Source organism: Chelmon rostratus, chromosome 13, assembly GCF_017976325.1.
Source record: "Chelmon rostratus isolate fCheRos1 chromosome 13, fCheRos1.pri, whole genome shotgun sequence".
Classification (NCBI taxonomy): domain Eukaryota; kingdom Metazoa; phylum Chordata; class Actinopteri; order Chaetodontiformes; family Chaetodontidae; genus Chelmon; species Chelmon rostratus.
This window is the reverse complement of record NC_055670.1, coordinates 13,657,604-13,801,782: the sequence shown is the minus strand read 5'-3', so window position 1 is coordinate 13,801,782 and position 144,179 is coordinate 13,657,604. Positions and strand designations below refer to the sequence as shown.

General features: G+C 41.4%; 4 protein-coding genes across 8 annotated transcripts; 1 reads left to right on the top strand and 3 right to left on the bottom strand.

Moving 5' to 3' along the window:
- Nucleotides 1-53,918: 53,918 nt before the first annotated feature.
- Nucleotides 53,919-82,697, bottom strand: grb14 (growth factor receptor-bound protein 14). 2 transcript variants are annotated; one of them, XM_041950456.1, is made up of 15 exons: nucleotides 82,583-82,697; nucleotides 78,128-78,342; nucleotides 75,922-76,051; nucleotides 62,465-62,621; nucleotides 60,665-60,786; nucleotides 60,423-60,497; nucleotides 60,168-60,305; nucleotides 58,867-58,977; nucleotides 58,663-58,758; nucleotides 58,243-58,305; nucleotides 56,638-56,754; nucleotides 56,040-56,109; nucleotides 55,860-55,947; nucleotides 55,546-55,639; nucleotides 53,920-55,375 (listed from the first exon to the last, which is right to left on the bottom strand). In XM_041950456.1, the coding sequence occupies exons 2-15, from the start codon at nucleotides 78,313-78,315 to the stop codon at nucleotides 55,229-55,231; spliced, it is 1,596 nt and encodes a 531-aa protein (XP_041806390.1). In that variant the 5' UTR covers nucleotides 78,316-78,342; nucleotides 82,583-82,697; the 3' UTR covers nucleotides 53,920-55,228. The 2 variants fall into 2 exon arrangements, with proteins under 2 accessions (XP_041806391.1, XP_041806390.1); XM_041950457.1 differs by lacking the exons at nucleotides 75,922-76,051; nucleotides 78,128-78,342; nucleotides 82,583-82,697 and adding an exon at nucleotides 62,952-63,242 and having other exon boundaries at nucleotides 53,919-55,375.
- Nucleotides 82,698-82,859: 162 nt separating this feature from the next.
- cobll1b (cordon-bleu WH2 repeat protein-like 1b) lies at nucleotides 82,860-107,423 on the bottom strand. Of its 4 annotated transcripts, none has more exons than XM_041950577.1 (14): nucleotides 107,026-107,423; nucleotides 106,711-106,794; nucleotides 91,779-91,967; nucleotides 90,126-90,330; nucleotides 89,792-90,017; nucleotides 89,620-89,664; nucleotides 89,449-89,543; nucleotides 89,043-89,279; nucleotides 88,787-88,916; nucleotides 86,881-87,103; nucleotides 86,697-86,785; nucleotides 85,010-86,475; nucleotides 83,451-83,605; nucleotides 82,860-83,363 (listed from the first exon to the last, which is right to left on the bottom strand). In XM_041950577.1, exons 1-13 carry the CDS (start codon nucleotides 107,064-107,066, stop codon nucleotides 83,492-83,494), a joined length of 3,144 nt encoding a protein of 1,047 aa, XP_041806511.1. In that variant the 5' UTR covers nucleotides 107,067-107,423; the 3' UTR covers nucleotides 82,860-83,363; nucleotides 83,451-83,491. The 4 variants fall into 4 exon arrangements, with proteins under 4 accessions (XP_041806511.1, XP_041806512.1, XP_041806513.1 ...); XM_041950578.1 differs by having other exon boundaries at nucleotides 83,548-83,605; XM_041950579.1 differs by lacking the exon at nucleotides 106,711-106,794.
- An 839-nt stretch (nucleotides 107,424-108,262) lies between these two features.
- Nucleotides 108,263-111,977, bottom strand: slc38a11 (solute carrier family 38 member 11). Its single transcript, XM_041951071.1, has 12 exons — nucleotides 111,966-111,977; nucleotides 111,759-111,870; nucleotides 111,108-111,182; nucleotides 110,883-111,017; nucleotides 110,613-110,678; nucleotides 110,369-110,475; nucleotides 110,209-110,288; nucleotides 109,994-110,064; nucleotides 109,253-109,414; nucleotides 109,046-109,158; nucleotides 108,592-108,723; nucleotides 108,263-108,502 (listed from the first exon to the last, which is right to left on the bottom strand). The coding sequence occupies exons 1-12, from the start codon at nucleotides 111,975-111,977 to the stop codon at nucleotides 108,263-108,265; spliced, it is 1,305 nt and encodes a 434-aa protein (XP_041807005.1).
- Nucleotides 111,978-120,877: 8,900 nt separating this feature from the next.
- scn1laa (sodium channel, voltage-gated, type I-like, alpha) lies at nucleotides 120,878-142,598 on the top strand. The gene is made up of 25 exons (XM_041950178.1): nucleotides 120,878-121,141; nucleotides 121,550-121,668; nucleotides 121,837-121,926; nucleotides 122,020-122,148; nucleotides 123,641-123,732; nucleotides 124,921-125,178; nucleotides 125,461-125,524; nucleotides 125,690-125,831; nucleotides 127,351-127,557; nucleotides 128,067-128,336; nucleotides 130,479-130,611; nucleotides 130,727-130,965; nucleotides 131,061-131,234; nucleotides 131,322-131,678; nucleotides 131,828-132,304; nucleotides 134,459-134,591; nucleotides 134,702-134,856; nucleotides 136,525-136,698; nucleotides 136,837-136,959; nucleotides 138,229-138,504; nucleotides 138,623-138,679; nucleotides 139,039-139,176; nucleotides 139,340-139,444; nucleotides 139,546-139,816; nucleotides 139,921-142,598. The coding sequence occupies exons 1-25, from the start codon at nucleotides 120,878-120,880 to the stop codon at nucleotides 141,093-141,095; spliced, it is 5,622 nt and encodes a 1,873-aa protein (XP_041806112.1). The 3' UTR covers nucleotides 141,096-142,598.
- The last annotated feature ends 1,581 nt before the right edge of the window (nucleotides 142,599-144,179 follow it).

The window sequence follows — 144,179 nt, the reverse complement described above, 5'->3', positions numbered from 1 at the left end:
GCAGTATAGAAATGCAGCTATAAACCCAGTGCAGGCCGATTAATGCCAACAGTGACATAACGTTAATACATTTTCCTTTAAATCAGGAGAGCATTAAGAGGAAAAATACAACAATAAAAATATACTTTCAGTTTTTATTTCACTCTGGGAAAGAAATGATCTGTCAGCAGCAACTTGAAACTACTCTGTACACTTCGTAGTTCTGCAGATGTAATGCTAGATTGCACGCTGGAATCGTAGCTTTTTAAACAGCACATGAGCTTTTGTTTAGTGCACAAAACATCCTAGACAGCGCAACTTGACAAATGGCTTTATTTCCTTTGCTATGTTTAGCTTTTCTCAGCAAAACCTACGTTTGGTATTTCCACCTTGCCTCCCCAGATACTCAAAGTGGAAGTGAGCGAGCGAGCATGGGGCAGACCACTGTAACAGCTATTTTAGACCATGCAAAGTCAACACGACTCCCTGAGGTGATTTCCTGATAATGAACACAAAAGAAGTGTCAGCCCTCATAAAGCTCCATGATGATGCTGAACTCTTGAGCGCTCTTTATTCTTTTCATTTTTTTTGGCACTCTTATTTTTCTGATTTAAATTAATCTAATTCCGTGTGGACTCTAAGAGGGACTGTCAAATAGGCCACACGCCAAACAACGCGACTTGTAGTGACGATTCACTTACACCATGCAAGTGAGACTCCAGGAAAAAAAGAAACAGCTTTATGAATTTAAATTGTCTACATGTATTAATCTACCAGTAATCAAAACAAACATTTTCTTATTGTTTTGCATTTCATTTTTTTTGCGTACACCTGTTGAGAGTCACAGGTTCACCTACATCCCTGATGACTTGCAGGTAGCTAACACACCACCTTACACTTCAATAACTTGTGCATTAAAGCAACAATACATAAGATCCCTGACTCTCCCCAAACATCCAGTCGTCCTGCCTCACTTCTGCACACACTGCCGTGGTCACAGTGTCACTGCAGACACCCGCTGCCTTGCCGCAGCCTGACACCTTAAACCTCCATGGCAGCGCATACTCACCCTTCCATCCCCTCTTCCCATCCCTCCCCGCTCATCCTCATCTCCCTCCTCTCCACACCATCAGGCAGACCTCAACCCATCCTCTCCCCGTCCCTGGCACTCAAGGCTCCCTCTGCCAGCACCTGGCACAGAGCCAACCTGTCAGCCACCCGACTCCACGGAGGATGAATGAATCGCTGAGAACTTTGCGAAAAACCACTGATGGCTCACATCTCGTCTGATCATCGTTTTAGCTAATTGTCTCAGATATCAATTTGAGACAATTAGCATGGGATGTGATGAATGGGACAATGGAAAACAGTCAAAAGATTAACTTTTATATTCAAAGCAAACCCTTCCGTGCTCTTGAATATAAATATCAAAGTTAATTGAGGCATGCATTTCAATACATGCATTATAAGACTATTATATTGTCATACAATGAGAAAATAAAATGGTTGACATACGGTGTTATTCTGTGCGGCCAGTTCATTCAAATTCAAATTTTATTCTTAAAGTAACATATTTTATCTCTTATTAAATTTAGAGGACGCTTCATTTTTGGAGAATCAAAGCAGTGGGATCACACACTCTTGGTGTTATCTTAATTAAGGGGTTATATTGATTATGACAGGTCAGCATCAAGACAAATTTGAGAGTTTGAATTAAAAAAAAGTACATTTCAAACACGCTCCACTTAGATTTACATATAATGAAGCTGACATACATGGCGTGGTGAAAACGTACTTAAAGGCTCTCCAGTTGCATGGGTTTTCAGTCTGGCTCGAATGGCGGCCTCAACTGCCAGATTAGTCAGACACTGTTTTGTGAGAACACAAGAGGAATTTCAATACAGCAAAATATTGAGTTTTCTCTTATCCTCTTGTGAAACGCTTGCTGCTCTCTCACAATACTCTAGAAACTCCCCAACAGCACGCAATAAAAAAAAAAAAAAACACCTTGGAAGAAGGACAGGAAAAAACACCTCTCTTAACCAAGGTTATTCAATGATAAGCAACAGTGCTCAGGCACACAATGACGGCTCAAAGTGCCAGCTATTTTCAAAAGCCATGTAATTGTAGATTTTGTTAATCATAGTCCTTGAGGGTTGGATATCCACTGCCTGAGAGTAACAGTAAATAATCTGACTAAAGACATAATTTAAAGATATGGAAGCAGATTCAGCCATAAGGACTGTCTGTCGTATGACTTCTATGGTTACAGCCACGCCATTCATAAAGGAGCACAAATAACGCTCACAGCCACAATACTACATTATAAATCATTTTACGGGGATGTAAAGCAGGCTGCATTAACAAGAACTGTGGAAAATCTTTTTTTTTTTACTGAGATGCACACACATACAGCAAGACTTTAACACTCTAGGTGTAGTCTGTCTTTGCTGAATTAAGCATAAGAAAATCTCCAATCTTTTTGGTCACTTAAAAAAAAAATCACAAATTTAGCATGTCTAATTAAAATGTAAACAGTGTAATGAGGACATCAGTGATTTAGGCAAACGTCTCTCCGGCTGCCACTGGGGGTATGATAATTACAGAGGCAAATCTATGAATGCACATGAATCTCCTACAAGTCCAGATTAAAAGCCTTAGTGCTAAACCTAGTTTAGTACACCTGGGGGTTGTCTATTCTAGCCAATCCCCAACAGGCTCGGAGCTGCCTCGTCTCCTTATGAGTGCAGAGACACCTCGTGTGAAACAAAGCCTCAGTTTCACCGTGTTGAAAGGAGGAGAACAAGGAAGGCAACAAATTCTATAGTAAATAATATGTCTGGCACATGTGGCCTGAATAAGCCAGCCTTACAACATGACTCATGGACGTGTTTCTGCCATAATCAGTCATTTAGGAAAGCTTAAGTTCTATAAGCACATCGTGCATGATGGTATGGATCATAATGACATTATAGGATGTACGTGTGAAAGATTAGCCTCTAAAAAAAAGAAATGGAAAGAGAACAAGGCACTGAGTCCTCCCTCCAACTGGCTCGGACAAAAAAACATGCACAAAGAGAAACAGACACACACACACATACAGTGCATGCACACACGCACACAACCCCATGTAAACACATGCATGCACATGATCCCTAAATAAGCAAGTGGTAAACTATTTGCTACAATACAACCAGAGAAATCTATAGAGCGATCTGAATTACAGGGCTGCAGCGAAACCGTGAGACTGAACGGTTCCTAATGTGCAACCTGTGTTGTTTTATCCACTACAATCTATTAAACTAAATTAAACGGTATTTTGTTTGAATTAGATGAAAAAATAACATGACAGGCCTGTAGCTAGGAGACACATGAAGGGTAAGTACAAGCAGCCAATAGTAGGCACATGCATTTTAGAAAATGTCTATGCCATATGCTGTCACTCAGAGGAAAAAAAAAACAAGTCTGAGCAGACAGTCGCTGTGTCTAAATGAGATGGTAGGAGGAGGAGGAGGAGGGGGGGAGGGGGAGGAGGGGAGAGAAAGGGAGGATGTCAAGGATTCATGGTCCTTCATCTTTGCAGTAGAGCAAACACATCCCTCAGTATAGCAACAGACAGCTGCCTCCACTTTCTAATGCAGTCCAACTTAGATCACTGCAAGAATTGTCAGCGCAGAGAGAAACACACAAAGATAACATAGCAAGCTGCCATGAGGGAAACGACAGAGATGTGGATACAAGAGGGGGAGACGAAACAGAGGGAGGGGGGGGAGGGAGGGAGAGACACGCAGAATACTTAGAAGAGAGATTTGAGTTTTTTTGTCCCTTCTGCATGCGTCTTACTCCATCGGGGACTCCCTCCCTTTAAATATCAGAAACAGTAAAGACGCCACTTAACATGTTTGCTTGAAGATGACAATCCTGCACTGATCTCACACAATACAGTCACAGGGCTGGATTCCTTGTAGTTACTGACAGATAGATCCATCTGTAAAGATGAATATTGCATCGATTTACAGAAGCATTGCAGACGTCCCAGGGGGTGTTTACACAGGGTAGGTATTCAGGAGCTAATCGCCATCAATAGAGCACAAACATAAAGTGTCCGTCCTGTCATATACAGCCTCCCTGTCGTAATGGTTTATGTCACACTGTCAATTACAGTGATCAGTAATAGTGACCTCAGATTATGGACAGAGCATTTAGAGCAGCTACCTTGCTTCACACAGACACATGACTGTCTGTCAAATCAGAGATTAATGTGAGATGCATCCCAAAGATTTGATTATGTTTATGTTCTTGGGCGCACCTGTGATTAAATACCTGACAATAAATCAGAGATATTCTGCACATTATAATTGTCATAACAGTAGAAAATAAAAACACAGATTTTATGTGGTGCAGCTAATGCACAGAAAATAAATATGAGCTTGCAGAGCAACATTTTTCCAAGAAAAAAAATCAGATTTAGAAATTTCAAAATTACTTTGGAAATGTGATTTAAAAAAAAAATATATATATATATCCGACCACACTGATCCAGGAAAGTGCACTGACTGCACTGTGGAGAAGACAAACCTCTGCTTTATCCACCATCTGCGAGCACTGCCTGCCTCTCTATAGCACAACTAAATATAACGAGCGTATTTCTACATCTTCGTGTTGCTGTGAAATAGGTGGACGTGATTGTTTAGTTTACTTCACGCAACTTCTTGTCAGTATTTACTGCCACTCTCAAAAGTGTGAACATGTGTGACATTCAGCAAAGAGGGTGATGAAAACAGGAGGGTCAGCATCTGTCGTCAAACTCGGCTCAGAGATTCATGTCAAGCAACAGCTTAGGCTGCTATCATAAGTGCTATCCTATCAGAAATAAACAGAGCTGTCAGCTTCTTTCCATGCACGCCGGAGGTGTCCGGGGTTAAGTAAGGACCTGCGAGAATCACCGAACACGCTGCAGGAGATCAGACATGGAAACCTTCCAGGGTTTGAACTCTGATGAATACCCTCAGGTAGTACCTGATAATTAGGATATTTAGGGTGAAACATCCGCGAGAATAGTTTGATAAATTCAAGGGGATTGTGTTTGCTTTTCAGATGTATAGAACATTTTCAAGATGGGCTCTTGTACCATATATTTAAAAGATAACTTCCACTAAAATTAGGCGCGAACATACGGCAGCATGAAAACACATGATAGTGATTTTTAGAAGTTCTCAAGTGAGTTATGCAGCTCCAGATATAAATTGGTACATTTAAACGGAGTGTTTCAGATTACGAGCATTAGCAAGCTGCGGATACAGATTTAAATAGAATTAATTGCTCCAAACTATTTGCCATCCAGCTCAGCATCCAGCCCAAATTTTTTTATAATAAACTTAGCCGCCACACATGCATGGAAGGAGTCTAAATATGAAACACATAAAAATCCGACCAACTAATTTAATACCCACTTTACAAAAACACATTACAACCAAACACTCAAACATAATGAACGTGGTAGTAATGTACATTTTTTTTCCCCCCACTGAGTGACGGATGCTGCAATGCTGTTATTTCTGAAGAGGAATGAAAACATACTTCAGCTCACTGCTGATGATGTTAATTTCCTCTCAAAGCAAAACATGCAAATGAAATGTGTGAACACAATTAAGTAAATTGTTCTATGGAGGTGGGAAAGGTTCACTCAGGACGAAGTGTGTGCACAAGAGAGACAGCACACAACTTGTCACTTCCCCTGACTTTGAATCCATGTTCAGATCCATTTACTGGCTTGTCACAAACTATTTCCACTGGCACATGAATAACAGCTATTTCTGACGCTGCCTTTGAACTCATTTGTGAGCAAATCTGATTTAGTTTCACTGGTGACTTGTAACCGAATGTGACAACTAAATAAAAAAGCACATGACAACTTAAATGAAGCTTAAAACAAGTGTGAGTTTTCCTGAAAGTCTTTCTATATCACATCATGCTGGTCAAATTACTTTAACATAACAGTATCATCAACATGTTTTAGCATTGTTTTAGCTGTATTTCTGTTGCACTATTTACTTTTCATCCTTCATATTTATAATTACTGAGCAAAAGATGAAGCCTATATGTGATGCAGCTGGTACCAGATTATTAGGTAACTGTGATGCTGGATTTATTGTTCGATGCAGTTTTTATGCAGACATTTCATCAGGAGTAAATATTTTCTACAAGAAATCCTCATGCATTTTAAAATGAGCGACATTTTTAAAGCTGTCATGAGAATATCCTCTATAAATTCTTTTAAGGGAAAATATTAAATTTCTGGCTAAATAATGACACAATAGCAGACTGTGTGCCCACACACACACTCACACACACACACATATAGACACGCACACGCACACACACACACACACACACACACACACACACACACAAAATAAGTGGGTTTGAAATTTGATCTCTTAATGAATGAGCAACCCTCGTCTATGTATTCACATTTATGGTCTCTTAGGCAAAATAATCATATTTTTCGTGCCATGCATGCAAAAATATGAAAGCAGTGCAATGAGAAAGAAAGTTAAATTGCACATTAAGAATGTCAGTGGAAGCAAATTAAAATGGGGGCAAATTCTTTAACCTTCACAAGAACCTAATTGATAACGCCACAAATGAATCTCATAATGTGCCCTTATCTCTGGACTGTGGTTATTTATTATTACAACCCAATTTAAGTAAACTTTAGAAGATGAATCAGACATGCACAAAGGAAAAAAAGGCACTACTTCATTAACAGCCTGTTTGCAAATATGACAAATGTGGAACAATAACAGTAATATTAATGATAATTACAAAATGAACATACCATAAATACTGGTGCTAGTGATCATGTCTTCAAGCCTAAAAACAAGAGGAGAGGGAAAACAGCAGAATCGGAATTTTCACGAGGAGGAATTCCAAAGGTTGCTTCTCATTACAGGCACTTTTTTTTCCTGCAGCTATCGGATTTCACAACTTAAAAAACGCACGCGCCCCTATTCCTTTCCTCAGGTATTCATCGGGCTCGTGTGATTAAGTACGCGACACGCGCAAAGGAAACGCAACATGCGAGTCGAAAAATTTAGGAGGAAGGGAAAAAGAGAGGAAAAAAAAGGCTGGACGGAGACGCGAGAGCCACACGGGCACACGGCTGGAGCCTGTCACTTCTTGCGCGAGTTGAAACAAGAGAATAGGAAGCGCGTGAGAGACTGTAGATGACATAAAACACACATTCTTCATGCCGCCTATTAGAGGAAGAGGCTAAACCAGCGTGGTGCCCCCCTCCTCCCCCCATTACTTTTAAAATAGATTACTTGCCAGCAGTTGTCCCACTAAGAGCGCAATGACAACCAATCTATTAACTCCCGCCTGCGGTTATCGCGGCAAGTTTTATTCAACCTGACATGCAAAAAACTTCTCGTTGCGGGAAAGTTATTAAGCAGGCTGCTTCCTGCCGTATTTGTGACCATCTCCTCAAACTACGCACACTCGCACGCTAATTGCACGCTCGCTCTCACGCCGCAACTTCGCCCGCTTTATGTCGCCCTCGCTGAAGCGAAGACAAGTCATTTGGCTGAGGAGGACGCGGACCTGGCCGCGCGCGGGCTGCGCCGCAGATCCGTGATGCGCGACACGGTCTCTCGGCGAGCGTTTTGCGCGCACGGCGCTGCTCCGTTCCTCTTTTTTAATTGTCAACAGCGCCGGTGGACGGGGAGAAAGACTTACCTGTGTAGGTGACAGGGCAGCGTCAGGGTTTATAGTACCATCGATCCGGTGCGCGTGCAGATGAATGGCTCGCGGAGGTTAAGCGTGGCTGCTCGCGATTTGAAACCATTCCAAGTTAGTGAGGGGAAGACTGACCACAGCCTCTGCCATGTTGGAATTCCAAACCCTGGACAGCTGCTCCACTGACTGAAGGCAGCACGCTGCGCACTGCGCATGTTCGCTGCGGCGGGAGCCAAATTCAAAGGGAATCAACCTTAATAAGCAGCGGTTCCCAAGCAGCCTGTCAGGACACCGTGTTGCTATAGATTATCTGAATGTGTTCGCAGTTTAATTGTTCTGTCTGCACGCACTACAGGAAACTGCCTTCCTCTGCCGTGTACTGCAGCCATAGCCTCTCTGAGGGCATATGCATTGTGTGAGAGGCTGTGCAGAAAGGACACATCCAATTCATCTGTAAACATGATGTGTTATTTCAAAGGTTTCAGCAGCTTTTGAATAAATTGCTTTTGTTCTAGATTAGCCAAGAATGGGGTTCTTTCCATTTGAAGTAATTAAATTAATCTTCACCAACTGTTTGTATACTGTATTTTCTCTGCTGGTGCTTTGCACCATATAGGGGGAATATATAGTATATATAGTCATTAGACTTGCATATTTGTCTGAGGTAGCAAAATGTATCAAAGCAACAGTTACAAATATAGAAATACATTTATTTGCCTTCTTGCTGAGAGATTAATGAGAGGATCAATAAGCTGCCAAAATATCTTCCCACTGGCCCGCAGCCAGTAGCAGCTACGTTAGCTTATTTTAGCATAAAGACTGGAAACAGGGAAATTGGAGTCTTTGCCGGTTGTCTGGCAACCTCACACCAACAACAAGACTCCAGGAAGTCGCTGCGTCGGGTCGAGAAATAGGCCAAGTCCTTCACACAACCTCCTCGAAAAGCTGCAATTTGTCATTGGTAGGATTTGTTTAATTTATAGGAAATAAATAAACAATATGTATTGTGTTAATTACTGAGCTTTAGAGATGCTGACAGATTTTGTTACCTTCAAATAGAGCTAAGATAGCTGTTTCCCGCTGTTTCCACTCTTTATGCTAAGCTAAGGTAACCGGCAGCTGGCTGTAGCTTCATATCTACACAACAAGTGAGGAAGCGGCATCTTCCCATCTAAATCTCTGCAAAACTGCAAATAATTGTTTCTCCCCAAAATGTCAAACTACCTCTTTAAAGGGATTTTGTCCAGAGAACTTGATTTATTCAAAAATCTTTATTCCATTCACTGATTGACACGAGCGTTTGCAGGTTATTCTCCAGCTCCTCTCTGTTATCTGTACGCGGCCTTGAAAGAGGGGGATGATCTCCTCTCCCTCGGGGAAGCATTGCTCGAAGACCCTGGTGAGACGCATGAGGATCGGCACCAAAAGTCCCATTATGCCCTCTCATATCCATACCCAAGGCCCTAGGAGTGATGCATTGATTCAGCCTTCAGTGCTCCCTTGACTGCGCCATGCTAATTCCAACTGCATGAGCTCTTTAGAGAAATCCTACCCAAAAGGCAGGACACGGAGTAGCCACTGAGCTGCCCCGGACAATGACAGTTTAAGCTTGTACAGTCCAGTATCAGCCACTGCCCCTGTTAGCAGGGTGTCCCTTTTATTTCCATCTCTGTCATTCTTTCCACACGTTGCAGTGCGCATTGCTAGTTAGAGAAAAAGGCGACTGCAGATTTTGTGAAAACTATCCAAGATCTGAACACAAAGCGATGGCAAGCCGAGCAAATTATCATAATAACAGTATGTGTTTGATTTCATTTGCTCAGCTGCTAATTACGTGAGGATGCCAGTGCTCATCAGAATTTTCTAACCATGGCGGTGCAATGCTCAGCTGACTCGACCAGAAGCGAGTCCAGGAACAGCCTGTGAAAATCTCTGTGTGCTGTGGAGGTCACGGCGAAAACAACAGCAGTGCATTTCCAGGTGTAGCCACGTCCATTGTCTCCTTCCTCATATGGGCATGTTCAGTCTGTGCCTTTGTCCTTGTGTCAGCAGGCAGGACATTCTAAATTATTTTGCTCAGCTGCCTCCCTGAACTCTTGCTACAGCACGTCAATACACACATCATGCAGACACCCGCACATACAGCCACAGGGATCACAGTTCATGTCCATCACACACTTGAATCCTCCTTGACACATATGAAACCTCGAGGATTAAAAAAGTTAGCCGGCTGTTATGCTTTTGGCGTCGGGCATTTTCAGATCAAAATTAAACAATATGTTATCATTTTGTTAATTGGTGTCTAAAACGATTAAAAGCTGTACGATGTTGATGGATTTCAGCAAAACAACATGTTCACCTTAAGTTTCCTGAGGGAAGCATGGGAGAGCACAGATGAATATCAGGCTTTTGCAGCTGTAATGAGCAGTCGCCCCTTGAAAGAATAAAAACTGAATGAATGCAAAACACTTCCTGTCTTGCACACACATGCATGCACACACAGTAGGATCGTTCACTTCCCCAGGAATGAGGTTAGGGGTTTGCGCGGCACGTGACTGCCTGTTTTTTAACCTTCTGCCTACAGACTGTGATGTCATGTGCGATCACTTCAGCAATGTTGCTGGGCATTTATTGTTTCTGCCATGAAACACTGACTTTGGAGTAACCAGCTGCATCGTGCCTTTTCTCAGAGGAGCGTGCATCTTGATGCAACAAAGGAGGTTTTCCTCTGATCAGTCATTTGCGGAATTATTGACTCATCTTTGCAGCGATTTGTGTTTAATAACAACAGCATGCAGCATCAGTCTTTAACCGGAATGAAAATATATATTGAGTGATCCCGCTGGCACGAAAAAGTAATGCTTTCCCTTCTCCGAACTGTGTTTACATTTTCCGTCATTACACAACTTAACCAAATCCGATTTGGGGCTTTTCATGGAGTAATGCTGTAAACAACATAATTTGCTGAGATGCTGTATTTTATCTGTGGGCTATCAGAGGCACTGATTCTCATCAGGAGTAGAGATGGAGTAGGAATAACACACACTTAAGACAGCCAGTCACAGCGATGAAACATTTTTACTACAAAAGCTCACCAGCTATTATGAAGAGAAAGATGTGCAAAAAGTACAAAATTACAGGCTTGATTTCCTGCATTATTTCAAGATGTGTATCCAAGTCCCTGTATAGACCAGGGCTAAAATCCTAATAGGGACAAGCTTGAAGTGAATAGAGCCCACAGAGGATAAGCTACTAAATCTTGCAATAAAAGCAATGTGATTTACAGTAAATTCCACAAGGCTGACAGTGCCACAGCTGAGGGCATAAACACTCCTTTCAATGCTGCGCCTCAGTTCTGTCTGCTGTGAACTACAATCACACAGGCATGCTGCTCGGCAGTGGTGACTTTGATAAATCACCAGGAAGTCCCACTGTTGGCTTAAAACTAGAACTTGTTCAGTTGCAATTCTGCATTTGTCCCTCTTTAATGTGTATGGAAGTGGCTTTAGCAGTAATCTGTCAGTGATTGATTAGGTGTGGCCAAATCCCCTCTCCGTTCTCCTCTACTGGCTCACTGTTCAGCCACAGCTGTGTATTTACAGAGAGACGGCTGTATTAGGGGAGAGGCTGCCTTATTTACCTGCAACATAAACATAGTTACTTCCACTTGGGCGACTATACACGCAGGATGACCAGCAGTAAAACGAGGAACAAGAAGTGACGTGTTCTGGTCGGTGCTGCATTCATGCACCGATGGATAAACAAACAGCCTTATAGACCTATGACGGGTTTGTTTTGGCAAGAAGAAATCACATCTTTAGCTGTCATCCATGTTTGTAGCAGCCAGCGAACTCACCAGTATGACGTCTAGACAGCAGAAAAAGACCCACTAATATCTCAATGCGGCACCATCAGCCTTTATCCTGTGAAAGAAACATAACAGAAATATATGTGAAACATATTTATTTTGTATGTGACACAAGAGGTTGAAAAAGCAATTTAGACAGGGTGCTGGATATTGATCACACTTAGCAGCAGATCCATTTTAATTAAATATTAAGAGAGTGTGCTGCATTGATAGCAACTGAGCAGTTTCTTGCCTTTCTTTTGCCGTCATTTAAAAACAAAATATACAAACTATAAAAGAAGACATGCTCTAATAACACTCACATGTAATTATACTTGAAGTATTAAAGCAGGGCCGGGCAATATCCAATGCATTTTGTATTCAAAGAATATTTTAGTTATTTTTAAAAGAAGGTCTGAGTATGAACATCCGTGCATGAATTTTAATGGAGATACTTAAATGGTAATTATTCCACTCAGGCTCAAACGTAGGTAACAAATGGAATTCAATCAGTGTCCGTGCATAATGATGGTCATTAGGAGAAAGAAAATAATAATGACATCCTATCTGCATTAAACCTGCAGACACTTTACACAATGATCCTGCAGCCATTATTGATCTCCATGGAGATAAGCAATTGTCACTTTTCAGCATTGTGCCTGAATGTTAAATACAGCTCATTTTGTTTTTCTGCAAACTATTTCGGCCGACACTAAATTTTTATTTAATTCACTTCACTACTTGAAATCCTTGGTCTCATTCCACATGATTGTAATTTTGGTTCATTGTCACAGCTGCCTCTCCTGTTACCAGCATTTTTTTTTTCTTCTTCCAATTCAAGGTTTCACAAGGCTCGCACGAAATGAACATCAAACCTGAATGTGGCTGTAGTGATACTTCACGAGCTAAGATAAGTATGCTACATGTAATGCAGCGCAGCCGTCGGGGAATCAATGCACACTTTGTAAAGCCTCCTCCTCCCTAATGCTGCGATGTGTTGCACGAAGTAAAACTGAAGGCAAAATCGTGAGTAGCTGAAGCAACATTCATTAGCAGATAAATTGGACGCAGTGATATAAAAGCTACAGTGGGAGTAAATGTCCAGCCTTCAACCAGATACTTCATGCATACTCCAAAGACCCTTTAGATAACACAGTTTTCATCTTTTGTGTAACTCATTATTAGTTGAACAGTCTAACAGTTGCTTACACATATTGTACAGTAGGCAGCATGTATTGAGTCTCCTCCAAGATGGCCACTTGGTTGAATAATTAAATAAGATCTCCAATCAAATGATCTATGATTTGCATGCCTTCTGTTGCCAACTAGCTCCATCTGCTTGGTTTTGAGAGCTCTGACACAGTGGCTCGTGTGAGTGAAACAGCAATAATGTAATTGTGGATGTGACAGATACACCAGATGATGCAGGGACTGTTCGAAAGTCTGGTCCAAGGCATACTGTACAGCACGGCGTCATATGGTCCGCAAGAAAGCATGACAAAAACAGTTTCATAAAGGCTGTCCGCCGTCTCCTACTCACTGTTAACTTTAAAGAGGGACTCGCTCATTCATTTAAATGCAGGCTCCCCGATCCTGAGACTGTGTTTAAAGCATCTCCTGAAGCATGCATCACAAAGTTACTGCGTCTTAATTGAATAGCAGGCTTCAGAGCTTGGAGGGTGAAGGACAATAGTAGCGGGGCCAGTTTGGCCGGGTGCCAGTGGACAATGCAGAGCAGGCCTCAGCTCTCAGCAGCAGGCGGAGCCCATGCCGGAGTCCACATCAGGAGAGACAGCCTCTGCTGCTTTGATGGATCTGTCATAACAGCCAGTGTCTGCCCTCAGCTGGGGTTCAGGTATTCACCACCAATAACATGTTGCCATCGCAGATCTGGCTCCGAGTGTATTTTCTCTCGTTTGTCTGCCTTTCCCGATGTGTCTGAAGGACAATACCTCTGATCACTAAGTTAACTTGTCCCCATTCGTATTTTATTCTTTCCTTACAGAAGAATTTATTCAAACCAGTGATGCCAAGGTCCTTCAATTAATGCCTCTCCCTTTTATCAGCTTCAGTAGGTCCACAGTGACTGAGTGCCGCTTTGCCCATCACACTCAAGAGCTTTTTAACCCACTATAAACACATGATGGCATTTTTTTTTAATTCTGGCCATTGAAAATAGAAATACTGAAGATATTTAGAAGAAAATTACATTTTTTCATTCTTTTGCACAGAGCATTATTTTAATAAGTCATTTGTATTGTTTATGATGACATTGTAATGTTGGTTAACTATAGAGATAATTGGCTGCAGTGACACCTATGCATAGAGCTTTAGAACAAGAGTAAGTTTCACTATTCTTTTTGTTTTATTATTCTGGAAATATAAAAACAAAAATGAAGTTAAAGTAAATAAAATAAAGATAATTTCTCAAACTGATTATCGTTGTCCATCTTCTTCCTGGTTCAGCTGTGACTCAGTGTACTTGTCATAGCTGTGTGTGCAAACAGTTTTACAATAAATGGACGTTTTTCCAGTTTATTCACTTACGTTTTCAAATCCATACACAGCAAGCGGTTAAAATTATATGGTTAAATTGGAGACTTTAGAGACCAGGAAGCATATCACACTACATCTTATTTATTCATCATATTCAATTAAGTCCTCAGGTCCTGTCTAGTCCTCAAATAATGTCCTTTTTTTTGTCTCTAAAATGTCTGTAGAGACCCAGGAGGTACCCAGAGGTATGACTGTCTTTTCATTTTCAAGGTAGATGATGATAATGTGTTTCCTTGTTTAGCTTTATTTAGTGTCCCCGATACTGTGAATTAAAGCACAAGGAGCAGAACGTTTCTTTATGTTGCTGTCACAGTGATGGTGTAGCCACATCAGAGTGTCAGATTCAATGCAGGGCAGCTCAAGGTCGCAGTTTGCTTATTTAGAGACAACTCAACCACTTCAGGTTTAGGTAAAGATCATGGGTTAAAATAAGTATTTTGCTCTTACATATGTGATGTAGTATAAGTACGTTGTGTAACCGAAATCGGGTCAACAGAGACTTTCGCTCTCACACAGGACACGAACAGCGGTTTCCTGGGTGAAAGTCCTGTGTTTGCTGGACACTACATCACCTGACTTCCTCTTTTGCTCCTGTCATAATCACCACCACCACTGGAAGCCTAACAATAAATACTATATTTGTCACACTAACCTACTTGCATTGTCCACCTATGTGGCTGCTATCCTGATGAGGACAGGCTCAGATAAGCCTGAGACAGATGATGAGGATTACATTTTTGTGCAAAGCAATCAGTCAGACGTAGAACTTGAGTTTGAGTACGGCAGTGCTAGCTCAGAGGTCACGAGACCGACTGTGAGATTGCTGCATACATTTTACACACACATTCAACACAACAGCTGTGATTTATAATTACTCAATACGTTTCAGACACCTAGAATTAACCAAAAAGAATAAAATATTTTGGAGGGTTAAGAGTTGTATCTGTTTCCAAACAGTTCATAAGCAACATCTTCATTTGTATTTCAATTTGTAGCTTAAATATGTGACTCGAGGTATGTAGGAATGTTCGCATTTAATGGTTCAAACCTGTCTGATGTTCTCTTGTCCTGATGTACTCTGGAGTAAAGTCACATCCCCTTATCTCAGCCACCTCAATTAGCAAGTCAAATTTTATCATAACCAAATAAATTAACATAAAACCCAGATTACCAAAGATCTGAATTCAAAATCTTAATTTTCCTTTTATTCTTCTGTTTCAGGGTAAAAAAATAAATAAAAATCTAGGGTCACTTACACAAATTAAACATCGCACGTGGGAAACATGATCACATGCGCTGGGCTTCATTCACAGCAGCCTCGCAATGCGCAGACAAACGTGAGCGAGGCGGAGGCTTGTGGAACATGGGGCCTGGAGCCGGTTTCATTTCGCAAGGCAATGCTTTTCCAAACAGCTCCAAGACTTCCTGATCGGCTGTAATCCCCAGCTTTCACACATAAGTCATTGAGAGCGATGGAGTCCCCTCTGTTTACTCACTCCAAACCAAATGATCTTTCACAAGTAGACCACTTCAGATGTGAAATGGAATTTGCCAGGGTGTTCTATCCCAAGTCTATTTCTCTGTACGCTTTACCAATTCCCAAACAGGGTTCAGTCGCTCACAGGTAATGTCTGTGAGGATTGAGCTGGGCTCCTCTGCTGTTTTAATGGCCCACGGGAAAAGGTATTTGCCGGAAGTAAAGGAGTCCTCTTAAGCGCATACACGGCACTGAATTTCATTTTGTTTTAGTTGCTGGACAGTAGAGGATGTTTCTAATAGTGTGTGAATGATTTAAAATGATAGCTGTTTGCACTGTTTCATACAGATTCCAGGCCAAGATTCATGCAGCTTGTCTAGTTAATAACCTGGAAGGGAAAGGAAGAGAACTGATGATCATATTTATAGCAGATTATTTTAGAGGGAAATAAAATGTGGTAAAAATAAAATAGTTTACTCTGTCATACGCTTACATGTTAGAGTTTAAAGAGCGTAGCTGAAGGCTTTATCTTTCCAGTGGTTGACAGTGTTACTGCTTTGGTACGTAGTTATGATAAATGGTTGTTTTAAGAGGGCTGCATTTACTTTGTAGAGTCATTATGAGAATATTATGTATGAGAAAACAGTCATTAATATTCATTATAATTGCAAACTACTGAGCTGAATGCTGATGGAGTGTGTTTGGATGCCAGCGCAGGGCTGCTTGCTTCTCGTGCGTCTCTGCTTGCATCTGCACAGCAGTAGATGTAGGTGTTTAGGAAGGTGTCTGTAACAGAATGTGACTTTCACTAATTTTTCCACTCAATCAGTAATCTCCTGACACCCTTGTGGGAAGCGGAAATTAACATACAACAGTACAACAGCACGCTTTAACCGTGCAAATATCACTTCTGTTACGGGAAGATATACATCCAGAAACATGAACTATGAAACGCCTCATTCACTCTGAATTTCAGCACAGTCTCCAAAGGATACAGTGTTCCTATTCCAGCTGATAAGGGCTCCAATTTTGTTTGTGTCTGGTAATTGGAGCAATGTTGAAGTGAGGAGCACTGATACATTTCACAGTCTATGTGTGAGTGAGGCTGGCTATGGAAGGGAAAGGTCAGGCCCTTACTTGCCTTTCTCCCCCAGGGCCCTCAGCAGTGGGGGCCGGAGTACACCACAAACAATTAAACATGTTGCTTCTCAGGGTAGAGCAGCCGGACTCCTGTTGGTCAGAGAAGTTTTTACCTTAGTGGGTTGCTGTTGGTCACTCGTCAGAGCAATAATCTGCAGGTCTGAGCAATCAATACAGCCACGACAGCTTCAGCCTCCATTAGTGCAGACATCTCTGGAGTGCCTGTGCATGAGCAGAGGAGCACAGAATAGGCATCAACTAACACATCCGTGCACGCACACGCACACCCGCATACAAACACATATATTCAAGCTCATGCACAGAATCACCTATTCACACATGTACATGCACTCACACACACGGGCACAGACGCATGTATTTTATTTATCTTTATTTAACCACGAGTTAAAGAGATGAAATACCTCTTTTTCAGGAGTGTTCTGGCAAAGACAGGCAGCGGAGCAATTACACGACTGCAGACATGAAACAAAGCAACATACAAAACATCTACAGCCAGACGTCCTTGCTTCCGAGTCATTTAGAATTCACTTTAAATTTGTCCACTGAGACTTCAGGTAATTTTGCAACTGATTCAAAGCAGAGGGAGTAACATACTTAAATGCCCTTTTTTCAGCTCACGGCAGACCATGAGGACAGTTAGTTGAAATAATTCCTCGGAGCAAAGACGATGATATCCCAAATTCTTTGAAGGATGTAGATCAGTATAGAATAGCCTCATAAAAGAAGAATATGCCAATAGTTACATCTATGGGTGGGAAAGGGGGACCATCCAGCCCAAACATATGAATGCAATGATATGCAAGGGCTTTAAATTTTGTAATAAACCTCAGTGCTCTGTGGTAGACAGTGTCCAGTGTGTGTAGGCATTGGGAAGATGCATGCACAGTCCAGCACAGACATAAAGGTGGCAGCAACAAGTCGCTTTTTGGCCTCAAAGGGAAAAAAAGACTCTATAATAAAAGCCCAATTTCAACTTCAGTGTTTTCACCAGTTGCTGAATGTGAGGCTTAAATCATAATCAATATACTATATATATATATATATATATATATATATATATATATATATATATATATATATATATATATATATATATATATATATATATATATATACAAGGATAGACACTCCTGCATGGCACATACAGTATCAACATAATTAGGGAGCATTTTAGTGAACTTATCTGCCAAGTCATAAAATCCTCATACAGACTTAATTTGCTTCTCTCCAGCATTTGCTCTAGCTGTACAGAATCTGCTCATGGCGACTAAAGCATGATTTCATGGATGTGTTCAGGCTCAAAGTACTTAGAAAAATATTGTGAATGAAGTCAAAGATACATGAGACAGGATTTATGAGACAGGTTCACTTTATTATCATTCAACAGAAACCTCATCTTTCCTTATCCTTAAGAAAAGTTCGTGTTACACACTGTTTGTGTGACCTCAGTCTCTTCCCAAGGACTCCCTTGCAGTTCTGAAGGTGGTGCTTGTTTCCACTCAACATACTCCAAGCAGCAATTATGTTTGCCCCAAAACATATTTGGTAAAACAAAGTCAAAGTATATAAATGTGAACTGCAGGAGACTGGGTTGTTTTCCTTCTATGAGTGCGAGAAATCAATAATAATATCTGCTTCTCTATTAATCTTTTTCCCCCTGCAGATTATACAAGAAACAAACTGACCACTGGTCACACAAATTACACTATGAAGGTTCTGACAAGCATTTATAAAGGTCTTCTACATTAGTCCACATCACACAGGACATGCGGCTGTTTTTCTGCTTTACATAACATGTCGAATTACATACAAAGCCATCAGCTGAACACCCAAAGACTTGCAGGCTTGTAGTTGTAAGCAGACGCAGGAAGGCAAAACTGGGATGAGAGAACCAGATTTGAACAACATAAGGATGTTGAGAGGCACCTTCCTGAGATCTATATGCTACACATCCGTGTTTCCCTGAATGGCTGATAATAACAATGCAGCCCTGTGGGCCTCTGAGACGGGGCTGTGTGTGCTTGGGCAAGTCCATCTGTGTGCTCTTGCTTGCTTTAGAGCTTGCACAGTAATGGACTCAACAAGTGAAACACCACTGGCATATCTCCAACAAGAAATGGCCCCAAGGAAGGCGATGCTACAGTAGCTTTACAATTACGCAAACAAAGAGATACCTCGCTAAATGCTTTCTAGTGGAAAATCACAGCACAGAGTAGGATTTTTTCAATTATTCCTTGATGTGAAAAACACTAATTGGTTCCCCTGCCTATTGTTTGTCATCACCAGTGCTGTAGAATTGCATGTGTCTTACCACTCAATGTTCTTTGCCAGAGCAAGGAAAAAGCCAACCTATCTGCCTGAGCATTAAAATACTGGAGCACATCTTGCTGTAAAGCGCAGTGCTGGGATGACTGAATTGATTAGAACAACAAAAAACAAGCAGGAATAAAATTCATCACACAATCAAATGTGTCAAAAGCAGATTTTATATTATATTTTGATTACTTGTAATTAGTATAAGAATTTTAAAAAGTCCTTTCCTTTCTTTCCTCCTTCTATAGGTGCAATGAGCAGAGCGCTGCACATTCACGCTGACAAACAGCGAGCTGAATTTCCCTCTGTTTGCAAAGTCACTGGCATGATAGGAGGAGAGCGATCCTGGATGTGAAAAATACTCAAGGTTGGTCTAAAAGAGGGCTGATTTTCTTTTGCGTTCTTATCATCAATAGCTTTATCACTGTACTGACACCACGGTGCTGAATAGCCCTGCGGGAAGGTGATTCACGATCTGGATACACACCACAAAATTACATGCTTTTGTACTGCCGAGCAGATAATGATAAATAAAAGGGTCTGAGTAGTTTAATCCAGACCAGAAACACTTTACACATCCATTGTGCAGAGAGAAAGAGGTGTGGCCACAGCTTCCAGAGAGGCCAGCTCTCTATTTTATGATAATGTTGTGCACTTGTCCTTCCGTTCTTTAGACAGGAATGTGCTTAAAGAAGCTGCACCTGTAGAATGAAATCCCACAGGGAACATGGGGTACGCTGATATTTTCCCATCAACAAAAGAAAGAGAGAAATCAGATGGAAGTTTTCGTGATTGTTGTCCCCGTTCTTATCTTTTCTCCCCTTTTCATCCAATTTGCGAGATATACTGTACTTTTCACTTGAAGCGGTGAAATGTTTGTGATTGTTTTCCCCGAGCTGTGTGCAGTCACAGTCCGCTGCAGGTTCAATTTCTTTTAATTGTTCAGTGACCTTTCTATACACCCTTAGCAATTAGCTGATGAGTTTGTCTGTACTGTGGGTCAGTATCATTGAGTTGCAATCAACACAAACACAAGGAGGGTTTTCAGAAGAGGGACAAGTGTGGCATTCAAGGACCCTTACCTTACAACATTTTATTAACTACAAAACAATAATCAAATGCTGTTTGATGAAGAGGAGGCACATGACAAATGTTAACCTAGATGTGGTATACAAGAAGGACAGCAGACTCATCACAACGAACCCGAGATGAAAGATTTTCATCCCTGTAATTATTTGCGGCTGAGGCTGTAAATGTGTGTAATATTGAGAGCGCTTCAATAAATAATCACACGTATTTATTATACTCGGCAGACAACAGCAAAAGATCCCTTTTTCCCAACAAAAACAGCACATTTTCCAGCTGCCACAAGGCTCTTCAGTTTTCTGCTCAAGAATTAGCTCATGCATTGAACTCCCAGACGCCTGGTCACTACGACGACTGTCAGGTGCAAAGCACTGCAACGCTGGACATAAGCAACAAGCAGAAAACAAAGCCGTTTATAAAACAAGCAGGGGTGGAAAGTAACTAAGTATACTTTATAGCAGTGGTCCCCAACCTTTTCTGTACCATGGCCCAGTTTAATGTCTGACAATATTTTCACGGCCCAGTCTAAAGGTGTAGCAGGTGTAGCAAAACTGTGGTATTTTCTCTTTAATAATAATAATAATAACAATAATGAACGTAAATCCACTTTTTAATCATGTCAAGAGGACCTGGCTGCAGACTGGCACTGTCAGACACCTCCACTGTCAGTTCGGGAAATCATTTCAAAATACATTTCAAAATAAAATTGCGAGGGCACTTCCGGAAGCATCGCTTTTCTCACTAATGCATTCATTAGATGGATGTATATATTTATTTGAATTACTTTAGTAGCACTTTAGTTACTAGTTACTTTGCAGATTCAAATTAATAAAATAAATTAATAAATAAAGTCCTTATAATGGTGATGATGATGATTATCATCATCATCATCATTATTTTGTGTATCTAAAGTGATGAATGATGATGATGAAGTACACATTACTGCATCAGTTACTGCAAGCCAGTCATTCTGAAATGGGCCATTCTGCATGATGAGTACTTTTACTGTTGGTACTACCGATGCAGGACTTGTACTTACTTGTAACACAGTATTTCTACACTGTGGTATTACTACTTTTACATAAGTAGAAGATACGAGTACTTCTTCCGCCCCTTAAAACGAGTACAAATATAACAACAACCCTTATTTCTTAGAAAATCGAGCTTACTGTTTTTCAGATCACATTTTGAATGTATCATACAAGGTTTTATCCACCGAGGAATTGTGCAGAATTCATAGAGAGGTGGTTAGGGATAAGTGTATATGAAGAATGGACACCATGAGACCAGGGTTAGTCCCATGTGCATTTCATTTTAGGCTACTAAAAGACTTTTGTGAGGTTTAGGGAAAGATCATGACTATGTTTTTGATTATGCTAGCAACTCTGTGAGGCATCACAAATGACAATTCAAACATGCAGATGTTTAGCAGATACAGTATAATGTTTGCGTTATGTTAGCGCTGAAGCACAGCTGAGGCCGTTGGGCATGTCATTAGTTTTGTTTGGTCATAAACAGTCATGGCACTCCTTGCTGAAATTTCAGCCTGCACCCAAGTAGCTCGCCGCCCAGCAGGCTGGCATTGCCGTCCCTTGAGTCATGCTGCTAGTGTGGCTAAAAACGCCTCGTGCTTCAAGTCAGTGTCACCATTTCCAGTATTTAACCAGGGAAACCAGTTGCTGCCTAATCTGCAGTGCTTTCAGTTGCCATGCAAAAACACAGGTCACGCTTTACTTGCAAGAAGTTGATAATGTGCACAAAACAAATCAAATACATGATCAGTGAACATCAGCTGACTTTGCTGATACGTTCATAAAAAGGATAATTTCTAAAAGACGGGTCCTTTTGTTTTCTGAACCGTGTGCTCGTGTTTTCTGATTCATAATTACGTCGTCTGATTTGTTCATGTTTCCTGTGAAATGCATTTGTTTTTGTTTTTTTTTGTTGGTGTGCTTTGTCCAGCGTTGCTGTGCTTTGCACCCTAAGGCCACCGCACTGGGCAGAAATAGAGAGGGAGACGGTGTCCAGAGAACAACAGACTAACAGACAACAGGCTGTAGCCATTATTGTCTAAACCAGCAATTAGGTGTGTGCACAGCGATAGAGTTGACCAGCTTTATTCAAATCAAAGGTTTGGCAGTAGAATGCTAGTGATAATGGATTCCAGATTTCCTCTTTGTGGTTCTGGACACTGACACATACTGTCACCAGGCACTAGCTGAGTCCTCCTTTGAGGGCAGCCCCACTGGGGGTGGCAGCACCAAAGAACACTGTTGCGGTCTTGGTCAGCAAGTGAGGCTGTCATTATTGCGCTACCATGGAAAAGATGTGTCACAAACACAGTTTTAACGAGGGTGTACAGCTCAGTAAACTACTGACTGAGCTACTGTAACTGGGCCAGCTTGCAGCCCTGCTCCATGGCTTGTTCAGTGAATTCCTTTAAAACAGAATATCGCTGCAATCCACATGATAAAAAAGGCTGTTTCCATCATTATGTGCACATATAGAGGCTACTGTACTGGTAATTAGATGCAGAAATGCGTTTATCAACATGACACACTGTGATCAAGTGCACCCGCTGCTCTCCGACCACCTGAGTTGTGATATTCCTTTAAAGCTGCAATTATCAGAAGATTAACAAGTTCATGCTGCTACGACAGGATGCTGTGAGAATGAATTTTGGTTCCAAGAGCACTTGGCTGTTTGCCATCGCTGAAGGTGACAGAAATCTTGCCGATCTTGCATGACGGTGAGGGGGGATGGACAGAGCCGGCTGGGTGGAGCTTATGAATCTGAAAGTCATTGCTGTTTGGGCTTCCACCCTGCCCTCGCTGCCCCAGTCCACCAGATCAGCTTTACTCAGCAGATTCCTCCCCGGTGGGAAACAGAGGAGAGGCGGCTGAAGGCAGCCTAACCGAGCACGTGGCCAAAGCCCCCACTGTCCTGATGCTAATTATTGATCAGATGATTAAGGCAGATGAAGAGATTTTTTTCCTCGTTTTTTTTTTGTAAAGTGAGAGCTGTGATTGTGCATCTCTCACTCGTCTAGAGAGAGCTGCCAAAAGATCAATACTTTCAATCACGCCAGAGAGCTCTTCTGTCAGTCACGCTGAGTAAGGTGATTACAATTGAGTCTTAAGACAATGAAGAACTTTGCGGGGCTTCCTCAGGCACACTCAGCCTCCTCGCAGGGAGTCTAATGAACTCAGACCTGCTAAATAGGCCTCCAAACCACTTCAGCACAGATCCTGAGAGACCGGCCCTGCTGCACCGCTGCCAAACTCACCAGCTCTCACCTGTGAGCGCATACGGCGTGCACACGTGTAGACACAAAGAGACACACACACACACACACTGCAGCCTTTCACAATAAAAGACAGAGAAACCTCACTGATGGCCACTGAAACCTCGCACAGAGCCCTTATACAAATCAGTCTTTCTTGTGTGTGGAGTTTGGAGTGGGAGGCTGTGTGCTGGCAGGAGGTTACATGGTCAGAAACAGCAGGAAAATCTGACAGAATGATGGCTTTTCCTTCAGTATATTCATAGAAGAGTCAAGGCAAACACCGCTTTTTTTCCCTTGTTTTTGACGAGAGGATAAGTGGACAAGGATAGTGTGTTTTATACATACTATTTCAGCCTGATGGCAGTTGTGTTTTAATGTCTATTGACAGGGGATGGAATGTTTCCAGGCAATGTTGAACCTTTTTTTAAACATGATCGCTGAGGAAAATTAAGACCATTAGTACTTTCTGGAAAAGAATTAAATGCGAGATTGGCATGTCAAAGATTAAAGCTGGTTTCTTTTTTAATTATATTTCTTTTATACTGATGTTCACCTGCCTGAGAACAGGAGGGAGGGATTCACCTGAAAATATGGACTCTATTCATGGAAAAAAAACAAAAACACCTTCAATTTCTCAATACAGAAAATGAATAAATGCAATGATTTAACAATGTGTCACTGCTAAATCATTGCATTTATTCCTTTTCTGCAGTGAATAAAGACCCCTTTAGCAAGATGTACTGTTACAGAATTTCACTGAAGACACTGGGAGGTAGAGCCACCTGCACCTTTATCATCATGCCGAGTAAAGACCCCTGCAAGAATGGAACAAAGATTCAGTAGTTTTGTGGCGGGGATTTTTCTCCTCTCTTGTTTTTAACAGGCAGCGTGTAGCAGCATCCATCCCTCTGTGGCTGACACCAGCCTTTCAGGGAGCAGGTGACTTGTTAGTACTCTGAGCAACAACGGGAACAGATGTGTCCCTGACAGTGGATGGATGGTCAGGGTCCATCTGGTCAGTGCAGCCCTGGACAGGAATGATGAATATAGCTTCATCAGTGAATAGCTGTCATCAATCGCATGGTGTGGCGATGGCCAGTGACAGCCACACGCCAGCCCCGGGCCCCAGGTGTGGTGAGCGGAGAGCGGGCTGGCTCTGGAATGCGGGTCAATCAGGCAAGTCCGAGCCAATGCTATACATTTCAATGTAAAGTGCGTGCATCACAAAGGAGATGAAGCGCGTTGCCTCATCAGGGTGCAAAGAATCTGCTGGTTCTTTGATACAGACGCAGAATGGCTCAGATTTATTTCAACGGCGGGCTGTTACTGCGCCGTCGTGCTAAGGACGAGCACCGAGCGTCTAGACAAGTCATGGCTCTACATTGTCTTCCCCGGCGGTCCCAAATGAAATGTGCTGCATCCTTGTCTGCTTCAGTGCATAGACATGGAGAGGTACTAAAACACTGACCTTGCTCTGGACCATTCTGAATACGTTATGGCTCTCCGTTCCCTTGAACTGTCACAACTTTAAATCGACCACTTCTAATGGTTTCATACACTGTGTGGTCATCATTATGCAGGATGTGGCACCTGCTCTTAGACCAGCTTTGAAACAATAATATCTTACAAGAAATGATGCCGCACATCCCTTTAATAGTGTTTATTCATTTATTTTGGCGAGAAAAGGCAAAGTGATAATTGCAGTGAGCCTACAGTATCTGTCTTAATGGTCAGCCATGCCATGGTGGGTGTGTTCGAGGACCTTGGTGTCGGTGTAAACAGGTCACTTGAGTCTGTAAAGGGGTGGCCCGATAATGCACTTATTTCTGACTCGCAATTGCGACAAGAATTGTGAAAAAAGTGCACAGTATATGTCTAATAGACCATGTCATCATCAAATTCACTACATAAAGTGTCTAAAAAAAATAACAAATTGGCACACATGGTACTGAATCACTCATTATGAAAACCATGTAGGAAAAAACCTTAAACATCTATTTCTGTCAAGCAGCCTGGATCCAGATCATCCACACAGCAGCCTGAACGAATATGGTTTTTTAACAATTACACGTTAATAGTCATCTTTACACTGCTGTCACTGATGTCATCCAGTCAGTGTCAGGATATAAATAGCAGATAACGAGGATGTGTTGCAGATAACATATGACCTATTAGAGAGCAGCAAAGTCTAATACATATTTATTGGCACATTTCACCTGCACTCTTGCTGAATGTGAGTCTGGCTCACATCTAATCCTTTCAAGTCTGCTGATATTCAAAGACACAATTAATATTTTTGGGGGGATTGAAATTACAGTGGGGAAGCTATGCTTCAGCCTGCAAATGGAAAATAGCATTTTTGTTCTTATCAATTGATCATAATTAAAAATTAAACCTGTTGCAACAAAGTGTTTTCAGATGTTGCTGATGCAAATAAAGCTTTGACAGCAGCACTCGTGTATGTAGCTGACTAGCTGTATTCTGGTGATGCAGCAGGATCTGTGTGTGGTTTGCATCTGAGCAGGTCTGTTCAGGAGTGTCAGCAGATTCTGATGCTATGTTTTTGGTGGCAGTGGTTTGGCTGTGCCTTTAAAGCCTTGGTTGTATTTTATTTGAAACTATAATAGATATAGTTTCAAATTCTAAAATAAATTCTAAGTCTAATAATAATATCTGCTGCATATTTTTGTTTGAATGCCAACTCCTTCTTAACAACTTGTTTAAAGAATGATTATTACAGTCTAATTATTAAAAAGTATTAAGAGGAAGAAAAAAGGAAAGGTTGAGCTGATGCATCGTCATGTTTTCAGAGCTCCGTCTATTTGCATGACAGTGAGGAGAATTGCTCGTCGTTGTTTTTTTACGCTTTTGGCTCGGCTCAGGCGTTTTCTCTACGAGCAGAGAAAGGTGGTGTAAGCCAGCAGAGAGCTGGTTTTGTACATTTTTGCTGCCCTGTCGTTTTCTCAGCAGGGCGTCTCTTGGGAAAATCAAGGGGAGGGGAAGGCCGTGGGGGGAGGGTCTGGCAGAAAATACACACTCACAGGCATCACATCTCCAAAACACATCGAGGTGTCGGCTGTCTGATGCTGCTTACATGTGATTAAGCCTCTGCCTCTAAACAGGCTTCGTCTGATGACCCCGCCGGTGTGTGTATCCAATGTGCTGTAGCGCTACACCCCCCCCTCGCTCTCCACCCTCCCTCTGTTTTTCCCTCTCTTTCGGCAGATGCTGCAGATGACCGTCTCAACAAGAATCACTCTCGTGTTCGAAGCTACACTTTGCTTTGTGAGGCTCCCCGAAACTGACATTAATCCACTTTTCCTTCTATAGACTGACAAGAGCATGGAATGGAGGTGTCACACTTTCAGGCGGTGCAGGGGGCAGTTCGGCTTTGACGGCCCCGCTAAAGCGCCGCTGCCGCCTGTAACAGTCAGAGCACTGCAAATTGGAAATCCAGAGGAGATCATCTGTAAAGAACACGTCTACCGGTGGTGTAGGATACAGCCGAGTCACAGAGGGGAGATGAGAAAAAGCCAGGAAGCAAACAAGCCGGTATAAAACGAATAAAAGCATTCCAGCCATTCCTGCAGAATACACAACCAGGAAGTTCCCGGCGCACAAATTCCAATTTTTTTCCCCCGCGAGACGTTGCTAAAAGAATATAACACAGCGCAGGTAACATATTGTGTCAGCTGTTCGTCAGGAATGTGTGGTTCACGTCTCGCCGATCTTCAAACAAAAACTCCCCATCGCTCCGACATGTGCTGGGATGTTGAGTTTTACCAGGTTCCCGGTGCACCTATTAGAACATGTGGGGCAAATTGCACGACCTAAAGGAATTTGACCAGGTCAGATGCAAAGATTCACTACTTGTATCGAAGCAATACTTTTCTGTGGAAGCAACATATTGGCTTCTTAGCAGGAAAACCTTGTTATGAGTTCATTATGTTTCCTGGGATTTCCGAGGCATTACTTCACTGTCTTACATGCATCACAGCTTGGCAAGTTGATGGAGGGATTGGTGTTGCTCGCTTGTGGGTCGCTACACCAAATTATATCACAGCAATGGATTGCATATTAGAATTATGATTGTTAAAACAGTGCAACTCCAAACGAGTTCAGAAATGACCATCTCTGCCCCAAATTTGCAAGTTTTTCAACGTAGCACCCACATTTGAATTGAAACGTTAAGTTTATGGCAGAACAGCATTTTTTTTATTGTTGTTTTTTTTATTCCGGCTGCTTTCCGCTCGTCTCATGGAACACCAGCCGCAGCGACAGCTTTCCTCTGCGATCTAGGCCGAGATCTTTGCTGCTGGGTGGAATCAGTTGAGTCATTTGGATGCCTTGCTTATCTAATGGTTTGGCGATGGCAGAAGCCTTCAGCCCGCATTAAAGCAGGCGTCAGCCCACGAGAGAGAGCGGCCCGAGAAAGAGAGCTACAGTACAAACTAACAATGGCAGCTCCAGTTTTTTTTATATTTATAGCGCCCAGCAGGTGTCAGCCACAGCAGTCTCTCTGCCCCCTTTGACACCCCACGGCTGCTCCGCTCCACCGTATGAAAGAAAGCGAGGGGGAGGGGGGCAGCTGCCGCCTGGGATTAGGTACCTGAATCCAATCTTGAGGAGCAGTGGGCTCCAGTGGCGTTAAAGTGTTTTCTGGAGAATTTCTCATGTTCCCCACTAGCTGATTATTTCCAGATTTTAGTTCTGCCTCAGTGGAGATGAGCTCCACACAGTTTTGCCAGTCGTGGTTAAGATGTAGTTTGACACTCACTGGCCACACTCAGATGGGTTGTATAATCCCATTTAGAGAAGCACGTCCCACACGCAAATCAGAATTCCCCAAAACTGATATTAGCGTTTGTCAACACGTTTGAACACTTTAAATGTTGACTTTGGCAGCGGGTAAAACTGTGATTTTTTTTTTATTTTTTCACCTCTTTCTGCCTTCTTCTTTCACCAGTGTCAGCACTGCTCTGTCTACCCCTGCTCATTAACCTTGCTTGTTCTTCCACTTCATAGCCCTGCTAATATGACCCCCCCCCCCCTTTAGAAGACTCTAAAACCCTTTGAATAACCAAAGGGAAGGAGGTTCTTATTGCAATGCAACTGTGCAGTCACTGCAGAAATCACTTCAAAAATGTAAGATTTAACTTAAGAGGACAAGCTCAGCCAAAACCATGTGCAGGGATTTGTGCATGTGAAATAGATTTATTTGTTCTATTAGTTTTGCTGTAACCTGTCAACAGAAGGCTGTGTGAGCTGACAGATAATGTATGTAGAGTTTGAATTATGGATGATTTCTTATTTTCTCATTTGATCCTGATTAAAAACCGAAGATGTTTTAGAAATAAGACAGGTGTAAATAACACCTGTGACACACATTTAGCAGCTGCTGTTGAGTGTTGGTGTGTCACTGTGATCCTGTGCTCTACTGTGAACTGAATGGGAGCCGCCATAGCTGGAAAATGTTAGAAAAAAAACATTAACAATGACTCTGATCTGTTCAAGTGTCCCAGTAATCCATGACAGTGTCAGAGTGAGGCAGCAAGCCCAAGACCAGGACCCTGAAACTGAAGCAGCTACATGGAATTCAGTCATCATTCATTTTATTATTTACACCTGTGATTTCCCCACTGTGACAGGTCAACACGTCATCCCTGAGAAAGTCTTAAATTAGGAGCGGTGTGACTGAATGGATTAAATTTGGTTCACAGATTATGCCTTTAGAGCATAATTTAGATCATAAACTAACCCCTACACCCCTAAACCCCTTAACCCTAACCCTAATCCCAACCCCAATTTTAACCCCTAATCCTCGAGCCCTAACCCTGAACCTAACCCCTAACCCCTCTAAACCTAACCCTAATCCCAATCCCCTAATCCTAATCCCCTAAAAGTAACCCTGACCCCCAAACCTAAACCTAACCCTAACCTTGACATTTCATTTAGGTGAAGGCCATACTGTTAAATAAAACATGTTTGGTTATGTTTGGTTCTTGTTTAACAGTTAATTTGTTTAGCTCTGAACCTGTGTCATACAGTCATATCATCATCATCACCATCATCATCATCATGCTTTGTTGTCACATCCAAAGCACAGAATGTCATCAACTGTCTTCATCGCATCGTTTCCCAAAAACATCTTTTGGCAACAAACTCCTCATTCAGACATCAAGCTTCTTTCTCAACATTTACATCATATGAACAAAAGGGATTTACATCCACACTCACTGTAACACTTTCTTTGATGCAGCACTTTGATAAACACGCTCTGTGTGATAAATTCAGCCTTGGCATCCCTCTGTAGTGATGCTGTGCCCTCAGTGAGTGCGACCTGGTCATGATGCATGTTTATTCTTCACTTTTATTTTGGAGCCGTGATTATGGTGGAAGATGAGACCTTTTATATTCTTGGATGACTTAAAACCTTTCTTGATCTGAACAAACTTCACTTTGCCCCATCTGACACTTAAACAACAGTGTTGCATCCACAGAGTTTCCCAACTAATATTCACACATTCATATGTCTCATAGCTGAATTTGCTGTTCTGTGTTCCTTTTTTTTTGACAAAGTAAAGTAACCTGGTGCCTTTACGCAACTTGGCTTTCTACAGTTGGTACCAGGCATTTCTCAAGAATGAGTTCACCCTTTCGAAACTCTTCACACAGTCTGCACAACAGGAGTCAGTGTGGACTAAACTGTGCATCACTTTTCATTTCTTTGACACAAAATGCTTTCAACGACCACATCTTTCTCACCCAAACTCAACCACCACCAAAACTCTGAGTATTTACACTCAGTTTCCATACTATTGTTGAAACTGTTATATTTACAATCAAAACTCGACATAGAAAAGGGCAGATGAGGCTGAATCCAGGGTTTTGTGATTGTATAGGACGATGAGATCTCTTCAAGACTGGTTCACAGTCCATCTTAGGATCCTTCCACCTCTCCAGCGATATTCCTCTCCTCATGGAGGAGTTCATGACCACCAGCCACATGATCAGGTGTCCCTCTTGGACATCTTTTCAAGCACACAAGGTGGTGTTGATGAGAATTTGTGGCCAAATGCACAAGAGGGTTAACTGTGTGTAGTGTGTGTAGTGAAAATGTTTAGTTTTATATTGCATTACTGCAAGAACTTCAGTTTTTGGCAAGAATGTGAAAGAAATGAAGCCTACTGAAGCATACTGCTGTATTAATGTGATATATGCTGTAGCATGCAGTAAAGAAGAGGCCTTACATCAAAGGCAATAGTGATACATATTGTATTGTTGTTGTTTTTTTAGGTAATTATATTATGAGTGACAAAGTGTTATTGTTGAGAAACAAATGCTGTCAGTGACCTGGTCTAAGAGTTGATCCTGAGATCCTGTATGAAGTGTTTTGGTTGCTTCAGTGCATTTAGGATGTGAGATTCCACTTTTTCACAGTTGCTAAAACACTAAAACACATTTTCTGAACCAAATGCTCAATGGCATTAACTCCCAATCTAAGAGAGAAAGAAAGAAAGAAAAGGTGAAAAAGCGTGAGTTCATTCATTCATTTAATCTGCAATGGAGACATGAAAGCTGATGAAAATGGTAGCGGGAGATCGTACCTGGTGCAACCAGCTTCACTTCACATGATGAGCTGACGCAAAAACAGTTGTTCACGAAGTTAGACGCAATTCACAAAAATCAAAACACAGTCTCGCTCACTAAAAAACAGGATGATGAGGAAGAAGAGTAGGATGAGGAAGAATAAGAAGAGTGATTTCAGATGAAATTTGCGCAGCTGTGATAGACCATGCTCTGGTGCGCGGAATGATAATGAGGGAAGCAGGACAAAGGCTGCAACCCAGTTTGAGCGGCGCTCCACAGAAGAGCTGGTGTGTTTTTTTTCCTCTTTTTCAGCCATTGGAAGTTTACTGTATAGAGACGTGTCAGTGCATCACTTTGCCAGTATAAAAGGGGAAAAAAAACTTTCTCACCATACACTATTTTAGTGATATTTATCCATTTTTGTGACTGCATCTTCCCCTTTTTGTAGGATTGCAAGACTGCCACCTGAGTGTGGGAGCACTTCTTCGTTCTCCCAACAGGCTCTCATTGTTGATACGCTCCTTCTAAAGCTGTTTGAAGCACAGCACAGAGTTGTTGAAGACAATGTAAGTTTTGAAAGCATCACCATTGTCAGCCTTTCTACAATTGATCCAGCGTAACAGGTAAGCATGAAGCGAGTCCACAAAGGACCCTTCGAGTGCTGCTCAGAAAGGGTCAAAGATCGGTGACTTAAGTGTGTGAAAGTAAGTGTACACTCGAACAGACACTTCCAGCGCCGATGCTTACAGGACTATACTACGCAACAACTGTCAAACTGCACTAGGATGTGCTGCGTGTAAATCAGGAGTGCACACAAATACATGTTACAGCACAGGTGTGTTTTGTGGTTCCTAAATAAGCGGGTCCAAGCTCCAGCTGTGCATTAACTGCTGTTACCGAACTGTACCTGTATACTTTGAAAGCTCTGCTGAAGGCTCTGTGCTGTCGTCATTCAGATGTGAGTATTTTGTTCCCCTTGACTTGAAAACTTGAAACGTCTCAGATTTTTTTGGAATATGCTCATTTGAATTTTGGGTTTAGAACTCAACTTTGTTGGATCACAACCTCCAATACAGTCTTATTTATAACAATATATATATATTATATGGATCATTAAATTGCAACCTATTTTTTTTTTAATTTAATACATATTAACAATAAAAAAAAACAATATGCAATAGCAATACAGCTGTGCAATTCCTGAGCATTCAGCATCCTCTAAGTATAAACAAGATGAATAATAATAGATAATATATTTGTTGTCGTGAGCCACAAGTTCCAGATTGGATGAACAGACAAAGGAAACAGCGACACCTACAGGGAGTGAACGGGCTCTCTGTGCTGACAAAACCAACTGATTTCCCAGTGATCCCTGTCAAGGTGCAAAAACACCACTGCTTGCATGGTGGTTACCATAGCAACTGCACAAGCTAGACCCTTGTGCTGTCATTACAATTAACCCCTTTCATCTTTTTACATTTAAACTATTTCTGGTTGTGTAATCAGATACAAGCCGTCACCCAGTGCCATCTGAGTGCATTTGCATTCATCTTATATCTCTGCCTTGGGTTTCGTGGATGTGCCGACTTGCTGTTGCTGTTGAGGGATCACACACTTAAAACTGCAGATCTGAAGCAACTCTTGACACGACTAACTGTTTACATACAGCAGCTGAAAATGATTCTGTGCTTGTTTTGCGTTCGCGAAAGTACAATGACAAAGAAATGTTTTATACAGGTTTGGTTTTGCAGTGAAATGCAACAGAAATGGTGGTCTGTAAATTATGTATAATTGGTATTATTAAAATTAATTTCCATGACACCTTACAGGCCGGGAGCCACTGCTGGAGCAGAATCCAAACATCTCACCTGATTGTTATTGCTTTTGTGTCATTGTCAGTCACTCTGGCATCAGTTAAAACTCATAATGAGTGGATTTTTTTTTTTACTGCAAAAATAGATATAATAAAATAACAGAAACTATTGAAACATCATTGACTTTTACTGAGACCCAAATTAAATTAAATTATGGTAAAACATGTTTTGTACAGTCCAGTGGTGACGCGGAGCTCAGGTGAAAAAAAGGTTTTCAAAACATCTCTAAATGGCCACTATAATTACTGCAAGAAAAACCTGTTTCACTGTCCAGACGGGAAAAACTGTGAACCCCCCTTTACTGTGTAGTCAGCTGACGTTGTTTAGAGACCATGTCATCTAAAAGTCCTCGCAGTCATCAAACAGGGCAGGTGAGGACATGTCACATTATGTTACAATCTAATAAGAGGGTCTTCAGAAACAACCAAAGAGGCCTTTAACATAGTTAAACTCACTATAGTTTGCAAATGAATTGTTTATTTTTACTGTCCGTTGTTCTATTTAATGCTTGCATGTCACGTGTTTTGGTTTGATGTAATCTAATTAGGTCAGGTTCTTTATTTACTGCACGTAGTGTAAATGGAAAGAGGAGTTGTGTTCAGCAAAGAGATGACAATGAACCCACTGAACACTGTCATTTTCTTTCAATGCTGCCTAAATAGAGTCGCAGACTTTCTATATAAGGTCTCACATACTGTGCAGGCAACTTCCTGGTGTTGCTCTGCTGTAAATGTGCTCAAACTGACAGCTGCAACGCTGAGTTTATCTCAAGGCTCCCTGAAGAAAGGCTTCAAATGCACGACCAGCGTTATTGTCTTATTACACAAGGTTTTCTTCTTTGAAGTGCACGACGTGAGAGGGCGGCGACAAAAGGATGTAATTAGTAGATGCCGGTTTGAAAGAGACACGTTCGGATGCAGAAGACCGAGTCCGAATGCAAAGGACCAAGACATCTGGGCAGAGCTTTAATTCTTGGCTTGGTCAAGCATCAAGAGTAAGAAAGCCAAGAATTAAAGCTCTTTGATGTCGCTGCTCATCGCAAGATGATGGCACATTCAGCACACTAAAACCTCCTGCTAATGATGACAGAGGAGGCCAATATGGCAGCAAGATCCAGGGGAATTCAACAAAATGCTCATTAAAAGGTCTAATAATTAAAATATTGATTAATTAGTCTTACATTGATTTACAGTCACACTTTATCAAAGCGTGAGGCTCTAATTACCGTGCCATTATGCCACAGGCTGACCTACTCATTTTTTGTCACATGTAATGAAAAAGAACATTTCTTTAACTGCTTTTTAAATTTTTGACCTGTAAAATTTTAATGGGGAGTACAGTGGGTGTTGAATCTGGATTGGCAGCAAAGTCATGGGTGGCTAATGTCTGCGAGTCTGGTTAAGTGGCTGTACACACCGGGAGCTGGAACACCTCTCTAGAGGGATTGGTCAGGGTTACTCTGTTTAAACAAAATGGCATTCACCAGTCTCTGCAAAGGCACAATGAATTATTACACAAAACTTGACTTCTCTAGTGTTTCAGTGCACTTTTTTTCCTGCAAAGCATTAGAACATGTGTGAAATACCCAACCAAAATGTTTTTAAGAAGCATGGAAATGCAGTTATCAAAGTTCTTTGATACAAGCACTTTTTGTGGCCGGCATTTGGTGGTTAGTTAATGAAGAGGTGTTGAACAGGAATTGAATCCTATTTTCCACTCCACAGAGTCAGAAAATGGTACTTCAGACACTCAGGAATCCCAATTTTTCCTCCTGAAATTGGAAATGTGTAGACATGAGAGCGAGGTGCAAATCATCAACAAAGTTTTGGCTGACCAGCGGCAGGGTGCAGCGCTGGATCCAACTGTCCACGTCGCTCCCTCTGCCAACACAATGCTGCAAATTATGCCACATGTTCTATACTCTGAACAAAATGAAAATGGCAGTGTAGTTTTGGTTGTTTGAAAGAGTATTCCACTGATGTAGCATTGCACTCCTTTAACACCGTCGGACTCACAATCGGACAGGTCGATGCAGCAGAAGAAGAGACGTCGTCTTTTATTTCAATTCCACATATTCTTCTTCCTTGCAACTCGACCGCAGACAAAGGTCTGGCAAGCTCACTTCTTTCTAACGCTGCACCCCCAACATTTTTCAACAAATTTTCAAACTTATAGTCAGATGTTTCCTTGTGCAGGTGTATTCAAGTGCCACAAGGCAACAAGAATGACACCTATACCATCAAAATCACACAGCAAGCCAAACACCGATCCGTCCTGCAGAAGAGAATCCCCGCTAAAGTGAGATTGATGGGCTTTAAAGATGAAAACGTTGCAAAGAGGGAATTTATTTGCAGCGATGCAACCTACCGACACATAGAAATAGAAATAATGCAAGTAATAACAGGTTAATATAATGCATAACACATAATGGGGCACTTTTCATAAATTGCTTTCATACAATCACTTAATGCCTCCCACAAACCTCCCACCTGATTTCAAACGCTTCTCTGTGGCACATTTATAAGATCTATTATTTAAACCTCAACATTCTGCATGTTATTTTACCTTCTTGTCATAGATAGATAGATAGATAGATAGATAGATAGATAGATAGATAGATAGATAGATAGATAGAAATGAAACTCTAAAAAAGTCAAATTTCTTCATAAAACCCCCCAAAATCACAGCAAGTCCATTAATAAAAGGTTGAGAGAACATAGCTGATGTCTTTCATATTGTAATGAGTTGTGAACGGTATTACACCTCCATGATTCTGCTGCATCAGAACCTATATCCACCCCACCTTTGTTTGCACCCTGTATTTGCATTTCAAAGGCAGCCCCTGGGAAGCCACTTTGCATATTTACATCTGATTAACAACTTTAAATGAACATGTCAAAATCTGAAACTTGTTCATTACTGACAGAGAGAGGGCCACGCTGACTCTGTACCATAACATCAACACGTCCTCGGACCCAAACGGCAGGATAGATCTGTGTGCACGAAACAAAATGATGAACACAAACTGGGATTAGAATAACATGACACCGGCTAATATATGCACACACTTCACAGAGCTATTAAAACAGAATTAAAACTGCTTGTTAATTGCATGTTTTTTTCTGGGGAAAATGTATATTTTGGAAATTGTGGTATACACACAGATGAGAGGATCATGTTGGGAGGTGAAGGATTTGTGCCTCACACAAGGGCAAATGAGGAGAATACGATATGAAGGGAAGAATAATATATATCTTCCTCTGGCTACATTTTCTCAATCGCAAATTTAAACCGTTAACAAAACTATTCTCTCTCTGTAAAAGGCTTAACTGGTCAAAAACCAATTCTAAAGCGGTGCTTTACTGATTTAAGTATACGTCTTCTTCCAAGACAGACTCATTCAAATTTCATGACCATCCCTTAGCGGTCCCATTATTATGTATTTTGTACACATCTGCCCATAATAGTGAATTAAAAGGAGGGTGAAAGAATGGTCAAGCTACCACATCATTAAAAAAAATGCCAAATCCAGCATTCGGAGGAAAAGAAAACACAAAGTTCACAGTGTTAAGGTAAAGCTTGGTCATGGTTAGGAAAAAAAACAGCCTATAAATTTCTGATTGAAGCTTTGTTCTGCTGAGCTCTCTATAAGATATAAAATATGAACTAACTATGTGATTATTAATTGGGCCCATTGTAATTTGAGGATTCTGGGCTGCATATTGTTGGCAGCTCTCCACGGGGTCTGTCTGTGCAGGAACGTGTCGAGGGGGTACCAGCCAGGATGCCTCAGCCATTTAGAGAGCAGCTTGCCACTCGCGCATCGGCATACCAATGAGTGGGGTTAAAAAGGCACGGCTCCTCTCACAGACGGCCCTCCTTCTCCAGCTCGGCTCCAAAGGGTCTCCACGGACTAATTTCCAAAACCACCTCTTAATGTAGGCTTGTGTCAATCACCTGAACAGACAGCTTCATCCCCTGATATGGAGTAGTCACACAGCAGAACCGAGCAGACCAAAGGAAACACAATGGTGCTTTACAGTGTAGCAGATGTATGGAAAATCATGGAGAAAGCTCTTTAATGACACATGGATTATTACTGATGGCTTTGGAAAAACACGTTTGCTCACATTTACATTGCAGCAGTGCCGATTAAATCAAATATCAAATTGATATTTAGGTGGTTCTTTCAGTGTTTTTTCTTGCAGACTTGTGCAAACCAGAATATACTTTTAGGAGATCTTGTTTTAATGACGCGTCTGTACGTTAAATTCTGTTAAATTTAAAAGCAAGTCTTGTCTCGCACCATATTCTCCACATATGGAAATATACAACAATATGTGGACAGAGGGTTGCATGCTGATACATGCACATTGCACATGTGCATAAATGCGGAGGTGTCATGGATGTGAACAAAAGCAAAGTTTTCTAATCCACCTTTTTATTTCCACCTTTAATTGAGCTGTCTCAGCATTAATGTAAATGCACATGTATCAAACCGCCGTGGTTAGATCATCATCAACATTGTTTTGTCTAAAGCACGGAGTAAAAGTCTGGCACTAATTACAAATATTTCGGTAAGCGTTTTGACCTGTTTTTGTGTGACTGTAGAATAATTAATTATAGTGAAATGCATATTATAGCTGCTGAGGAATCTTAGACTCTCTTATGAGCAGTATAAGGGTCACAGCAACATTTTGCTTTTTTTCTTCATAATTAGCCTAATTGGTAGATAACAATGACACTGACTCTGGCTCTGGTGCCTTCTCAGTAAAGAATCTGAATTAAAAAGTCATATTTATAGCACACATAGAAAATTACCGTGGACAGAAGATTAAACAAACATTTAGCTAAACAGTAAAACATGCGGTCTACTGTCTGTGTGCAGCTTGAATAGAGAGAAACAGCTGTCATTTCTGATCCACAAACAACTACACACTCCACTTAACTCCTAAACACAACTTATCTCACACTTCTTCTGAACCCCTTTCACGCTCTGGCTTCTCTGAACATTGAATAGCCGAGAAACCATCCCTCATACTGGGTTTTGCTTTTTGTGTTACAATCCAAGATGACATACGACACGAGAAATGATGAGAAAACTGTGGGGAGGCTTCCAGTAGATTGATTCTCCCATCGCTTCATTCTTTTCTAGTTAGTCTTTTATTGGCTACAAAGGTAGAGTCGTTGTGAAGCCGAGTGAGAGAGGAGTGAACCAGCCTGCCCTGTTTAATCCACGGGGCATTGAAGGAGGGTGATCACTTCTTAAGAGCACAAAGGCCTACAAGGAAATCAGTGCAGTCTATGAGATCCCAAAGCTGATTTAAAGAAGAGATGTCCCAGCTTGGGCTCAGGCCTTTAACAGGAATAAGGCCATCCTGTACAATAACAATCTGAGGCTCCAGAGGAAAGCACTATTCATGGTCAAATAAGATCTCAGATTTGGATGGAAACCATGTGTCCCTTATAGAAATAAAGATTTTTGCTTCGTGCAGGAAGAGGAATGGATATCTGAATTATCGAATCAAAGCATCACACACTTCAATTCCAGATTTAAATCTTGTAATACATTTAGATGATGCGGATCTGCTTTGTGTATCGTACATTTCCAATTACATGTACACCATGTGCTCTTACAGGAGAGAAGGAAATCCTGTGAGTTATTTTCTCTTTTTCTCTTACGGGCAGATCAAGTCCATCTTTATCCAAAACCCTAATCATAGCAGAACAGCATCGTAATGAAAACCCACATCTTCCATTTAGCCACAAAGAGGGAACAGAAGATAAGGATATTATTTATATGACTGTGTGTTTTACTGAAATACAAAGCCATCAGATGTAAAAAGATTAGCGGCACGACAGGTGGCTGGACAGCCAGCAGCAATTTTAGGACATAATCAGTGTTCCGGGTTTTCCTGCGGCTTTGTCATCTTTATTTCAAAGGCATTGATTGCACTCATGAGCTCTTATCTACCTGATGATGTGCATTCATTCACACAATGTTCACATTATCCCACACTAGTAGTTAAAGTTTACGTAATTTATTGAAAATAACCCGTGTGGACAGAACCAGCTTTGTTGGCAGTACAGGCTGCGGAGCAGGAATTTTGTGCTAAAGAGTGAGTGCAAAATTAATGAAGGGGAACTCTGACTTTTAGTCAATGTAAAAATTTCATTAGTGTTATTATTCAGTCACCTCTATGGTCCTGAATTTATATCACAGAGACCTCATGTGTTGAATCCTGATTGCATGTATTTCCATTTCTTCAACATCAGGGGACCCCAAGAGCTGAGAGAGGGGCACGCGGGATGCTCGGTATGAGAAAGGCATGAGCGACATTAGTGCATCTGAGCGGTGAATATATTTTCTGTGTGTCACTGTACCAATGCAGGACCTTAGCTAACCTGTAACACTCCTGTTTGTCACATTACTTCATTTGTAAATATGTGTTTGTTCGTGAGGATTGAAAAATCTTTTTCTTAAGTTTCTTAATGCACATTGTACATTTAAATGCGGCTTAAAGCAGCTTTTAAAACACATATCTTGAAAGGAATAAACTGGCGTTCTCTTCCCCTCGTGTCACAGTCAAGATTAAAATTCGTTAAAGCGGGGAAATGGTTTCAGGGAAAATCTGTGCCAACATTTTTATGGTCACATGACAGCTGAAAAGAAGCAAACTAGTGCAATATTGCGCAACATAATGACATTTGGTATTTCATTCAAATGCACCGGTGCGATGAGAGCATAGTTAGCACAGGTGAGCTCAGTAGGTAAAGGGATTTGATGAGATGATTATATGGGAATCTGTGTGGAACAAATAGAAGGAAAAGGACAGAAATGTGAATATATTACAAAACAGTACAGCAGCATTGAGTAAGATCTGACCAGATCAACGGCATTCTTCAGACAAATACGTCCCTGATGCTCAAACAAATCCATCTTGGTCACCTGACCCAATCAGCTGTTTGTTAAATATATCACTAAGGCTAACAGGTTAGCATGGGTCCCTTTGAATAGCTGTTGAGAGAACAGAAAACAGAAGGCAACACTGTGCACTGCATGTAAGTCATTCTTTTCTGAATCGAGCAGTTAATAACTTAACAGACTAACAGCTCAAAGCATTAGCAGCAGCCTGAAACTACAGCTGCACAACACAACCTATCATTTGCTCATCGGGGTCTGGATATGCTGATGGCTGGGCTTACTGTAAGCAAAACATCTACTTTATGATGCCATATTAGGTGTGTCTATAATATGTATATGTCAGGTAGCCAAGACGCTTTTTGTTTTGCTTTTAATTTCTATAATCTTTTCCCTCGTTCCCCACACATTGTCAGTAGCTGCATCAATTTGATTTCAATTGGAAGGTAACACACATTAAAAGGAAAGAAATTAGATACTGTATTGAGCATGTCACTGTGGAGGGAATGTACAGCAGTGTTTTTTATTAAAAGGGAGAAGGTGGGGTCATCAGAGGAGCAGCAACATAAAGCTCCTCTACAACGGCTTCCGCTCTCAGACAGTCGCCAGTTGAACTACATCGGATAAAGCACAATAAGCGCGTATCTTATTCTTTATTCTACATTTTGACCTCATGACAGAACAGACTGCGTGCTTGTAAAAATCAGAAACAGAAAGCGATGCACAGTGGCCGTACGCTGCTCAAAGGCTGAAACCACCTGATGCCTCCGTCAGATGCTCCACTTCACGAGCTCTCCACACTCACCTCCTGTGAGTCTTCTCAGTACTCCAGTTCACAAACCACTGAATCACATGGAAATATTACAAGTCTTAAATTGTGAGCCCATGCAATTTGTTATTACTTAACTGACTTTGACTGAGCCTCTGCACCTTCTAGGCCTGTACCACACTGATACTTCAGTGCCTTAAGTTTGAGATGGTAAATCCACAAAGGCTGCCTCTATGCTAAAAATTCTGCAGATTTTCATAATAAATAGGTTTTCCTCGGCAACAGAGTTGAAATGATAACTACAACATGCTTCCTTGAAAGGGCTCAAATAATGCTTTTCATTTCATTGGTATTTTATCCGTTTAATAGTTTTGTTCTGTGGATTCTACAGCTCTAAAATTAATCATAATGTTTCTTAAAAGTCAGTGTGCAGGTGTACAATGTGCCCATTAATTAAATATTTCTGATTCTAATGTAGCCATCAATTCAAAAGAAGATATCAGGTTGAATGTGTCAATGTGGCGTCCTTCAGTGGTCCCTGGTGCTCTAAGACTTCAGTGAGCAGAACATAACCATTTACATTTTGAATGAGTCTGGTGAGATTCAGCGTACGCACGCCGACAATGGTCAAAATACACACGGCTGCTGGAAATCTGTGCTCAGCGCTGTAAGTGAAATACACGCCTTTGCTTTGGGGAAATAGTCCTCTGCCAATTGTGCTGAAATTGTGCTATCCTTATCTCAAGTGCTGCTTCACAGATATGAGGAGCAGCCTGCTTTGTAAAAAAAAAAAAAAAAAAAAAAAAAAAATGATGTCAAATCTTTGCAATTTCAATTTCCTGTGACATGGCTCTCCAATCCGTGGAAAGAGTGGGACTGTTTTTTAAATGCCTGTACAGACTCGGGTGGAGGAGGAAGGTACGAGTTTATGCAGGTATGTTTCCTGCACCCTCAAGGTAGGTGAGAAAGATTAATTAATAACTGACACGGAAATAACATCTCCAAATATACATGTAACGGTGTATCATGATTACACATTATAGCTCATCTTCTATAAATTAGCCATACACCATGCAAAGGTTTACCTGCTGACAAATTGTCATAACACTGTACCATGACACCTATGAAAGCATGTGTTGATGAAGTCAAGCCTGGACTAAGATGCACAGTGTACAGCAGGATATGAGTATTGGGGTATCTCAGCACTCATTCCTTAATTCGGCCAAAGACTGAGGATACACTATTGATAGAGTGCCCACTATTTTGTATGCCTAAAAGTATGGATTTACTAAAATATCACTGTCATAGAGGTTTAATAATCCATTCAATACAATACGTACCGATGAGAGCATCCCTCAACTGTTTTTTTTTTCATTTCTTGGAAATGCTAAGTTTTTACAGCTGTACACAAATGTCATGCAATCTATAGGAGGAAGGGATGATTTACCAGACAGCACAGCCAAGGCTACATTCAGACACAGCAGGTTATGTATCTGATTACATAATTAAATTAGCTGACTGCATGCGTGGTCAGCTAAAACGTTTTGGCCGCTGCGCGACAACCACAGGCCATGTCTTGGCACTCGTCACTGTCTTTAGCAGATTTGGCTCGGTGGAAAAATGGCAGAGGTCCTCACTTCGACCCCCCTGGTTCAGCTTTTTTTTGCATTTTTAAACAAACAAGATTAATTAGTGCAGTTCGAGAGGCTTTTTGGCAGATTTTGTCACCTTTCGAAAGAGACAGGCTAGCTGTTTTCCCGTTTCCAGTTTTCGTGCTAAGCTAAGCTAACTGGCTGCTGGCTGTAGCTTCGTATTTAACGGACAACTTTGAGAGTGATATCAATCTTTTCATCAAATTTTCAGCAAGAAAGCAAATAAGCGTATTTCCCAAAATGTTCTGGCTCTGGCTTTTCACTCCCTCAGTGGTTTACTAGCATTATCAGGATCGGCATAAATTTAAAAAAATAGCGACTGGTCTTTCTCAAGATATGGTTTTAAAGCTAAAGGAAAAGCAAGTTGTTTTCTGTTTGTTTGTAATTGTAATGTATTTTTTGGCCACTTGGGGGCAGTGTAGCAAATTGTAAACGCCACATTGACATATCATCACGTGATAAAGTTGATGTGGCTAACATGTTAGGACATTCTTGCCTATTTACACATTGGAAAGACAATGACCAACATTAGGATTCATTTGAAGTCGTCTTTCATGTAAAAACCTGTGGCCAGACGTGTTAAACTATGTGTAGATCACAAAAAAAATATGAAAATTTTTTCGTCAGATTTATAAAGCTGTGCGTAGGCACAGGCACGGGCCTCATTTCCACACCCACAGGTGGCCAGAAATAGATGTATAAATGCCTGTAAAGATCTAAAAAGGTACAATTACACATGACCACTGTGCACAGCTGTATAGCATCATAAACCTAATTCATCAAATGTCAGTTTACCATCAACATGTTAATATCTTAATCATTATTATTAAACTCACAATAAAACAGACTTCACAAAGTGCTTCACTGTTCACGGATGAAATGAATGATATGAAAAGATCATTAACAAGGAAACTATGTCTTAAAGATAATTAAAAAGATCACTAATTTAAAATTGAGTTTATCAATATGCCTCTGAGCAACATTTTGCAGAAGACTGTGTGGATTTCAAAAATAAATATTTCATGTTCACCTTATCGCACTTGCAGCTCTCTAAAATCGTGTGCAGGCCTGGTCTGAAGTATGCATGAGGCGTGCATACCCTCGCCGCACATTCTTCTTTTATAAATACCCGTTTTTGTGTGGGAGAAGACATACGCTCGGTTTTCTGGCCCCAGGTGTCCAATATTCACTCCTCTTTGGTTCAGTGTCCGCCAGCGCCTGAGGGAAATATGTGGCCCTTTAGCTGCTAAATGCTCCACTATGTTCATCTGCTCCTTGCTAACTTTGACCATCTTATTTCGTGTGCTGATAAGCGACAATTTGGAACAAAATGTCATTCAGGAAACCAGCGAAAGTGCACGCACATGCACGTGCAAACGCGTGTGCCGATTATGCTTTTTTGCACCAAAAGCAAACTGCCATCCACCGCCATCGGGACACACAAACACGTACACGCCCAGACTGTAGCTAGTAAATTCTTATTGCCGTGTTTCAGTCGTTGAGGAAATATGACAGCAATTACTCCACCACCATGTTCGTTGACCACCTCTGCAAGCCATTACACATAAATATGTTCTGATCCCTGTGTTCAACAGTCTGTTATGGACAAAGATGCATTCCTCTCCTTTTAGTGTGCAGTCATGTCTGAGGTCATGGCCATTTTGTCCATATCCCATTTCTTGGTGTATCTTTAGCAAGCCAAGCAAGCCGTGTGCTGCAGCTCTGACTGAGGTCTTCCTCTGTTGTTGGTATACTATGTGGGTCAAAGAGGAATCTTTTGAAAACAGGAAGATAGGAATACTGCCCAGCACTAAATGAAAGGGGTTTTACAAAGCTACAACTATTCTCTTAAATGTCTGACCAGAGCAAGCTGATATTCAGTGGAAATACTCTAAGTGCAAATATTGCTGCACCTGCTCCATCACTTTTGTACCTTCATACACACAGAAGCACCTGGAAGGCTGTACTGGACTGAGATTCAATTAACTTGTGTTATAATAAGGGGCAAAGACTGGGAGTTAGCAGTACACAACTAAGGTCCAGAGCTATGATTGACGTTAGCCTCCATTCAACCTCAGCATGAAAGGAAGCGCTAAGTAAACAAATAGCACGCTCTCGAAACCTTCTCTGTGTATTAAATTGTGCAGAAACCCTCATATTTTTTTGGCAACATCAAATGGTGTTTGCACGCCGGTATAAGGTACCATTGCTGTCTACCAGATCAGTGCTGGAATGTGCGTGCATTGTGGCTCGTTGGTGAATTGAATAAGCCTGTGAGCCGTGCTGTAAATCTGCGAGTTGAAGGACGAGCTGTATCTCATGCTGGCCTCTATCTGGGGGAAGAGAAAGCCTCTGGGGAATAACAGAGAGGTAGAGGGGACAGTGGGGGGACAAATGGTAATTTAAACATGATTTTATTTGGAATATTTTTCTTTCTAAGAATACTAACACTGTCCTTGTTATCTTTTTTTTTTTTTGTTAAATGTTTTATTATTAATATCAAAAATGGCGACTAACGCCAAGTGACTGCGGCCTTGCTCGGTGTCGTTGTACTGCACTTGTGTTCCTTCTAGTTCTCCGCAGATAATACAGTGAGTTCCAGTGACAAATGGGTTTTTATTTGTGCTGAATGAATGACAGTGTCAGATCCTGTGTTGAACCCTTCATGTTTCACTTCACTGCACATTTCACAGTCCGTCTCTTTCCTCACAACAGCCACAGAATATATTAGCGTGGTTCTGGTGTTTGGTCATGTTTGGGATGTTGTGTAAACTAAACGCACACACGTCTGATTAAAGAGGCAAATACTGTTATGTGGGCAGGTTTTATGGGCATGTCATGCTCATTGCAACATTTTAGCATTAAACCGGTCAGTCGTTGTGGCTGCTGTGTGGGACTGTGACATTAGTGACTTCGCTGTGAGCGATCAGTTTTTAGGTTGGGAAAAAAATGGTGTGGCACCAACACAAAGTTAAAATTTTACATGATGCTTTATATCCATCCAACAATAATAATTAATGCTTGACTGCAGGACTAGAAAAAATGAGGCAATGTGATGGTCACATCAACACTAGCAGCAGGAGGAGAACAGCAGTGGCATTCGGCCCAAACATGTGCAGAAGAGGACCGGAGGACGAGGGAGGACATCCCCAAGAGTCACAGCGATAAGTATGTCGCTATTCACAGGACGAAACGGTTCAGCAGCAGTTCGTTTCACCCCAAGCGTTCCACCGCTCTCTTGAGACACAGTCGTTGTTCCTCCAGGCTAGCTTTTCATCTGCTGGGCCTCCAGCCACCTGTTTGCATGCACATGTTCAATTTGAGCATTAAAAATATAAAAATAAAAACTGAGCGGAAAGGACGAGAACTCCAAAAAACTCTCAAAATACCAAAAACGTTTTTTACCGTTTGCTGAGGCAGAAAAGTTGGTGTGTCGATAAAAGCACTAACAGGCAAAAAGCAGCAAACAAAAACACCAGATCTGTGCGGAGCGAAGAGGAAATGATACAGAAAACAAACAGAAATGTCATGTTTCCAGCACATTCTCTGATTTCCACCGTCCGAGGTTTGACCGGTGCTCATTAAAGGCCTCTTTCATTTGCTTGAATGTCTGAGTGAAGCGTGTGAACAGTTCGTTAAGATGTCCAGTCTTCATTTGTTGAAAGAGAGAAACTTGAATTCAAAAGGTGCGTGGCTGTATTTTTCTATTTGATAAGGAAACATGTGTGAGAGTCTGTCCTCTCTTGACATTTTGTGTCTTTATATCTCCCAGCTCCAGGCTAGCTGGTTAGCATGCTTCACTTCAGTGTGCTGCAACATTTGAATGGAAACCGAGCTAACGACTCCGGCGTTAAAATCCTGTACCCTGACGGTCACAGCCGCAGCCTCATCCAAGAGGTTTACAGGCCGTCTTCCCACCATGAAGCTCTGAGCAGCGATGCAGCGTGGTCAGCGCGGTCTAACTGAGTCACATCAGTCAGAGCAGGCTGATTTCAGCAGTGGAAATGGCTTCATTATGTGGAAGAGACGGTTCGAGCTGTGCTTCACCTGTTGCTATGCTGTTCGGCGACGATGTTTTGGATGCTGCTGACATTCAGGCTCTAATGGGGGAGTTTCTCAGCGCCACTCGTTAGCGGAGGTCTACTTTCGGACTTTTTAAGGCAAGATGGTTCTGTTTCAAATTACTGCCACCAATAAGCAATAACTGCTTATACTGACTTGGTTATTATATTATCCACCCAAGTTGATTTTCATTGCACTGAATTCATAAACCATTACAACCTCGTCTGGTGCTTGTCTGTGTTAGTGGTTGCTTTATGTGACACTCGACTGCTGCTAACACTGAATTAAAACTGTTCTTGCTGCTTGTAACGACTTTGGCTGCTACTTTGTAATTTTTGTTAAAAGTTGCTGTGCATCATAAACAGTTTTGTGAATTGCTACAAGGCATCCAGACAAATGAAAAGAAATTAGGTTTGCACAGCATCATTAAAGGTGAGTAGGTTGTATTTTAGCACCCCCTCCTCCAATCACCGATGTTCATGCTTCTCATTTCGTCATTTGTACACACTGTTTTGATTGTGTTAGCTATGTTGCTGTGCTCTGTGCTATGCTATGCTCTGCTGGGCAAGCCCAGTTGTACTGCTTCATTTAGATGCTTTCATCCCGCCGCTTCCATGTTTGATTATCTTCTCTGCTCGAGATGCTTAAAGCCTGCTCTTGACCAGGTACCATCACCTCCAAATATCACACACAGGAAGCAAAAAACCGCCTTGTTTGACAAGCTAGCAGTTAGCTGTTTATTGCATGGAGAGCCACTCCATGTTAAATCTGCTATAATTTTTTATCATTGGTTTGGTTTATAACTATATCCTGTTGTTGGTGGGCACCAAGGCCTTTAAGCTCCAGTTTTTCTTCAAAATGCAGACTTTCAAATTTGTGCTGCAGAGGATTTCAGAACCCACCTTTCTGATGGCGATTTAGCCTCTGGGGGCAACAGCCTCTGCTTCGGGCCTTGAGGTGTAGCCAGCGGATATCCAGAAAATGGATAACAGATATCTGGGCCAAGACTTCCTCTGCCGCGTCATTGTTTACGGTCCGATTAGCAGCTTGACTTTGACAATCGTCAACAAATCCACATTTTGGCTAATCTCTCTGAACAGATCTGCACATGAATTCAGATAAATTAAAAATAGTTCATTAAAAAGCCAAATCGACACCAGATGATAGCGATGCATTCAGCCTCTTCATATGGACCGTTTCCCTGCATGCAAACAAAGCCCACTTAAACGTGATTGGTCAATACTACTTGGACTACAAACGGACTACAAATGGAAACCAGGATGCTTCCGATGCCAAAATCTTGTCTCATGCCCACAGATTCTGCATTCATATGCAACATCTGTTTACAGAGATCAGCAGAAGATAATCCACTTTGTTCATGGTGACTGCGGCTCTCATCTCGAGAAAATGACAACAATAGTGCTTGGCAAATAGCAGCGGGGCAACAGGGACTCAGCCCCACTTGGCGTCAAATTTGTGCCTTCGGCTTTCGTGGCTTAAGTCTTTGGGCGTGTATATTGTTGCTTTTCCACACTCGGGGCACTTGGCATCGCGAGCATGGCGAAGTCCCAGCCTCCAGAACCAAACGCAATTAAAAACACCATTTAAAAGCTGTTCCATCCTGCCACTGACCTGAAACTGTAGAATAATGACACACATAAATACGCAATGCATCACGCCAAAGTTACATCAACTTACTCAGAGTCACTCAGCACCGCATGTGTAATGTATCTTCCTCCATACTGCTGAAGAAGTTGTGGGACAGTACCCGCCACCACCAACCCCCCACCCCCCCGACAAGCATCGATCAGCATCAGAGGGCTGATTAGTCAGCGAAGTCTCAGCTCTGCAGAGGGAAGACACAATCCTGTCTACTACAACTGACAGCATGACTCTTACTCTTGAGTTTCACACTTATTTCATTTCATAATTAATTTTTAGACTTCTTTTATGACGACCTCTTTCCTCTGGGACAGTCAGAGTGGACCAAAAACTTTTGTATTGTGTATCATCATCATCATCATCATCTGTGCACATGACAAACAAATGCTGAGTGAAGCTCTGTTTGGAAATTACTGAACATGAAGACTTGCAGTAATTGAGTGGGACTAAACTTAGATTTTAGAGTCTTGTTTTTATTTGTTTTTTATCACATTTTAGATTTAATTCATTTACAGCTTGATTTCAGTCATTATGTAATGGAATTTCTCTTTCTTTCTCTCAATCTTTCATGAGCTTTTTAGTAATTTGTAGTATTTAAGATGCATACAGCTGTAATTTAACAACAAACTCTGTCACTGCATCCTCTCCATCACCATGAGGACCATTGAAACAATTTAAAACACTGATAGCAAACACCGAGTTCCTCAGCCAGCTGTCTGTCGGCTCTGATGAAGAAGCACGGACATTTTGTCCAACAACAGCATGGCTGCATCTTCAAAATGAAAAGATCTCTGGTATAAACGCTGTAGGCACAGAATATAATGAATTCCTTAGATTGTGTGTGTGTTTGGATACGTTCTGCCCTCTTGTGGTGGTGCGTCGTAGAACGAGGCACATTTCACAGCAGCTCATCAGCAAGCTGATCAAAATGAGAAACAATTTGCAGTAATTATAGAGATAAATACAAAGATATGCAGCATGTAGAAAAATCTGAGAAGTAACAATATGAAGGATTTTGATGCATAATGTCTTTTGCACAATACATGATAGAGAAATACTTCTGGATGGCATCTTTACAAATTATACAGGCAACTGTCAGTTTCACAGTATGCGAATTCTTGTGTGTCAATTACATTTTTAACTTCTTGTTTTGCAAAAATTTCTGGCGCACCACCTCGACTTGTGAAATTAAAACAAAAGATTTTAATGAAGACATCAAAGTAAATGTACAAGCAGAATAGATTAACATAATTTAGAATCGACAGCGTGGTACAGTAACACAGATCCTCCCTGACTCTGAGCCAGATTAGACGGAGAGTGAATCTGTTCACAAATGCCCAGCAAAAGGTCAGCACGGTATTGAATTTTTTCAAATATTTTTCAAAATACCTCCTGGCATTGCAAATATTTTTGACCACTGCGTAATACTTTGGGGAAGGATGAATCCCCACTCCTCCATGCCCCCATCTCTCGCTATCCCTCACACACACACACACACACAGAGAGAGAGATACCACAACACAATGCCTGCCAATCTGCACAGAAAAACACCGCTCTGGGTTATTCATCGATTGACCATTCAAATCCCAACATATGCTGCTCTGCTTCTATTCCACTGTGTTCTCAGAAATGGACCATTTCCTAATTTTTCCACAAGGCTTCCTACTCTGTTCAGGAGTCACTCGCACACAATGTAAATGAGAGAAAAAAGCAGGCAGGAATGTAAATTGATCCAATACGTGTGAAAATGTGCTCGTGCACATGCGCAAATGTGCGCCTGTGTGTGTGCCACTGTGAACATTTTGACCTATTTTGCAGAAAAATGCAAGGACAATACATCATCCTAAGTTCTGCTCTGTAACCTTGAAGTAAATTGCTCCGTGATATATATCATGTTGTTTTGAAGTTACTTTTCCCAACTCCATGTTTTGGTATAAATGATGGCGAGCGAGGGAAAGTGAATCCGAGAGTTCGGGCCTACTTTTGCAGTGTACGATAATATTCACCCCAAGTGCTGCACTGTCAAACACCTCAGCTTCACTTTGCTTTTCATGTCTTTCCACCTTTAAAGTCAAAAATGTTTTCCTCTCCAAGACCCCCTCCTGGTTTTACCCCTGTCGTTTCCCTCTTCTTATCCATCCTTTTGATCACCTAAAACATCAGTCCATCACCACCAGAAGCTGTGGTTTATGTCTCCCTGCTGTCCACTGTCTGCCTTCCAGGGAGAGCTCCTCCCCGCTGAGCCGCTGCCCGTTTGCCAAACTTGAGTGTTTGTGGGAGATGTGAGCAGGTTTTACATGGAGGACTGCCTTAATGTTGTTCAGTTGGTGGGCAACCACACAGGGCGCTGCACTTCAGATCCGCTGTTTGTTCATCTGTGCAGGGCCAAACTCATTCCTCTCTCTCTCGCTCACTACCTCCCAAACACACACACACACACACGACACACACACCATCACAACCTATACCTGCCACAAAGAGAGCATTTCCAAATTAAATAATCTGAATGAAATGACGTGTTTAATGTGTTGATTCATGTCAGGGTATCGTCGTGTAAACGCTCGGCTCGCTGGGATGTTACTATTTCGTCTGAGAAGTCGAGGTATGCCTTTCAACTGGGGATTAGGAGGGGACGTGGCCTCTATAGGGCTCCCTCAGAGCAAAGCCAGTCCTCCCATGTTAATTTCTCAAGGTCAAGAAGAACCTCTGCAATGTTTCAGCTTTGAAGGTGGACTGAAAATACAATAACAGGAACCCTGCTGTACAGGGGGGGCCGAAAAAAAAAAGAACACACAGATTCGATACCGCTACATCTACCTGTTTGCTGAGATCAGAGAGGCCAGCTGCAGAGGTGTTTCAGGCTGAGCAACAAAAGACAGATATGTCTGCTTAATGTGCATTCACTCTGCACTAAATGAAACTTCAACTGAATAAAAGCAGCAGCTCGTGTTAAAGAAAAGACAAGCTGCTCCGCAGTAGTTTCTTGTCCTTGTTGGCTCAGTTCTTGCAGGAATAAGCACTAATGTGACCACTCATCACTCTTGTCTTGAACAGTTATTTTACAAGCTGCACTGTCTGGGTCTAATTGAGCTACTTTACATTGTAATAAGGCAACAAAATGCACCGGATTAAAGCAGACCCTGTTCCCTTATGTATTTAAAAATAGGGCTTTGGAAAAAGCTACATTGCGTGTGTCTCGCCTTTTGAGATTTAATGACTATCCTGTGACTCCACAGAGAATTACTGCCAGTAATTGATTATTAAAACTTGAAATTGCAAACCACATCCATTATTTGACGAGTGCATGTGTTATCCTTGTAATTAACAAAGCTTGGCACTTACCGTTTGCCAGTTCCAAGACCCCCAGAAAACTATATCAGAGGTTAGAAAGGCGATTTATGGAGCAAGCACTGTCTGGGCAATTATCTGAGACATGATACATTACCAAAGATGCTCAATACACCAAGAAAATTCCCTTTCAGACCAAAGACATAACGACAGTCTCGAAAAACATGCAAGGCTTTAGATTTGGTTCACAATGAATGTGTCATTATTATATTACTGCTGTTGGTGCATATAAAACATGGCCGAGAGATTTCAACCCCTAAAAACCTTTGACAAAATATTTTGAGTGCCATGCACTGTGCTATTACCGAGATTTTATAGTCATTATAAAAGCCCAATTTTTCTTCTTTTAAACATCCAATAGAGAATGCAGTTAATGTATCTGGCAAAATGTCTTCATGTCACAAATAGCAAGTAGTACAAATGTAGAAATAAGCAATAATAACATTTATTGGAACCCCCAACACTGCGTTGCTGTTCTGGCATCTACTTTTTCACTTACCCATGATTAGATATTTCACACAGATTCACATATGTGCTGTACTGCACTCTGGAGTGGCATCATTTGTTCAGGATGCGTAAAAGAGAGCGTGTAGCTTCTGATCTGGAATCTGTTAAGACGAGATGCTTGTTACATGTATGTTTGACCGACGTCCATAAAAACTGCATGTTTGTTATTGCATCACAAGTGAGAATTAAGTTAAAAACTGTGCAATGCAGAACATAAGCCACAGTCTGTCAGAATTATTAGTCCATCACTGTTTGATGTATTGTTTCACCCTTGATCTGTATTATGTGTGAAAAACTGAAAAGAGATGAAAATCTTTCACTTATTGAATATTTAGCCCTTATCGTCCTGTCATTACCTTTGCTCCATTTCGCTGTGGCTGGTGTAGCTACTGTAAAGAGCTGCTGGATTTGCTCCTGGTTTTAGATAGTCCTGATGGGAGAGCCCTTTGCAAAGGAACAGTTAAAGCCTCTAACAATCACCATGTGCATCCCCTAAACAAACCCTGCCTGATTTCCTCATACACTCTGCCTAGACTCATACCCGAGTCTAGATAATGACCTTTTGTGGATCAAGAGCGGAGCAAACAGCAAGGTCTTCACTTCATTGGAGATAATCAGTAATTGGCCGAAGACAGCGAAGCCAGATAATTGAATACAGACTCGGGGAATACAACAAGAGGGGCATTTAAGAACAGAGTGAAGCCGAAACTCTCAAGTGCAAAACCTGAAGTCATACGAGTAAGAGTGCAGGCAGGAGTAAATCCAGTGTAGTGGTGAGAGGCGCTACAAACAGTGGTGGTTGTCCATGAGGGCCCGAGCCGGAGCAGAGAGAGACTTTATTTACTGGGAGAAATGCTGTATCCACAGGCCGTTTGGGCAGGATGGAGCTGGATGAATTCATTAAAGGAAGCACAGTCTCTCCCAGCTGCCATCTCTCCCCCTGCAGCCAGACTCCGATCAATGGCAGGAATACATCCAAAACAACATTTAGCACAAGACCTCGGAAGCAGGGGTGCATTTAAGACTTCTCTGTGTGCGCACATCTCCCCTGGATGTGAGCACTGTTCCAAAATGTGCTATTGAAGTAGAGCAGGGGAGGCAATGTGTTTGTATCACAACAGAGAAGATTGTTTAACACGGACGCTTCGAGACAAGACACTGCCGTTTACTGTTGTGGAGGGAACCACAATCACGGCCATTACGTTTTTTTCCTATTGCTATGGATCCTCAAAAGTCAGTTAAGAAATGAAAATCTGATTGAAATATCGATTAAATATTAAATGACTCACCAGAGTGAGAAAAGGGCACACAGGGATTGTTGTTGGTGTCACTGTAAAACACACTTACTCACTGCAATGCACAGATGCATGTTTCTTGGTGTATTCTTTGCACAAAAAATGCAAGATCCAAGTCTCAGTTGCACAACTTTGAAGTAACTTAACTTTCTTTTTAAAGTCAATGCAAACAAAGCTTCCATCTTTGACACTTTTTATCCGTATTATGTAATTTAAATTGCAGTGGACACATCATGATGTCAAACATAAACCTGGACGAGGGACAGCAAAATGCTTCTAGTACCATCTAGTGGTTGTAAAAATTATTTACGTGACAGCAGCGCTATGCGTGGAGAACACAGTGTATGTATACATACGCTTCCCACAGTGTTCAGTAAATCACAGCTGACAATGTTAGGCTGATGGGTCCCATTCACAGGCTACATAGTGTGACTAAATTTAACTACGTGCTGGATCTCATTAGAAAATCATGACTTATGTCTTCACTGTAAACGTCTGAGTAGAGCAGCACCCCACTGTGTGCTCATGAGATTTAGTGTCTGTCATTGCATTTGTATCATAACCCTGTGTGCCCTATTTACTATACAAAGACCATAATGTACACTGTATTATATCTAAGTAAAGGCTGAGTTTATCAGCCTTGTGATCGATCGCTTCACGCTGTCCCAGATCTCATCTGGCCGCGCTGCGTGCTGGACTGTGGCGAACATGAATAACACAATGCTGGCAGCTTTTAAATGTGACTGAAAGCGACTGTAATGTGCGTTTACTTTGCAGCTTAATGTTAAATGTGACAATAACTCATACAAAGTCACGTTACAAACAGACTTTGTTTATACATATAAAACTATGCAGTCCATGACATTCATTGTTCAATGCACTGTTGTCCAGCTGGAGAAACTACTAACAGAAGATAGTCATTTCGATCACGTCTCTGATTTAAAACGCCTTGTTTTTAAAAGCTGATGCATTATTGGCCTTTTTGAAAACACACTGTATATCCACAGCAGTGGCAATGACAGCAAAATACAACCAACCCAGGTTCTGCAAGCTGTACACCTGAATCTTTGGAGAATATAAAAACCTAAATTTCAATATACAATGAATTCAGATATGATCAAAATCAGTCACACAGGATTTCTGATTTCCATCTCAATGGCTTATATCTAAAACTGAGCGAAATACATTTCACTGCTCCCGCTCTAGAGCGAGCTCGCAACTAATTTCATGTAATACAAACATTTTGTTTAATCACATACATTTAAAATGAATGTACAGTGCGGGCTAGTGAGGTTGTGTGCCCGCCCCGTTACACCTCTCTCTCCGCTCTACAGCAGTCCAGCTTACAGGTCATGCACAGTGACACTTCCTGAGAGGTCATTTTATCTCTCAAATACAAAACAACAATCATTTTCTTAAAAAAAATACCTGAATACTTAGATAGATGAGATACAATGACGATGAAAAGTAAGATAGCTTAGTTTTACTCAAATCTAACAGGACAGAGGTGTTGTGTACTACAATTCCCAGCATGAGATGGTTTCAAATAAAAAAAACTGATGCCCTTGTTTTGATTCAACCATCATTAGCTTTGCCAGACCACAACTGACAGCTATATATAATTACTGCAGTTTCAGTGAAGCTCAAACAGCTACTGTATGTAGCTTTCTTTCACTGGTGTCTTGTTGTTAGAAGAAGATGTTTGCAGTACACATTCAGCTCTGCAGTATACAGTACAAGAAGTCATGTTTTGGTTCATGGACTTTGCACAACGGATTTACCGCCACATATGGGCACATTACAGGGCCAAAGACTAACATTCACCAGACAAAACTGCACATCATCTTCAGCACATGTAGTCAGTTATTATACAGTCTACTGTCAAATTCAGCTTTTTCTCCAAAATGAGGAAAATAACAAAGGGACCGTGTACCACGATGTGGACGACAGTGGGTGATAACAGTGGTTTCAGTTAGCATGGCTGTTCAGTGAGTCTGTATATCTTTCTTCTTCAAGGCACAAGAACACTGGGAGTGTTTGTCCAGAAAGGCCCCGGAGTTAAGGTGCATGTGGGCCCTCGGGGGTCTCTGGGGGTCCCTCGTTCACAGGGCGATCCGGGCACAGTGGTGTTTGAGCTTGCAGGGCAGCACCCCGCGGTTTAGCTGGTAAAACTCCACCAACTGGATCAAGTCAGTGAACCGTGTGTGACCGTCATCCAGGCTGTAGAATACCTCGCCTTCATCATCCATCTACGGGGCAGGATGCGCACGCACACACACACACACACACATGCGCACGCACACACACACGCACATGCACACACACACACACACACACAGGAGAGACAGGTGAGCAAATGTGGAGGTTGTTTTTGGAATATGAATGAAAAACTGTCCAGACAAAAGCAGGTTGTACTCACAGGTAAGATCTGAAAGTGTTTGATTTTCTGCATGTGGCACAGTGACAGTACAAATGTCTTCGGGTTGCTTTGGCTGTCCCTCAGAAGAAAAACTCTGGAAACAAAAAAAAAAAAAAAATTTAATCTTTCCTAAAATATAGATTGAACACATCATCCAAATATGTCTATCTGTCCCTTGTTTTTGCCTTTTGGAGATCTGCTTCCAGTAAGTTCACATATGTAAATGTATAAAGACACACTCAGATGTTGTGAAAAAATACACATGACAGGGAATTTATCCTTTATTAACAGTACAACTGTGTTTGGCTGCTTACCCATCGATAAGACCGTGCTGGGTAATGAGACGCTGAGCCTCATCCCGGGACAGTTTGCCGTGGAACCAGGACTGAGTCAAGTGGAGGGCTGGAGCACAAATTGAGACCATACATTACTAATTATTTATTCCACTTGTGTGCATGCAGAAAATGAAAATAATAAAAAAGTGTCCCACTAACCTATGTTTGACACTGAGCCCTGTGATGTGGAGGGGCTTCCATGGCCGCTCAGACGGTGGCAGCTTTTCCTCTACGGGAGAAATGAGTCACAGACACAATTTTAGCTGGAGTTAAATTAATAGATTGTTAATCCATCCTGTTAATCTTGTATTTATATTCTCAAGGTAATAACTAAGAGGTGCTTACAACTGTTGACCTTATTAGCTTTACTTTGTTGCGTTGAGTCACTATGTGTATAAATATACTGCATGTTGTTCAAAAACACTACGGAACTTAATAACTCTTGTTATACTGGGCATGAACAGGTATGCGGTTGTAAATTGTAAGGGCACATGGTTACATCTGAAGAATTTGCTCCGAGACTCTCTCACAACCTTTTTTAACACCATTTACGTCAGACATTTTAACACCATTTAAGTTTAAGCTCACCAAGATGTCAAGAGTACATGTTTTCACCGGGTGAGACGACACATGGAACACGGCTGTTGTAAAATAAAGCGTTTTTGCTTCCTAACCTCCAGCTCGCTCTTTTTGCTGTGCGCAGTGCTGTGAACGTCTCTTCATGCTGTTTCGCTGGTGTTGTACGAGCGTGACTCACCCTCCATGACAGGCCTTCCTCTACCGCCACAGACAGCGCCTCAGACGGGTTCTCGATCACGCGGCTCTTCTGGCCAGAAAAGTCCATGGCCACCAGCGAATTCTCCGAGATGCTTCTCTGAAACAGCACACATACACTGAAACGTTATTTTTCTGTTTACTGCATGAGTTTTATATTTGTTTAAATCACACCTCAGTTGTTGGTTTTTTTTTGGCTTTATTGTCTAAAAAGTACCATTTAAAATACGTATTCTACTAAATACCCAAAGCTTTTCCTTTTTTCATTTGACTTCCTTTTTATACTGTGGAAGGGACTGACTTTTGCTGTGTTGTGGTATTGCATTGCCATCTAGTGTCTGAGCAACGAGACTCCATCTTCATCATCTCTAGATGATTCCAGACTGAAAACTCCATTGAAAAGGGATTAGAGTGGCTTTGAAAAGAATGACACATGGGCACATTTTAGTCCTCTAAGCTGCCATATAGTGAGTGGCTCACTGCACACACTCGAGAAAATTCTTTTTATCAGGATTACCAAGAAGCTTTTACATTACCGCATTCGTTCCTATACCACCTACTAAGCTTACAATTTAAACAAGTGGTGAAAACAAATTGAGCGGTGTTTACTTTGAGGTGGGAGGCATTCGAGTCCGTCTTATACACTGTGCTCAAATTCCAATGATGTCAACATACCCACCGTTGCCTATGAATATGTTACTTAATGCTGTCTTCATAAATAGCTTTTATTTACTTTCCTATAAAGCAGCTATCTAGTGGTAGCATGTTTAAGTAAATCTGTCGAATAAACCACAGAAGATCCAGCAGCGTGAACTGACCCTGCATTTGGCAGATCCATGTGCTCCCCTATCTTTCTAGATAATCCTCTTGGCGAGGCTGCTGGTTCACATATGACCCTCCGACAGCAGAGAAGAGGTGATGAGTTGTTAAATCTGAGAGCAGCTGATCACTGTGTATTTTTAGAAAGCAGAGGGTTCATGAACATGTCCAAAAGCCGTAAATAGATTGTGTTCTCTGCCACGAAAATACTCCCAGTAGAGTCTGAGGCTATTCTGGGACACCAAGCCTACATTAACACACTGAAGGTGCCTCATTTGTCCTATGCAAGTATATGAATACGCTTCTGTGTGTTAGTCTGTGTTAGCTCCAGCATATTTTTAATGTGAAAATTGTCTTCTCATCACCAGGGTCAGTGGAATAAGCTAGAAACACAACACTGATAAAAGACCTTATAAAGTTCTAATAGCCATCAAGCTTTCTCATAGCTAATAATAGCAGACTTGTTAGCAAGCATTAAACAAAACACCCAACAGACACGGAGCAACACCAGTATTAATTTGGAGTTGTATTTCTGGCCTTGTGATGAATGTCAGTCTAATATTCATTAAAAAATATCTGGCTTTTTAGCTGCTGAATGCTCTACCATGTCCTCCAGCTATTTGCAAACATTATCAGTCTGCTGTTTGGTGCTTGGCAGATATTATAAAGTGGCTTCTTTAGAGCTTTTGGGCTGAAAATAAAAGAAAGAGCTGGCGACAGTTGGAAAACGAGTGAGTTAGGTGACATTAAAGTAAGACCTTCAGCTTACCATTGGTGAAGCTTTTTGCTTCTGGTGTGGCTGAATGAAGTTTTGGTACAGCTGCATCCCATACTGAAACACAAACACATGCCAGCACTTTAAATTCCCATCCCAAACATTTATTACATGTTCATTTGAAATACTTCAGTAGATCTGTACTAATGAAAAGGAGCAGATACAAATCAATCAGTTTGCTGTTCTTTACTGTATATTATTTATAGGCTATCAGGAGAGTAACTAATGCTCTAAACTGTATCCAGCAGATATCCAGACAATGAACACATGCTGCTTCTATAAAGAGAAGGAGTGCTAATCCAGCATCACTCAATAGTTTTCCTTGACCTCCTCCCAAAGCTAAATCTGATTCTAGCACTGACTCAGCATTCCTCCTCTTAGACATCACCCGGAGTTAGTGATCGGCAAGCCAACCTTTAACAAGCGCATGGCTGTGATCCAGCATGTCCTGGTCTGCTCATCATCTGCACAAAGCAGCTTCAAGTCCCGGGCTGAACTACACTTTGTGGACTGGAGAAAGAAGTTACAAGGAAAGAAAAGGAGTTCAACATGCCGGGAATCAATACTCTCCTTGTGCTCCTTTTGTAAGGTTTTGACATTTGTAGAAAGCGATGGTACCTTGACACAGAGGCCATAATCTGTAGGTGCTCCATGTAGTTTTTTGGCTGACAACACTGTGTAGACATCACTGTCACTAAAGTCTGCAATGAACTGGAGATGCCTTGGTTCCTGTGAAACAAAGAAAGGTCGCAATAAATCAAAAGACAGGTGTAGATATGAGCTTTCGCGCAACATTCAATCAATCGGTCTCCACAACAGGTCTGCAAATCTGTTACATGTGAGGGATGGAGATGCATAGTGCCTCTTCCGTTCATTTCAGGATGTGGGGCGAGGAACAAAACACAAAAAATAATAGTGTACAAGAAAGAAATTTACTTTAAGAAATGAATGGAACAAAATCAAGCTGTTAAAACTAGCACGTATGTTTGAATCAAACTGCTTACAGTCTAATCTTTTGGGCAGACAGGACATAAAACCTCATTTAAGACAAAGGTGGAGCATGTTTAAATTTAAACAATGCATATTTATCAATAAATAGCAGTGTTATCAGTCATTTTGGGAGCAGTTAACCTATAAATGTAATGAAAGGGATAAGGACACAATTAAACATATTGATAGTGGCTGCATAGAGGCAGTATCAAAAGCCACACTGTGCCAAAGATAAATTTCCGAGGGGAAAAAAAAAAAGCACAAAGACAACCATTGTTCTGCTTTCACGTCACGCACCGTTCCCACTTCCTTATATAAAGTAATGCCACAGCCGTTAGTGTCTGCGCTGATTGACTAGCAATGTGTTTGACCAAGACCACAGATGAATGGTAAACCTGCGAGGGTAAAAGTGGGCGCCAGACCGAAGCCTCCCTGCACTCGACAACAAAAGGTCTACTGTTGTAGGAAATGAAAGCAGTTGAGAAGTGGTTGTGCTGGCGTGGCTAGTGCCTAGGTATAAGCTTCACTTGTCAGCAGCATTGGGAGTACTGTTTCTGCCTGGCTGCTATGCCAGCTGACCTAAGGAAAATCAAGCTCAACCTGTTCCACTACCCTCTCACAACATGAAGCGAGATATATACAGAGGATGAACCGGTGACCCCAGAGTGTACAAACAGAGGAATAGGATTTTCCAATTGGTGCCGTGCATTTTTTCTATCCCGGATGTTTACTGTGCAAACTGAGGTGCATTTAATTCAAATAAAGAAAGAGCATGACGGACCAATGTCATGCAATTACACATCAAAATTGCATGCAAGTTTTAATTGAATGCAACAAATAGCCCATGAATTAATCTGCTTTTTATATAGCTTTTGATTTTCCTAAAACGCATACAACACACTGTAGACAAGTCACTTTGTTTTACTGACCTTGGAAGTTCCCTTGTTGGAGAAATAAAGCCCTGACCTCCGCAGCACAAAGTAAAACTTCTTCCAAGACTTCCTGCTTTGCTCTTTGGCATGGAGGTGTCCATGTATCTCTGGACAGGTGCTGGAGTTGAGAAAGGTCTGTGTTGGGTAGAGAAATGTTTGTCCATAGATTGTTGTTGTTGAGACAGCGGTTGAGAACCTCACAATTGGCACTCAAGGGCAAAGAGCGGCCTGTAAACAGAACGAACTTGATACCTGTATAAGCTGAGAGTGATCCACCATCCCATTGGTTTCACTGGATACAGAGACCATGTGATCCGGGAAAAAGTCCTACAAATATTAAAGCGACATCAGTTATTACAACAATCTTTAAACTCTTCATCCCACACAGTGGTGGGAACACAGATGGGACTGGTTCAAAGAGACAATATACCAAATGTAAAATGATATGTATGAGCCCATCACCATATACAAGCAACATTTCTTCACAAACTCACCAGGGGTTTCCTGAAGAATTCATATTTAGCATAATTCTTCCTAAAATACAGCCGACTGTCTGTGTCCATTCCCCAGCCTGATAGCACCTCCATAACAGACTCATGGTCTTCAATGGTTCTCTCTAGTGAGACCAGGAGGACAGAAAATTAATGAAGGTTAACCTGTTTTCACTGCTCTCTGGATGAGAGAGCTCCAACGTCAAAAACATCAGTTTAAATGTTATTAAATCTCAATGCCTGCAAACTCCTTCCTGACTACAGTTACTGCTTTACTCTGAGTTTGATTATTAATCTTATATCAATGTGTAACCTCTGGACGAGAGCGTGGCTCTCAAGTCAAGCAGTACAACGTAAACATTAATCATTTCCCAGAACTCAAAATGAATGTTGAATTAACAGAAAACTTTTTTTTGTTGTGTTTTAAACGGCCGTGTGAAGCAGTGCTGAACAACGATCTATGAACAACATCAGAACAAAGAAGTCATAAGACAACAAGTAACTAAATGTGATTTACATGGCCGATAAAACAGTTCTGAAAAATGCCACATGGCCTGCTCTGTAAATAATTTCACTGAATAAGCATTTATAGATGTGCCTTTATTGTATGAAATCTGAACGTTGGGCAAAAAAGCAACAAATTTAATCCATTAGTTTATCTGAAAAAGTAAAATAACAAATCTCTAAATGCATGCTTTTCACTGGATGGCAAAGAGATGTAGTTTTGATTTAAAAAATAACATTGATGACTGGAACAGTACAGATGGATGAATTATGTAATGTCTGCAATAGTGTGAAGATGCAGCTGAGAAATCGTTTATGCAGTCACACTCTCTCCTTGCAGATCAGTGTTAATATATCATTGAGAAATATGTGTGTGTTCACTGTTGGCTTAATAAGAACTGTATTTTATACCATTCATGCACCATTATTCAATGCAAATGGAGGTAATGTGCCTTTAATATACAAATACTAGCGTCATGGCCTATTTTACATAAATGGTTACAGCTAACAGCAAATTATTTGATGCTGTGCATCAACTCAAATGTCTCTTAAGAGTATCTTAAGCAAGGCATTCTTGTAATAAAATGGGAGCCCTCAGTTAAAATTGCTGCTTGGCTTCTCAAAGAATACCAGTCAGATTAGTAGCTGCTGGTGCTTTCAATTAAAATGGATCAGATCAGCAGCAGCAGGTGACGCTGCTTTGAATTGCAGACCTCACCGCAGCCTCTTGCATTCCACAACAAACGCCAGGCAGATGATAGAAGTAAGGTTAAAAAATAACACAAGTGAGGGAAAATCTATAGAACCTGCAGAATGTGCAATGTCTTCATACATGCACTGCAACACCTCTTTACTAATTCAGGATGAGAAATAATATTCTATGCAAGGAAGATCTATAATTGATGCCTCTCAGTGATTAAGACACAATCATGACCAACACCAGCTCCCCTCATATTTTACTCATTTCTCATATGTGACTGAGAAATCAGAGGACAGTGTTCTGTTTCACTCACACATTTCACCACCTCATGACCTACCGCCACCCCTCCCATCAAAACCAAGCAAACCTCGCCCATACGGCTAACAACGCTGCCATCACATGATTGATACAGTTCATACAATTAACGGTCAGAATCAAATGTGCTTCATGTGTGTTTTGTCCAACAGTGATTAATCTGAACTGTGTCTGCACATTATCTTTTAAATCAACATTACATGGAGTGAAAACTGATTCAGAGCCAGAACCAGGCTAGAAAGCCACATGTGACATTTTAACATCCAAACCAAACCAAATCTTACCTATTCCCAGGTGGGAGAGGTGTTCAAAAAGAGTCCAGCTGTGGTCGTCGATGCAGTGGTTCTTCAAGACAAACAGCTGGCATATGTCCCGTGCAGTGATGTCACTGGGAACCTCTACAGCTCTGCTAGTGTTATCTTCATTATAAACTTTGATTACCTGCAACAGAAGCACTGAATTAACAACCATTTCAACCATTCAGCAGGATGGATTACGTTTGACCTTCGAGGAGTACAAGCAGAGTGTTGTTTTTGGCTCCAACTACGCAACGAACTGTATTAAAAGTGAGGCAAAGTATTGGACAAATTAATCTGTTTGACTCACATGCACCAGTTAGGTAGCCCCTGTTTTCTACTGCGGCAATAAAATATTCAACAGTAGAGAAGCATGCTCCAGGATGTAAAGAAGAGAACCATTTAGTTACAGTGCAAAAACTACACTAAGACATCAAACACTGAACAAATGAATCCATCTGAAAGCAGAACTTACCCCCCTGTTTGGAGCCAAGCAGGGTTCTGAGTTTGGACAAGCTCTGTAGCCTATGCATGGCTGAGTACACAGCATTGCAAAAGAGAGCTTTTTGTAAGAAACATAAAAACACACATCAGACAGCACAGACGAGTGTCGGCTGGGAAGCAACAAGCCTCTCTCTCTCTCTCTCTCTCTCTCTCTCTGTGTGTGCTGCAGTCGAGCTGAAAGGAGGCAATTAGACAAAACTGCGTCTTAGCACAGGGCTGACTTCACATATCTGTATCGCTGGGGCTTGATACCAAATCTCCTGCTACCTTTCTCCACCACTAAGTATCGAGAGAGAGAGAGAGAGAGAGAGAGAGAGAGAGAGAGAGAGAGAGAGAGAGAGAGAGAGAGAGAGAGAGAGAGAGAGAGAGAGAGAGAGAGAGAGAGAGAGAGAGAGAGAGAGAGAGAGATTATATGCATGTCTTGCTCAGGAGATCAATCTCCTCCCATTAGATCAGTCTATAAAAACTATTTTCACCTCATGGTGCGACCAGAGGAATCGGTTAAAAAAAAAACTGTCTCTGTATTACCAATGTTCCTTCTTGGCAACTGCATGAATGAATAAATGAACATCCAGTAAAATGCTTTACAGACAGCATGCAAGGACATAGAATTAAAAGTCCCAACCTAACATCCCGTCGCTCAGCGCTTGTGCACTGGTGGATATTATGTAATAACAATAAATGATGAAAGTGACGCGAAAACGTATGTCTGTGAGAAGCAGGGGCAGGCGTCCCTCATGCTCATGACGGTGGTCATTAATTAAGGCTTCATCAGCGATGCAGCCTGAGAGAGAACAGAAAACACTCTTCTTCCTCTCCGAAATAACTTTCCCTCTCCGCTCCCTCTTGCGCTGCCGCTGCGCTCATCATATCTGATTGAAGCCAAAAGGAACAACAACATAAAAATTACCTATGACTGAATGACAAATGCAATCACTTCAACAGATACGTGAAACATGAAGCCAGCGATGTTACGCATTGCATGTCTGAAAAGGGCTAAGGGGAGAGAGAGCGAGAGAGTCGCAAGGCTCCAACCCCCCCTCTCCATTCACATTCACACGCCCATGGCAAGCAGCGCTCCCAGCATAATGCCCTGCAAGAGCCCACAGAGCAATTACAAAAGGTGCTGGTTAAATGTAATGCTAGTTGGGTCAACTTAGTCTAAAGTTGACAGAGGGAGGTACAGGGCAGTGGTAGGGGTCGGGGGTGGGTGAGTAAAGACCAAATGACTGTCTCTTTTCTCTCAGTGAGTTCTATTAGTACTTTAAAGCTGATTCCTTTTGTGGAGAGAAAGGAGGTCAGAGCTCTCCTACCGGGCTGAGGTCTGAGTCCTCAAGGAGCCATCAGCAAGTGGGAGTCTCCAGCCATGACATCACCTCTCAGTGTAAACCATTTAGTGTTTAATCAGGCCGCTAGGAGCCTTACAAGACAAATATCTTTGTTTGTGATGTCTAACAAAGACGAGGGCCTCCATTAAACAGATTACTCCAGCAGCCGGTGTTTCAAGAACGCTGCATCGTAAAACTGCGGGTTAAGTATCTAAAATCCTCCTGAACCAAATCAGAGACAAAGACAACAGCGGCGGAGAACTCGACACCGCAGTGCAAATTCATCTTTAAAATAAACACCAGATTAAAAAAAAAGAGTGTATTTGCTGCACTTGATAACTGCATCTAGCCGGGGCTTCGGTTAAGCTGCTGTGAGGAAGTGGCTTCCTGAGAGCCGGCCAAATCAAATCATTCAGGCATCACATTTCACCAGGAACAGGGTAGGGTTTGTCTGAGGGTGAGGAAACCTTTTTTGGTGCCTTAGCATTACAGATGTACTTTGCGTTTGCATTACTTAGCACAGCCCGACTTCTATTGCTATTTTACAAGATGAAGAGACTCAGAGACTGAACAATGTCATACAGCAGGATTTTACGCTTTAATTTTTTTAAATTACTACATATTGAAGGGTTGTTAAGACATGTGATGAAGAATCTGTGCATACACACTGTTGCCCAGGTGCATCACCAGCTGCAGCTTCATGACTGCATGGCAGAGAAGTCCAAAAAAAAAAAACATCACATCAAAGCTTGTAGCTTTTGCAGCCTCCTGAGGCCAAAAATGTAACTTTCATTGGCATCATATTAAATGCAACAGATCAGCAGAGACACATCATCCCAGCCTCATGCTGTGGGGTGTGTGTCTCAGTAGACCTGGGAAGAATTTGTCATAAATACAGCAAAACCACTGAAATCCTGCAGTCTGTAAGGGGCATGATGGAGTGTGGAGGTGCATGGGAAGTGTCCTGATGTGGCACATTGGCACATGGTCCACGTGACAATATCCATGACGCAAACTTCTTTTTTGGGAAGTGCTTTATCACCATGTTATTGCTGCTGGAGAAGGTGGACATTAAAGCCACACAAGCAGAGCTGTTTCCTGTGAATCTAAGAGCTGTCTCCATGGTTACTGTGATAGTACTTTTTTTGTGACATTTGCATAATTATCACCAATTATTTGATATTTAATAGTGGGTGTTTGGCCTAAGGCACCAAAATGGTGTTCACATGGTGAATTTGCTACCAAAAGCTATTTAAAAAGTGAGGCACAGCACAGAGGAGGGATAAATTCTGCTCGGCAGGTTTTTTTAGATTCACTAATTAGCTTAGCTGATGCCTGAGTCATGCAGAAAGGTACCAGATATGGTTTCCAAGCATAAAATATATTCCATTCTGTATCACAAAGAAAGATGTAGAGAATGTTTTGCGAAATATGCAGGATTTTCGATGTGACGTAATGGAGCAGTCGTATAGAAGTGCTTGAATTTTTACCGAAACATATAGTAAGATGATATTGTAAAACCGTGTGGAATCATCATTCAGGGATGTGAATCACAGCAACAGATCGAACGGGACTCACTGGTGATATTTACTCTTCTGCTCATGTTACACCTCAGGCAGGCAAGCAGACTACACACAGATACATAATATACTGGTTTTCTTATCAAAAGAGAGGCTGAATAACTATAATTGCAGAGCTCAGAATGCAATTACTTCGACTTTTACAAACAAATTATTGTAACATTATGCATAATTTTTAACTCCAGGTAACTGAAAACATAGAGTGAAAGGTACTGTTAATGATTGGTTAAGAGTTTCTAATGAATGGCCAGGCAGGGTAGCGGCGGATGGTCTTTATCAGTGAACACAGAGCTGCATTCATGGGGAAGTAACTCTGATACAAATGTACACATGCTTTCACCTGAAAAGCATTCATGTCCGCCTACATCATGTCAATCAAGTGCAACTTTTATGTTGCAACATGCAGAAATCAAGAATGTTCCCTGCAGAGTTACATCTGCACGATTATTGTTCCTCACTTTACAGGGCAAGAGTTCAGTCTTAGCAGTCATGGCAAAATATTATATATACGTATTTATATTTTATATTTTATATATATATATATATTATATATTAGCAAAGTGATGGCACAAAAGTCAACCGCCACATTGGACAACAATTTTCTCAAAATTGCATCTGACTGACTGTTTTAGACAAACGTGCAAATCCAGGAGTGATGCTAATAGTAGCAGTAGTGCTGTTTTCGGAGCATCACTACATTTGTAACACTTTATAATTAAAGTAGCACTCTGCATGCTTGGTTTGGTACTGGTTAGGTTGGTTGTGTTTGCTATTGGTCTTTAACTTTATTTTAAAAGCTCTTCAAAATCCACCATGCAGGTTTAATCAGCTGAGTAGTTGAATTCATTATAATTAGTGGTGGGAATCACAGAGTAACTCACAATATCAGGGAATGTTGCACACGATAACAAAGGTGTTATAATACAACAATTCTGTGATACTTAATACACTGCAAGAAAATCATCTACAAGACATCAAGATGTCTGTGTAGCTGAAGAAGAATATATATACTGAGGTATACTACTACATATGTGATAAACTGATATTGGCCAACCAATTTATTAGTCAAGCTCTATTGCAAGTATGCAAATGCAAGTCTCATTCAACATACTTTGATACCAAAGCCAAAGCTGGGAGCAGAGCAACAGAACATAAGGAGCTGTGTTATAAAGGCCTTTCACTGGGAAAAAAAAAAAAAAAAAAAAAAAAATTTTGGAGTAAATCCAGACACTGACTATGCAGCACTACATATAGTCTTCTTGAACATAAACTTCTCTATTTTAGACCTCCTTATCTCAAGGACAGGACGGTGTGAGCCATTTTGCCAATTAGACTGCTCCGGTTTAACCTTGAACTGCACTCCACAGCTGCAGCTCTATCACAGAGTGCTGGTGAGGAGGTGGCCTCCAGCCTTGTCTATCTCAGAAACCACTGAGAAATGTCCTCTCGGGCTCCTCACTGTAACAACAGGGAAAAAACTGACAGTCTCATATAGGGCTTTCGCTCTAATGGCTCAACCAGGTGCTATTTACGCCTTAACAGCATTATTGGTGGGTCACAGCTAATGCCTCCCAAACATTAACTAAGCCGCTGGTGCTCTGAGTCTATTAAAACTGGACCACTTGGAAATACAAACTAATAGCTAGAATACCATTTGCACCAATGAGGAGTTGAATTACAACAGCAGACAAATGTTATCAAGCTTCACAGATAAGCATGCTGGAAAGCGTGTTGCTACTTTACTTTACACAGAAAAAAAAAATGACTGCTGAGCTGCTGCAGTCTTACCATTGTAACAATAAATAAAAGTTATTTGGCCCCATTTTTATCCTGCTGAGTTTGTTTTGATTGGGTTTGCACAAAATGTTTCACTCAGAGATAGAACAGAGAGGAAAAATGTATTATTATTATTATTATTGTTGTACCACTATATTCATCTCATACTACTTATGCATGGTTCACAAGCAGGGGCCATATTCGTCACACATGTTCAGACTCAATTGTACATGTGCCAGACTGTCCCTGTCTGCAACAAGTGATTTCATTGTTAGTATGATATACAGGTTAACACCCCCATGTCAAAGTAAACAGTAATGGCAAACCATCATAAGCTGGAAGGTGAGAATCTATAAATCCATAAGAAATAATTGAGTTTTTTTAAAGGAGAATGGGCCAGAGTTTAAGAATTTAGATTATATAATGTTGGACAAATTAGTCATGTTTTTGAACATCTATGACTCTTACAAACCAACTCTTCAAATCTAACCTGGTATGTTCTTACAATATAAAGCACTGCTACACAGATACACTACAGCAGAATACACAATACATCTATTGATACCCAACATGTGGGCATTTATACTCCTGATTAAAGGGAACTGCACATTTAACATTTTTAACAACCATTGGAAATTCAGCTCAAACAAGCAAAAATAGCAAAGGCAAATAATTATGAGCAGAATGTAAAAGCAGTCTACACAGATCAGAAACGTATTCATGAAGATTAAAAACTGTGGAAAGTTTTACACAGAGTGAGCTCTTGCATAGTCTGCACATGAGGTTGGATCTCATCCAGCGCCATCTAAAAAGACTTGGCGAAAACGAACAGACGGTAGCGATTCACTAGGACAGAGGAAAAATGCTTAGCGATAGTAGAGAGGAGATCCATGAAATATTCCTACCCGCTTCTGCAGACAAAGTGGTGTGATGGCAGGCAAGGTGACTCTTCTCGCATGGAAATTCATGCTTCTGCCTTAGCTGCACAATTAACTATGTGGAAAATATCCGTACATAGTAACTGAAAATAAGGATAATGTTCAAATTACAGTTGTAATGATGATTAAAAATAAATAATAGAGTAATTAAGAGTTGTTTATACGGTGACTCTTTCGCAAGCTACAGAAAAACTGTTCCAGTGACATCCTTCACAATGAAACTGTGAGAAACTAAGTCATGCTGCTTCCACACAACACAAACTCCTCCTTTGTCCTTGGGAATGTAAAAGCTTTTTCCTTTTCTCTCCTTTTAGAAAGGCAGCTCCAATAAACAAAACTGGAAAAAAAAGAGATTTTCTCATGGTGGACAGAGTTACAGTATACAAGGCCTCAAAAGCTGAAATACTTGGAAATACTGCCAGGTGATAATGTAAAAAACACAGAAGAGGAGCTGCAGATTTCCCAGAAAGCACATGTAGCAGATTGTTTTTGCTTAGTTTGTAGCCAGACACTACACGGCTATTTTTAGTCTCGGGCATGGAGTACGTTTCACTGAACTAACATTCGTAAGCATATTCATGAAAATGTTCCATTAATGTTGTATTCTTTGTATGTGCTAATATCAGATGAGGGTATTGGCAAAAAGAGATCATTAAACAAGCCACAGTTTTAATAACTGTTTAGATAATGAAAACTAAAGAGTGTACTGGGGGAAATTAAAACAGGAGTAAAACTGCTGATATAATACCATCACTGTAAAAACTATAATAATAGAAATATCGTCATACAAATTTTCTTGTACTCATGTGTAGGATGGGCCAAATGTTTGGTAAACACAGAAATAAAACACCAGTCAACAAACTACGCATTTTAGTCTTAATAAACTGAATACACTAAGTTTGTTGTCAATATTCATACAATGCTTTGGTTATACTGTATCTTAATATGGTCATGCCATTTGAGCCCTTTAAGGGAGAAAGAGAGGTCCAGAATAGCTCTTACCCCCACAGCCACTGTTCACAAGCCACATCTGTTTTACTGTAAGACTAGACAAAGAGGCCTTGTGAACAGGAGTGTGCCATCTTTACAGGACACACCCATTCCCAAGCCTCACTCTGCACCATTACAGTGTAAAAGATTAGAGATCTCAAATAAAACAGTTTTAAAAGGTTCACAAGTACAGTTTAACATATTGCAATGAATCTCAGTTTGTACTGTTACCACATGGAAACATACTGGAGCAGTTTTTCAGAAATTACAATAAGCACAAGTATGAACAAGTGCTTATGAGAAAGATACCAGATGCTGTGGATGCTATTTCAATCCAGTCCCATCTATTGCAATCCAATCCAAAGCCATTAATGCATATATAAGGAGGAAACAGTCAGAGTCCACATGGAGCCTGAAACTCATTCTCTAATGAAGACCACACACAAACTTATTAAGCCCTGCAATGATGATACTGTACTGCATATCATGGTTCCTCTAAAGACTTTGTAGTTTATGCCTTTTTAACATAGTTTATATATGAGTTGGGGTATGAAAGCTGTCTGAATGCTGAAGTTTGGCACCAATCACTGTCCTCTCTTTCAACTCATGAGAACAGACAGGAAAAGAAGAACCTCCCACAACAGGCTTCATGTTTATCTGGAAAACACAGCACACTGACTTGTGAGAGCACAGACAAGCAGACGCTGCTAGTTATCACACAGCTAAAATGAATTGGAATTAATGGAGCCAGGATGATAACGGAGTCTCCACAACTCCCATAACAAAGCCAGCTCCAGACACATTGTCCTTGACCAGGGCTGATTCAATCATGACCCCTTGCAAGCTCTGTCAAAGTAACAAGAGGGGTGCAGTGGTGCGTGAATGCAGGTGTAGTACAGCGTATACCCACCTCTGGGCAGGGGGATTCACAGCATACCTATCTAAAAACAGCCAGATGGAGATAGATATATATAGATGTAGATATATATAGATATCAGTAGCCATCAATGACGCAGGCCGTCATTGTTATAATCTTAACCACAGTAGTCTTATGTTCCCTGAATTTAGCCTTCAAAGCAGTGCCTCCCCCCAGGCAACAGGTAAACCCTAAAATAGCACCAAACCAGGGAAGAGGCCAAGTCTTTAGGATATACCGGGGGAACAGAAGACCCCTATATATATTTTATATATAGATAAATTAGTAAACAATAGTAGCTTTCATCCTTTCATCCACACAAATAACAGCTCGACTGACCAAATCCAAGTAAGTTTACATTTTTAGGTGAATTCACACAGTATTTAGCGCTGTCTGGTTCTGGTAAGATCAGAAACGTGTGTGTTTTGAGAGAGAGATGCTACTTGTCTTGAAACGAACACACACTCTGATACGAGTCTCAGAGTTTAATCCCCAAAGGTTGCCGTTTACACACGACTCGGGTCCAGAGCTGTCATTCCACACAGTTCACATTCACAGTTGAATGTCGATGTTTACACAACCAAGCAGAAGATGTGGGTTAATTTCATAGAATTTATAAGCTTCATTTAGTCTGGTTACTAACATTGAGAAGAACAAAATTTAATGTCGAACTACTAAAAGTCTCTTCCATTACTTACTATAGAATGATTGTAATCCTATATTTCTACAGTGGGTAGGTAGTGATCCTATAGAACAGTAAACTGTATCAGACCCAGGCAAAAGCAGGGTCGTAAAGCCAGACCATGTGTTTTGTTGAATTCTGAACAACATGTAAACATCATTTTATCCCACATGACTGTCTGAAAGGGGTGAGAGAGAGGGATACGTGAAGAGAAATATAGGAGCTGCATGTGCATCTGACACCAGATGACTTTCTATACGTAACACATGCTGTCTGTTAGGCACAAAGAATGAAAGCTATGCACAGTGATTACAGAGCATGACTCCTTATTCCAGCTCCTCTCACATGAAACTAATTTATTAGAATTCACAATTATATATATAAAAAAAGACGTCTACTGGCGTTTTCTGGAGACTGGCAGGTATGGGATCAGTACAGCACTGTTTGGTTTATTAAGCAGTTTTCAAATTATTAAGTAGCTATGAATGGAAAGAACATGAATAAATGTTTTATCTTTTATATGTGACCCTGAAGACCCTATTACATCTGCTGCAGAGGGGAGGCTGAAGCTCCGAGTGAGGAACGCGGACATGGCGCATGTAGCATCTGAAATAACATCTCTAAAGGGGCAGGCATTTCCTCTGAGTCATATGGCTGAACTGAACACTCGACACCGTCTGGACGCAGTCTGTCTGTGTTCTTCTGCTTTCTGGCGGGAGTCCAGGCATGACTGCCCACTATATGCCTGGAGAGTGGAGGCTGTGCCAGCTCCTTGGACTTCTTCAAAAAAACTGTTTATTTTGCCATTGTATCATGAAGATATGCCAGTTCTTCCATTATGTTAAGCTCAAAGCCAGCCTACACTGCCCTTACCAACAATATCAACATGAAACCATCTTCGCAATTAACGCACGACAGGTTTATCAATCCTACAACATCATCACGTCATGTTGCATTTATGTCTGCGGTGGCATGGTGCTGTGGCTGAGCCAGCAGTCTTACAAGCTGAACCCTTGGTACTGCTGGTTTCCCTGAGGTTGAACTCAAAAGTGCCAGAGCATTTTCCCTTTAAACAGCTACCTCTAATGTCACGGCTGTATGTTTGAGACAGCTGTCGTATTATAGGGACACATTCTGATTCCTTCACCGTGCAAACCGATCTGTCTTGAAGGATAACTTTCGTTTTTTACAACCTGGACCTTATTTGTAGCATTAAATTAGACCATTTACTCACCCAGACAACTTTGGTGGCATTTGGAGTCGTTTTGAAGAAATTAGCCCCAGAAGAGCGGCGCGTATATCCGTATAATGCGAGTACTCGGGGCATCCCTGCGCAGCCTCTATATAACGCATAATCCGCGGCCGTGGTGGCATGTTATCGATATCTGGAGTCTCTAGACAACTACCTCTGACGTGGATGATGTCATTGCCGAACGCCGGGCACTGCGAGCAGCCAGCCACAACACGGCTGACTTTGCGGCTGTCGGCTATGAATACCCAATAACGAACCATAGCTGTGCCAAACTACAGCTAAACTAGCCGACTGCCGGCTCAGAGGGGAATAGCACCAGCATATCATCACAAAATATTGGAATATGAACGAGTTTCGCCGCAGATTATGCGTTACATAGAGGCTGCGCATGGATGCCCCAAGTACTCGCATTATACGGATATACGCGCCGCTCCTCTGGGGCTAATTTCTTCAAAACGACTCCAAATAACACCAAAGTTGTCTGGGTGAGTAAATGGTCGTATTTAATGCTACAAATAAGTTCCAGGTTGTAAAAAACGAAAGTTATCCTTTAACAATCATAATTTGTTATGGAAATGTTAACTAAGCGAACACAGATCTGACAGGGGGCTCGGCTAAACCAGTTCGTCACAAGTGAAATAGTTTTAAAGCCACCCGTGTGATCTTGCCACAATTCAGCGAAGCCATTCAAATCGACAGCAGTAAAATGAAAACTCAGCTAGACCATGAGTTGTTTGCGATGCCACAATGACAGACGCACTGCCATTTTCCCAGCCAGCTAATTTTTTAATCTAAACCCGTCCTCGGAAGAAGATTATTATTTTCAGATGATTATAACTGATGGGAAAATTACTACCAAAAAAGACACACTGGGAAGCTAAATAGACAATTTTCCTTTATAGAACGGTGAGGAGGGTGGGTGAGGGGATGAGTGCTGCAGTTGGAACAATGATGTCATTGGTTTTTGGAGTGCTAATGAAAGAAGGTCGTAACCCTGTGACATGAGGATTGTGACACAAAAACAGCTGGTCAGTCTGACATACTCCCTTTGTCTTCCCAACGCCGCTGTTGAAAAGAGTAAGTAAGAGGCTGTCAGGCCCGTCAGGTGCAGGCACAGGCCTCATCAGCGAGACACATAAGGATCACTTTAAGATTTGCTAACAAGAAAGCCAGAGTTGTTTCAGAGTAAGGTCAACTGGGTGTCATTTTGCTTCTTCACCGAGAAACTTGAAGATTATTCTCGCACTTATCAAAGAAAATGCCAAATCCGTGCAAATCCCTGACCTGTCTTCACAATAGGCTGCTGAGAGCACAGGAGAATTGGCAATCACTCTGTAATTTTCTGATGTGAAACCTTGAATTGTGAGAGGATGGAGAAGAGCAAAAAGACTCATTTGAGACCTTGTATATCAAGTGGAGACACTCCAGTGTGAGATAATCAAGCAATCTTACCACAATGCGTGCAGAGGAATAAATACAAATTTGACTACGCTCTTATACCAATCATACATCTACAGAGCACAAGGGAAGTTTCAGGGGTAAACTAGAAAACATGACTTTCTGTATGTATACTTCATTCTCAGCATGAGAGCAATATGTGAGCACAGAGAGGTCTAATACTGCCGATAGTCCTTGGTAACTGCTGAGCTCTGTAATTTCAAGCTTTCCTATGAGTCACTGCTTTGAGCTGCCCCCTGCTGCTGCACACACACACACACACGCGCACAGACGCGCACACACACACCACAAAGATACTGAAAATCCTGAAATCAACTTCAGCATGCACTATAGGGATCCACATCCAGGAAACATCTAGTGGTTGACAAACCAGACTAATTTAACAGGCCTGGAAAATGTATAGACAAAATCCATTATGAAAGCCATGCACTTCTGAAGCAGACCCATAATTGTTAGCTTTCCAACATAATGAATGTTCTCTCTTTTTAGAATTTGGCAGTGAGTTCTGCATAAACGTACTAATCAACTACAGATCACAGGGTCAAATTAAATAATTCTTTGCTGTGCATAATATTACATTTTCTCCTAACTAAGAGCAAAAGGAAATAAAGTTAGCGATCGTTCAACATGAGTTGTGGATTAACTGCATTATACGTCTGCAACTTGTCATAGATTGATCTATTTCCAAAATTCATTGGATTGTAGGGGCAAGCAATTGAAGCTATAACAATACTTTAATTAGTAAATTAATCTTTTCATAAGTTTGTAAGGAAAAAATACAAAATAATTAAGCCCACTAAGATTTTTGTGCTTAATTTCACTGGTGACCATTCACTAAACCCCTGCCCCCAAACAGCCATTGTCCAATCAGAGCTTAGCAGCGGTAACTATGAGCAACAGACCAGTCAATCTTAAGATTTCTTCACATTAAAGAAGTGTGGGTGTGGTTTTAGTGAGAGTGGTACAGAGTAGGTAAAAGAATTTGGAGTGTTGTGCCTTTCTTAATCACCTTTCCAGAGCCAAAAGCGCAAGAGCAAAAACATAAGGAATGTGTTTGTAAGCTGCAAATGGTAGCATAGCCCAGCTACCTAACTTACAACCAAAAGTGGCAACTTCTAAAGGCGAGGAACACATCATCACAAGTTAAATCACAAAAACCCAGATTCAGGTCCAACACATCCACTGTGATATTAACAGGTCTGTCCTGTTCTCTATTCTATCGACTAGAAATGGTTGTGATTTCGGTAGACAGTGCTAGAAAGGAGAAGCCTTAACTACTTGAGTGTGAAATCAAGGGGCCATTGTTTCCAAAGTTACTATCAGTTTTGAGTGGTAAAACTGGCACCGTTGTAACTGACGACTGCATATGTGTCGTGCTAGACTGGAGATCTTGGCAGGCATAGAAAACGGTCAGTTGCTGACCAAAAAACGAAAGTGCCAAAAATTGTCTCATGATCAAGATTGGAGTGAAAGCTTTGCCAGCACCAGCAGGTACTTCCCAACATCTATCGCATGACAAATCACACACTGTGCTGAAACAAACATACAAGAGTGGCTGTTGGGCACATGTCTTAGTGCCCAACAGCAGCGTAAACCATTAACTCACAATCAAATTTCAAATGCAAAATCAACAAGTGGTATCAGACCTCAAGTGTATTGTCCATTTTTATGTTGTTTAGTCAACATTTTGTGCAGGGACAAACTTGGCCTCTCAAAGGTAACAACACTGTGTGCATGGATTGTCTGGGTGTGCTGACAGCAACCAATTTACATACTCGCATAACTGGTTTTACCATCCATATGCCCTGAAGTTTCAGACAAATCACAAGCCAAGCATCATGTAAATATGCATTTATTTAAATACGTCCTGCAGTTGTTTTTCTGGCACTACTTCTAATTAAAGTTAGCATGACTATGCTGCCTGAGGTTGCATATGGAAAGGTTTACAACAGAGCCCATCTTTCTTCAAATAATATGCCTCTTTGTGTACTGTACTCAAGTACTGTAAATGGAGCACTCACCTGAGTTGCACTACTTTTGGTCCATGGTAATAAGCATTCAGAGACAAGGGGGGAGAGGGTTGAGGGGATAAGCTCAGGAAAAGGGTTTGGTACAGGAGAAGAGAATGACTCCTCTCCCTCTTTATTGCTCCTGAAGGACAAAAAACACACAGACACAGAGAGGGAGAGAAAGAAACAGATGCTGTATAAAATGTGGCAAGCGTTGTCCAGATCTTGTTTCAAATTCTTTATGAGGTCCCATATTTTCAAAAGTTTCAAGTATGTCAGGCTGAATCTTTGTGCAATGTGTAGAAAATGATGCCCACATCAACAATATTCTATTTAATGTAATGGTAAATAATGTGAGTAAATATCAGTCATTTACAGTATCATACTGGCATACAGAAGCTTCAACAAAATGTTGTATTGAGCAGGTATAGGATTTACAGTTAATGCGATATTGCTAAAAATTATTTAATTACTAATTTCTGTGGAAAATCAAGCTTTCAAAATGACGAAGAGATCACTTGTCTCCCCTATTTTGCCTCTAAGAGTGAGTCCAGATGTAACAGTGGCTACGTTTACATGCACACTCATTTTCCATTATTATTCCGACTGATAATACTCCAGTTTTAATATGGGTTATTTAAAACAGCATATTCCGTTTTGATTTTCCAAATTAGGCCTTATTCCATATGGAGCTTTTTCTGATTAAGCATGTGGAATATGCCGGTATTATTCAGGTTTTAGGAGCATTCTTTGGATTTGTGCACAGTGCATTCAGGATATATGTCTCATTTGGGGTTTTACTGTAGTTTGCAACACACGGCCTCTTGCCTGTTCACTTTCAGCTCTGTGTTGTCAACGAACCAACTAGGCAACAGTTTGCAAGGCTGGGGTACAGATGCATGCACAAAAGAAAAGTTCACGTCTGGTCAGAAGGAGAAACACACCTACTTTATCCACATTTTATATGTGCAAATATTGCATTGCAATATTTAGTTTTCAAGAAGGCGGCTGAATGAATGAAAGAGGGAGGCTGCAATTGCTCACTCAAACAAGTCTGAAAACTCTTATTTTGATGCACAGATGCAACAGATCAACAGGACGTACGTCATTCCGTTAGTCAGAGCATTTAACAGCTGCATAGACACAGGAATATTAGTGGAATTTTAATATTCATTAGCCATGCAAACAGAATGAGGATGAAAAAGCTGAATATTTTGTGCATGTAAACGCAGTCATTATAACAATGTTTTAGAATTTATGCTAGACTGATTTCATATCCGGTAGCTGAGAGAGCTGTTACAACACATTTCTGGTTCCTCTGTTGTGTGTGCCATGTAGAGGAACGGGGAGTGAAAATGGAGCAGGTGATAAACAAACTGACAGATCTGACAGAAACAACCGGCTGTCTCTGCGTGGACCCCTCCTGCTCTCAGCCACCAGACGACACGCCCCACTCACCATCAGGCTTTTGATAAGGTGGCAAATAATGCACATGTGAGCTCACCACTTGAACTGTTGGCTAGAGGAAATGAAGCTCTGTCACAATCAAAAACTATCATGATCAATAAGTAAAAGGTACTTTTTGTCCTAATCTCATAATATCATAGTTATGTGTCACCCATCACAACCCCGAAGGGATGCATCACTCTTATCTGTGAACGTTTGGCAGTAAGGAGTAGCCAGGATGGATGTTGTTGTTCTCTAATGCATTCAAATGCCCTTGTAGTGAACTAACATTTGAATCAATCAGGGGAAAAAAAAATCTATGAGAGTTTGATTTCAGCACACTTGTGGGGGGGGAGGCCGCAGTTTCTGTTCAGAGGTGCTGTTCTCTGACTGACGCTTTCTTTACTGCTCTGTAAACACAGCAGTTACTGAGTTACTAATTATCTCCCACAAACTAACAGGTGCTTGATTTGAATCCAGGTCTTTAACTGCACTGTTGAAATAATACATTACACTTCATTGACAGCTGCGTTTGGGTCGAGCCAATTGTGTTTACAGGTACTAAGTCTACATTATTACAGCTTTCAAACAGTGCTCTGTCTCTCACTCCTGCAAATACAAAGAGGATACTATTCTTCTGCAAGGCAGCTCGTGTTCTTATGTGTAGAGCAGAAAATAGTACTTTCAGTCTCCGCTGGAGTGAATTGATTTTGATAGTTTTATAAACCGACTGGTGTCATTCATGGCAAGCAAAAAGAAAAATTAGTCATACCTGTTCCCCTTGCAGAGTGTAGTCCTGATCTGCTGGGCATTTGGTGTTAGTGAAGGAGCTCGCAAAGGGATAAGGGCTGGGTTGGGAAAGCCACTCACATTACCCCTGCCACTGTGAAAAATCTCTGCTTTCTCTCCGAGGCTTCCTGACGTGTGTATGTCGTCCAGCGCGTTATTCATATCACTCATGTGGGCCAGCTAAATCCAAGGCATCATCTGGAGCAGAGGGAAGAGACAAGCTGTTGGACTGGAGTGTGTGCACAGTTAGAGCACGCTGGCTGGCAGGGCTCCTCTGCTCACAGCTCAGCAGAGAGCGAACACACACACACAGACACACACACCTCTCTGGCTCATCTGCTGCCCATGAGGCTGGTCCAGTGGGGCAAAAAGATCCCTCCTACCCAAACATGATCCACCACAATAAAGATATTTTTAACACAATGACTCCCAAAACGGTCATCCCTGCTCTGACACAGCAGCGTACTAATAATCAACTAATTTGGTTCAGCCTCCTTGTCTTTTGTTAATTTTGCTGCTTTCATTTCCCTCCTTTTGTTTTTGTTTTTTGACATAGTTCCCTTTGCAACCTGGAAGGCTGGAAAAGTGCACAAAGCACCCTTGCACAAAGGGGGTGTCTTTAGTTTGGTAATGAGTCCAGGAGGGCCGCCAGTACTATAAAACAAACTGTTCTTTTGTCATGGACTTCGCACAGAGATCCAAACTGCACTTTAAACTTAGTACACTGTACAAGGCATGTGGTTGTGCAGAGTAGCAAGCCCAGCAGATTGGCTGTGTTGTGGGCTGTGTCATTCAGTGACAGGCTCCATGTGGGGGGGGGGTGGGATGATAACATCTTTCTGAAAGGTAATGTGTAACAGAGTCTGGACAGGGGAGGACATGCTACTGGAGATACAGACCAACGGGCAGCAGAGGGTTAAAGCAATACCTCACTACATTAACAGAAGACAAGGCTAACTTGATTACTTTGGTAAATATGCCAAGCTGGTGCAGTGGTCAAAGCACAGTTGTTTTTACTTTCAACGGGAAGACATGCAGAGCAAGGAAACAGTATAATGTTGCATCTGAAAATGATACAAGACCATGCATATTTTTTGTATGGTGTAGCCTTTCTATTAGAAGTTTCTAACCAGGAAATCACTGCTAGGAGATGGAAATCAGACTGATCTATATGACCTGTGTCTAAAATAATCCGCAACACGTATATGCACTTTAAAAGCATACCATGAACACGGGAGAAATCTGCACCTCGATGTGCCAGTGCCACTCTGCCTTCAGAGGTGAAACTAGCAGTGCCAGTATTACTTTCTTGAGGATTTTGGAGAGCAGAGGGCAGTAAGAGATGGGGATAGACAACGGTTCAGCTGAGGTCCTACGATGGACTGATACAAGGACAAGAAAGCCCAGGCTGCATGAGAGGGCCAGAAATAACCCTTAGCCTGGAACACATTCTTTTGGTATCAGTCAATGCAAATGCTAATTACGTTGGTGTAGGATGAACGCCAAATCTATTTTAGGGACTTAATAACAGTGTTTCATATAACAGCAAGACAGAGTTTTTAAAATAAGAACTGCGGCACAAAGCATTACTGGAAAGGAAAACTTTTTGCATGCCCAACTGACAAGCAGGTACATTTCTTCAACTGCAACCACAAACTACTAAATTAATTCCCTGATACAGACGACTGATGAGTTGTTTGAGTCTCCTTGTTTGCTCTTGTGCACATACTGTAGTGCAACACAGTGCAAACAATTGTTTTGTGTTTCGTACTGTAATACATCAGAATTTTAAAACTTTATTTTGGTATGACAGTAACAAAATCATTTGTCAATTATTAGAGATATCTTCCACACATGCATCAAGACACGGTTATTGCAGAAAAACAAAGTTTAATCGCCACATTAAAATTATTAAAAACAGCACCTACTCCTTCTCCTTCATTAAAATGTCCATGATGTATAACTAGATATTTTTCATTTCACAAGTTCAACTGCTGGACCCAAGATGTCCCTACCTTACTGTAAAGTCCGGTCTCAGTGTTTGTGCACTGGAGGCTTCATGTTTCCAAATCCAACTTGTGTATGCTAAATATTGGACCGCGATTGGCTCCAAAACTATTTGTGATTACAAGTCATGCTCGTAAGCCCGCCTCTAAAAATCAGATTTTCAGTCAGCACAGAAAAAAATTGACACTTCCAGCAATAAATGTGAAAACAACATTCTAGTATCAAACTCTGCAGATGCATCATTCTACAGAGTGAAGCTCAAACACTCGACTGTAGGAACAAGAGGAAAACACATTTTTGACTGGAGGGGGAAGTTAAATTGCATTATTTTGTTTTTAAATGATGCAGAAGTTATGTTTTAATATACTTTATTGCATTACATACATTTTTTAGGAATACAAGAATTCCACCTTGTCGGAAGTGTTCTGTATTAAATGACAGCTTTTACTACCATTGTACTTTTGCTAAGTGCCAAAAATTGTATCAATTTTTGTCATCAAGGGCACTGGTTGCTGCCGCTGACCATTTCTGAGCCACACTTAAATTGCTGACCTGCCACAGTGCTAACTGTCAGGTTTGCAAGGTGTTTGCAGTAAAGAAAACACTTCCACTGTTATTCTGAAAGAACTTCACAGAAAAACAGTGAAGAAAAGTGGGGTAACACCTTAGACTTGCTCAATTGCTCTATTCCAGTCTAGGAGTCACTTTTTCAAAGACCAACCTGCAGGCCACCCCTCAGCAGAGCATGGTGGAAACAGGATATTCCACCTTGCCATCAAGCTGGCAATGGTGGCCAACAACCTGCAGCTGCTGGGCGTGTCCCTGCCACAGCTGTAACAACAGGTAAGACCTCTGTATCAGCTAAGAAGTTAGATCTGAAGAGAAAAGAAACAACCCTATCTGCCATAGGCTATATGTTATGGCTCATATTGCATAACTACCCTCCAGCACAAGGACAATAGAGACCTCCCGGGTGCTCCATGGCTATTTTAAGAACTGCTTGGAGCATCCATCTTCCTCAGACCCCAGCATTTTGAAGAAGACAGCTCTTCTAAAACAGCACTTTGTGTTGGGGCTCCTCTTGCTTTTGAAAAATCGGTCCACCTACTGAACTAATAGCGTCTTTAATGCAAAAGATCATTATGAGTTTTAGTCAAACTACAGCTGTCCAGTTGAGCTTGATGCTCCCTATTCATGTAATGAAATAGAAAGGTTACAACGTTTGTGCACTCTGTTGGTTGGCTTATGTGGAATGCATCAGAGAGAGGCATAGCAGCTGTTCGAAAATGCAGGGTGAGGGCGGCTGGTTAACACTTGTGCTGCAGCAGCGTCTTTACAGCCAATACCCACGCTAGCCCATTCATAATGTGAGACAGCGGTGATCACGTAATATCTAATCATTTGTGCATTCTGCCATTTCTTAGCTGATTTCAATGCATCACATCTGGAATGTTAAAAACGTTGCAAGGAAACAGACAATTACTGTTTCATCTAATCTGAAAATCAAATAACTGTCTTTGCAGTGACACACTGTCTGTCATAATGTCCTCAACTGCTGAGGAAACACAGATTCTGGAAAGAGAATTATATTGGATTTAATGGGGTTCTTCGGTCAGTCCTATTTCAACTGGGGAAACAGTTATTTTTGCTTTTTCAACTGAGTAATTAGAAGCCTTTTTATAGAACAACACAAGATAAGTGAATTGAACATGAAATAAGACATATTCTGTTCATATTTTCTCTCATTTTGCTCACTTAAGTAAGTTGCAACACAACGCTCCTCGTTCACATGAATGAAAAACGATGGCGTTAATCTTAGAAACACTGACATCCGATTCAAAACTTGTCCTGGACGCTGTTACACCGAGATATGTTGCTAGCACAGCAATTTCATCGCACTGGTTAAGAATAGTGGAGAACAGCTGGCCGGAATTCACATGAAATAAACTTTAATTTTGGAAGATAAATGTTTTGATAATAGCCTCTACATATCGGGGAGGTGTGCCTACTCTTATATTTAAAGGTGTGGAAGAAAGCACGACCTTGATGTGTTTGAGCTGCTAGCTAACGTTAACCAGCGCAGCTAAGCTAGCGTGAGGTGTTGCAGGGGCAGCGGAGATACACCAAAGTCAGGGAAAGCTCACTTACTGTCCCGGTGTCTAACTACTTCACGGGCGTAAACGACTTTCTGGCTCTAACGTTACATTTTTTGCGAGGTAAGTGACTGGTTTTCATTTAAAAAATCAACAATATGCAGTTTAGTAAATTAAATACGAAGCTAAACCTTATCCAACACTGGAAATACACGGTGCAAAGTGAATCCGTCGCAGTCCTTCCTGCTCCCTCTGCACCCGCTTCAGCCGACTCAGTCATAACGTTACCTGTCCGCAAGACACACCTGTTGTGGACTTCGTTTTTAAGCCGTTCTTACCTTGTGCCTCTTCAAGTGGAGTCCCCAGCTGAAAGCTTGAAATCTGGTCCTCATATCGCTGCTCCGGTGTGGAATGAGGCTCTCCGTTCACACGTGTGGCACAGGTGCCCTTACTGTACTGTAACGTGCTTTGCGTCACAAACTGTGATCACGTTTTTACCTGAACTGAGAAACACGCTGTATTCAAAGGGATCCGAGTCCAGCATTTTATGCATGAAAAAAGAAAAACATTTATGCACCAACTGTAGGCAACGACTCTAATAAAGACAACTGAAATGATAAAAGCTTTATTCATAACACTGCTTGACAAGAACAACAGGTGTACTGTGCACATCAGTGTATTTTTGCTTTAGCTTAATCAAAACTTTGTAACTTAAGTACAGATTTGATATATAATCTAAGGAGCATTTAAGTACCATAGGTCAGACCTGGTCTGTCCTACACATCCAGTATTATTTATAAACCCAATAATATTACAACTGTGGAAATCAGTCTAATAATTTATAAAAATGTTCTAATTTGTCGTTCTTGTTTTCTCACAACAGTATTGCATTAAATGCAAGATAGTCGTCACACAAAAGCATTAACATATGCACATGAGTCAGGAAGATTACTTTATGACATATGAGAAAATAAACCAAAATACAGCAAGTATTAATAATCAAAATACATCTTTTTATGTACACCATTGGAGACTACCAAAAGAGGTAAAACAAAAGACAGTTTCTGCTTCTGTTGTGGGATGCAGGGTTCTACTCAAAGTAGGCAGGATACGTTCCTCCTGGGGGGGAAAAAATACAATGGTTCATGCATGTGTTGTGGATACATTTATATGATATTATATTACAATGCATTGGATTTTTCTTACAGTAGATGAAATATTGTCACAAGAATTGAGGCACTGCTATGCTATGGACAGCTCTCTCCTTCCATTTGAACAATCCCACCAAGAGATGGTGGTTCACCTTCTGCTCCCTGCAGAGTGGAGCCTGTTGCACTATCCACTTCTCCATCTTCACCGTCCTGTGATGTTAAACACAGAGACAATCACTGAAGACTTACAGACAGCACAAAGAGGCAAAGGAAAAGTATGAGACTGCAGTATCTTCTTATAGGTATTTTAAAGAACAATAAAACAAATGTATTGAATCCCACAAAAGTAAATTGAACCTAGACTTGTAGGTAGATTAAAAAAAACACACACTATCAACCAATCCCTACACGATATAATGTTAAAAAGTCCCAAATGCCCCCCAGTATAAAGAGAAGTACCTTTTTAGTGTAGGAATAAAGCATGGGACTGTGCATTGTATCTTGACTCAACAATTCTCCTCAGTTGTTTGGACTATGTGGACTATTTCCTGACCTGCACACACTTTATGAAAAATGTCTTGGACAAACCATGTGCTCGGCTTTGCACTTGAGAATGTTGCGTTACACATGTCCCAGCACAAATACTTTATATCAGAGATAGTTTGTAGCTTTCAATGGAGTACAAAAGCTACAGGGTAATCGCATCATAAAATCAGAATTTACTTTGGCTTAAAATTGATCTGCATTGCAGGCACAAAACCTGTTTAGCCCTAAATCTTTTATTTAGCACTTAAATCATTATTAATTTGTGATGTCTATCTGTGTAATGAATGTATGAAGCCAAGAGTCTTTACCGTATAGTGCATACCAGACACGATACACACAGTAACAGCTTTACCATCATTTAAGAAGTCACAAATTTCATTCTATATATTTTTTAAATAGTTGTTTAGTTATTCATTATTATTCATTATTCAGCGGATTGTGTCCTTCATGTCCTCTTTCTCTCAACTGCCACTTCTCATCCTCCTTTTATTTCTATCTTTTTAAAATAGTCTATAAACCTTCTTGATGCTTAATTTCAAATAAACTTAACGGGCCAAAAATTCAAGTAGGTAAAAACACTGAAAGCCCCATGCTAATGCATTTAAAGGGAATACAGCAGGTAGTTTATATTAAACACTGGGCTGAGTCAAATCAGTGAGTCGCATGAACTATTGCAAAGTATTCTGCTACTCATAAAATGTTCTAATGTTCATGGCAGCCAATAACTCACCGCTGGTCACAGTGTAAATGGCTGATACAGCACCAGAAAGAAGCACCACAGCGGTTGCAAAAGTGGTTTTAGTTTCAAACAAACTAAAGCAGTAGTGGGATAAGTCGCACTCTTGCCCACTTCTATACAACTCTTTGAAGGGAAAACCAATAAAGTGCTTTGATCAGCAGTACAGAGTGCTCTTCTACACAAGCATTAATATACTGTATCAGTGTATGAGTTAAAGTGTAACAAAAGCTATGAGCGACAGTGGTCTCATGAGTGGAAAAATAGTCCTTCGCTTCTCTCATCTTCATTTAGATATTTAAATAGGCGTATGCTATGCTGTCTGAACTTACCTTGATCTCAGATAATCCGTCTGACTCTATGACTGATGAAGGACTTGTGATTGGGGAGAGGGGTGCTGAGACAGGCGAGTGAGGCGTCTTTGGCCTGTGGGATAAGGACTGGCTCCTTTTCACAGCAGAAGACACTGCCTGGGCGAAGCGGGATGGGGTTGCAGGAGAGTAGGGCCTCGGGGCTGCAAAACTCCTTAATTTTTCCAAGCTTAACCCAAAACTTGGCGCTTTACATGGCAGACTACTTTGCCTAGTCATTCGCTTGACGGCTTCATTCTTGCCATCCACTTCAGGGCTCAGCTTAACATTAGCGTCCCCTGTCGTCTCCTCTTGCCAATGCACGGGAGGTGGAGGGGGAGGTGGTGGTAACTGTGCTCTCTCTGCACTTCCTTGAGCCTCCCCCTGGCCAGCGCCTGGACTGGCACTGAGACTCTTTTCAGCTGCTGAAGTTACATAATACCCAGGTGTTTTTTTGTGCTGTGCCAAGCGGAAAGAACCGGGCTTAGGTTTAGTTGCGGGTGGAATTTTCATCTCCTTGACCTTTACTGGGGATTGAGATGCCCCATCAGCTGAGGATGATATCTTGTCATCTGTTTTAGGTAAACTCATTGGTGATGAGGGATGAATGGATTCAGGTATACTTCCATTAACAGTGTGTTGGGCGGCGGTGCTAGTAGTAGCAGTAGTAGTAGTAGTAGTAGTAGTAGTAGTGCTAGTCAGCAAGTCTTCCCTGGGTGTAGTAGAGTGCAGCTCACGTTTTTCCTTTGAGACCTGTTCTCCCAGTGCTGTGTTCTCCTCTAACTGAAGAGAACGAGTATTAAGTCCCTCTTCTGGAGCTGCAAGAGGCGTCTCCAGTGTCAGTGCAACTTCGAAATATCTAAGTTTCTCCAGGGATTTCTGAGGCATGATAGTATACGTTGTCATCCCCACCTTGGGGATGTAGTCCCTTGTCAGCTCGTTGGAAGGCTTGGGCTTTGGCTCAGAGTTTGTGGCATAAATAGATGGTGCCTTTCCTGTGGCAGGGGCAATTGGTGTTGAGTCCTGGCATGATGAGGTCTCTGAGGTGCAGGATAAGGCATGTTTGAGGTCAGGCAGGTCCAGTTCCTCTGTCAAAGTGGCCATATCTTTCTTCCCCGTTGAGTCAAAGGCAGGCGCATTAGCTGAGGGAGGAACCGTGTCAATGCACTGTTGTGGAGGCACAGGTGGTGGTGTGAAATCTGTTTGCACTTGAGCGTCCTCTCCAGTGGGGCATGATGTGCTAGTGGCCGCTGGGCTCTCAAAGCCGTCAGTCTGCTCCCAGCGGGTTTCAGTATGTGCCTGAACAGGCGCCGGCACTTCTGCATCCTGCATCACAGGAGGAGGGAGGCTGCTGGGTACAGTACTGCAACCACCTTCGACACTTTCAGGTGTAGACTCTTCGCAGATGGGCTGCTGGCTTACATTTTCAACTTGGCATGGACCACCATCTACACAGAAAGGAAAAGCTGTCATGCGGGATGGGTGTGTTGACCTTCTTTGAGAGCAAAACCTCAAACACACACAGGCATATTAAGGCAAAATTAAAGAAATATATTAGTGGGTACAACCCCAATTCCAAAAAGGATGTTTTGGAATCTGGGTTGTATCTTTGCAGGATATCTGCAGCACAGTCATGAACAATACCAATATAATTCAAGTGCAAACCCACTAGTATCTGGAGGTTCAGATGAGGCTGTGCCATCAGTTGTCCTAACGTCACTCAGCGCTGCAGAATGGCTCACTGTACTCTGCAGTTGACTGTAAAAACCAAGCAAAGAGAGGGAATTACGAGGGTTGCTAATATAAATAGAAAATCATGACTGAGGCTTGAGAGGTCACACTGGAGTTCGTACTTGCCATCTGAGGACAGATCACGAGACTGATCTTCCCCATTGCCCTCCACGGACATCGTGCTCAGTTTGTCAGTCTCTGGGGACGGGGAATGCAGCGAAACATCAGCAGACATGTTGAGGCTGCTGTCCTCTCCCTGGGTATCACTAGCAGTTGCAGACCTTACAGAGACAGTGGTCTCCTCTTGCTCCATAATCTCCTCCAGTGTGTTAGCAGCTGCACCCCCTGTAAAACGACAACACAAAGAAGTCATGTAAAATCACTTACCATACCTAAAAAATACATTAAATATATTTTGGCAAGACCATGCATTGGCTGTAATGTATTGCAAGCATGATTTATGGAAATGAATGCTTTTAAGTTCTGTTTTTATTTTAGCTATTACGTTTTCCCATCATATGCATGAGAAACCAAGCTTCCAACTATATTTACCTCACAGGTTCCAATAAAAGAGGCTCGTCTGATGAATGAATCCCATTTAATCTTTTACATCTCAGTCCCTTGCCTAGCTCTTAATTTAGAACTCAGAGGAAATGCATCACTGAGGAGCAGGGGGCAAAAGGAATTTCAAGGCTACTTAAACAAAACTGCAGCTTTTCACTGTTCTCAGCCTCTGATCTCTAAATCTACTGTACAGCAATGGGGTGTTGGGGAAACAGCAGAGGAAGTTTCTCTGTAAACTTAGTGTGGTTATACAAAGTCTGTGATTACACTTATAAACGAGGTCTGGGGGAAATGCTGCTAGTGAAGAGACAATGGGCAATAAACGAGTTCTGATGCAACAACACAGGAAAAATACAAATATATCAGAACAAGAAAAAAGACACAGAGGGATATACACTGTGATTTAAAGGCGAGCTGACAAGAAAGCAAACTTCTATTTTTATGATGTGTTTGTGGCATTTACAGGAAATTCGTTTTTGCAACAGCCAATCAGAACACATCTGATGGAGTGAAGTGAATTTTTCTTGTGGTGTTTAAAGCAGTTGAAAAATTCAAAAGGAACATCTTATTAAAGACACATTACTTAGGAGAATCCAGGCATTGCTGAGGATAGTTTTCTATTTTATTCTATTTAACTATTGAATTAAAACAGGTTCTATTGAAAACGCAGCAAAGTCTTTGGAGTCCAGATTAAATATATCTTCTGGGATTTCATTTCAATACTGCAATCACCTCAAACAAACTGCCACTCACCTCCAGTGTATCAGGGTGGCAGCAGGGATGTTAAAACCTCAGTAAACAAAGCCGCAACTGAATGCATGACTAGATGCCATCAATGGAAGGTGAGAAACTACGCTTTGTAACTTGTGTGAGCTGACCCTTTAAAGGACAAAAAGCTAAAACTCCACTTTTTCTATGGCTCTAAACATTTCTCCCATTTTTTATCCCTTCAGTATTGTAAAACAAAACAGATTCCTCCTTTTTGTAATCAGACCTCAGTTCTTTTTTTTTTCGGGGAAAACTATTCTTGCTTTACATTGCTTTATATACAGGACGGGAGGAGTTTCCTTCACAGGACAATACAATGAGTGTCCACACAATCACAGGAAAGTATATCAAAGCAGGTTAATTATAGTCAACCGAGTAAAATATCGGGGATTTCAGAACCTACAGTAAGTGGAATGCAGCAAACATGAGCTTCTCAGAAACTGTATTGTCAACATGCATCTGACTGTAAAATGAGCCACTGTTCAAGAATGACCACCAGGAGGCACAAGAGTCAAATAAATTAAAAACTGTGGGCTCCTGCTGCAGTTGTCTTTGTCTCTGAGGCCAAAGTGCACACCACAAAACATCACACAACAGGCAACACAGCAGTGAAGCTAAACATGTAACACAAAAACAGACCTCGCAGCCCCACTGAGTGGAAATCATGAAAACGCACAAATATAAACAAAGACCAACCTTGCAAATTTTCGTCAAGAGGAACTGCTTCTTGGACAGCAGCGCTAGGGGATGTGGGGGGTGGAGGAGCTTTGCGTTTGGTTCTCTTCAGTGAAGACTCTGCTGAGGACCCACGACTCAAACCAACCACCTAGGGTACATAAGTCATATAATCAATGTACCTAAAGAGAGGGACCATATGGCTGCCATGTTACCATTATAGCCAGGTGTCCAGAGCTATGCTGAGATGACACAGCTTAATATTCAGTCCACTGACCTGGTCTCTGTCCAGTTGGGCGTTAGGTTCAGAGTTGAGTCTCCGGCGCGTGCTGAGGTCCGAGGGGCAGCTCTGAGACACGAGGACTGGGGGTTGTGGTGCGCGTCTCTTCTTTGGCACGTCGGTGGGTATTGTCGGGGAGCTGAGCGGAGATGAGTTTGAGCTAGGTAAGGCCATGCTGAGTGGTCGAGGCTTGCTCACAAGCACAGGAGAAGCTGGGGCACTGGCTGTCATTGCCTTTAAAGAGCAAACATCCAATCAGAACATGATAAGAGGCCAGTTCCCAAACAACATAGTGCATGTCAACCAATGGCAAACCAAAGTAAACAAACCTCCCGCTGAACTTTTAAAGCTAACTCTCTGATACATCTGTACATAACCAGTGCTTAAAACTCAACTGCATTACCTGGTCAGATTTTTTCTTGCTTCTTCTGAACTTGCTGAAGAGGCCTTTGTTTTCTTCCTCTTTCTGATTTTTATCTTTTCCTGGCATGACTGTTCCTGAAAAACAGTCCGAAACAGTCAGAAATATGACAGCTCTGTTGCTATCAATCATACAACTTACAAACTGAAATACCTGCGTGAGTTGGCGAGGCTGGACACACAGGAGAAGCAGGTTGTGCTGCAGAGCCAACGAGCACGAGATTTAGCCCACAAAAACAGTGAATTGCTAATACGCTAAAATCCTAAAACTCTCATGCCTCATGCAGCATGATTTGCTTTTTTTTTTTCACTATATTAGTACTTACCTTTAGTGTCTCTTGCATAAACCTCCCTTATTGCATAATCATTAAGGGAGCTGGACAAGTCCAAAGGGGCCAGTGATTGGACATCTCTCAACAGAACTGTAGTCTCCGGGTCAAATTCACATTTCTCGCAGATGGCTGGTACGTGTTCAGCCAGAGGAACTCGAGGATTGACTCGCAGTATAGTTTTCTGGGTCTTTTTATAGTTTATCACCATCCGAACCGTCGCCTGGAGAAGACAAAATGTGCCACTTTGATAACATCTGTTTACTCAACATGAACAGCAAATAGCGATGTCAACTGTATCTGCCAGCATGGTGTCGTATGTTTAATGTACCTCAGGCATCTGGGGGCCTGTCTTCTTATTTTTATCCTCCCCTTTAGGTTTTAGTATGATCTTCTCTGCATCCAAAGTTCCTATGAGAGCATTGGGCTTGAGTTTGGTGGTCTTCCTGTTAGCGGTGACTAGTTCTAAGGTGTGGCTCGATGGGTTCAGGTGATATTTTGCACAAAGCGTCACTAAAAGATCCATCAGGGGTTTGCTGAAAGATATGGAGGACAAGATAAGTAAACAAAACAACATCATTTACTCAAGACAAGATGGGAGATCTGGTTAACTGCCAGTAGTGCAAACAAAAATGTTCGGATTTAAGCAATTTGGAAATCAAAGTGAGCATGAAAACTGCCTCATTTATTACTCAAAGCTTTGATTGGAGGATAGCTTGATGATAGCATTTAGGGTTGCTACTAATTTAGTGGCGAATATTTTTCTGATTGTTTTCTCTATTAATATGTTCATCAATAAAATGTCATAAAACAGGGAAATATGTCCATCCCAGTTTCCCAGAGTCCAAGGTGACATCTTAAAATGTCTTTACAACCAACTGTCCAAAATCACAAGATATTCTACTTCTTATTAAATAAAACAGAGAAAAACAGAAATTCATCATATTTGAGAGGCTGGAACCAGAGAATGTTTGGCAATTTTTGCTGAAAAAATGTCTGAAACGATTGATGTATTAACAAAACATTAATGCTGATTAAATTTTTTGTCGATCGACTCATTGCAACTCTTAATTATTTTGGAAAAAAAAGCATCTGATTTCACATCCACTGATTTAAAATAGAAGCTACAGTTTGAAGAAGCTGCACAGAACGTGTGGAAACAGTAGAAAGCACATTTACAGTAAGTTACAGTAGCCACGTTAAGCTTTCCTGACACTGATAATATAGTTTAAACATAATGCCTTAAACTTAATCCTCTAAACATTAACATTAGCATTAAGTCTGTTGTGCAGGCACCTAGACCAGGTTTAGAGGGAGAAAAGAAGGTAAAGAATTCAGTTCTTAATCCTTTCATAATGGATTGGTCTCAGTACTTTCTCAAGAGGCCAAGGTGCAAAAGACGGCCGGGGAAGAAGGTTTGTAAACAGTGTGCATTGTGAGAAAGATAATACTATCTTAGGTAAACTCTACTGACGGAAAGTCTGAGCTGTGTGAGCGAGCAGACTTGCAGAAGGACACACAGACCTTGTTCTAAAAAACTCAGACTTCGAGGTATGTTGACACATGCTGATCTGATTAGGCCGTGCAGTCATAGCTGAAATGGTGAACAGTCAGAGTTGTATGTGGCATTGTGGCATGCGATCAAGTGACAGATCTGTCAAATTCAAAAGTTCATCCATCCTTACTTTGATTGGAGGATAAAAACTGAAAAAATGCAATAAATTTTGCTCCTAGTCATTGTATTAACTAAAACCACACATTCAGCTACTCCACCTATCTGACTCAATTTAACTTAATGTGGTGACTAAATCTGACATCAGCATCATGATGAAGTGTTTAGATCTAATATTGAAATGTTCAAGCAGGAACAAATGCACAGTGGTGTTCCTGCCCAAATTGCAAAAATATATGTAACTGTATGATTTTTAACTTCACACGTGATGATTACGGGATGCTGATTTCGATACAGTGGTCTAAACTGTACCTTCCATGGACTGTGGTCATCCTCTCTTCTCCACCAGGCAGCACCACAGCCAGAGAGAGCTCTTTATCAATAAGGTTCTCCTTCTGGTCCATGGTTAAATGAGTGTTTCCTGGGTACCACTGGGAGAAACCTGGGGAATCCAGCTTCTTTAGTCCTGGCGGGGATGGTGCTCTGCTTTTGGTCGAGACCCTGTAGTCAGACAAGAACGTGTAAATTATTCTCAGAGTTGCTTCAGCACTAGTAAAAAGTCTGACTATTGCTTTGGCACTGCCGGACAAATGAACAAGAGATTGCCTGGGAATGGTTTTACACTGACATGCATGAGTAGGCTTTAAAAAAAAAATCATTAAAATTGTCTCTGCTATCTCAAACAATAATCTGATTGAAAATCACCAAAGTGCACCAGACAGCATGAAAGGAATCCTTTCTTCCTCAGGTTTTAGAAATCAGTGAGGCTATTACATGAAAGAGCTCAAGTCCACTTTGCAAACAAGTCACAAGACAACCAAGTGGACAGATTTACTCATTGAGCCTGAAGAAATGGCTGCGAATGGACGGACATGTGAGAGAGGCTGATAATAAAATGCAAGCTGGAGACCAGAGGCCGCAGACAGCCTCCTCTAGTGTATGTTGTGGTAAATATGGTTTTATAGTGTTCTGTAGTGTAGAGGCAACACCCCATGCATTAGCGAACATCACTTAGTGTGCTAGGATTTTATTTTTTGAATGTGTGTAAGTGACTATGACAAACACATTTCAGTTCTGAAGTATGCTTTTTAATGTTTGTCTAGGCTGAACATTCCTGAAAACTGTGTCAATACAATGTGGGAGAGAGCAGTGACAGTCATGTGAGAGTTACAGACCAAACAGGTATCACACACACACGCACACACTCTCTGAAGATTTCATATACCAATGATTTAATTCATCCCAAGATTTGTCTGTTGAACAATCATACATAGTAAATCTGTGATGCATTCTATTTCGGTTAATTACACCATTCTCACAGTGCTTCTGAGAGACAGGGATAAAAACCTGCTGTCTGTAAACAAAAACCTGATTGTGACCTGATGTGATTTGAACACAATCCTGATTATGGGGTTTTAAGAGTAGCTGTAACACATTTTGTTTTGTGTTACCCTATGCTTGAAATGAAAAGCTGCAGATGTTGCGATAGCACACCAAAGTAAACACAGGATCACATCAAGTCAGCGAAGGTCTCGCAATACTACACGACAGTTCTATCAGGCCGAGGAATCGTAGCTTTGGAGACATTCAAGTGTCACATCCGTCAGTCAGCATGCAGATGAAACAAGCTTCTGCAGACCCAGTGCTTTGAATTATAGCCTGTAAAGTCTCACGTGGGGGCAGTGCTTATTCAAACAGAGGAATCCGAGCAATGCAAGGTCACAGGCTCCACTGAGGCACGTCTAGCAAAGGATTATTAGTCTTGCTGTGGGGGCAGCTGTCCTTAAACAGTATGACTTTGACATATATGAAAACACACACACACGCACACACACGGCAGATACTTATATTTTGATTCAGAATTACCATACAGTGGTCTGTAGATATGTTAATCATGTCGTCAGTATACAGTATTTGCTATATGTCATACATATTAAGTTCTAAATGACATCTGCACAACCTCACATGCAGTCACCATGTATTTATCAGTCATGTTTCTTGAAATGGTATTTCAAAGATTTTGCATTCTGCCTGGATCACTCAGTCTTTACATGGTACAATTTTAATCTAAAAGTATAAACTGGAACAACATTACGCTAATTAATTAATTACATGATTTTACATTACATACCATGAGAGGAAAACTCGTCATCACTCCGGTACAAATTTAATGGTGGTCTGTGATCTTAACAGGAAACTAGACATTATCCATTTCCTAATCATGTGGACGAGGAGCTACTTACAACATTTATAAATAATTCTGTGGCTCTACAGTGCTGTGAAAAATCAATTACTTCAATGATGGTACTCAGATAACAATGAGGAATACAAGTTTGTTTTACGGTTGAAAGAAGTGAGTCATAAGCAACCTAGCTGAAATGACCAGTGTTGTTTCTTGACAACACATCATTTCTAGTGAATAGTGAACAGGTTTGACCATTTCAGACACAGCCTCATATCTACATATGTCAGAAAGATTTTTTCACTCATTATTTTCTACTAGATGCCATTTATCTGATCTTCAGTCAGTCGACAGCAGACTGTAGGCAACACAGAGGACACGCAATAAAAAATGGCAAAAATAGCTGCAGCAAGAAAAAACAAACAAACAAGCAGTAAGCAGAGCGGCACACCAGAAACACACTCCTTTACATACTCATCTTTGAGCCAGTGGCACCAGCAGCCAGGATGATGATGAAGCCACGCGATCTAGCACAGACGATAACGAGCAAGGCCAAATAATGTACTGCCGTGACTTGTCAACTGTTTCTTTTTGTTTATTCTGCTCTAGTGAGTGTGACAGCAACAAGCTCCAAAAGTGAGCCCGAGAAAGTGGGCGACTGCAGACCTCTCTCCCAGTGACCCCTGGATTGGGTTGCATCAGCTATTTCTAAATCCAATATTTGTGTGCAAAGCCTTTCCTAACTTCGTACTAATTGCTAGCTGGGTTTCAAACTAGTGATTTACTAAATCGGATTGTGCCAGTAAAACTTATAAAACGTTACATAATGTGTAAGTCGTTGGGAAACATCTATAGCACCATCCAATCAGAAGCAATGCCAAGAAAACAGCACTGAAGCATCATGAGCTGACACATCACATCACAACACAACACAACGTTTCAGTACATATTTCACAGCAATAAAGTGTCAGGTCGACCATATAGCTCTTTTACTATAAACAGGTCAGACATTAGCAACCTAACACTTTGTCAGTTAGTTAGCTGCATAGCGGTTGCACCTGGCAGTTACTGGGTACATATAGTTAGAATCTGTATGTAAGAAATAATTGTGTGGTGCAACTCATATCAATTTAGTGTAATTCTCTGCTTAGTAAACATGTTAATTACAACTAGGCAAAGTCTGAACTTTCTAACACACAGTTGTACATCATCTAGAATATAGGTTTATATAGTCCTGGATATTAGCAACCGGTTTAGCCTTGTATTTCCTTGGCTAATTTAACACCTTCACCCCTAACACGCTAAAAGAAACAACATCTAGCTAGCTTTGGATTGGCCCTTGGCTATTACCTGAAAAACAACCTGACATTAATACTTCTCAGACATTGTTAAGACTAAGAACCTTTGCTCTCCCCAAAGACTCGCTGACCTGGAGCATCAAGGAGAGAGGTCTGCACTTGGAACGTTCGCTAACAACATGGCAGCTGAAAATAATGATTAGCTAACATTGCTAGCAACGTTTTTTATCAAAGCATTTTTCACTACCAAGAGTATCTACAGCTGACTTTAAACATATGTTACATATAGACCTACTACTAAACATAAACAATACAAGTCATACTGACAAGCAAGACAATCTAAACAACAAGACTTAATGCTAACATTAGTCCCTGTAACACAATTGCCTGTGAGACAGCGAGCAGCCTCAACAGCAGTGAACTAGAAATAACTGAAATGTTAAAGACTATTGACTGTAATACAAAATTACAATAATACAAAAATACATTTACCTTTAGGACAATACTGGATACTTTTCAACCCTCAAAAACAAGCAACATTCACAAAAGAGAATCCGTTAAGTGATAATACACTATAAGGTTTCTTATAAAGAAAACAGCTCCACCTTGTCTATTATTGTCTATATCAGAACACCACAGGGCGTATTATTGCATTTATAATGGACACTTCTTACCACAGGTAAAATAGTTTCTCTCGTTCAAATCATCATCCACTGTGTAAAAATTTGTCTGTAGTCACTTCAGGGTCGGTTTCACCAATGAGTGAAAGATAACTAATGCAATGAGCAGAAGCATTGTTGCTATTGTTACATCCCTAATACACTGATATAGCCAACCAGATCCTTGTGTGAGGTGTCTAGTTCGAGGATTTGAGATATCCACTACATCTGCATTGTATAAAAACTTCCATAATAGTTCAAATTAAATGAATCAGTAATTTTACACTGACCCTAACTCAAACAACTAATTTGAAAAGGGTCACGAAGAGTGGCTGAGACACAGAGACTTACCACCTACTTTTGAAGCAGAGGTCTAGGGAGCTTTAAGACAATTTTAGCTCATTGTTTTAGTTTTACTGCTCACAGATTGCCTGCATGGTTTGGTCTCATCACTCTCACCAACCTGGTTTCCAGCAGTAGCAGGAAGCCATTTCAGCAAACAAGACAAAATAAGCCCACTGCTGAGCAGGCAGCAGACAAAACTAGCAACCAGCTGGTGAGGACTGACGTACATCTAGCAAGCAATTATAATACAATTTCCTCATGAGTTGCTGGAGACTTCTAGAGTTAGAATTTAATAATGGACTTAACATATGTCATCTGACAAAAAAAAGCTCCAACAAGGCAACTGTATGCCGAAACATTAGTTATAACAATATTATAAGGTCAGGTTCCCTTGATACATCCATTTTCAGGGCTGTCTCTGTCGGCCAGCTTGTTCATCTGTCTTCAAGTGGATGAAATTTGATAAATGAAATTTTTGATGATGAGTAAATGCCTCTATCTGCCACCCATCACCCATCAAATAAATCAAATACAACCTATTCCATTGACATTTTGGCTACATGTTGCAGAAGGCATCAGAGGGAAATATAGAGGCCTGCACACCTATGACCCTGATGCGGTACTGATACATCTACATTCAACCAAATGTTGTATTTAGTCATTTATTTACATGTCTTTATAAAGTGTAGGTCTCCAGTTTGAGAAAATAGTAGCTAACTGATCAAATGTGCTTGGCTAAAGTTAACACTCATTGGCAGAGTCTGGATGCCCAACAAGCAGCAAGACCACATCCTGACAGAGATAGCGTTATGCAGGCAAGTTTTGTGGTGAGCGAGCTAATAGCTAAGAAGCTGAAACCTCATTCAGAAGGAGAATTTGTGAAGGAGTGCCTTGTTGCTGCTGTGGAGCTGCTGGCACCAGACGAAGTGAAACTGTTCCAGAGCGTCAGTTTGTCAGGAATAATTCCCAGATGATGAGAAAAGCTGACGTGGAAACTCAGTGATAGCGAGGGTCTGTGTGACTTGGCCTTCATGGTGGACATTACCAAGTAGCTCTCAGAGCTGAACCTCCAGCCAGCTTCTTAGCTCTCTGCTTTCAAATGTGAAATCATCTGAAGCTAAATCAAAGCTGTGTGAAATGCAACTGGAAAGAGGAAACGCTGCATTTTCCTGCTCTGCGAGAACAAACGGCTGCTATGACATCTGAATATGCTGCTGAGTTTGAAAACTCCTTCAGGCATTTGAGGTGAGAGGTTTCATGACATGACAAGTAAACAAAAGGAACTGAACATATTTGCGACACTGTTTAATGTGAAACCAGCTGATGTGTCTGACTAATCGTTGAGCTGCAAAGCAAAGGCGAACTTAACAACCTCCTTCTGCTCAAGTTCTATAAACTGTATGTACGTTTTCCCGTTCTGAGGAGACGTGCACTAAAGACTGTATCTCAGTTGTTTGGGACAACCTATTATTGTGAGCAGTTCTTTTCACAACTAACTCATGCAAAGACTTGGTTCTGCTCAAGACTGACTGACCCCAACCTGGAAAACCAGCTGCAAGGCCCCACTAAAGAGAAGCAGTTACAGCCATTAGTGGTTAGTGTGATATGTGTTCAAAAATTTAGGATGGCCCTCGAAGGCATTTATAAAAACTAAAATGGCCCTTGATAGGAAAAAGGTTCACCACTCCCGCCTTAGTTAAAAACACACCATGCTTACCAATCAACAATAATTACCCTTACAGGTCTGTTCACATTTTGGAGCTGGTGATAAGACTCGTGTAATTCAATCTGTTATAATAAATAATCAGATTAAAAATCAAAATGTCTCCAAACCATTTTCATCTCTAATTGTTTGGACATTAGCTAAACAAATCGTAACCGTAAAACTTATTAAACACGCTCATGCTCTCTATAGGATCTCTATATCGGTATATTAAATTGTTTTCTTTTGTGTGTATGTGTGTGTGTTTGTGAAGAAACATCTCCATCTGTACAAATCTGACATGCACACTGGCCACTGCCCATGTTTTCTAACTGATATTTGTGTGCGTGTGTGTCATGACATGCCTAAGCTGTAACACACACTCAACGTGCACCGCCTTGAGCAAATCGGCATCTCTTTGTGTGCATTTGCGTCTTTCCTCCGCATCTTGCCATCTCTAATTTTTGTTTCCTGAATGCCGCTTTAAGCCAGATCCATTTTGTCCACTAGAAAATTCACCCCTGGCAGAACTGCCATGACGTTTGCTGCTGATATTCATTGTCCCCAAAGGATAAAACATTGCAACAAAAACTGCATTATGTAAGAGGATAATTTCCATAACATTTGCATAGCGCGCAGATCCTCCTCCGAGCAGGGTGGTAGTTCCACCAAGCCAGACGTTTAATCTCTAGCTTCCTGATGGTCTAAACCTGCTCAATTCTCACTATGTTCAATCATAGAGTATTAGGGGAAACTGTACCACTGTAGCACCTCTAAGGACCAACAGTGATGAGATAGATAGATAGATAGATAGATAGATAGATAGATAGATAGATAGATAGATAGATAGATAGATAGATAGATAGATAGATAGATAGATAGATAATACTGACGTCTTGAAAAATAACCCTCACCCCAACTGGACGGTTTAGGAGTGAAGTAAGAAGTGCTGGATGAATAATAATAATATACAGATTACTCACTGTTGGTGTGGAAGCAACAAATATGACCATGAATGCACATGTCAACAGACAGACAAGCTAAAACAGACATTCACACTGTGGTCTCAGCTGGGCTCAAAGTCCTAATTCATGTTTATTTGGCAATGGGATTATAATCCTTTAGCACTGTGTCTAAACTTTTTCTTTTTTACAAATTCTCTAAAATGGGCCGTGTCAGTAGATTTATTTAATTGATGCAGGTGTTATGTGATATTCAGTGGGGAAAAATATGCATCATGTGATATCTGACTGTGAACGCCTGCAGCTAGAAACAATGAATAAATTAGTATGGAAAAAATACACAATAGCCATGCCTCAAGTTCAGGGTCAGCCCAGTTTATACAGCTGTGTCATCAGTGATTTTATCAAGGCACCTCGAGCAGGTGACAGACACGGACACACAGCCTGGTTTGTTTTTGCCATCCAAGCCTGTGTTTTGTCAGAGGCCCAGGATGTGTTGCTGAAAGAGACGAGACGTGTTGAAGCTTGACTGTGCTGATGCCTCATTCACAGGGTTTCCCTGGGAGGTCTGACACTCACAAACAGGCCGATTCAATAGCAGAGGACACGCTCCACAGACGTGATCACAGACTCTACCAGGACTCTACAGGCCCGCTGTCATTGTGCCATTTGTTGTGTTTCATCATACAACAATCTTGTGGACTTCAGCAGAGCAAATAAATGGATTCTGATGGAAATATGCACTGTGATAAATGGATACTGCATGCTCTGATGCTGTGTTGAGAGTCCTGGTTTAACTGCAGCCGTCATCTGATCTGTGAGGCTTTGCAGCTAAACTTCTACCGACAAACCTCAAAGTGATAAAGGAAAACGAAGCGGTAGAATAATATCCAGATGCTGCTTCTCATGTAGAAATACTTCAAATGCTTTTGTGCTTGTGTGTGAAAAAGACAGAATGGCAGAGAGACAGGTGGAAATACATATCTGTCCTTTGTTATAAGCAAGAAAAACTGAAAAAAAAAAAAAAAAAACTAATATCAGCAGGAGTCAACCAGCCCAACAAAAGAATATCCAGATTCCCTAAATTCCATCACACTTTGTTCCAGCTGGCAGGACTTTTAACAGAAGCATTTCAGTCACTTCTATGTATTTTTTCCACTCCGTCAATTAAAATCCCTTCCGGCAAATCCTAAATCAAATGTAACAGTGAACAGGTGGGAGCAGCTCCACGAAGAAGCCAGAGCAAAGAGCTGGTAGGAATCTAACGTTGCTTTGAGCCTCTGAGGAGGTGCAGGATTAGCCAATATGCCCACCGTGGTGCGTTAGCAGCTGCTGGGGAGCAGCACGGCCCCTGGGGGAATGGCGGGGTTGTGTGGAAACAAACAAACAAGTTTTCAAAGAGGCCCTTCTGCTCAGTCACACTTCTAGACAACACCCTGATTATTTTAAGCAACAAGCGCAACAATTTAATGCTCCAATGACCAAAACACTACAAGCAGTAGTTTACCAGGTAGCTGCACTTTACAAGCTCAAACATGTCACGGTGCAGCAAGTCCAACACACCCTGCACTTCAGGTCAAAACACAGTGACGGTTAACAGTCTGGATAAAAACATTTAGAAAAAATATCTGAAGGTCCTCTCCAACAGTTTTAGAGGGAGTCAGCGACAGCACACTGTGAGCTTTACAAGACGAAAGAAGCAGAAATTTAGAAAGCAGGTGTGACAGACCGGCTTTTCCTCTCAGTTTGCCAGCAGTTCATTCCACTCTCTTACCTCTCTGCCTGAGGTTGTCTCCACTCAAATAATTTCCATTCTGCTGTGTATCTCTCATGAGTTGTTCAGACAGACTGAACTGTAATCAGTTTAGCTTCAAAAGGCCCACCTTAATGCCACGCCCAAGCTGTGACATCAGAAATGTGCCCCTCCAACCCTAATTCCTGTCGGCCCCCTTGCCGCCACTCTGAGAGCTCCGGCGCAGCGTGTGGGTAGCCTCCCCCCTCGGACAAGAGCAGAAAGGTAAGCAGCTTTGCCTCCCTGTGCAGACATGAACCTGTGGGTGGGGCCAGCGGAGCAACAGTGCACCGAAACACACTGCAGCATTGGCTCACTTTGGTATCTCAGGACAAAGACTAAACATGCTGAATTCTGTGTTTAACTCAGGATTGAGCCTTTATTTGAGTCCTGCTGCTGATGAGGTGATTATCAAAAGGAAAGAACCAGGAAGGACTATTTTCTCATTGATTGTCTGCTGTCAGGTACTTCTCCTGTGTTTGCTTTTCGGCATGAAAACAGCTTTTCAAAACCACACCTTATTTCTGGAGAACTGACTCACTCCACAGTCATGTCGGAGGACTTGGCGGTTGAGCACAATGACAATGAAAGTGACAGAAGGTGTGAGACAACATATATTTCCTGCAACCCTGATTGCTTCGCTCCGTCCTTGCTTTTGAACGACTGAGCCTTTCCAGGATGCTCCTTTCATACCCAATCATGATACTATCACCTGTTACCAATCAACCTGTTTACCTGTGGAATGATCCAAACAGGTGATTTTGGATCATTCCTTATCTTTCCCAGTCTTTTGTTACTCCTGTTCTGACTTGTTTGAAACATGTCGCTGCATCAAATTCAGAATATGCAAATACTTAAAAAAATCATTGATCAGTTGCCAATTAATGTATGTCAAACAGGATTAGGGTTGCAATAGTAAGCAGCAAAGCCTCTTATTTGGATTGTGGATAGTTATTTTCCATCACTTTATCCACTTCCAGAATGCAGAAGTGCCACAGTAAAATTCTTCACTAATTATACATATTTCGGACAACACTGTTTAAATTAAAAAGATAAATGTGAAAAACTGTGACTAACACAATGCTGTAAAAGAAAATAAACATATCCATGAAAGCAGTCAGGTGAAATTGTTAGTAAAAGCTGTCAAAAGAGGCTGTCAGCACCTTGCACTTACTCTAACACGTCTCCCCAGAGAAAGCACTGCTTTTGTTCTCAGTGGTCACTGTTAGTTTAATCAACACTTCACAATAGATTAAGATTAAAAAGCATTCAGTCTAAAATGGGAAAATGCAGCATTTCCCCGATGCAGACTTATTATTAGCAGCATATATATTTACATGTGTTTGTAAAAGCAGGAAGCTGTAAACTCTAGAAAGCAAAACATCAGCAGACTACTGTGGCTTATTAAAACCCTGAATCCAAAAAAGGCGGCAGCGTCCCAACCTTTTTGGAAGCAGGGTTGTATATTATAAGCATTAGTTTTAATGAATAGAGTTTTACTTATTCTCCTGAACCCTATAACCTACAGTGCGAATGCTGCTTTCTCCAGATTCGATGCAAGTGCTCGATGCCATGTACAAGCTGCGGCTTTGTTTAGGAAACTGTACACGGTCTGGTCCGGAAGCAATAACTCTGACATTGCGTTTTGAAAGTGCTCAGCCCCTTTATCAGTTCCCTTGCGCTCTCACTTAAGAATGCGTGGCCCATTCTACAAACACCACCACCAAATACCACCAGACAATAAGGAGGTTAAGTGGTGAATGGAGATGTTAGTGGGTAGGAGGCTACCCTGCTACCCAGGCTGGAGAGGTGGAGTTAAGGAGCTACGCAGAGGGGGGGAATGGAGGATGGGGAGGAGGAGGAGGAGAAGGAAGGGGGGGGGGGGGGGGGGGGGGTCCCTGAGGAAAGACAAAACACAGGACCAGAGCCACAGCTGGTAATTTGGTGAGAGGTCACTCACAGTAAACACAAGCTTTTTAAAGAGGGTCTGGAAAGGCCATTACTTCATAAGCAGTGTGGGATGGAAAGAGATTAGGGAGAAAAGGAGCACAGGGACCCTATGAGAACTTCCCACTTCCTATGTGTAGCGTTTATTATTGCAGGAAAAACAAAAACTTTTTTCCCACAGCATCCCCCAGCGCCGGCCCGGGCGCGCTCAGAGTCTCAAAGCATCCTTAACATCATTAGGAATTCCGATAAATATATAGAAACCAAACCTTGTGACATTATTAGCTTTTCAATGCAGCATCCGTTAGTCATGATCCTCCACATTTTCACTTGGTGTTATTGCTCCCTGTGGGGCTCACTCTTGCGCTATATGTTGTACTAATACTGCAGCAGAGCCAGAGTAAGCTAACAGCTCTGCCAGTCAGTTAGGTAATGAGATTTGAGGTTAGGCCCCAGTGTAGTCTGTGAGCCGGGGTCTGCTGTGCTACATTACCCTCACCTTATCTCAGAGCAGCTCAAATATTTTGCTCTCAGCGATGCACGGAAACAAACCAACGAAGGAAAGAACAAAGGCTGTGTTTCCGTTTCTGTTTATGCACAAGTAGATTTCTTTGAATTTAATGAAGCTGTCAAGAAGGCGAACTTACAGAAAGGTGCTTGAGTTTGCAGGCGTTAGTTTCCAGACACACACAACAGCCCTACACGGCCTGGATAACATATACAGAGAAGATAAGGTAATTATCCCCCTAACCTCTGGTGGCTGGGCCAAAAGTGCGCTTTTTTTCCAAGTGAGACCAACATTTAGATAAAATAACTTGTTGAGAGAGAAAAGCTTCCCCCTTGAGTCATAATTATAACTATGACACTGTGTCCTTTCATCTGAAACAATGCAGCATTGTCTCCAGTGGGGCATCTTTCAAAAGGCACACAAGCACGCATTCCCTCTCTTGCTTCCTCACATGAACTGAGGTTTTCTGAAGTGAGTACGCACACAGTGATTCTGCACTAAAACGGGCACATTCACAGCGTAAACGGAATACTCGCTATTTCACAACCTCAAAAAGCAAACTTGATTGCATCTCAGCGTTACACCCTTTCTCACATTCAGTCTCAAGGCAAAAACAACACCACAGTCCTGATCTTTCAGCGTCATGGTCAGAGGAGGAGCTTTTCCACCTTTCCTTTTAACTTTCTCTCTGAAAACAACAAACACAGGCCAACTCATAACCTTTATTCCCTCGTGAAAAAGTTTTTAGGCACTTTTGTTCTTCTATAATTGCAATTTTAACAATTAGCAGCACCTCAGAGGCATGGTGCATTGATGAAATACAGCTGGAATAGAAACAAAATGACCAGATATTTAATACAAAGCAGCTCTGCTTCCTTTACTTACTAAACAAAGCTGTTAGTGTGAATATCCTCACTGAAACTGCTGATTGTTTGTGTCATGCTGTGCTTCATTAGCACCTTATCTCCTAACATGCTCTGTAGCTACGTAGTGTGATTGTTAGGAGATGATATGGTTCAGTATATCATTTCATTACCAGTCTGAAACACAGAAGCTAGCGCCACCGTACCCACATGCACAAACAACGCATATGCACGGTGATAGTGCCATCTAGAGAACCATCTCAAGGTGTGCAATTTTTTTATTCCCTTTTCATACCTGCCCTTTGTTGTCCTAAAATTGGTTTAAGCTTGGATTTATGATTTGTCATTGGTTGGACAATTGATAGACGGCTTGTCAAGGCATTGTTAAACAGACCTGTAGGGAATTCAACAGAAGCCTTTCTGATTAATATCTCATCCAAACAAGCCCAACACTGATAATAAAGGTCGAGCAGATCAAGGCGACTTATTCCTTTGTCACATACAGTGTTTGAATGTTATTGGAGATAAGTAAAAGTTCCTATTGAGAGCAAACAAAGGACCAATTCATAATAGGTCATTGTGAATGTTGCACAGGCTGAGAGTGGGAGGCATCCAACTGTTATGCCCTGGAAGAGTGCATAACAGACACAAAGAGGGGTCGAGACCTCCAGGCAGGATCTGTGCAGCAAATCTGTCTAAATAAGCTGCTGCGCACCACAACAATATTATCTAAGATGCATAATCAGAATTCCTACTTCGGAGATGAAAACAGAAATGAGCTCTAATAACCAACAAACTTTGTTTCATGAGGTTCATAACTGTCCGGTGAGAAGCATTCACTGGTATTTACGGTCAATGCGTTGGCTACAGCTTGGCAACAAAGACGACCCATTATTCCCTGTTGCCTGGATGCTCGCCATTTTGTCTGTTTTAGCCCCGTGAGGCAGAAAGCACCCATGAGATGAAACGTCCCAGTATTCGAACGACACACCAGCTCATTGCCAGGCCGAGCTTGCCGCGGCCTTAATGCTGATTTTCCTCTTGCTTTATCACATCCAGTGGGTGGAGATCTTTGAATGACACCCTTTATCTCGCCTTCTGAGCGCAGAAGATCCGAGTGGGCTTTCTGAGGGCAGCTCGCTTTAGACCAAATGATACATTTTCCTGAGCGAACAAAGCCTCGTTGTCTGTGAGGATCATTCGGAGGAGAGACCGCTGCCTCATGCATCACTGTACACTGAGGGCCTGTGATGTTTGTCTGTCTGGTCTTCAGATGCCTCAGACTCGATCACATGTGTAGTTGTTGTGAAAAGTCAGTACTTGCTTGAAGTGTCTAACCTCCGCCAGTCGCTCTTGCCACAGTTTTCATCTGCAGACTCATGTGAGCAGCTGTGCCCTTGGACTGCCTGCATGAGGGGAAACAGCTGTGGGGATTCACAATACCTTAACTAATTCCACATTCTGCCCCGAGGAACGCCAGCCATGTGAGATCATGGTTTAAGGTGTGTCCAATTAGCGGGGTCAGCTCCAAGCCGCGAGCTGTTGAGATTGAGCGTGAATAAACGAATACGCCTCTTGAAGATTTACAATTAAGGACCACAGTAAAAGAACTGCAATTTTGCAAAGGCTACCTCATGTAAATACTGCGCCGTCTGCCTGGGTGCTGGAGCAGCCGGCCCAGCGAGCCTGGCAGAGTCGGCGTTTGGATGCCAAATGTAGCGTAGCTTCGGGGGTCACATGAAATCTTCACATGTGACTGCGTTTGAAAAAGTGAGAAGCGGCCGTTTGCTGGCTGCACAAATATAAGAAGCCGCAAATAAGACGGAGAACATGCGCCTTCCCCCACACCCCAGCAGCTTATGGGAGAGTGCGGTTTGCTTTTCCAAACGAGAGTCAAACCGCAGGGAGATTTAGGTAGTCTGCTCCTCTCCACAGCCAGGGAGCGTGGCTGTGCTCCCAGATTACACACTGCTCATGAAATATGAATACAAATCACACCGAGAGAGTGTTTCTTTTCTTTTAGCAGACTGTATATGAGGTGCCTGAGTGCTATTTTTACAGTACACACAGGGCAGGGCTGGAAACTTTGCATAGCTACCATGGAATACTGGATTGGAAACTGCCATAGGTTCAAATTCTCCACCTCACCTCTAATTTAAATCTTCAAAACCCGGCAGATCTCCTCCGGATGCCAAAGGAGTGAGCAGTGCCTGAAAAAAAAAAAAAAAAAGCTCTGGAAACTCACTCCCCTTTTTTAATGATTCCAACCGCTGGAATACAAGCAGCTGACATCACCTCCAAGTCCCTCAACCAAAACTGATGGGAAATTCCATCATGTCATACACTCACGGTGCTTTTTCTGTGACATGACGGATCAGTATTTTATAGGGCATCGGTTTCGAAGGCACGCTTTCCACAAGAGAAACGACCGTCAGGCTCATCGCAGGGACAGGGGAGGCAGAGTGTTTAGCCTGCAGAATACTTCCCATGACCTCTACATATGGTCAAGGCAATTTCTCAGTAAAGCTCAGAGAGAGCAGGAAATGGGGGGAGTTCAAAGGTGGAAGCGTCTGCAACAACTGTGACTTCACTGAGATGCAGCGAGTGAAAGGGATGCCATGTGAAAGTCTTTACAAAGGTTATACTCATACCTTAAACAGCTGGATCAGAAAACAGCTGGCTCCCTGCTACCAACTGTTGCTGTCACACAGTCATCCACTCCAATGTGGAAGAACTTGATTTTAGTGCAGTTATATTTATGCAAAATGAAAAAAAAACTCACTGTCAGGTCTTTTTTTATATATTTATCACACTTTCTCTGTTTTATCCGTGGTTTGGCTCTGTTAAAAAGAAGTCTGGGCTCCTTATTCCCAGTAAAAAGGCCGCAGGACACGCTTGGTCCTCCTCTTTCTTGTGGACTTTCTCCCACTGACAGATTAAACACACAAACGTGACAGCTGTTTATCCAAATGACAGTTCTACATACCTCAGACCAGAGCTCCGTGGATGGGGCTGATGGGATCCATGATCATCCATGACTAAACTCATGGGTTTAACAACATCCCTCGGACTGGTCAAACACAAGCAAAAAGCACAGTTCATTTTTAGTGAGAGTTCACATGCTAAGTGTTGAAAAGGCTGTTCTAACCTGCTGCTTTGAAGTGGCGCAAGAGGCACTGAAATATGGGCGAATCCCACATGAGGTCATCAGTTTCTCAGTCATCTGAACCGTTTTTTTCCCCTTCTTTCTTTTACTGGAAATAGGCTAAACCATTAAAAGTATTTACTAGTCGCGTCTTACCATGAATGCAGCTGGTTTTCGACGCTCTTGTCAACTTCCATCAGCCTTCAGAAAGGTATCGTTAGTTGTTGACTGCTACAAACAGATTTTGTTTGGATAAATGATCCATAATTCCGGCTGTGAAGTTCCGCGCTTTGCGCCTTTTACGCAAACCATTCCAGTGTGGTCAAGATGTGTTTCTCGTCCTTTTAAAATGCGCAGTCAGACATTTCTAAATCACTTCGGCCCTGACACCGTTCTCAACTCTGCCAACTTTTCTGTGTACATCCAGGACACCGCATCGCAGCATTGAGCTGTGGGAGTGGGGCGTCTCTCGGGTCCAGTTTACCTTCCCTCCAGGATCCTGATGAGGATAACGATGGCGGGTCCAAGTTCCAATCACGGGCAACACAACCCAACACAGCCCCGCCTCGAAAAACAACATGAGCAAATCCACACATTTACTTTGAAATAAGCTGAAAAAAAAAACCCAACCAGTGCTGCTGTTTTGTACTTCCTTTTAATGAATAAATTTGTCTACAGTGACACTGTGTGGCTGGACATGGAAACGACCAACTCCCCCTCTTATGTGATACAAATGACGCAGAAAAGCAAATATCAAAAAAGACTATTAATTCCAAAAAAATGTGGACACCTAAACGTTACATGCATGTATGATCTCATTCTGAGAAAGGATGAAAGTATTGCTATAACATTTATATTTAGGAACCTGGCTGCAGCAATCTGTCCCTATTTTACACATGATGTTGCGCAATGAGTCCTTGTTCATAGTGTTGGATGGGGTTGAGGTCAGGGCTCTGTGCAGGCGAGTAAAATTCTTCCACTCCAAACTTGATTAAAAAAATATATTTAGGGTCTTGGCTTTGTGCATGGGGGCATTTCATGTTGAAAGAGGAAAATATATTCCTCATACTGAGGCCACAAAGTTGGAGGCACACCATTTCCAAAAATATCATTGCATGGTTAAACATTAAGATTTCCCTGAATTGGAAAAGTCTCTTATCTTAGAAAGAAACAAAAAAACAAAAAACAAATTTCCCCCGGCTGGGGATTAATAAAGTCAATCTAATCTTAATTTATCTTAACTAATGAGATTATAGCCCAAAGCATGAAAAAGAACCCTTGTACATATAGGTGTTTGGATAGGGGGTCCACATACACATATTTTCACCATATAATGTCAGTGCTTTCAAAAAAAAAAAGTTCAAGACGATTCCAGATTTGGTGGATACTCATTTCATACTGGTGGTGTGGTGCTGGAGACATTGGCGTCTGCACAGTAGAACATCTCCATACCGTGTGAACAGTCTTGAGGGTAGAGGCCAGTCATGATCAAACCGGTGATCATGACAAACAGGCCGATTAATATCAAGACGATGGGTATCAAGTTTTCAGCCTGGAACCAGCGGCCGCTGGAGAGTTTGAGGAAGCATGCAGATGGAATGATGAAGATCAGAGGTGTGGCGCTCAGAACGCCCTGGATGGTGGAAGATAACGCCATTAAGGCAAAACAAATACTCGTATGTATCATCCCAAATTAAATGGAGATACTATGATATGACTTACATTCAGCTCCAAAACAACCCCCAGGCAGTCGAAGGCCAAAGACATCGACGTGCAAACTGCAACTATGAGCAACGTTATGAGCACGTGTTCAGCTTTTGAAAGCTCTCTACTGCAGATGACATTGGATACCACCTGAGGGGATGAACATGAATATGAAAATGAATCTGCGCACATATTTCGACGAAAGCATTTTCTGCAAAACAGAATTCGAATTAGCATCGCATTTGCAAGTTGAGAGAGGACCCAGTGACAATCCTCTGCAGCTGACACTGCTGCTCTGTTACCCACTGAGCAGCTCTGCAGCAGCAGTTGGCTGTAAAGCGCCAACCTTTCTTTTGGTTCATTTTGCTGCAAAGCCTCAGATGCCTGAACCCTCCAAATACCACTTTCCCTTACATATGTAAATGTTTAACTGTTAAATTCTTGGGCTGCTGTATGAGAGAGTATCACTTACCTCTCGTGTAACAAAACACTCCAGTGGAAATGTGGTTATTATGCTGAGGCCAAAACAGAAGCGGCCGAATGTTGCCAGGTTATCATTTCTGCAGTAGTTCTCAAATATGTCTCCTGAAAGAAAGTGGGAATATGAGATCATGCGAACAAATCTGTGATATTAAAAAGAAATTAGCAGCTTGTAGTTTAGTATCTCCCATATTAATACCTTGCGTGTAGCCAGTGAAGGTGGTGTAGCCAGCAACAGCAAATGCAGCACTGAATATCAGAGCAGAGCCTACGGACACGTGGGTGATCCTGGACCACTTAGCCAGTGTGGGCTGATCCAGAGAACCATAGATGAGGAAGCTGTTGTGGTGGCATATAAAGGCTGAGGAGACAAACAGGGACAGGACATCATTCAGGAGTTCATTTAACAGCAGAATAAATAAGGCAAAAGTTGACCAGACCTTTGCACACACTTAGATATACAGTATGTCTCACGTGTAGTTTTCTTATTATCTTGTATGATTCGATTGATTTGATGGTAAATTGAATATATCCAGGACTGAGAGACTGAGGCCAGCTGTGCCTGTCTTAGCTCAGGCCACACAACACTGTATTCTCCTAAGTGCATGCACATCCCCTTATCTAAATGGCCTCCCTTGTAGCATTAGCAGCTATTATCATCAAAGCTCTTGATTCAAGGCCATAATCATTTCCACCACAATGCGTGTAGAGGTGGACTGCAGAAGACCCAGAGCTCCACTCGCAGCGCGCCCCACTGGGCAGGGTCTCACTCAGAGGGCGATGGCAACAGACACCCTTAGAGACGCTGTGCCTTGATTTACCATAGGCAGAGCAAGACGTGGGCTGAATACATGTGTTTTGTGGTCATTGTATTTGTCTGCAGCACAACAACATACTGCTAAAATGTTCCGTCAGATCAGGATCATGCAGAAAAACTCACCGAAAGACATTATACCAGCTGCCTGAATTGCATTCCACTTTGCAAAAGCCCACGCGTCCTCTGTCGGGAGGCTGCAGAACGATATTCATACTCATTCAAAAAACACGATTATATTTGTAGCATTTTAGTGGCTATTCGTTAAAAAAAAGAACCCTGTGGTTCATATACAGAAACGTTTACTTTAAAATCACTGTTAGCAGAGTATTCATTCATACATTTGAGGTCCAAAGGTAGCTGCTCTGATGATTACAATGATGAGGATGGTGAGTGTCAGCACCATTGACAGGAAGGAAACCTGGTAACACACACGGACGTTTTACAGGCAGCTTTCAAATCACTCAGTGACACTGACGGCTGCGTGACAATCACACTTACCTTCCCAAGCCTCTCTATGTTTCGATACAGCGAGAGCGGCAGCGTGAACGCAACGGTTATCAGCACAATCACAAAGTGACGCTCTGCAAGTATGTGATCTGGACCAACTGCAAGCACAAAGCAACTGATCAGTTCAAGCATCTGCATGTTCTCCGTGCACCGTACATGTTTGAATTCAGGAACTTTGTCTATCGCACACGTGTTGTTGTTTGGCTTTGACCTGAGGTGGAATAATGCAGCATACCTCCTGGTATTCTCTGAAATACTTTGGTCAGCGTGTCACCAGTTGTGATGTTGTAGCTAATCATAGCTGAGGAAGAAGAGGCGAAGGATCGTTCTATTATTACATTAATGGGTTATTTAGACTGGAACAAAAGTCGAAAAGAATATAGAAAAATCGAAGTACAGAATTAAATTATTTGTCTGACCACACAGGAAATTTACGCATGAAATGCTATACACCATGATATGTTGAACTGTGGATTGAACTATGCGCATACTTTAAGTAACTTACCAATGAAAGGATAAAGGAACTGCAGTCCAGATAAAATCAGAAATCCAGGGAAACCAAATGTGCTTTGCACCAGTGCCTGATAGCTGTTTGTCCCTGACAGGTTGCCTCCTTTGATTAGCAAGATTATGGAGTAATCTGCCATGAATAGCAAACATAATATTAGTAATTTGATCCTCTGATGAATTCATGTCTTCATTTTCATAGCGACACCTTCAAAACACTCACCTGTGATGAACCCGACAGCTATCAAAAGCAGAAGGCCCAAGGGGAGCCCTGCCTGGCTCAGTGCATATGGCAAACCTGCTTAGAACAGAGTACAGGTGAGCATGGTGCAACATGCAGAACTGCAGCAAAAGAGTTCCTGAAGTAATAATCAGACACCGAATGATTTTAAACACTGTATAAGCTATTTATTACTGTAAGGAACAGTGAGGTGCATTATAACTGCATGGCACACAAGCAGTCTCCATGTTGAACTGCTTGTTTTTAATGAATTTTCAGTTTAACTGTGCAATATTATACTAAATGAACTGTTCTTCTGTAGAAAAATCCAAAGTAGATCTCAAATTGTTCTTCTGTAATGCAAAACGTGCACAAAAGTGTTAAAGTAAATCCTAAGTGTTAAAATGCTCTGCTGAGTCTATGCTGCTGTGTGTTGTTTGTGATGTTGCAAAATGTTATTATGGCAATATGTGAGGATGAAAGGGTTAAAGGGGAGAATGGGGGCAACAGGCGCTAGTCATATGATGCGGAGGGTTTATCCTGCAGGGCTTGAATGGGAGGAAATTCAGGAATCAGAGTTACGCTGTAGTTTACCATCGGTTCAATTTAATTTTATTATTAGGTTGAGGCGTGAACGATAGAGTAATTACTTGCCTATTATTCCAGATCCTATAATGGAATTGATGAAATTAAAAGACGCAGATATCATTGAACTTCTCGGCTCTCCTGCAGCCTTTTGTGAAGGAATTAAGGTGGTACCTTCTTCCTTGATCAGCGGGAAAATAAGAGCACAAAGCAGTGATACAAACATCAAAGAGTTCTGTCTGGTTTTTAATGTCCTACAAGAAAAGCATCACCTACCTGCCGATCCATGTTGAGCACCCGCCGGTCGCTGATTTGGCTCCGCTTTGGTCACGTCTCCTCCGCGCTTCACTCTCACTTATCTGCGGTGTGACTGACTTTGGCGAAGTTTGTCCATTTTAGTCAACTAAAAGTCTAAAATCCTCCTAAGACCAGCGCCCTCGCTCGGTCATAGGGCATTATTCAGTTCAGGGGATAGTCTCGAACAGCCAGACCAATCCCTGCGTTTCTCTTCCTGTGTCACAACGCTGTTGTCTCAAACTGATCAATCACACGTTAAATCGTAAATCCAGGTTAAAATGAGTGCGATCAAAGCAGCCGCGCTCAGAATGAGTCCAATTTATTATTATTATTATTATTATCATTATTATTATTATCATTATCATTATTATTAGGCAGGCAAACAGACAGCAGAGCTAATTATGAAAACACAGTTTATAGCAGGCTTCTAAGTGTGGCAACGCGGTGGTGGTACCGTTATATTATATAGGGGCGGTAACAGAATACAAATTGCAAGCCAGACAACGCCACCTAGGGACTTTCACCCAAGGAGTTTTACCCAGTTCTACACAGTAAGGCAAACACAGGTTCGAGCACTGCAGGCAGAGACGTGGTTCAAAAGCAAATCAGAATTTATTAATGATTTAAACAAAAAAAAAAACATTAAACTGGAAGTGTCTGTTGGAGGGAAAGAAGAGATTAGCACTGAGCAATGAATGCAGATCAAAATTACGGTAGGATGTATGGAAATTTATTACAGTAACTGTTTTCACTTAAAACACTTCCAAAGTGAAATATTAAAACTATCAGAAAAAAAAGGGAAGGGGAAGTGAGTGGAAGCCAGCAAGGGGGAGGCAAACTACCGAAGGAGGTGTCCCAGGAGTGCACTTACTCACCACTCGTGAACTCACAGCAAACGGGTGCAAACTATCGTGTCCCAGTGCCCTTATCACGACAACAGAAAGGTGCCGGGAACCACCCCGAGTGCCTAGCCTCCACCGCCGGCCAGCAACCACTGCACTGTAAGGGAGGAGAAAGCAAATGTTACCAAAGAAACAGTTAAAACTGTATTAAACCAGTTGGTTCGAACTAAAAGGGCAATTTTTAATAGCACTTACAACACCCAAATCTAAAACAAATAACCCAAGACAAACAGCACAAATAAATCAAAAACAAAACAGATACAAGGCAAAACAATTGAAACAAACAAAACAAACGAATCCAACAAAACACAGCAAAACAGAACAAAACAAAACAAAACAGCAGCTGATTGTGTCTGAGCAGGTACTACAGTTACCCTGATGTCCTCAGTCTGGAACAAGTCACCACTACAAAAGAGGCAAACAGTGTTAACATTTTGTGGGGTTTGTGGAAGTTGAACATTGTTGAAAAGTTAACAAACCTCAAATCCCTCCCAATGCACACCACGACGACCAGGTCACCAGCACACAGACAGCAAACTACCAAACACAAACACAACACATGCTCACAATGCCCATGTTAAAATAAAAGTCACAAGAAGTCTAAAATGACCTCCAGGCCACATTACCCACCTCAGAGACACGACCATGTGGCAGCCACCAGGCACAGACAAAGAAAGGGCAACCTTCATGCCACAGGTGTCTTAAATAGGCTACCAATTTAGAGGGGTTGGGAAAAAGGGAGGAGCTGACCAATCCGCAGCCTCCAGCTCAGGCTCTCTCTGCCACATCTAAGCATTTAAGTTACTGTAGAGACTGCAGTTTCTATGTCTAATTCAGGCATGTCCAAACTATTCCATAAAGGGCCGTGTGGCTGCAGGTTTTCGTTCCAACCAAGGAGGAGCACACCAGCTTAATTAGCTGAGCTCAGTCTTCAGCTGATAACTCAGTGATCCCTTGATGTTGATTGGCTGGCCTGGTGTGCTCCTCCTTGGTTGGAACAAAAACCTGCAGCCACACGGCCCTTTATGGAATAGTTTGGACATGCCTGGTCTAATTCATTGAAAGGGTCGCTTCACCCAAAATAAGAATAAATAAATGAAATAAAATGATCACGTGAAAAGGCTTGTCGCCAGAGTGGCATCTGGCCATTTAGTTAATTCAGTTAGAGTCAGTTTATGTTTCTGAAATGTCACCACCACAATAGAGGTGAATTAAATCTAGCGTATGGAACAGCATTCAAATAAATGACATTAGGAAATTCACCAGCAACATATCCGTCCAGAAACAAGGCTATTGTTGGTCTGGACAATACTGCAGAAACAGCCGCCCCAGCCTCACTGGACAAGGGCTGCCCCTCCTCACAAATCCCACTTTAACCCCTGCCGGAGTGAAAGCTAACTAACTTCTGAGGAAAAGGTTGCACTTTGACATCTGATGCCAAAATATGGAATAATACATGAATAGAAATTAGGAATTAGGCCAAAGGACTTAAAGCTGACGGTTAAATAGACGTCTTTGTTCAGGGACTGGCAGAAAGATTTGGAAATACTCTACAGGAAGACTTGTGAACTTGTTTTGTGTAATGGAATCAGCTCTGGTCAGAAGTTTTCTGACGATAATAAATGAGGTTTACATGGCAGACAATACGGTGACAGCACAATAAAACACCTGATAGCATGGGAGAAGATATTTTTTGACACTTTTGTAAGCCTACTTTTCTTACAGTTGTTGAGAAATACTTGAATAAACACTTACAAATGTCCTCATATCTGATAACAGATAGATTATCGTGTGTTAAAAACCAGTCATCGAGAGTTTATGGAGTGTTTATGAATATTAAACAGGTGAGGTTAAAATAAAGTGTTTTCTTTTTGTGCTATTTTCTTCACATGATGCATTTACTTCACGTTTGCCTAAAATCATGCACAGATGCAAATGTTCTACATTCAAACCGTACTTCTGTTTTCTTGAAAGAATTTGAACTTTATGTTAAAACTATTCAGTGTTTGAAGGATTCCATGTGTAACAGTGCAATTTGTGCCTTTTATTGTTATATTTATAAATGTATTTAACCTACATTTCTGTTTTTGTAAACTGTAATTAAATTTCATGGACTGCTTATGCAGCATTTATCTATTTTTTTCCTTTTTTTGTTGCTCTTTAAGAGTTTTTTTTATGTTTTTTTTTGCTTCTTTATAGGAACTGAAACTTCCACTCATATTGTTTATCCAGGGCTATACATATAAACTTTCATTATGTATGTTATTACATACATTATTTATACATATATGAATAAAATATACTCTCTCTCTCCGGAAACTTTGTGATACTTTGCGCTGCAATAGAAAGCTCCACCTTTCTAACTTTGTCTGACAATGCTGCCTGTATCCAGCAGGTGGCGTCAGGCTCACGGTGAACGCCCTGACTCACGGTCAGGTCACCCACCCACCTACAAAAGATCACTCACGTGCAACACATGAAAAGCAGGCGCAGATGTACCTGTCTGCAGTTTCATGCGCTGTTTTCTCTTTGACTTCAGGCAGTTGGTGTAATGACTCAACACTTGACCGGACGTTTGGATAACTGTAGGCCACTGACCCCTACCTCTCTCTCTCTCACACACACACACAAACAAACACACTAACACACGCACTCACATACACACCCACATGCACAGACTTTTAGAGCGCAATCTGATTCATAATTGCGGCTTTAGCTTTTAGTTTCTGATACATGCCATATTGCGGATATCTGTATTCCCGACAATTACGCACGATAATGTCCACCACAATATTATCGCAACAGCCATTCAGGCATCTCTGTCCTCACTTGGTACCCAAGAACATCCGGAAGCACAACAGCACAGTGGGCTGACTCTGGTGCGCGGAGGGGCGGATGAAACACGCGCTCCGTGTCAGGGCTCTGCTGCCGAAACCGTGGAAATAACCACTTCTGCGCTCTGGAGACGCATCACACACCTTCATCTGACGGACAGGTTCATTTTAAACAACATTTTATACACTGAAGCGCTTCACGTTGTCTTTTTCTCTTTTTTTCTTTTTTTTTTTCACCTGTCGAGGATGGAAAACTGACGGTGAGTTAATGGATTATGTTAAAGTTGTTTTTCCAGAGAGAAATTGGCCTTTAATTAATTGAAAAGTCCGTTTATTTTATTCTGTGAATGATTTATGGAAGTCTGTAGAGTGGAAATAATCTTTAAGTTTTGCCATTTCTATCTATCTATCTATCTTGTGTGTATATGGTAGGCTTCGTGTATTTAAATGTGTCTGGTCAGAATCATGGCTTTCCTTTCATCGAAATATTTACAGTGCTTTTATTTAAAGAACTGTGCCTGAGGCGGTTTCACGCTTTACAATCTGTTGTAAGCTCTGCATTTCACTTTCTATCATAATGTTAGATGCCATGTTAGTAACTGTGTCAGAAGACCTGTATGGAAAGAAAGAAAAAAAAGCGATTGATCTCTTGTAGTTCATCCGGGCAAAGACTAGAGTGCAAATGATGTGCTGTAATATGTTACAGACGTTAATGGGCATGGCAGCAATTATTAGCCCACACTCCATCTCAGACGACTTCCTGCTTGTATGACTGTCAACATCATTATTAGATTGCTGTCAATTAGAGATTAGACTGTCCTGTTTGCTCTCAGTCCAGGCTGCCCTCGCACAGTGTATCCTGGCAGCTTGGAAAAAAAGAAAGATGAAATTATTACAGAGAGAGCTATGTTAACAGCTTCTCAGCACCAGTTAGTTCGCCAACGCCCTGAATGAGCAACATCTAATCCGGATCGTGTAGTCTGTGAGAGGGCAGCCGGCATGAGCTGTGAGCACTCAGGAGCCGTGAGTGTTTGTCTCTCAGGAGCCCGCAGATACTGAGCTGAGACCACTCCTTACACAGGTACGTTTCAGCTGAAAGGCCATTTTATTTCAATCCTGCTCATTGATGAACGAGCAAGTGCCAACGCTGAGTAACGAGCCAGAAAGCAGATACATGAAAGTAGCGCGTTACTTTCTGTAGCGTTCAGGCATGTGGTAATGCTAGCTACATTGATAATGACAATATAGTGATAATATTTACTTAATTTTACATGGGGTTGTTACTCGTTACTTTTGTCTTATGTCAAAATAGTCAAGAAGTACTGAAGCTAGCCGAAAAACTCTGTTTCCGGTTTATAATGTCACCTGACCTGACGATGGCGCCAGACAGTTCAGCCCATAGCTCACTTTTCTTCGTGATTGTAATGTTTCTAAGATAAACTGAAGAAACTTCATCAAATCTAATTATTTTATAATTATTTTATAACATCCAGCATCTAGTGGGTCTTCTCCCAAATCCAACTGTCAAAATAAGTTAATACAAGATAGCTTACAGGTAGGCGCACTCGTCGCTGCTGCCCTCTGGTGGTAGGGAGTGTTAATGACTCCTATCACTGCAGCGATAATTGGTGCACTGTACCATAGCAATACTAAAATAATATAGCAGCTGTATGTGTGCAATAATATCAGAATTGAAGCAGACATTTAAAAGTAATGCAAAAGTTGCTTTAAATAGTAACTGTTAGCTTCTATATGCAGTTATTGATAAAGCAATTCAATTGCTTTTGAGAGAAGTAACCAGTAACTGTAACTAATTACTAATGTGCAGTAACTAGCACAGCGCTGCTAACCACTGACTCTGCTTTAGTTAGTTTAGCCTTTGTTACAGCTGTGCAGCTCAGTTGTAGCCTGTCGTTGTGGTCGGCATAGCAGGACGACCAAAACTGAGCTATCAATCTAAATTAAAGAATGGTTTCACATGCATGTCTTGAAACAGTACTCGCAAGCCCACATATACGCTGAAAGAGTTGTTTATTGCCGCTTGTGTCCCTGCTGGCCCAGACATTGCTTGCTTATTATTAGAAAACTCACCTTCCTCACTCTTCTGTAAATATGAATTCATTCCAGAGTTACAGTCTTTTCAGTATAAAATGATATAAAATATGTTGTGTTACTGTCCCTTCACTGCAGGATGAAGGAAAGAATGTTTTCACAGCCATTATAGAGAGGAGAAATGATACATCACCAATAACTCTTGCAACATACAAATGGGCGTGCGGCTATTGTATTGAGACTAAGCTCTATAACAGGCATAAGAATGCAGAATCTGGTACATTTTGATATCAGAAGCGGTCTGGTCTCCCTTTGTAGTCCAACAGTGTTGACCAATCATGTTCGTGCGGTCTTTGGTTGCATGGAAATGAGTAGTCTGTATTGAGAGCAAAACAGGCAAAATGCCCGAAATCCAGCGGCTATTGTCCGACCATGATTTAGCTCTTTATTAGCTTTTAACTTAAATGTATCTGCACTCGTATGCAGATATCTGATTATAGAGATTAGCTCCATCCAAGTTGCTAATCAGATTGTCAGCAATGACTGGTGCTCGAAAGATATCCGCTGTCTGTTTGTCCCCTGGCTGAACCGGAACCCCCGAAAAATTGTCCAATCATGGCCAGATCATAGATTTTCAAGATTGTTCTGAGACAGAGATCAAAATATATCTGTTTTGTGTTGTGAAAAAGCATTGTGGATGGTAGCTGTGACTGAGCAATTTGAAAATGTAGAGATACTGATTCCCTTGGAATAATGCACTACATTTTATTTCTGCTTTTTAATCTTAAAGAGCTACTTGTGGTACTAGGCAGAAGTGCGCTTTCAATTTCAAGATGGTGACAAGAGAACATGGCGCTTTGCTGTGTGGAGTAAACACACTGTATCACGCCTTGCTGCAGTTTATTCCTCAGATTTTGAAAAATGTCTTTCTTTAGCTGTGCAACCAAAATTAACACACAATTTAATGCCAGTGCCATCTCTTACCTCTTCTAAGTAATAAAAAGCATTTTGAGGTCAATGAAATTAAGTTTTGAAATGAGTAATGTACATTAAATATTCAAGCGGAGCTCCTGTTTGACACTGCAGGAGTCGAGGGGCCGAGGGCAGTCACTGCTTCACGCTCATCAGCAGGACACAGTCAAATGTATGGTGAATAGCAAATGGCCAACGAACGTGTTGACATTCTGTTCCAGCGGGAGTTGAGGGAAAATAAAGGTATCCATTTTAGGTTAGTCGGCACAAGGTCATGATGCCGACAGGTTGCAGATAAAATGAAGTGGGCCTATTTGAAGCTTCAAAGTGGCAGCTCATATCTCAAGTTGTGTGTAATGAGTTGGGAACAGATTGACAGAATGATGCATACCTCTGTAGAGGTTAGTCGCTGCAGGTTGACCTTGTTGGGTGAACATCAAATCAAAGTTTATTTTATTGTATGTTTTCAGGTAGTTATCACGCAGTCAAGAAGTCTGTCTTACTGTTGTGTTATATTGTACCATTGAAATAGTCATGTGCTGTAGTTGTAGCTAAGTGGAGCGACTTGTGTTTTCTGAACAGAGCACATCAGAGGGACTTTATCAATGCACTTGATGCAGAAGAAAGCTATGGGCTCAGTACTTACTGTACCATAAATAATGTAAGCAGTATGTGGTGTTCTGCAACAAAGGGCTACACGTTTTACTGTAAACTATCATGGCATGTACACTTTCACATTTATTCACTTATAAAGCCACAGCACAACAGAGCAGAGTAGTTGCACCATAACCAACAGCATCCATTAAAGTGTGCACACTGCACCACTTACTAAAACCCATACAAAGACAGTACAATGTATCCTATCATTTGAACTCAGATCTAAAATACAGTAATTTCAGTGTGTGTGTGTGTGTGTGTGTGTGTGTGTGTGTGTGTGTGTGTTGGAGCTGGAGTTTGGCCTATATATATATAGCCCCTCTGGTCTTAAACAGAGGTTGATACCAGGTCTACAGGCATTTGTTCATGATGACAATAATTACGTTTACATGCACACTAATCCACTAATATTATTGGATGGATACATATTGGATAAATCATACAACAGGCGTAAATATGTGTAACTTACGTAAGTCATTGGACCTGTCCAGAGCTGTCAGCTGACGCACGTGTGCAGATGATCATCTCTGTGCAGGGAATCTTTCATCATTGGTATTGCTGTTGATTTGCAGTACTTTATACACAAGATACTTGTACAATACCAAAAACCCATTAAACCCGTAGCTACTTGCTGAGTTTCATCTTTTGTGTCTCTGTGTGTCTCTGGTTTCTCTCAGTGTAAACCTGACATTTACATAGCTGTGAAAGCCATGTGCACAGACACATATTAAAAGTCAAAGCTCTGTTTTAGCAGTTGGATATTCGTCTGTTGTTGCAATTACATCACACATGTACAACCCAGCGCTGTGGGCGGTTGATTGACCAGTGTGTTTGTGATTGATTTCTTGCATCACAGCGCGTGGAAGTATTCTATTACGCTATTACATTCAGATCAGGCTAAGGCACCCAGCGTGCTGCAGCACAGCCTGTAGCGCATTCATATTTAATACTGCATAGGTCTGCCTAACACTCAGGCCTATTAGCAGGATGAATCTTTTCCTCCCGCCGCTCTGTCTCAGGCTCTGAGTAAAAAGTGGGCCCTTTTCATTTTGAGGGATGGCGGTAAGGAGCAATAATCTCACCTGGAATTGATCATTGTCATGTCAAATCTTAATTTTATCTACTGGAGAGCAGATAATTAGATCTAATTTTACCATAGCTGGCAGGAATTTATGTGTGTGACAGCCATCTCTAGGCTCATTATAGCCTGCCACTTCCTGAGATGATGATCTCTGACTGAAGAACTGAACCACACCCGCCCTTCCTGTCCTCTCCATTTAAAGCAGTTCCAGTCTGCGGCAAGAAATACTTTCAATGATTTGCTTCCAATAAAACTATATTTCACATTAAATCACGAAAGATATAACTCAGCTTTTTAAGAACCTCTATTCAGAGCCCCTTATCTGCTCTCACCCCTCAGGCCTTTCTCATGTTGGAGGGCTAGCTGTTCATTCTGAAGGTGCAGGATGAAAAGATGGCACAGCTGCTTGTACCACCAGGTCCAGACAGCTTCCGCCCCTTTAGCCGTGAGTCCCTCAAAGCCATCGAGGCCCGGATCGCAGAGGAGAACCCCAAGAAGCCCAAGGGTGAAAAGAGGAAACGCAATGATGAGAATGAGCTCAAGCCCAGCCGTGACCTGGAGGCGGGCAAATCACTCCCTCTTCTGTACGGGGACGTTCCTAAAGGCATGGTGTCGACACCGCTGGAGGACCTGGACCCCTACTACCGTAATCAGAAAGTAGGTCTGCTTGATTTCAAACTTTAGCATGAAGTCTTGAGTGTGAAACCACTGTTTGACAGGTCAAGAATAAACATCCATGCTAGGTAGGTATAATATGTGGCTTAATATTTACAAAGAGGCTGGAGGAGCGTTGCACCCAAATGTGGACTCTCTCATCTGGCAGCTGTTATCCTGGCAGTGTCGTCGTCCAGCCAGAGGCTTTAAATCTCAGATGACAGGAAGACAAGCCCAACCAAAACAATTTATATCAGGCTTATCAGCAATATACATTATGTAATTAGTGATTTGTACTCTGAAGTGCGTACTCTGATTAGTAGTCGTAAGTATCTCCATGATAGCATCATTCATTATCTTTGAACCATAATGAGTACAAGTATTTTATACGTGTCTCCCTTTTTCTCTCAGACTTTCATAGTATTAAACAAAGGAAACTTCATCTTCCGCTTCAACGCTGCGCCTGCCTTGTACCTCCTGAGCCCCTTCAACCTTCTCAGAAGAATATCAATTAGGATTTTGGTACACTCATATCCTTTCATCAAGATATCGATCTGATAAGCATGTTTATGTCGAGCCCGCGGAGGGTGAAGTGTTTACAATGCTGCCTGGTGTGAGATATGATGAATTAAAAACAAACAAAATAAAAAAGTCAGTTCCCCGATAACATAAGCGGCTTCCTTGACAACTGCCTGCACATTGTTCAGCGTGGTGATCATGTGCACTATCATTGCCAACTGTGTGTTTATGACACTGAGTCGACCGCCCGACTGGGCAAAGATTGTAGAGTAAGTTTCCTGTGAATTACACGTTGAATCACATGCTCGCTCACATGGTGAAAATGCCGTTTGGTTTAACAGCTCCATTTTTTCTCTCGACAGGTACATATTTACTGCAATCTATACGTTTGAATCCCTCGTTAAGATTTTAGCCCGAGGGTTCTGCATAGGGAAGTTCACATTTCTAAGAGACCCCTGGAACTGGCTGGATTTTAGTGTCATCGTCATGGCGTGAGTACCTGCCACACGTTCAGCCAATCAGAATAATGTTTGAACAAGTGTGACATCATTTCCCCAAAGCTTTCTTAGCAGAGCGCCTGTGTTGAAGGAGCATAAGCAAACAAGTTTCATGTTTTACTGGTTTCACTGCTGGTTGTAACAAAGGATCTGAAGTATGATTATTACATGCATCTATATTACATGTCATCATATTTTACATTTGTTAGGTCATAAAGGATAAGGCTGGTGTTATTCTATATGTCAACAAATTCCAAACCAACAATGCATGAGCCAATCTCTCTGCGGCATGCAGTTTTTAACCTCATTTACATGTCTATGGGATGTTTTTTATATGTCACGAGATATATCAGGAGCGAAACATGCAGTCAAGGCCGTGGCTGAGCATTTCTCCTTTGAACTGCTGTGGACTGCTGAGTCTGAGAAACCCAGATTCAAACCACCAGGTCCAACCATATCATGATTGCATAGTTAGGTCAAAGGCTTGTGTTGTCTATTACTATTATGTTTCTTACTTCGTAGAGAGTGAGACATAAAAAACATTACCATTCTGATACAGCGACCCTGTACTGTTCGCTCTTTTCCGGGTCGAACATGTATGTGCGCCTATATCACCACTTGCCATTGTGTAGCAGTTTGCGTGTATGATGAGCAGAGCTGAAGGTGAGCAGGAATGCTCGAGCTGCAGGTGTGCAGCGGAGGGGTGGGTGGAGGTAGAGGCGGGGACTATTTGCATATTCATAGATCTGTCATGCTAAATGAAGGAAAAGGTGTAGAGTTACATCCAAGTCATTTTTCATGGAAAAAATGTCTAAATATGTCATTTTGATTAACACAGATGAGGTTTGGGGGCTGTAATCAGAAGAGGAACTTTAAAACTGCTCAAGTTTAGAACCATTTTTCTTCATGAAAGGCTCAAACAAACAGCTGGACACTAACAGCTAACAGGTGTGAATACTGCATTTGACAGGTGTTACTCTCAGCTGTGCATTAACACACACTTACGGCAGCAGGGCAGCGTATGTGGCACTGACTCAAAATAAACTACAGTCCCCATGTCCGTGGTAACATTGGAACGTGTCACCCAGTGCAACAAGGTGGCTCATTCATGTGTTTTTGAACAGATATAGAACAACGCAGAGTTATGGCACAAACACTCAGGCTTTGACTACACAGACAATGCTTGTTAGTAGAAAAAGGAATCATTGTTTTTATGGGATTTGTTGACAATAAGAACATAATAGCATAGCACCAGATTTATCCTTTGTGTTTGCATATCTTATCACTCATCACAATGATCTCATTATCATCTTACCTTCACCAGTGTGCATGCGTCAGTTTATACCAGTTCACTGCTTCACCTGATACTGTATGTACTCAAATCTAGTCATGTACTTTATCTATTTAAGATTGTTTGGCTTCGGTCTGTGTTATTTGTGTTGTTGTCTCAGTCAGTATTCCATAGTAATTCTACGTTTCCCTGCAGGTATGTAACAGAGTTTGTAAACCTAGGGAATTTTTCAGCTCTTCGCACATTCAGAGTGCTGAGAGCTTTTAAAGCTATTTCAGTTATCCCAGGTAAGCAGCAGGTGCATAGTGCATGTTAGGTAGCTTCTTATACGATTTTCTCCCGCTCCACCTCAGCCTCCCCTCCTGCAACTGTCATGAAACGTGCTGTGTGGAATGATCCCTGAACCCACCTGTCCACCTCCTTGTCACAGATATGTCACAGAGTTGTTTCAGCAATCTGAACTCCCACAATCCTAAAAACGATCCTGGGCATCCCAATGTCTTCAGGTCTTCAGCGGATCGGTTTGCAGGTCCAGCTGTTTCGTATGAATGAATGAAATCAGGAAGATTTAGTAGATTTGTCAAACAGTTTATAGTTACTCTGTGAGATCTGTGCCATTTGCTTATGTCTTCTGAACAACCTGCTTTTTGTGTTTCTGGCGCTGATGGTTCTGAGTGGACTGTATCTTGACTGCCGTCTGCTCCTCGCTGTTTGTGGTTAATGAAGGCATAATGTCACGTAATCTGTGGCGAGGGTGTGTCCCAGTACTGTTGCATGTTCATCATCACTGACATGCATGATCCTTATTTCCTGTGTTCCTTTTCCTCTGTCTGATTACCACATTGAGTTTTCACTGATAAACAGTGTTATCAAAAGGGGCGTGGCTAAAGGCTTATTTCCTTCTCCTGTTCCTAGAAGAAGAATAGTGGTTGCTATTAAAACATCACAGAATTGTGAAAGATCTTTATATCACAGATTAGATGGTAGTAGAAAAAAATAACTTACTGTTACTTTAACTATTTTTACGGGTCTTGGGATGGAGTACTGCATATTTGGAAAAAATTACAATAGGATGGCAAAAAATTCATCCAATCATAGTGAACCCTTTAAAGCCCAGCCCAGCCCAGCTCCCTAACCCTAATCTTCTTTGGTTTGACATCCAGAACATTTGTTTGCTATGATTGGATGGACAAATGTGGCTTTATGTGGCCATCTTAGGAAAAAAAATACAGTCAAGGCTACATTAGCTGCTACAAGCATAACACACCCCTATCTCCAACAGAACTATCCAGTAATTGAGTTGCATTGTGGGTAATGTAGCTGTCAGAAAATAATCTGTGGAATAAAAAAGCTAATATCTCTGGTTCTGCTGCATTGATTATGATCATTTTAATTTAAAATGTCCACTGTGAGTTAATGTAGACAATGTCTTTTAATTGGCCACTGAGAGTAACAGGTGATACTGTATCCGGCAGGCCTGAAAACCATCGTTGGTGCGTTGTTCCAGTCGGTCAAGAAGCTCGCCGATGTGATGATCCTCACTGTCTTCTGCTTGAGCGTCTTCGCCCTCATAGGATTACAGCTGTTCATGGGCCATTTAAGGCAAAAGTGCGTATGGATGCCAGTACATGACAACTCCACCACGAATGGTACGTCATATAATGGGACCGACACGAATGGAACGGGCGAACAAGACAACTTCTTCGACTGGGACGAGTACGCGCTCAATAAGAGTGAGTATTTCCTTTTCCTCTGTTCAGCTTTGAGTTGGTCACAACAAAAACAGAAAAAAACACAACTCATTTGAGATACCTTTCTGACCCAAAAACGTAGCACTAGGATATTCACAAAGAGATGATTTATTGCAGCACTCTCATGCTGTATTGCATCAGGGTGTAGAGGTATATATCATATCAGAATCCAGTGTCTATCTTGGGCTTGTTTGCAACCGCCGCTGATACCCACAGTCTTAACCACAGACTGCAAAACTGTGATTTTCCTTCTTTCCCCATCAGGTAATCATTATTACCTTCCAGGCAAACGAGATCCATTGCTTTGTGGAAATGGCAGTGAAGCTGGGTAAGCTTAATCCCCAAGTACTAGAAGACTGGAATATAATATGGACAATATAGAATGAAAACAATCCATGTATGAATGTATCTGATTCTGCATTAACATTACCACACAGTGTGACTCGGCAGCAGGACGATTTCCTGAGATTCACGGACTCTCTGTTCGTTGCAGGCAGTGTCCAGAGGGGTTCTCCTGCATCAGAGTGGGAAGGAACCCAGACTATAATTACACCAGCTTTGACTCATTTGGTTGGGCCTTCCTCTCTCTGTTTAGGCTGATGACACAGGATTACTGGGAAAACCTTTACCAGCAGGTAGGCAGTGAAATGAAAAAGAGTGGGAAGTACTTCTGGGAATGACCTCACTGGAGGGATCCCTTTACTGTCCTCAATAGATCACATTGAGCAATTATGTATAGTTGGTCATAAACAGCAGAGCATCTCATGCACGCCTAACATGTTCAAAGAACACAACCTGAATCGTGTTGAATTAATGGATAATCTGTATTTGTTGTTTTGTCAGTTGAGTGAGCCACATCACCCGGCCGGCTATGTTAGTTAGCACATATGTTATATAGCCCAAAATCACAATTTGCCTCAAGGGGCTTTACAATCTTTACAGACTACGACATTGTCTGTCCTTAGACCCTCATACACAAGACGGAGCACAATATGAATGCAATATCTCAGGAACATCTTCTGGGAATGTCTTCAAATTTGGCAAAACAAACATTCACTCAAGGATGCAAGACAATTCCATGTTTAAAGACAACAACCTTAAGTATGATTTTCTCTAATGTGCAGGTGCTTAAGTTTTAAAATGTTATTGCAGGATATTCAAAACATTCATGAAAAAGATGCACCTGATTATCATCTGCATAAAAATGAAATGTTATGTCTACATATGTGACCTTGTGGCATTTTATACGGAGAGAGGAGAGTTAGTGTCCCCACTTGGGAACTCGCAGGGAACTTAACCCCAACAACAACAGAAAATGTTCTTTTTAAAATTTCATGAACACAGCCAATTTATGTCTAATTGAGGGATTCCCACCAATGTTGAAAGGCAGTGAACAAAAGTACACACTGTGCTGGAGTAAATTATTTTCTAGTAATAATATAATTGAATGAGTGAGTGATGTGCTGAGCTGTTAATTTAGTCCAGATGTTCCTGTGTAACTGTGCCTCACATTAAGTGCCATTATGGGTCTTCCATGGCCCTTCGGTTGCGCAGTGACCCTGTGAGAAGAACGTGTTTGGTGGCAGGTTGATGAAATGTTTGAGCTCATGTCACAAACAAGCAGTGCTTGCTGTGTAAAGGAGTGGCGCTGTCAAAGACAAAGCATTCTCACATTACAATACTGGTATTAAAAATGTTCAAACAAACCTCAAAATACCGTGCAGGTGCATCTTGGGGAAAAGGAACAAAGATGAGTCCCGCTGTGACTCGGGCAAATACAACTTGAATGGACATAAAGGCAAACAGGCGCCCCTGAATAGGACACTACACATTGTAAAGCAAACAGAAAAACAACAAAGCTCCCATGAGCAAATCTTTTCAGCTCTGTTTGTGATTGAGTAGCATTACCTGCTTGGTACAACAAGCTCTTATATGTCAGCTCCTATATTAATCAATTACTTATCTTACAGCATATAGTGCATTTTGCCAAGATTTTCTGAATTCTGAAAATGTCCTGTTTCCTATTTCCTTGCCTTTAAAGGCAAGGAAATAGGAAACATAATGTGGGATTAAGAAATGAAAGATTGGTATATGAAGTATTGAATGTAAGTGTATAAAGTAAGCATACCAATACAATTTTTTTTTCCCTTCCAGACATTGCGGGCTTCAGGGAAGCCCTACATGATCTTTTTTGTGCTGGTGATATTCCTCGGTTCCTTCTACCTGATCAACCTGATCTTGGCCGTAGTAGCTATGGCCTACGAGGAGCAGAGCCAGGCCACCATAAAGGAGGCTAGGGAGAAGGAGGAAGAGTTTCAGGCCATGCTTGATCAGCTGAGGCGGCAGCAAGAAGACGCTCAGGTAAAGGGCACTCCAAGATCCCCATACAATGCAAGGTTATGCCATCACTCAGCCCATTGATTCCTAACAAGGACTGATTCCAGCTGAACAACGTAAATTTGGGATGCGTTTTTAGTCCTAGAACTCACATTAAGAAAGAGAGCTAAAGGGGTTAACTTTCAGTCATCTATGAGATATGTGTTTGCTGGCACATTAGTATTGTCATTAAGAATCTTCCGTATAATGTTTACATGGAACAAACCAGTTATACAGTACACGTCCCTGTAATACATATGATTTCCCAAGCGGTAGAGGAAGTATTCCGATCCTTTGGGATATTCCAAAGTCTACATGTAAACAAGGCATAAAAAATGTAAACCCACTTCTATTCTATGTTGTGTGCATGTAATATTTTTAGCAAAGTTCTGTTATGCATAAAGCTGATGACACAGCATCAGTAACAATACAAGAGCGACAAAAGATTCATTCCACCTGTGAACAGGCTTACTGTTCTCTCTTTCCTCTTCCAGGCAGCGGCGAGTGCAGCTGCTGCAGAGAGCGGGGAGGTCGGTGAAAAGGCCGGCGGCACCGAGAGCTCCTCTGACGCCTCCAAGCTCAGCTCCAAAAGTGCCAAAGAGAGACGCAACAGGCGAAGAAAAAGAAAGGAGGAGGAGGGCAAAGGAGCCGATGAGAAGTTTCCTAAATCCGAGTCACAGGACAGTATGAAGAAAGCTCGCTGCCGCTTCTCTGTGGACGCAAACCTGCTCAACTATGACATGAAATGCTCATCGGCACATCAGGTTTAGTACGATCTGTCAGTATGATTTGTCTGTGAAAACAGTGATACTCTGTATGTATTTTGAACTGTTGCCCTGCTTTCAGATTACTACGCGCCGTCTCAATTCTAAAGCCCTTTTCATACAATTTTTACTCATGTATCTTCATCACGGCAATTGTGAATCAGTCGAGAAAGATACAATTTAAATTCAATATCTAAACTTTTTTAGTTTATGGTCCCATGTTGACATGACTTACACCCTTTTTACCATAAAACGTTGTAAAAATACTCTCATGTACTAAGCCTCTCAGACATCAGCTTGACATTCATGCTCGCACCAGTGGCCATGATATCTAAACAATTCTCTCTTTAAGGTTTTATCAGGAGAAATCAAAGCCCCAGTCCCTGATAAGTGTTCTCTTCTTAACTGAATGGCAGATATGTATTATAAAGCTCTGTCGAACTTTTGTCAATAGGAAGACAGAGTTTAAAATGAGTGACAGGCAGGAGAAGCAAATGGTTTGATAAAGAGACTATTAAGGTTATATTACAGCCCTTTGAATGGCTGATCGATGTAAGATACGTGTGTTTGATTTTAGAATATTCAGTGTTTTAGTATTTAACAAATATATTTGCTAACTTATATTTGCTAACAAACTTTGTGATTACTCTCATGTCATAAAATTAAGCCCAATGAAACGTTTCTCATAATGATGGTTTTTATTTTATTTTCATTGTCAATGGTGTCATCACTGTCATCCTCATCATAATCATCATCATCTTCTTTTTTGTCTTCATCAACTTCTCATTATTTATTAATCTCATTCTCAACTTATCATTATGACCATCATCACTACCACCACCATGATCAACGCCATCATTTATATCTTTTTCTTCTTCATCATCACCATGATCATCATCCTTACCACTCTCAGTCATCACCAACATGCATTTTTAGTTTTGTAGTTTTCTTACAATGCTCATTAACATCAACATGACCATCATTATCATCATCATCATCATCATCATCACCATCATCATCATCATCATCATCTTTTTCTTCTCCATCATCATCACCATCATCGTTATCTTTTTCCTTCTTCATCATCCTGACCATTCTAAGTCATCACAACATGTATTATTAATTTTGCAGCTTCCTCACAATGCTCACCAACATCATCATCATCATCATCATCATGCACTTTTTTTCTTCAAATCACTTTTATGTCATTTGAACACATGACGATCATTGTCATCACCGCTCTTTCCTCTTTACGATGGGCATGTATCACGTGACCACTGAAGAGTATCTTTCTCTCCCAGTCCTTTCTGAGTTTTCGTGGACCCCTGTTCTCATCCAGACGGAACAGCAGGACCAGCCTTTTCAGCTTCCGCTTCCCAGCACAGGACATGGGTTCCGAGAATGAGTTTGCCGATGATGAGAACAGTATATTTGAGGACAACCTGAGTCGGAGGGACTCTTTGTTTCTCCCCAGGAGTCGTGATCGACGCGGCAGCAGTATGAGCCAGTGCAGCTTCTTGTCGCCTCGCTTAATCCCACCCAATGGGATCAAGCACAGCTCAGTAGACTGCAATGGGGTTGTGTCTCTGGTCGGGGGGAGTTCACTCCCATTGTCACCTGTGGGGCTCCTTCTGCCTAAAGTGACAGTAGATATGGCCTCCACCGGAGATAATGTAAGAAAGAGTTGTCTAGCCCAAATGGCCCTATTTCATTTGTCAATAGCCTTTAGCACATAGCTCTATTTCCGTTTTCTTCTTTTTGTTTGTCCTTTTCCTGTCACACACACACTCTGGGTTGCACTATGTATCGTCAAAGGAAGCAAAAAGGCCACACCAGTGGTTTCTCAAAACTGAACCCATTAACTATGCATACTTGACCTAATTGTTGTGCTGTTTTTCTTTCAAAGCATGATTTTGGTAGTAGAATGAGTCATATGTTGAAAGGGCTGCCACGAGATTCTATTAATTTCAGTAGGCAATACTGTGAACATACTGCAACCTACACTTCTTTAATTGTTGGTGAAACTGACATCCCTGCTTCGTACAAATGCAATTACAAATGCTAAATGCTAGCTCTTGCGTACTCATGATAACTTATTTTCTGAAGCACAATTGTATCTTTAACAATGGTTTGTATCTCCAGGCTGACACCACTGACACAGAGTATAAACAGGCCGGTGGAGGAACGCACCAGGAGTTTATGGACTTCCTCGAGGGCCCAGAGGCCAGACAGAGAGCTCATAGTATAGCTAGTGTCATAACCAGCACAATGGAGGGTAGGTATTGTACACCATGGCATGGGTATCCTATCTTGATTATATACTGTTGGTGTTGAAAAGACAAATGGTACTTTCAGGTAAAACTTTTTTGTTTTTTAATTGTGTGCATCAGAGCTTGAAGAATCAAGACAGAAGTGTCCTCCTTGCTGGTACGATTTTGCCCACACCTTCCTCATCTGGGAATGCTGTCCAGCATGGATGAAAATCAAGAAGGTGGTTAAAATAATTGTGATGGATCCATTTGCGGACTTAACCATCACCATCTGCATTGTACTAAACACATTGTTTATGGCCATGGAACATCATCCAGTATCCGACAGTTTCACCAAAATGCTGGCTGTGGGCAATGTGGTGAGTGGACCATAGAGTGTAGAGGACTGAAAATGTTTTTTGCAAAATAGGTATCATGTTTGTGAATGGTCAGTGTGTCTGTTTTTTTTATATAGGTATTCACCTGCTTCTTCACGGCTGAAATGGTCCTCAAGATCATCGCGCTGGACCCATACTATTACTTCCAGACGGGATGGAATATCTTTGATTCGATCATTGTCAGTTTAAGCTTGATGGAGCTTTGTTTGGCAGACGTGGTCGGCATGTCTGTTCTGAGATCATTCAGATTGGTAAATCTATGTGTCACAGTCAATGTGTCAGCTGCATTTTGGGAGCAGAAACATGTGAAATGACTTGTTTTTCTTTTCTTTTTACAGCTGAGAGTGTTCAAGTTGGCTAAATCATGGCCCACGCTTAACACACTGATAAAAATAATTGGTAATTCAGTGGGGGCTTTGGGCAACCTGACGCTGGTGCTGGCCATCATCGTGTTCATCTTCGCTGTGGTGGGCATGCAACTGTTTGGAAAAAGCTACAAGGACTGTGTGTGTAAAATCTCTGATGACTGCACTCTGCCCCGTTGGCACATGAATGACTTCTTCCATTCATTCCTCATTGTGTTCCGAGTGCTTTGTGGAGAGTGGATAGAGACCATGTGGGACTGTATGGAGGTGGCTGGGATGACCATGTGCATCATTCTCTACATGATGGTCATGGTTATTGGAAACCTTGTGGTACATTATCATCTATTATGGTCAATTCATGAGTCCAACTTGTCAAACTCTCTGATGCATTTTTATAGCTACACATATCGTTGTTATTATAAAGTACAATAGCTAAAGGTTAACTCAATCTTACATGAAGTCATGTCATTCCCTGACAGGTGCTGAACCTGTTCCTGGCCCTGCTGTTGAGTTCATTCAGTGCTGACAACCTGGCAGCGACGGAAGATGACAGCGACATGAACAATATGCAGATTGCCATTGGCCGGATTCACAACGGCATTGCCTTCGCCAAGTCCCTGCTTCGAAGCAGCTGCAGCAGTGCCTGTCGCCGCAATAAGAAGAAAGGGAAGGGCGAGGACAAATCTCTGGATGAGCTTCACAAACCCTTAGGGCCGAACGGTATCCCCAACCATACCATCAAAGACTTTCCTAAGAATGGCAATGGGGATGTGACCGGAGTGGACAAAAATGGAGACAAGTACATAGTCAGCAGCAAGAGTGATGATTCCATCATGTCTTTCATCAACAATCCTAGTCTGACTGTCACTGTTCCTATCGCTGTGGGAGAGTCTGACTTTGAAAACCTCAACACGGAGGACTTCAGCAGCGCCTCGTCTGATGCAGCGTGCCATGTGGTAAGGTCACTTATGTGGATTGTTCCAAGAGATGCATTTAATAATTCTCCTATAAAACCAAGTCTTAGCAGCTATATCCCAATCAGACAAATGTATGATGTGTGATGGATGACAGAGGATTTCAGGGTTGTGGCTCTTGGCGAACACATGTGTTAGGGCACATCGCAGTAGTCTAGTTGAAGCACTTTGTCCACACTCCATTGCATTGAGGTATGAGCATGTGATGTGACGTTTCCCCTGAGGAGCCCATATACCACGACCATTTAACACGGAGAGGCAATATAGACAGGAAAATACCAATGTGTAGATTACATTATGTGTCATTTAAGTCTGAGTGCTTGGTAGCAGAATGCTCTTCTGAAGGGGGTCGCTTGTTTTATGTGAGAAAAAAGCTCACAGTGCTAAAGAAGAAACAAGTCTATTATGTGCAAAAAGTTGATGCCAATTTATATATTTACTTTGTGAAATTTACTTTTTAAAATTTTGTCTCAGCTTTAAATAATTTTGCATACTTAAATGTAATGTTTTATGTGAAGATTTGTTAGCAAAGTCATGGTTACTGCTTGCTTGCTGCTGCTTTACAGATGCTCTCAAAGTTTTAGGAGTCTCGTAAGAACACTTTTGTTGTACTATACATTACACTCTTCATGGAGATTGCCTGCCTCGTTTAAAACAACATCCAATAACCTTTAGAGCAGATCACTCATCCTTTTTTGGCTTTACTTCATTCACTCTGCAGCCATGAGTTTGAATTTTGGTTGATGCTGGAATATTTTTATTGATTCAAATATCAGTGAAAACCCTGTCTTTGCAAAATGACTGCCAAGTCACATTTGATTTTTACTTTGACTTTATTCTTTAGTTAGTTGTGTTTACTAGTTTCATTTCAATTTTTTTTGTCATGTTTCGTATTGTTTTCTGGAGTTAGGGAGTGGATTTTGCATCGTGACATCAAACCCATTGATCGCATTGCCCAACCAGGATATATGTCATTTTAAATTAACATTCATAATGGGATGATGGCAACATGCTGGTGGTTTGTAGTGATTCATTTAACCATGCTATAGATATATTCAAAAGAGAAATATAATATATAATGTTCCACAGTTTACTGAATCAGAAACAGGATGAATGGACTGAAGTACAAACCATCAACACACTGACTTTAGTGCTCACAGTATATCACAGTAACATGCTTACATCATTCCCTGCACTGCATTAGCTGGTCCCAGGACAGCCAAGTGCTCCGGCATTCTCCAGGAAGGCATTCAAGCTGTTCTCATCCACCAGCTATTAGGAGACACACCCTGTAGAAAGACATACAACAACAAGCTGAAGTAGAGAGCATGTGGCTACTGTACAACACCACCAGGCTTCAAATATCCAATGATCTTTTAGATATTTCTGCCTAATTGCATGTACTTTGTTTTCTTTTTATATTGAACGAGTACTGTGCATATTGTTTGTCCCTAATTGGTTAGACTAACATTTTACAGTTAAAACAAGTCATGCTGCAGACAGCTGTAGTATGCTCTTATCTTTGTACTCTCATTTATCGAAATAAATAACAGCGAACTGCATCATTAAAACATTGAAAACGATACTGATTAATCAGTGTCAGCAACACCTTTTTCATGTCTTTGAGAGTCGGGTGTCCTCTACCACATTAAATGGAGTTTATGAGGAGGCTAGACAACAGGAGCAACTGTTGACAAGCACTCAACTGTGCTCTAATGTTAGTTTGTTTTTAATTATTTAGACTGCAGAAAGACATGGTTTTCATGTCAACATTAAAACCTAAGATCGGTTAAATCTTGTTACTGCAAACACTGATCCATGCATGTTCTTTACTTTAGCCATCAGACATCTGATTCAAACTTCAACTCAGTGCATGTCAATGAAGTCCTTCTTACCAGCAGCCTTACACAAGACACTCAGCAGTCTGTTTCAGTGGCAGTTAAAATATACCTTTTACACGTCTTGTGAAAGTCTCTTGGTATTTTATGAGTATTTCTTTATGAAAAGATCTTCATTTTGAAGAAATGTTGAGTGCATGAAGTGTGTGGACAGACAGGTGTTCAGCATGTCAGGCCCTTACATTTGCTCTGTTATATTTGTTCACCTAACACTGGTTTTGCTGGGCCTCATCTGCAGGTTATAGATGATGATGGACAGCTCAGCTCCTCTGAGGGCAGCACAGTGCAAGGCCTGCCATGCGGGGAGGGAGGAGAGTCTGTAGACTTTGAACTGGAAGAATCCATGGAACCTGACGCCTGCTTTCCTGAGGGTGAATACCACTACAGCCACTGCCACCACTTAACCGACTACAGCCTTGGTGTGAATCTGACACTGCATGTTACACTGGTAAATCACCATCGCCTCTTTGTCTCTGCTCAGGCTGTGTGCAAAAGTTCCAGTGTTGTCAGGTAAATGTGGATGTGGGCCGGTGGAAAATGTGGTGGACGCTAAGGAAGACCTGTTTCCGGATAGTGGAGCACAACTGGTTTGAGAGCTTCATCATCTTCATGATCCTGCTTAGCAGTGGAGCACTGGTAGGTCTGTGCAGGAAGAAAAATGTGAATAAAGTTGTTTTAAAATAATTGATTTTGCTGCTCTGGTAGACCATACCTACACAGCGGCCATTTTCCTCTGATAGGACACTCAGGGTGGGAAGCTCAGAAAGGATAATGTTATACTGCTGTGGTCCATGCTGCAAATGACATTAATGTACAGAATCTGACAAATCATTTCACTGTGTAGCAAAAATCTGGAGGGACATTGGTCCATATTTCAAGGTAAAAAATCATATTTGATAACACACTAGCTAACGTTATACAAAGGCTAACATTAGCATGCATTCACTTCCCAGCTAACGTTAATGTTTGATAGTGTTACATGATGCGATAGGAGAGGCATAAATAATTCCAAAATATCAACACACATTTTAGACACTTTTATTTAAGGCTGGCAGTAAAACACATTGGATGTAAGATAGCTCGCAATGTAACTTGGCTAACATTAACTGTCTCGCTGTCTCTTCACCCGACTACTCAATGCTAAAGTGCTTGGAACACACTTTTGTGTTGGATGTGATCTCTTTGAACATAAGAAATATGCGTTCCGGTGAGCATACTGTCACATAATGATGTTGTAGCCACACATAATGTTGTTGTTTATGCCTTTCCTATCTTATTGTGTAACACTATCAAACAGTAGCGTTGGCTAGGAAGTCCCTGAATGCCTATTTTAGCTGTTGCGTGACAGTACATTAGCTAATGGGTTATCAAATGTGTTGTTTTACCTTGAAATGTGGCTTTTCAGTCTTTTCAGTTTCTGTTGCTGATCAGTCAATGATAACGATTTGTCAGATTCCCCATGTTTACATGGCTTGAAACCTGAAAAAACAGCAGTAAGACATTCTCCCTCTGATAACAGCATGAGCCTCTACCCTGAGCATGACGGCCACTTTGTGAATATGGTCTGTGTATTTACATATTTTGCCTGGCACCTCTTGTCAGGCAGTAGATTCCAAAAAATGCTGTGTTTTGAGAGCATTTCATTTAAGTTGATGAGGTAGTGCAGTCTCACCTTACCCCTGAATTCAACCAGGCACCTTTTTACGTGACGCGTCCGTTGGAGCTGATCGCTGCCATTCTAGACAATGCATGCAGTTCCACCGGGCGGACCCAGAAACAGCACTCCGCTCTACTCCACAAGGAACATGCGCAGAGTATTTTTGACAGATGATGCATCAATCTTGACAGAGTAGATCAAGTCAGGCACAGGAACAATCCAGAGAATCTGATAAATTTTCAAAATAAAACACACTTTGTGCAGTCTCCCTATCGTAGATCATCAATAAACACAATCAAAACAGACAAAAAAAGACACCATTTAACTATGAAGCCTACTTACCTATGGTAGAAGCACAAATATCAAGGAAAGATGGCCAAATCAGCAAAATCTGAACAAGTCAACAAAATCAGGCAGGCAGAATGCTCTGCTTCTGAAACACGTCCAGCGGGGTTTGCAGTCAAAACGACAACGTGTTGCACCCAGTGGAATCTCGGGCTTAGTCTGTTGTCACTGCTATGGTTTATTACAGATATAGAAATTATGATTATGATTCCCCGCAAAGTAAGATTTTGAATAAGATATACATGTTTTATTAGTTTTTATATTTACAGTTAAGTGCTCACTGTCATTTTCTTCGCATTCAGGCATTTGAAGACGTCTACATTGAGAAGAGGAAGACCATTAAAACAATGTTGGAGTTTGCAGACAAAATCTTCACCTACATCTTCATCCTGGAGATGTTACTGAAGTGGGTGGCGTATGGATTTGCTAAGTACTTCACAAATGCCTGGTGCTGGCTGGACTTCCTCATTGTCGACGTAGGTTGAAACGCCTCTGCTTACACAGAAACACACATAGTTTTTAAACAATTGTTAGTGGTTGTTAGTTTTTTTAATGAGAGGCATATGGTTGTATCTGACAATGCTTCCTTTAAACTGGGTGTGCATGTGTTGTAGGTCTCACTGGTCAGTTTGACAGCCAATGCCATGGGATATTCTGATCTTGGTCCCATCAAGTCTCTGAGAACCCTGCGAGCTCTGAGGCCCCTGAGAGCCCTGTCGCGGTTCGAAGGCATGAGGGTAAGAGTCATCTGATTTCCCCAGTCACTCAGAGTCACGGTGCACTGTCTCCCACCAGCTCACTGTACTGGTACAGAGCACAGGCACTCTGCAGTCTGGCAAAGAGCAGCATAAAGCTCTATGACTCTGCAAGACCAAGAGAACCAATACCCCAAAAACATGTTGCATGTGAGTGAAGCATTCCTGTTCTTCCCTAATTCCCTTTCTCCAGCTGTTACTTGTCCTCAGGGTTGATTACATGACTTTCTTTACATTACCATCCAATATTACACCAGTGATGCAGGATATCGATTAAAGGAATAGTTTGACAGAATGTGCTTTTTTGCTTTCTTACTGAGAGTTAGAGGAGACTATTGATATTACTCTAGATTAGGAGCTCAGACGTTGGCAGGAAGGCTTATTCACACAGTCCACATCTAGTGAAACTGACTACAAACAGTGTGTTGTCAGTTTTTACCTCTAACTCCCAGCTAGAAAGCACATCAGCTAATTTCCCAGAATGTCAAACTATTCCTTTAAGTGGCGCCGTGTCTGTTGTAACAAAACTTAAATAATATTTTTGTTTTAAGTATTTTATCACCTACCATTCAAATAATTTGCTGTGCAATGCAAGCATGGTCTAAACAGGGTTTGAGAACTTATGTAACTGAAGGGGGAGGGTTTGTCAGCTGCTGAAATCAATGTAGCATGTATTGATTAGTTGCTTTCATATTGTGGTGGTCTAGATTTACACTGTTGAGATGATGGTCTTCTCCTCACGTGGTAGCCAGTGAATTCCCTCATTTGCATGAACAGCTTTTCATGTGCGTCAGTAGGGCTGCAATAGTTTCCATTATAATTTCACTGCTTTGGATATTGTTTGCTGGGTTCTTTAACATGATTTCTTCATGCTTTATTCATGTCTCTGTTTACAGTAAGCAAATTTTGCGGCATCGTCCTACCTCTACAAGGTGTTCTGTTTCAATGTTTCTCTAAAAGTTAGTTATAACCCGCTAAAACCACTTTTAGATACATAGCATCAATCTCCAGCTCCTCTCCTAATTCTTTTCCCACCTTTACCATGCAGTTGCCAATGTATTTCAGCTTTGGTGTTAGTCATGTGTTAGCTGTGAAGAGTTCATGCTGATGTGTATGTTGGCTCTGAAACATTCACTCGTGTTTTTTCCTATTCTTACCATTAGCATTAGCATACACTGTTGTGCATCTATTCTACATGATTTGATCTCTACCTATTGCACAGACGGGTTATGTTTGTGTGTCGGCGTGCAGGTGGTTGTCAACGCCTTGCTCGGGGCCATTCCTTCCATCTTCAACGTGCTGCTGGTCTGCCTCATTTTCTGGCTCATCTTCAGCATCATGGGAGTCAATTTATTCGCGGGGAAGTTCCATGTTTGTCTCAACAAAACCACAGATAAGCCTTTCCTTCCAACAGAGGTGAAAACCAAGAATGACTGTTTGAAGTTAGGCGAAGATGTTGCTCGCTGGAAAAACCTCAAAATCAACTTTGACAATGTTGGCTTGGGTTACCTTGCACTGCTGCAAGTGGTAAGTGATTATATCTGTGATAATTGCACAAGATGAGTAATTTTAAGCTAATATGCTATTTGCTGTGTTGGTTTGGCTACTACAGTATTTGTCATGGGTATTGTTACTTTCTATACAGGCTACATTTAAGGGCTGGATGGACATCATGTATGCTGCTGTGGACTCTCCAAGCAAGGTAATCAAATAATCATGTCTTTTCCTTTTCGTGCATGTTTTTGATATTATTCATGGTTGAAATTTTTCCAGCAATGGCTAATCAGTGTATTTAGGTCTATCTAACTAGCTCATTATGTAGAGAAAATAAAATGGCTAGAATAGAAAGAAATCAAACATTTGTAAAAACAATTACAATATACGTTGTTGTATATTATTATATGACTAAATATATAGCATGTTATCTTTTAAAAATAAATTAATAGCTTTTTATTCTTTCATTAATTTTCAGCGAGAGTACCAGTGATAGGGGTAACCAGGACTGAAACCTTAAGCTTTGTAACTTTAACCTACTAATGTCATTTTCTGCCACTATTATAGCCAGACGAACAACCAGAGTATGAGGTCAACCTGAGGATGTACCTCTATTTTGTTGTTTTCATCATATTTGGAGCCTTCTTCACTCTCAATCTCTTCATTGGTGTCATAATAGACAACTTCAATCAGCAAAAGAAAAAGATAAGTATCACATCTGCTTTTTAAACGTAATTGGATATTTTTGCTTAAAATTCTGACAGACATATTTATTTATATTTAAAATAATTACTCTCAGTTGCTCTTTTCTGCAGTAACTCCTCAGCACCTTAGCCGTGATTTAACATGCCTAGCATCCCCTCTTTACCTAGGAGGTCAAGACATCTTCATGACTGAAGAACAGAAGAAATACTACAATGCCATGAAAAAACTGGGGTCGAAGAAACCACAAAAACCTATTCCTAGACCATCAGTATGTAACTTTAATCATGACAACATCAAATCTACATTACAAATCTGATGTTTGTTTCATAGCTAAAATGTATTTTTGTTTCCCCACTTTGTCTTTTACAGAACAAAATTCAAGGATACATCTTTGACTTCACCACAAAACAAGCGTTCGATATTGTAATAATGGTTTTAATAACACTTAATATGGTAGCCATGATGGTGGAAACTGCTGACCAGTCAAAGGAAAAGACCACAATTCTCACCTGGATCAATGGCGTATTCATTGTCATCTTCAGTGGAGAGTGTTTGTTGAAGATGATCTCGCTTCGCCATTACTTTTTCACAAATGGCTGGAATGTATTTGATTTCATCGTAGTCATCCTGTCGATCATTGGTATGACTTGCCTCTGTTCACTGTGGTCAAATACATTGAAATCATTTGTCAGTATGCATGTATTGTTCACAGTTTGTTAAATATGTTTTGCTTTCTTTCCTCAGGTATTTTTCTCTCAGGAATTATAGAGAAGTATTTTGTTTCGCCAACCTTGTTCAGAGTCATCCGTTTGGCTCGGATTGGCCGTATCCTCCGCCTTATTAAAAGTGCCAAAGGAATCCGCACACTCTTGTTTGCCTTGATGATGTCACTTCCTGCCTTGTTCAACATTGGTCTTTTGCTTTTCTTGGTCATGTTTATCTATGCCATCTTTGGCATGTCAAACTTTGCTTACGTCAAGAAGGAATCAGGCATTGATGACCTTTTCAATTTTGAGACATTTGGCAACAGCATGATCTGTTTGTTCCAGATCACCACCTCAGCAGGGTGGGATGGCCTACTGGCTCCCATTCTCAACAAAAATAAAGATGATTGCAACCCTTCCACGGAGAATCCTGGCAGTTCTGTGAAAGGCGACTGTGGCAATCCTCCTGTGGGAATTGCCTTCTTTGTGAGCTACATCATCATATGTTTCCTGATTGTGGTGAATATGTACATTGCAGTCATCCTGGAAAACTTCGGCGTGGCCACCGAGGAGAGCGCGGACCCACTAAGTGAGGATGATTTTGAAATGTTTTATGAGGTCTGGGAAAAGTTTGATCCTCATGCCTCACAGTTCATGGAGTACAATAAGCTGTCAGAATTTGCAGATGCTCTGGACCCACCATTACGTATAGCCAAGCCTAACAAGGTCGAACTGATCTCCATGGATCTACCTATGGTGAGCGGTGAACGCATTCACTGCCTGGACATCCTGTTTGCGTTCACAAAACGTGTTCTGGGCGAGGGTGGGGAGATGGACATCCTAAGGGGGCAGATGGAGGAACGCTTCATGGCCTCCAATCCCTCTAAAGTGTCCTACGAACCCATCACTACCACCCTCCGCCGCAAACAGGAGGACACATCAGCCATTGTCATCCAGAGAGCATACAGACAGTATGCAAGGAAACATGCTGCCACTAAGGCCTTTGTCACATCCGGTGAAAACATTCAAAAGGATGAAACACTCATTGATAAAGAGGATCTAGTCGTGGACAAAGAAATTTCTAGTGCTGATAAAAGTGAACTGACACCTTCAACGGCCCCTCAACCTTCATCAACAAACGGAAGAAACAAATATGAAAAAGACAAAAATGAAAGGGAGGTTGTGGGCAAAGATGGCCGAGAGCAAGACAAGTAAAAGAATGCTGGAGATGCGACAAAGACATTTTAATTAATGCCAAAATGTTTACAACCTTTGAAAGCGACTAAGACATCCATTGGACTCCCTTCTTTAGTATGAATATCTATGCCAAACTGACCATGCTTACTTGAGTCTAAAGTGGGTGCCTAAAATGGAAAAGTAGCTACTTCAGGCTATAGTCAGACCACTTTGGCTGTGTTCAGGAGCAGAGATGGCTTTTGGCTGTTTGTGTGGATGGGCATGAGTTCTGAAAGACACATTAGTTAATGCTTTAACTTCTATTGCAGCTAGTTCTGCTATCCAGTGTCTTGAATTATTGTTATATCACTGACCGTTGTATTACTTTACCTACTTGTTTTTCAAGCAGACAAAACAGTTCTAATGTTGTTACTTTGAGAATTCGTAGTTTGGTTAAGTGACTTTTTATACACTTTTTTTACTCTTCAAAAGGGTTGTTCCTTCAGGGGTAGTCTTTACAGCAAGCAGCATTGTTTTAAGGCTAACTTGCTAACTGATAGCACTTAGAATACTTGACAAATCCAAGCGATCCCGTTGGAGTTGCTGCAGTTAACTGGAAATGTAGACCTGCATGAATGTTTCTCCATGATTATGCATGCTAGAGTGTAGCTCTCTCCCTGTCCATCACGCTTGATGATGTGAGGCATACAGTCAGGACATGGCTGTTTTATACATTACACAAACACAACCTTAGCCTACGGTCCAAACAAATCCAGCTGAGTTGATTATGTTTGATTATCAGTGTCAGAGCAGTAACACTTGGCAGAAATACTTTGCACATTATTCAGTTTTATTCAATCATCAAAATCATTCACATACTTCATCTCAGCCTGCTGTGGGCTACCTATGTACCATTTACGATATTGCTAATTATGTACAAATTTTATCGTGAAACTGTGCTGAAAACAGAGTCTTCAACTGAAAGTTTGTCTTTCAAAGCTGGAAATTCAAAAGCTGATGTTGTTTGCACATTGTCACTGACCCTGTTAAGTTACGTCTCTTAGCCACAAATCTCTGACAGTTTGCTCTAGGAGGGAGCAGATGATCTGTAATATTGTCTATTTGTAGGACAGCAGCGTGACTTCAAGAATACAGGTCTCCTCCCTGTGCCTACCTTTTCCTCATTTTGTCTGTTTTCTTATGTGTGTTTGATGATGAACCTCAATGTGTATTTTGAAATGATTAATGGCAGAGTTTATGGAACAGTTACTCTTTATTGTTCTGTGATGTGAAACCAAATATATTCTCCATGTTCTGCTGTATTCAGGCAGACAGGGATATTATATCTTCATCAGGAGTGAAAAATGTAAATGCCCATGACAACGGTTGTATGGACAGTCAGACAAAGCCCTGTGTTTGATTACTGGTGATGTTACAGTACATGACTCTGCTGCCTTTAACCTTCCCTTCTTTCAACCTTTAACTGCATATTTTATTTTGAAATGGTGACTGGAAAAAAGGGTAAATTAATTATTTTGTGTGCTGTGGGTTTTTTTTTTTTTTTTTTTACAGCTTACCTCTCAATCTTTATCATGATAAATATCTAAGTTGGATGAAAGATGACTCAGAATCTTCTGAATGATTGTCTCAAGGACATGGCATCACACATCTCATGTGCCCGTGGCTGTTTCCTGCTTCTGTTTACATTATATGGTGGCAGTTATGTTACTTGCCAGTTCTTCCCATAGCTATGACATCCACCCTAAACAACTACATCTGTTGTTCCATGTTATACAAGCATTATTCCATTCATCTAAGTATATTTTGCATGTAATTAAAACGTTCAATAGTTACACTATACTTTATGCATAATGAAAGAATGTTTTGATTACACAGAATTCCACATCTCCCATCATTCATATGCATAATGCTTGTAGTGTATAAATAAATGCATGCAAGACACTCTTATAACCCATTTCAATGAAACGCCAAAAGAATAAAGATTACATGTACCTCAAGTATGCGTAAAACATTTGTTTATTTTATCATGCTGTGTACAAGACATTCATATATTGTTTTGATGTATCTAAGGTCCAGTTTGGTTTAACAACTGTTTCTTTATGTGTTAGCTGTGAGAGCAGGGATAGAGGTGGATTATAGAGTGAGACTAATTGCCCAATGGTTGGCTCATTATTCTTTGTTTACTTTGATTACTTTTTTTGCCATTACTTTTTCCAGTAGGAATCACCCTGTTATCATCTGTGTTCTGATGAAACTGTGTGTCTCTCGCTATTGTTCGTCCTACAATTCGATCAGGAAGTGAATATTAAGACAAGATGAAAGCAAAAATGTTAGTCACTTTGTCAGAGCTGCTAGTCCAGAACATAAGAGAGCAGCTGTTTATGAGTGTTCGTTATCCACATTGATCAGGGCCTGAGCTTCTCTGCAGCTGAGGGCGGCATTTGTCTTTTTGTTATGAGCAGGTACAGTATACGCCATGTCCACCCATGCAACATGTTTACATTTATAGAAGTCTGAAGTGATTTTCTTGTGATATACCGTGATCTGCAAAGCTTTATTCACACGAGACCAGTGCAGAGGTCCTACAACTGATATAAAATAATATATTCTTTTTCTTAATGAGAACATTAATTCAGATAAGCTCTGATGAATCCACAGTAATTCTATAATAACCAGTGAGAGAATCACTGGGCGCAGCAGGGCCAGAGGGCCACTCTCATACATCTCTGGTTCAAAAGGCACCAGAAGGAAAGGAGAGGCTGATGCTTGTAGTTATAGAGTGCTGAATGTGTTTGAGAAAAATCTGAAAGGAGAATTTACGCATTCAAGACAAAAAGTCATTAATACCATGATGAATTTACATTCTTTTCCTGCATGCCTCTTATTTTAAGCATGAGTCAGCCCGTGTACATTAAAAATGTGCTGTCAAACATGGCCCATCCTCATATAATCCCTCATATGCATAAATGAAAATATGTCAGACAAATCAAAGCTTCTCTCTATAATAGTCAGAGTTCACTTTTGTGGGTTCAATGTTTTGTTCAGCTGCTCCAAACAGTCTTTAAACAGTCTGATCAGAAAGTCAGAGCACAGCTAAGTGTT

Coding starts and splice junctions, on each gene's coding strand:
- grb14 (XM_041950456.1), bottom strand. CDS start 78,315: ATGAGTGATATGAATAACGCGCTGGACGACATACACACGTCAGGAAGC. Junction 62,622..75,921: donor CCAAAAGTAGTGCAACTCAG/GTGAGTGCTCCA, acceptor CTTCTGTTGCAG/GTAATCAAAGTTTATAATGA. Junction 60,498..60,664: donor AATTCTTCAGGAAACCCCTG/GTGAGTTTGTGA, acceptor TAATATTTGTAG/GACTTTTTCCCGGATCACAT.
- slc38a11 (XM_041951071.1), bottom strand. Junction 110,476..110,612: donor ATTTCAGAGAATACCAGGAG/GTATGCTGCATT, acceptor TTGTGCTTGCAG/TTGGTCCAGATCACATACTT. Junction 110,065..110,208: donor GCTACCTTTGGACCTCAAAT/GTATGAATGAAT, acceptor ATCGTTCTGCAG/CCTCCCGACAGAGGACGCGT.
- cobll1b (XM_041950577.1), bottom strand. CDS start 107,066: ATGGAAGTTGACAAGAGCGTCGAAAACCAGCTGCATTCATG. Junction 89,665..89,791: donor TTATGCAAGAGACACTAAAG/GTAAGTACTAAT, acceptor TTGGCTCTGCAG/CACAACCTGCTTCTCCTGTG. Junction 83,606..85,009: donor ACGGATTATCTGAGATCAAG/GTAAGTTCAGAC, acceptor TTAACATCACAG/GACGGTGAAGATGGAGAAGT.
- scn1laa (XM_041950178.1), top strand. CDS start 120,878: ATGGCACAGCTGCTTGTACCACCAGGTCCAGACAGCTTCCGCCCCTTT. Junction 132,305..134,458: donor CTGATGCAGCGTGCCATGTG/GTAAGGTCACTT, acceptor CCTCATCTGCAG/GTTATAGATGATGATGGACA. Junction 134,592..134,701: donor TGACGCCTGCTTTCCTGAGG/GTGAATACCACT, acceptor GTCTCTGCTCAG/GCTGTGTGCAAAAGTTCCAG.